Below are 117,300 nucleotides of genomic sequence, written 5' to 3'. Positions count from 1 at the left end.
TCACCCAGAAGTCAGCAACGCTTGCTTTGCTTTCAGCTCCTGCATGCCATGTACGGTGGTCTCTGTTCAGGCCCATGTGGTTCCAGTACAAAGCTCAGTCCCGTGAATGTTTTCACTGAGAAATCCCTCATAACTTTTACAAGTGTCATTGGAATGATTTAGGATTGGAGGGTTGTCTTCCTGAGCTACTGCCTCATCCAGCTGCCACCCCACAGGACCAAGAGCCCAGTGCTCTACCCTGGGACTGCCAGAGAAGCAGACGCCCCCTCCCAAGCCCCCTGGGGACTGCCCCTCTTGGCCCCTCCTGCAGAGGGGAGAAGTCCTGTGGCCTTTCCTCCCTGAATCCAGGGAGGAGAACAGGGGCTGTATTAAAATTTCTCCTGGGCTTCTGCTGGATCCGTGCCCATCCACTTCAAAGAATCTCCTTCGCTCCACTCTTCAAACTGGAACCAGCCTCTGATGGGGCCAGAGCCAGGGGCAGAGAACCCAGAAGCTCAGGGTGGGCCTTGGGTTCACATTCTGCCTCCTCAACTTATTGCCTGTAATATATCAGGCAGCTTGCTTTTCCAAACCTCAGTTTTATCACCTTACTGTAGGGGAACCTTTTTCAGAACCTTACAGAACCTTCCGGATGGGGCTGTGTGCATGTTAAAGTCGCGAGCACTCTTTTAATGTTAATTTATCATCATTGTTGTTATTGTTAGTTTATGACACAGGATCAGAGACACTCTGAGATTCTGCCCAGTCACAACAAATGCCAAGAAGAGGCCAGGCAACCAGTGAAAAGGTAGACGGGTCCTGAGACGGGCCTTATGAGCACAACTGGGTGTCACGAGAGTGAATCCTGACTTAAGAGCACTCAAACACACACCCCAACCAGAGCAACGCTGCTCCTCGCACTCTTCCATAAGCCTCGGTTTGGGCGCCAGGTGAACGCTGTCCACGCTGAGAGCTGAAGCTACAGGGTATGATGTGGTTGGTGGTGGCACAGACTAAACCTGGCCATGGAGACAGCAGAATGACCACCAGCTAAGTGAAGGGCACAGCCTAGCACTGATATGCCCCGTGTTGCCCCGTGCTCAGGCAGCCCCAGAAAAGGCAGGGATTGAGGTGGGGGTGGAAAGCAGAGGTCGTCAGTGCCAGCAGGTTTTTAATTAATTAATTCTTTTTAAAACACCTGCCTCCTTCCTCCACAGCCCCTGGTGTTCTGCTGCTGTTCTGCAGCTTTTCCCGACTTCACAGCTGCTGTGCTGGTTAAATGCATCTTTTTACAAACCCAAAAGCAAACTTTTTTTTCCCCACAAGACTTGGCATCCTGTGGGCCTCTGCAGCATAAAAACAAAAACAAAACAAAAATCCAGGCGTTTCTTAATCCTCCCAGGAGGTGTCTTCAGCCGTATGCTCCTGAAGAACAGGGAGAGGCGGACTCTGTGTAGGTGGTGGTGAAACATGAAACTCTGAGTACTTGAAATTTCCTCCTGATGGTTGTGTTAGCCAGCGTTCTCCAAAGAAACAGAAACAAAGGGTGTGCGTGTGTGTGTCTGTGTGTGTGTGTGTGTGTGTGTGTAGAGACATTGTAAGGAATTGGCTCATACGCTTATGGAGACCTGCAAGCCCAATATCTGCAGCAGGACCAGCAGGCTGGAGACCCAGGAAGAGCTGATGTTCAAGTCCAAAGGCCCTCTCGCTGGCAGACCTTCCTCTTGCTCAGGGGCCATCAGTCTTTTGTTCTGTTGAGTCTCCAACTGATTGAATGAGGTCCAGCCACATTATGGAGAGCAATCTAATTTACTCGAAGTCTCCCAACTTAAATGTAAATCTCATCCCTCACAGAAACTTCTAGGATAAGGTTTAACCAAATATCTGAGCACCATGGCCCAGCCAAGTTGACACATAAAGCTCACCAACGTTAGAGCTCATTGCAGCTCATTTTTCTCTGAGTCCTCAAAACGTCTTGGATCTGGTTTTACTTTGACCACATTAAAGTGTCCACACATCCTCACAACATTCTGCCTAAGACTTAACCTGCTCTTCCAAGCAGACTTTCTAAAATTCAATTAAGGCATTTATGACAAGAGAAAATTATTTTTCCCTTATCCTCCTCTTTAATCCTAAATATTATTATAAATCCAACTGCCATGCTTTGAGAAAAAAAAAATCCAATTTGTCAACTGGAGAAGACCCAACATGATGTGATAGAATGAACTAATATAATGTGAAGGATTTGGGACTCTACCCAGAAGCCCTGAATGTGCTTGTTGATCACATTTCAACATTGTCATTGTGCACTACGAGGGTCTCTTAAAAGAGACAGTCCACCATTTTGTAGCATAAGGGTTCAGTTTCCTGTGCAGATTGTCTGCTTGTGTTCCTCTTTAACTAGAGCTGTACTGAGAACGTGCAATGTGCTTAGAGTACTGATAAAGATCGTCATTATCCCAAGGGCAGTGGTTTTCACCTGGGGGTGATGTTGCCCCCCAGGGAATATTCGGCAATGTCTGGCAACGTTTTTGGTTGTCACAACTGGGGAGTTGGGGGAGGCAGTGCTAGTGGGTGGCATCTAGTAGATAGAGGCCACAGGACAGCCCCCACAACAAAGAATTACCCAACCCAAAATGTCAACAGTGCCAAGGCTGAGAAACCCTTATGGGTCTGTTTTTAAAAGTCTGTGACTTAAAATAATGCAATTTAACAATCAACAGGAAATTTCCCCTGACCTGGAATCTTGAAAAAAAATTACACATGTGTTTCAGTGATGAGGGTATGAGGGTACGTTTAGTAAAAGCAGCTAAAGTGGTGCAAGCTTGTGTATGTTTTTCAGTCCCTGGAGCAGAAAGTGGCAAATTGCTATAATACAGATTTGCTCCTGGATGCAATGGAAAATTATAGATAAAGCAAATCTTTTCCTTCAGGGAGAGTGTGCAGCATAATGGTTGTTCTCTCAGCCGCTGATACAGAGAAGAGCCGACATCCTTGGCCCTCGGTGGCATCTCCTGCACACTCACCCACGGCAGGCAGGACAATCACACAGACTTTTGGCTCAGCTATTTAAATATTCTCAAAAAAAGGTCTAGGAACCTCTTTCCAAACAATTGCCAAACTCATTTTCCGAGTGAACCGTATGTGGCTCAAGCTGATTAGACTCTGAGCTATCAGTACACACGGCAGAGGGACAAGTAGCTAAACAGGAAAATGTGTGTCTCTCTATAGAACAAACAGCTTGAAAAGAAACCCGTGTAGGTGAAGATCTCTTTCAGGGCAGGGAATTCGGCCCTATCTTGTATCCCTGTCGCCTACAGTTTCTACCTATCACAGCCCCTCAACAAATCCTTGTCTCTAACACACAAGGAGTAAAGGTGAGATGTAAGCTCTTGGGGGAAATGGTCATTTCTTACGCCTGACACCCATAACTCCAAATTAGCTCGACCAGCAGCTTAGCCTCCTTTGCGTCCCTCACGTGCTGAAGATGTGAGATTAGTTGGTTCCACGCTTAGCTGCAGCAGACACAACTCGGTTATATCACACAGGACATTAGACAAAACAAAACTCTGCAAAGTTACGTGATTTGTCACAAAATTCTCCACCTTGATGAGGATGAGGATGGACAAGGCCTCCGTCCTCACCTGTTGGGACCAGTGGCCAGTGCAAGAAACCCACATCCTGAGACATGCCTCCTCTCAAACAAGTGTAAGTTGCCTAAGAAGACAGACTTCAGGAGTAGAAAGGATCTCTAAACAAAAAGAACAATAAATAAATAAACAAACCCAAGAAACAGTATTGGGGTAACCATAAGTCATGTTTCCGTAATGCATACTAAGGAAACCACCTCAAATTACTTTGCAGTGTCCCATCATATATATTTAACAGCCCTAAGATAGTGCTAAGCCCATCAAGTCAGTTAAAACAACTTATGAAGTCCCTCATCATATATCAATTATTTGGGTTTCACAGCTAAAGTATTTTTCCTGCCTTAATACTAGTAATTTTTTCCAGCTTAATAAGTTATTTATCCTCATAGATGCTCTTAGCATATCACAAGGATCCCAAAAGAGTTATCCTGAGAAACAGCAAAACTGAAAGATTATTACTTTGCATTGCACAAAACTGTTGCAATGTCTAAGAAAGAAAACTGACATTAGTTCTCTAAATAAGTATTTTCTTCAAGGACAATTAGATAACCTGAACATAATAAGATAATGATAACTGGGCATTTATTAATTAATACTTTGTTTAAACCATATAAACTTAGCCAGAGTCATACTACCTTTTACTAATCACAAGTATTGAAGTAAACAGATGTCCCACTGGAGGAGATTCTGGGCAGAAATCATCATCATCATCATCATCATCGTCGTCGTCGTCATCATCATACATTTGTAGTTACTCTGTGCTTTTGACATTATAAATGGAATTTATTAAAATTATTTTCTGTCTGTTGCTATTATATACAAATAAAAATGGTTTTGTATATCGTCCTTACAGCTAGCACTCTCGCTAAAACAGCTTATTAATTCAGAACATTATCTGAAGATTCTGCTGCATTTTCTGTGTTATCTAGAAAAAATGTTAGTGTTTATTATTTTACAAATCTTTACTTATCCTATTTGCCTTCTCATACTGCCTTGAATTTTCAATATAATGTTGAATACAAGTGATGGGCATCGAGGTCTCACTCCCTATTTAGCATAATGTAAGAAGCCGGTTTTCTTCAGATATCACATATCTGAATATAGTTTTCATCTCTTCCTATAGAATTTTATCAACTCTTTTCCCTGAATTTGTTTCAATAATTGTATAATTTTTTTATTCTTTAAGATTCCAGTATGAGTGAATTACATCGATTCACATTTTAAAAAAATATTAAACCAGATTTTTATTCATGGAACAAATCCTATTGAGTTCTGCTGTATTATCATGTTTTTATATTTTGCTGAGTTTTTTTTTTTTAGTGCCTTTTTTTGATACTTTTATCTATGTTTATAAGTGAGATTGCTCTCTAATATTACTCCCTTTTAATGCCATCTCAGGTTTCAATATCAGAGATTTTTGGCCCATAAATTGAGCTGCAAAGTGTTTCATCTTTGTCTATTTTAAAAAAGATTTTGTTTAGTATTGCTGCTTTAGTTTCCCCTCTTAAATATTTGGAACAATTCACCAGAGAATCATATTGGTCTTTGTGGAAATATTTTAAATTTCAGGTTTGGTTATTTTGATAGATGTAAACCTGTTCAGGTTATGTTTTCAGTGTATTGGTTGTGGTTTGTTGTATTTACTAATTTTCTTAGAAGTTTTATCCCCTTCATCATCATCATCATCATCATAACCATCATCACCACCACCACCATTAATATCACACCATCATCACTGTTATTGCCATTATCATCACTGTCATCATCATCATAACCATCACCATCACCATTATCACCACCACCACCACCATCACCATCACCATCATCATCACCATTATCACCATCATCGTCATCACCATCATCATCATCATCTTAACCATCATCACCACCACCACCATTAATATCACACCATCATCACTGTTATTGCCATTATCATCACTGTCATCATCGTCATAACCATCATCATCACCATTATCACCACCGCCACCACCATCATCACCATCACCATCATCATCACCATTATCACCATCATCGTCATCACCATCATCATCATCATAACCATCATCACCACCACCACTAATATCACACCATCATCACTGTTATTGCCATTATCATCACTGTCATCATCGTCATAACCATCATCATCACCATTATCACCACCGCCACCACCATCATCACCATCACCATCATCATCACCATTATCACCATCATCGTCATCACCATCATCATCATCATAACCATCATCACCACCACCACTAATATCACACCATCATCACTGTTATTGCCATTATCATCACTGTCATCATTGTCATAACCATCTTCATCATCATTATCACCACCACCACCACGATCATCACCATCACCATCATCATCACCATTATCACCATCATCGTCATCACCATCATCACCACCACCACCATTAATATCACACCATCATCACTGTTATTGCCATTATCATCACTATCATCATCGTCATAACCATCATCATCACCATTATCACCACCACTACCACCATCATCACCATCACCATCACCATTATCACCATCATCGTCATCACCATCATCATAACCATCACCACCACCATTATTATCACCCCCATCATCACTGTTATTGCCATTATCATCACTGTCATCATCATCATAACTGTCACCATCACCATAATCACCATCACCACCATCACTGCCATCATCATCACCATTATCACCACCACCACCACCACCACCATCATCATCATCATCCTTACATTTATTGACCACTTACTCTGTGTCAGGCACTCAAAGAAACCCTACCTGGTAGACTGTTGTCATTATTTCTATTCTACAGATGAGGAAACTTGGGCATAGTGTGGTAAAATAGCTTACTTAATTTTCATAGCTAGTAGATGGTAAAGCTAAGATCAATCTGACTCTAAGTTCTATGCTTTGAACCACCAATCTTTAAAGACCAGGACACTCCACTGTCATTTTCACACTCAAGTCCTCACCCATCTAATTCCCATCCCCAGCCTCTGACTACCCACGCCATCTCTGGAGCCCTCTCTCACCCTGCAGAACAGCTCAGATGTTCCTCTGCCCAGATGGTTCCCATCAACCAAAAGAAGTCAGCCCAGGTGGAAATAGGGCCCCAAGAGCTGGAGGAACAGCCAGGTCCTCTGGTTGTCCAACATCTAGATCAATCATTCAGAGCTTCAGAGAGATGTAGGTCTTGATCCCAGGACGGGTAGCCCTCAGGGAAGTCTAAAACCTTTTCCTTTTAAAGGGTCTTCAGCAAGCCAGATCGTGAAAGAAAGATCTTTGAAGACTAAAGTCCTGCTTTCACTGTGTGGAAATCCAACTCTAAGCTCTAGATCCAGTCTCCTTCAGCATCAAATAGGACCATTCTATGCACACATCGTGAGTGCTGATGTCCAGTGGGGCTAGAGCAGGGAACTACAAGGGAAAGTCCTATGGAGAGAGCAGGTCTAGAATGGGGAAGGTCTCCAAAAATCAGATGGAGACGAGGATGGGGCCTCCTCTCTCTTGCTCCCAGGAGGTAGTTGAGGGTAGAAAACACAATTAAGAAACTGAGTTTATTCTGCTTTGCTGCAGGGATGCCAGTTGCTCCCCAGTGTCCATTCTCCTCTCTTTTGGAATGGAGCCCCAGTGTATATATGCAGGCAATTGGCCCAGTTCTGTGACTCCATTTTCAAATCTGACAGCTAAGTGTGGCTGCACGACTGAGTTCTAGTGAATTGAATATACAAGTGGATGTTGTCTTAAAGGGGCTGACTCAACCAGAGATTTGCCTGGCTTTGCCCCACACTCCTTCCTCCTGCCTGGGAGACAAGTGTGGTGGCTTGTCCTCCAGTAGCCAGCTTGGATCATGAGGCAACTGAGGGAATGGAAGCCTCTGCCAGGGATGACAGAGCAGAAGGATAGAAGGAGCCTGGATGCCTGATGACAGTGGTAACACCATGACAGCCCCAGTCTGCTTCTGTAGATTTTGCTTTCAGAGACACAAGCCTTTAAGTATTTAAGCAACTATTTTCTTGGTTATAACAGATAAGTTCAGATCAGAGACTTTGGAGCTGAACACCCTAGGTTATATCTCAGCTTTGGATAGGGTGTTTGACCACTCTGTATCTCAGTTTTCCCATCTTTAAACTGAGATTAACAATGCTCTCTATGTTACAGAGTTATGTGCCTGGCACATAGTTGCCTAGTAGGCACTTTTATATGTGTAAGCTGTAATGATGATGACAATGAAAACCCATTATTGGGTTTTCTGTTATATGCAGTGGATCCTAATCCTACATGATAACATATACTCACAATGGCCATGCTGGAGTAGGTTTTCTCTTGAACAAAGGAGGAGACATTCCTCAATCCCTTTCAGTAACTTCTCTGTGAAACCATGGGATCAAAAAGTTCAAGACCACTTCCAAGAAGGAGCATGCAGTAAATGACCTGTTTAGCCAAATACTGGTTTAATTTTGCTAAGTCAGCATGCAAGTTTTGAACAATAGAGGGGATCTTCAAGGTTGTGTAAGAGGACGATCGGGGAGAAAACGTCCAGAGACTAAGGTCCAGGATGAAGCCCCAGAGAGAGCACATATGCCCAGATGGGGTGGGTTGGTGAAGTTTTCCTGGGTGGATCTTGTTGCGACTGACCCACCTTCCACCTCCTCCAAAACTTTTGGTAAGATCTGCATCACTGGGTGTGAAAGCCAGGATCCTGATTCTCTTTCTAGTTCTGCTATTTTTCTCTGCATCTGTTCTCATGGCATGACCTTGGGATATGATCAGACCCAATGTGAAGGATTTCTATATGGAAACCAGTGGGCCTGGTAGGATTTATTACTAGTTCAGCCCAGAGCCAGGCATATAAGAAAAAATTTGATCTTGCCCAGAAAGAAGCCTAGCCATTACCCTTGGCTCTAGGAGGTGATCTGTGCCATACATAAGAGTGTCTTTGTTGATAGCAAGGGTTGACCATACCAGATCTTAGAGTAGGGTCATCTAAGGTCTTAGGCTGGGAATAGGTCATGCCAGAAAGATCAACCATGTAGGCTTTGGATTATACAATTTCAGTTGCTTTGGAGGCTGAGTTCAGCCATGTGTGCAATCAATCAATCACCCATGCCTATGTAATGAAGTTCCAATAAAAATTCTGCATGCTGAAGCTCACCAGCTTCAATTCTCCAAGCACACTGTCATATATTGATGGCAGGAGGGTAATGCATTCTTAAGACAATGGAAGTTTCATGTTTAGAACTCTCCCGGACTGCCCCACATATCCCTTCCTTTGTCTGATTTTGATCTGTATTCTTTTGGTGTCAGAAGTGAGAGCATTCTTCGGAACTGTGCCCTCATACTTCTCAGTTTGGCTAACTCTGGTACCAGGTGCACCCATATCCTTTTGGGAAACAGAGATGAGGACTCTGGCATTAAAAGTCCACATGGCCCACCTCAGCCCCATTTCTTTAGGAAGTTGTCTCCAGCCAAGGCCCTTCTCTCAGGGGAACAGGTGTTGCCCGAAGGCCAGGAGGATGTCACTCTCTGTGCTTGGTCTAGTAGGGAATTCTAAATGATATCCCTTCATGCGCTATTTAGTTGTTCAAAGATACAAAGAAACTATCAGCAGTGGGCTGTGTCTGAGGAAACGTGCATTTCTCAGTCCTGATTTCCTGAAGCACCCTATGTGTCCATAACTTCCTTAAGAAAGCAGCATAATTTTTAATTTTTACTTGCTTGTAGATGAGAAAAGAGAAGCTCAAGATATTTGAGTACCTTGTCTATTGGCTGTATCTCCAATTTCTAGAAGCAGCACCGGGTTGTACTTTCTGGAGCACTAACCCTGAGGATGCTGATGGGGGGCAGAGCTCAGGACTGTTGTGTTACGGTGTTGCGATGACACTTTCAGTGTGATGGAGCTGAGAGAAAAGGCTCTATTGCCTCATGGAAGGCCCACTTTTCCTCTTGGCCTCACTTTTCTCCCAGTTCTAAGTGGCTGGATGGTGGAGGGCAGGTTAGGGATACCATCCACCTTGATGGATCCCCTCCTCTCAGGAAAGGCCTCTGAGCCAGGCTCCACCCTAGGCTCTCAGAGAAATTATGGGCTTCTCTGGGGGACTACTCTTTCTACCTCTCACAATGGTTGGAAAGATCTTGGCCCAGATTGTCTGAGATGCTGTTCCTGCTACTGAGGACACCACAGCAGATATGCCAAGCACAGATTATAGAATCTTCTACCATGACTGAAGTGTGGCCCTAGGGGCAAGGAGCCAAAGACTCATCTATACCCGCTTGAAGACCATGGATGGTCCAAGGCAGCTCACTGGACCCAAGGCTCACTCAGGGCCTGAGGCCAAAAGACTCTGGCCTGATTGTCCCTGAGGAAAGACCTTCTAGTGGTGGGTGTTAGAACTCAGAAGGCCTTTGAAACACACACCTCTCCTCACCCCCACTGCAGGTGGTATCATGTTGATCTACCATCCACTGAGAATCACTGGGGGTCTTGAGAGACGTTCCTGGTCATCTGGAGGGTATGGAGGCAGAAAAGAGATGGAGTATCCCTGAGGACTGTCAGTCAAAGTAATGGGCATGAAGTCTGTGTTAAGAGTGTCCCCAGCATTTCTCTGTCCAGGACTCACACCAGGAAGGGTGTGTGACATTCATTCAGAAGTTCGATCTTCTTCAAGGATATGATGAACACTGCCAGGATCACAAAGAAAACATGTGGCCAGGACTGGACCCCTGTCTGTCCACCTCCAAAGTCTGCTCCTCACACAGCTTAGAATATGTGTATTGTCATTTTGTTTCATTAGACAAGCCAAGCATCTTCTTTCCCGTATGCTTTTTTGGGAGAAGAGCCAAGCTATATCCAATAAAGCAGGGTATTTTCAAAATTGCTGTCTTCCACTGAGCTGATTTAGTGGGTTCTCATTGCCATTTAATATGCACCTAGTCAAACACCAGCACCCACACTGACATCATCTTGTCAACATTGTCTGGAGAGGCCTTTGGTTAGACAGCCACCCACCCACACCAGTAGGTAGCCGCTGGTGGCAGGCCAATTTTCTGGCCTGTGGGCAGGTGAGGTGAGGAGGTTGACAGCTGCCCCAAGTCTTGCCTCAGGCTCCCTCTAGCCCCTGCTCATCTTCCAGGCAGGGAGTTCAGCCACTAGGAGTGACACACTGCTAGAGGACTTAGAGAAAATGGCTCAGAAGGGTGCGTGGCCCAAACAGGAAGGACAGCCATAGACCCCCCAGCTCAGCCCTCAAGATTATCCTGGAGCCCTGGAGCACAGTGACCTCTCTCTTTGCTCCTGCCTCCCTGGGGGACGGAGGGGCTTTCATCCAGGGGACACAGGGCAGGTACCAGCTATGATCATTGTTTCAGACTCGGGAATAAAAAGGCCCAGATGGCTGCGGATGTGGCCTCTGTGTAGTCAAGAAGCTTTCAGAGCTGATGGAAGGTGAATGGGTGAGTGTGGGAGATTGAGGGTGGGGTCAGAAAGGGCGTGTTTGAACCTCCACTCACTTACCTGGGAGTCTGACATAAACTCAGGAAGATATCCCTGTCATTGTCCCTGGCTTTTATAGAGGTCTGCTATTTAGCCTGGAGTACAACAGAAGAAGGTAGGAAACAACTTTTTAATGGCCACCAACTCCATGTCCACCTGGTTAAAGATCTTAGTACAAATTCTATGCCATTATGTCATTTAATTAAATCTTTATGCAAACCCTACAAACCAAGAAAAGCCCAATGTTAAAAATGAGGATGCTGAGCATGGGAGGTTAAACGACTTGCCCAAGCCCTGCAGCCTCTGAGGGTGGGAGTGGGCCCCCGCTCATGCCTCAGCCTCACTAGAAGGCCCGCACTCCCAAGCCAGAATGCCAGCATATGGCTTTCCTCTCTCCAGTCCACACATGCTGATGGAGCAGCTACTGTGGGCCCAGCCCTGGTCCAGATGCTGGAACAGCAAAGGTGCGGCCTCTGCACCTGTGGAGCTTCCACTGGATAGAAGTGGACGCCAGGCTGGACAGTGCAGAAAATGCCACAAAGGAAATAAGAGGGGGAGGTGGTGCAGAAAAACGAGAGTGGAGCCCCAGCTGGGGCGCTTTGCAAGGACCTAAGGAGGTGACACTAGGCTGAGACCCGAGTAGGGGGGAGACTTTGGGAGGGCCTGAGTGTCGCAGGCTGAGGACCCACAAATCCCAGATTGCAGAGGTGAGAATGAGCTCATCTTATCCATGGATATCACGGACACAGGGTAAGTGGGCAGGGCTGGACCCCACAGGCCTCAACGGCCGTGGCAAACAATCTGGGTATCTTTTTCTATGTGCAACAGATGACCACCAGAAGGTTTTCAGTAGGAGTGTGGCAGGATCTCATTCACACTTTAACAGGGCAGAATGGATTGTAGGGGAACAAAATGGGAATGACGGGCATCTGCCGATGTCGGGCGAGGTATAATGGCAGCTCAGACTGGCTGGTAGCAGAGAACAGGTGAAGGATTTGAGGCATATTTTGCAGATACATTCAGTGTAAGGCCTGAAATTAAAACTCAGTATTTTGTGCTGCTGTGACAATTGGTAAAGCCAGGATGGAATTGAATGGCCTAACTGCAAGTTCCACCCCCGACTCTGCTCCCCTGGACAAGGCCCCCTAGCTAATGACCCTCCTTATGGCAGGACAGGCAACTCCCGCCAGCTCCCACAATTTTTCAAATGAGCAAATCACCCTCTTGCACAAAGTGGGGGCGCCGACCTCCTTGAGACAATGGAGCCCACCTCCCAGGTCTCTGCCTGTTCACTCGGTTCCCCTTGCAGTCCGTATGGCCTGCAATGTCCTCCTCCCCAGGCTGCGGGTGTGCGTGATTCACACACGGCTGTGGATCTCATCTGTCCAGTGTTGGGTGTGGGTGTTTAGCCACCCCCTGGGCCGGGAATCCCGCCCTCACCACGATGTGGAGAAGGCTGGGTGGACCATCAATCGGACTAGCCGCTGCCTCCCAGGCTCCCAGTGGCTCTGAGTCAGTAGTCCAGGTGTGGTGTGGGTTGAATTGTGTCCCTGAAAAGAGGCATTCAGGTCCTAAACCCCATACCTGTGAATGTGACCTTACTCGGAAATAGGGTCTTTCACATGTAATCAGGTTAAGATGAAGTCCTGTGGGATTAGGGTGGCCCTAATCCAATAACTCGTGGCCTTATAAAAAGAGAAAAATTTGGACACACACACACAGAGAAGATGGCCATCTGGTGACACGTGGTGATGTTTTGCTGCCACAGCCAAAGAGCGCCAAGAACTGCTGGCAACCACCAGCAGCTGGAAGAGGCCAGGAAGGAACCTGCCCCAGAGTCTTCAGAGGACACAGAGCCCTGCCCTCTGATTTTGAACTTCTGGCCTCCAGAACTATGAGAGAATAGATTTTTGTTGTTTTACCGTCCTGTCTGTGACAATTTGCTACAGCAGCCCTAAGAACCTAATATAGGTGGGGCCCAAGAACACAGCATGCACGTCTGACGTTCTCCAAGTGCTGCTGCTGCTGTTGGTTTGGGGACCACCTTTTGAGAGCCACTAGTTTGTGGAGCTGGGGCTTATCAGGGAGGACATGAGAGGTGCCACAATGTCTCAAGGGTCACCTGGCCCTGAGTCCAGGCCTAGGACAAGTGAGTAGAATTAGAGAAACGTGGCCTGGGGCTCAGGACAGGGACAGGGATGCTTAGTCTCAGCTCCTACAAAGCAGTGGGAGGAAGGGAGGGTGGGCATGGCTCTGCCCAACCCAACTGATAACCTCCCGCCCCACAGGGGACGCTCTGCCCTCGTGCACCAGGGAGGCCTATTGAAACGGGGTTTGGTTGGGAAGGACTTCTCTGCACCTTTCAGTGCTCATTCAGGACTGTGTGCAGTAAGGGCCCCAGACAGCAGGTGAAGGGACAGTGGGATGCTAAGGGCTGCCTCCAGGGGAGGTCCCCTCTGCAGAACACAGACCAGCCTTGTTTAGCCCAGGTTGCAGGTTGGCTTCCCTTAGGGACTGTTTTGCCCAGGGAGTGAGGACATTGTGCAACTTTTTTTACGACAAGACAATGACTTCCTGACCACAGTCCAAGTCCCTGAACCCTCCTATGTCACCTAGCCCAGTGAGGGGCCTCCTTGGTCCAGCCTCTCACCTAGGCTCTGGGTACTCATAAAGCTGCTCTCTTAAATAAGAGCTAATGAGAAGGTGAAGTCATCTCCTGGCGGCTAACCGGTCTTGATTTTGTTTTTTAAATAACACTTTTGAAATATCAAGGTGGATATGAGTTAGATTACTACATTTTAATTTTTTTTTAGCAAGCCAGGAGAACATTAACTTTTTGTTAGGTTTGTGTTGGTTTTTTAAGGGACAGAAGTAAAAAGCTTGGGCTGAAGATCAGGTGACACTCAGTGGGTGGGCAGTGGTGGTCTGCCTGGCCTGGGGCCCTCTGCCCCTTCTGCACACCTGTCAGGGGACTGATCTGGCCACCCCTGCTGCAGGGACAATGACCCCTAGGGATTGGAAAGCTGCTGGCTGGTCAGCTGACAATCTACCTGGGCAACCTACACATCAACGTTGTCAGCAGACTGGAGGCTTCTAGGCCACCTTTCATAGAAACCAGCCTGACCATCATCAAGGGAGACAGTAAGTGTGGCCTGCTGGGAGCCAATGACCATGCAAAGGGCCTTGGTGAACGAAGGGCAGCAGGAGCTGCATGCAGAATACTCAGCGGATGCTCTTTGTTCTTGACCGCACTTCTGCCCAGTGCCCACAGACACTGCGCTCAAGGCCACATGGCCTCCCAGGGAATGCCCTGCCTCCTGCTAATGCAAGCACACTCCTGCCTTCTACAGGAGGGAACTCTGTGCTTCAACACGCTCCAAGTATTGCCAGTCAGGAAAATCAAGGAGACTAGACCGCCTTTCTCTGTGGAGTACACTGTAAAGCAAATATATTTCACAGGGCCTAGTTTCTTGCAGTCTTAGGTTTAGTCTAACTTCTTAAAAGTACATATAGAAATGTTGACATTGCAAAAGACAGGAAATTTTCCCCAGGCGATATTCTCTGTTGTAAGAAAAAGAATTATAACACAGCAAGATTGCTGACTCAAGGACAGACAAGTTACTTGATTGATATGTAAAGATACTGGGAAATTGCTGTAGGGAAAGACAGTGTTTGCTAAGATCAAGCTTTTGCTGGTGGATCAACTTAACCTTTTGCAAATTGCATTATGGAACGTCCCCTTGCTTGTTTCACTGAATATTACCAGCCTCTACTGTTAAACTATAATTAGCCATTATGGTTAATTACACACCTATGTTCTTTTCCTGTAACTTCCTGGTCTAGAGAATAAGTGTGGGATGAGAACCCCAATTCATGGTTAATTTCCCAAAGGAAGGAATGCCTCACTCTTGAGGGTTCCAGGAGATTAACCCCTTCGGGGTCTCTCACTGCTTGGAAGAGATGGTCTTTGAGTAATCTTTTTGCAGCTCTGTCACCCAGGGGAAGAGAGGTGATAAATCCATGAGAAGCAAAGCAACATTTCTCCCCCAAGCCCAGTTCTCAGACTGTTTTATATGGGCCATCCCTGTGTGTTCACTTCCTGTCTAGTAACATTTCCACCCAACACATACACACATCATTTGCTCTTTCACAAACAGCAAGAAGAAATAACCTCTGAAAATGATTTTGCCCTAGAACAAAGTTTTATTTAAAATCGTATTCCCTATTTAGGTCCTTCCTTAATAGACATGTAGAATTATGATTTTTAATGAGTTAGACTTCAAATTTTCTAAGTTCAAAATAGAACTTTCCAAATAAACAGGAGCTAGTTGTTTTCAGTCCCACCAAAAATAACCTAAACGGGCTGGCAGGTTAGCTCACTTGGTTAGAGCACAGCCTTGTAACACCAAGGCAAGGGTTCAGATCCAAGTACCAGCCAGCCACCAAAAAAAATAAATAAATAAATAGTAAATAACCTAAATGATGAATTATGTATGAATGTAATTTTTTTGAGCTAAAAAGCAAACACGAAATATCTATAAATCATTAGAAGAAAATATAGAAGAAAAAAATGTCCACTTGGATTCAGAAAGGCCTTCCTAAAGAAACACAAAATGCAAATATGAAAAAAGTTTCACAAATTTGATTAAATCATAATTTAAAACTTTTATACAAGATATCTTAAGAATAAGTGACAAAATGAAAGAAAATACATACAAAATGTGTAAAAGAGCTATGATCCAACATACTTAGCAAACCCCTAAAAATCATCAGAAATGACGCTAAAAAGTAAAATAAAAAAAAAAATGAGAAACAAGTATGAATATGAAATTTATAAAACAGAAAATAAAATGGTTGGAAAGCACATGAAAAGATACTCAGCCTGATCAATAATTGGGGAAATGAAATTAAGATAATGATATACAATGTTTTAGTCACTAGGTTTGAAAATTTTAGTAAGTCATTTTAGTAAGTCAGCTGAATACAAGTTGTGCTGCCGGTGGGAAGTGGCTTCTCCCACCCCCTGCTGGTGGCTGGGTACACCACTGAGCCTTTGAAGAGGGACACATGGCACTGACTATTGAAACTGAAATGTTCATTCCCCTCAACCTGGCAAATCCGATTTCTACACTTCTGTCTTTTAAAAGCACTCATTTGTGTATACAATAAGTATGTATAAGGATCTTCATTACTTGTAAATGGTAAAAACTGAAAATATTGTAATAGCCCGTCAATGAGGAAGTGGATAAATGAACCACGCATGCCTCCACTGGGGAATACTACACAGCAGTCAAAAGGAACACAGAGAATCAGAACATGCTGTCCCCAGAACATGTGCGTGAAAGAAAGAGACTGTACATGCAATGGGATCCTGCTTGCACCACCCATAAATAGAAGAACACATTAAAAATTTATTTCTAGAAGGATGTGCAAGTAACTGGTCTGAGGACCAGGAGAATGTAAAGTCACTTTCCATCTGAGACCCTCTTGCAGAGTTTGGTTTTTTTTCTCCCATGTTTTCATACTATTTTTTTAGCTGTTAAAAGAAAATAAAACTAATTTTTAAATTCTTTAAAAAGTTCCTCAAGGACACATTTTAAGAAAAGAAACTGAAGAACAACACATACTGTATACCATTTAGATAAAAAAAAAACAACAAAAACAAAACTATTATTCTTTGTTTCTGTACACGTGTATGAATACACGGCAATAGCCCTGAAGGCTGCCTTCCTGCCAATGAGTACTTGAGAAGAGGCAATTTGTAAAGAGATCACTTTCAGGTATGAGAAACTATTCACGGGTAACTCATAAATTTAAAAATCTTGCCTTTGAAAAGTAAAGTGAAATTGTGTCGAAATAAGAAAGTGCAAATCTATTTCAATTAAAATAAGTGACATGAAAAATACTGGTATATTTCATTGAATCATTTCCTAACTTATACACACTTGAGTTTATCCAAATATCACACTTTTGTACCATAAGAATGTTTATTTTGCAAGTGATTTTTAATTCTTTAGCCACAATCCCCCCACATTTTGACATTACCACATCTTCTTTCTATATTCTTCTATAGATATAGAATTTGTTAGAAGCTAAAAGGGAAAAATACATTCTTTCTGCTAAACAATATCCCATCATATTTGACTTAAAGATTATTAACCTTTTGAATATCAAGAATTGAAGCTGCTCGGGAGGTCACATTTATTTATAGGTTCCAAAATAGCCCTGAGGTCTGAATAGGAAAATATCTTTTATAAACCATAACAAAACTCTCACCTCAAAATAAAACACTATGAAATTTACACCATTATATCCATATTCAACATTTTTACAATATCCAGAAACCTACTGGATTTTAAGAAATGACAATAAAAATAGCTTCACATTCAGAAAACAGAGCTTATAACCAAGATGACCCAACTTGAAGCCCCGTGCCCTATGCAGACGTGTGTTCAGTTACTGGACCGTTATAAAATCACCATTGCTAAAAGCACAGATCCTTGGGCACCCGATATGTGCTAAGCAGAACAACTGTTTGAACAAAGAGAATTAAAGTGACATTAGTCTTAACAGTTCATTTGAATGGGGTACATTATTTGAATTCCCTAAGATGCCCCAAAGGCTCGCGGGTTTGCAGGCGACATTTCTGGGGCTGTAGTATCTTTTTATGGTTTCTATCAATTATATCTGCAGCTGTGCAGTTCTAAACCAGCTTCTAGAACTTCTGCCCCAAAACTGGTATTAAAGTGCCTAGAGTACTGTCTCCCAAAATTTCATAAAGTGTCAGGTCGACACAGGCCACTGCCTTACCGGAGATGGACAGCTTCATCCCACCCCTCGCCCCCACCACTTCCTTTAAAAACAATAGAAGGATGTCTCATTATGACAAAACTATTTCTCTGAAAACCCAAACTGTGTTAGTATTGATTAACTGTAGTATCTAATACTTAGGCAGACTTGGGGAAATCCCAGCGCTTCCTCGGGGTAAGATGTTGATTACATGTTAACCTGGTGCCAAATGTCAAAGGATTCACTCAGTTCCCACCCTGTGGCCAGGGCTAACTGCTGGTGGAACTCTCCAAAGGGACAATCCTCTCCGGGTCCACTCCATGCAGCCAATACAAAGGCAGAGAGGTGACCCAGACCCAGGTATAGGCCCTAGATGAGCCTCCTGGATCCCACCACTTTTCAGCAAAAAGACCTGGGTTAGACAACTCTAGCCTCGTTACCTGCCACACTGGATGGAGTGCACCCAGTGGGTCTCCAGGCTGTGCAATCCTACTGAATACATATGACATTCCCTGGAGATCACACTGAAGCCACAGCAGCAGTTGCCTTGCAAGCACAAAGCCCCATCTCCTTTCAGTTCACTTGTGTGTATGTGTGTGCACGCCTTCTACACTGTCCACTGTCGCGCCTTCTACACTGTCCACTGTCGCACCTTCCACACTGTCCACTGTCGCACCGTCTACACTGTCCACGCTGGTGCAGCCTGCTGCTGGAGGCTGTCGGAGCACGGTGGGGGCTGTGCCTGTTATCAAAGTCTTATTTCAGGCTGGGTCACTGTGAGGAAATTGTGTATGCAGCACTGGCATTCAGCTGAGTCACCAGAAAATTTGTCAAAGCAATCCAGGTAGTGTTTTGTTTTTTCCTGTTCCTTTCAAAAAATAACTTCCAGAGGCATTTTTTAGCCACTTAAAATGTTAATGAAGAAACATGTGAATTCAAGGGCACAGACTTGAGGAGCTGACTCAAGAGTTATACAGATGCACAAAACAAGCTCTAAATGCATCAGGAGGTGTGAAATTGGGAAGACAGAAATCATTTTGGGAAGAACTGCTCCTGTTGTAAGTTCTTTGGAGCTAATGGCACCCCCACTGAGATGATATTCACCCGATCTGGTTGCTGTCACAAATGTGACTTTGTTGCTTTGTAAGTGTCTGTCGGGTTCAAGGTTCTGCCTTTCCTTCCCTGGGAAGGCCATGGCTCTCCAGGCAGGTGCCAGGCTGCAAGGGGCTAACGCAAGCCTGCTGGGGTGGGATCCATGGACCTGGCCTGCAGGACAGGACCCCCAAGGCTCTGGAAGACAGCACCCACCACCACGTACGGAATCCAAGCAGTCGTCCCCAATGAGAGGACAAGTGGCCTGAGCAAACGCTCCGGGCGTGTGGTAAAATTTCCCAAATACTGTAAAAGAGAAAACGCTCACACTTAATCATGTCAAAGACTAATTGTGACCAGGAGTTTATAACCACACGTGCTAACTGACCACTGGGAGAATAACCTTATTGTGTTAGAATAGAAAATGAACCATGTGGGCTGGCTGGTTAGCTCAGTGGGTTAGAACAGAGCTTTGTAACACCAAGGTCAAGGGTTCAGATTTCCATACCAGTCAGCTGCCAAAAAAAAAAGAAAGAAAGAAAAATGAGCGAGCTCATGTCAGGCCTGCAACTCACCCCACAGAGCAAACTTAGGTAACAGGGCAAATTATGAAGATCGGTCTTCTCTATGCAGACAAGGGGGGTGGGCGGGAGGGCACAGTGCTCTTGCCAGCAGGCACCAGGGGCACGTGTACCCACTTCTTTGTTTGGGCTCTTTTATTTACTCTCCGGGATGCATTTCTTCATAATAACTTGGTACCCATGACTCTTCTGACAGCTTGGGGACAGCAGGCTTTGCATCTGTTTCAGGCCAGGGTCTAGCCCTCCTCATGGGCTTCTGTTTCACCCACAGCCACCTCCTCTCTGCTCCAGAGAGCCGGTCCCCACTGACAGCAGGGAGGGACGCGGGCGGAGGCAGCCTGGCACGGCCCTTCTGTGTCCACAAGTCCCACTTTCCAGCGGTATCAAGAACTCCCTCTATCCCACTCCTTGGGAGGGTCCCAGCTGAGGGGACAAAGGTCCTGCAATTCTGATCTTCACCTCCCCGAGGTGTCCAGTGCTGCCCGAGCCTGCTGGGAGGAGCCTGGTGCAGCACAGGCCATCCTGGCGGCCACTGCCGCGTGTCCCCAGAGCACGGCCTCTGCGCACCCAGGCCATTCCAGAACTGCTCTGTCCTCCTCCTCCCTGGTGAGTCTAGCGCAGGGCTGACCGTGCAGCACTTTATTTGCTAAGCCGTGAAAACACTGAGCCGTTCTCCATCCAGGTACTCCTGTCACTGACCATGAGCAACCGGCTCTGGAGGTGACATTGACGGCCAGCCCGCCAGCAGCCATGCTGTGCGCACAGAGGTGGGTCGTTTGTTGTTGCTTTTAATACAAGGGTTCACATTGGCAAGAGGCAACTGAGAGGCACGGAATTGACTTCGCATCCACTCAAACCACGACAGTGACCACATCTACTCCAAAACCGTTTCAGCTGCCAGAGTCCCTGATCTCCCATAACCAAGGAAATCTAAACGGAGGGGCACCTCTCACTTGTGATCAGCAGCATCAACATTGTCTTAGAAATATTTCTTATGTCCAGCTTAGTCATAATTTACTCAAACACTAAAAAGTATTAAAATATACTTCAACTTTCCCCCTAACTATGTTTATATATAAATCCCTGAGAAGGTACCTGTCAACTTGAAATTCGCTATTTACAGTTAACATCAGGAGTGCAAGCACAGACCCTGAGCCCCTCCCTCTGCACAGCAGGGACTGTGCTGTCACATGCAAGGACAGCAGACCAGGTCTCCTTTCCTAAAAAGAAAGTGAGGGGGGACGAAGCACCTGTGCCAAAATTCGGAACCCCCAGCACGGAACCTGGCATGACCTGCCATTCATTCACTCCTGAGGATTTGGAGGTCACGAGATGATGCCTCAGCAGGGACACCATATCTCTTCTTATGAGCCACTTGCTTTTCTGCCCTTTTTAGACCTTAGCGTGGGTGGCACCAGGGATGATCAAGAAATTTAACCAAACCTTGGGAAGAAAGCCGGCAAAGGAAGAAAAGACAAACGAGGGTGGAGAGGGGTGAAGGGGGCAGCAGGGAATGAATGTGGGACGAAGCTGGAGGGGACATTGTGGTGGCCACTGACACAAGAGGAAAAGGGGGGGTCACTGCCCATCAGTCCCCCTCCACAAAGAACACTGAGGAGTATGGGGGGAACCCCTCAGTGAGTAAATGCAGCTGTTTAAAGCAACAAAAATACACAAAAATGAAAAATTAACTCAAAGGATGGTGGATTGGACCGTCACGGAGGTGCATGTTTCTGTACACCTCAGGCACCAGACCACCACATCTTCTCTGATGAATCCCTTGCCTAAAGAGGTAGACATGACAATGTTGCTTAAGAATGGACTGGTCACCACCCTGATGCCAGGCCCATGAACCCCCTCCAGGCAGCTCAGCTCATTCTCTCTCGGTGGGGGGCAAACAAGCCCACCTTTGCCTCTTGTCCCCTTCCCTTTCCCTCACTCCCGAATGACACTGACAGTTCAGTCTAGCAGAGGTGGGAGGGTGCACCTGGCACAGATGTCTGTCTATCCACACGCTCCTGCAGAGCCCCCCAATTGGAGGCAAGAATAACTCTACAGACCACCCTGTGGAGAAGCATCCAGACTTCTCTCCCTGGCTTCCTGCACTTATCAAGTCTGGGCAGGGGGCCTGCTTGCCCCTCCTCCTGCCCACTGCAAAGAGAAGAAAACAAGAGCAAAAGTCTCCCTGCAGGGCAAGGAACGAGGCTTGGCAACACTCTCCTAGACTTGGAAAATTCCTCTACCAGCGAATCTGCTTCCACATGGCAAAAAGGCAAAGTGCCAGGCAAGCTGATGGTGAGCAGAGCACTGAAGCTGCCCAGACCACCTCAAGAGACCACAGAGAAGGGCTTCCTGCAGGAGGCCCCGGATGCAGTTCTGGAGAGAGGGACTGGGGAGAGTCTGCACTCCAACCTGGAACGGCCCTTCCTTTGCATGGGTCTCATTGGGGACCACACCAAAGCCCCCCAGGAAGAGAGGCTTCTCATCTCGCCTGCCAGAGCTCTCCTGCACATCTACAGTTCTCCACGTTGCCCACACAGCCAGCGAATGGCCACTTCCACCTACCCGGGCAAGTGGCAAGCTCTCCCTCAGGGCTGCCAAAGAAATTGCTGGCCTGACCCTCACTTGCTGGCTTCGCAGGCTTTGCTAACTGCACGCGTCTCTAGAGCTGTGTTGCTGATACCAGGCATCACTGGACAAGCCCGATGCTGGCTCCCGTGTGTCCTGTGCACCTGGACAAGGCTGAAACATGCCAGGGAAAGGCCCCAACTTATCCACTTCAGAACTGCTTGCGATCGGAAGAAACCGCCAGTCCTGTGCTGTCGCACCATTGACATCCCATGCATAAGTGGTGACTGAAAATAGGTTGTGCTGAGGTAGAGGGCTGAGCAGGACAAGAAATGTACATTTCTGACCAGTAGGCAGCAAAGGCCCAAGGCTCGGGGTAAGAGTTGGGGGCACCATACCATTCCCGATGCAAGCTTCCCATGGTGGTAAAAGGCAGGAATATTTGGCAACTGACTGAGGGCCGGACACCGAGTGAGCCCAAGCAGAAGCTGCCTAACACTGGCTGCTCCAACGACAATTGGATGTTCTTATGAAGGTGAAACCCGTTGTGGGCACTCAGGATGGGCATCCTGGGACACCACCAAAAGGGCAACGGGGACCTCTCACAATGCCCATGCATTAAAGCTGCTCTTCTCAGTGAAGGCTGCAGTGGAGCCACCTGGGGTGCAGCTCCCCCAGACCAGTGCAGTGGGAACCTCCACAATAGGGACAGGGGCTGGAGTTGCTGACAAGCTGCCAGGCAGTTCTCAGTGCAGCCAGCATTGAGACGCATGGACTAGAGACCGTTTGGCACTGCCTGGCCGGGTCCATGGCTGGCAGATGAGGCTGGGACCAGCGGCAAGCTTGGTGATGCGTGGATTATGTACACGTGGCTGGAAGATGCCACAATGCTGGGAGACATGGAAAAGACAACCTCCAAAAATAACGGAGGTCAGTCACAGCCCTCACCTCCTCCAAGGGGACGTGGCCAAACCCAACTCCTAGGCTACTAGGTGACCCACAGCTACCAATATCAGTAGTTCTCAAAGTGGACCCAGAGCTCTGTGATGTTCATCTTGGTGCCTGTCTGGGATGAAGGAGGAACTCACTAAAATCTGATTTTAAACACTATCATCATCACACAATCTCCCAACAGCCTGGGTGCAGCCTGGTGTCCTGTTCAATGGGATTTTTGGAGAGGCAAGTGTGAGATCCCTGAATGCTCAATGCCCGATGGCGTCGAGTGGGAAGGAATAAGGAGATGCCAGCGCCACTGCTGCCCACAGCATGAGACAGGCATGTAGCCAAGCTTATAGTAAGGAGCTTCCAAATCAGTCTATAATATTTGAAATCTATGGCTTCCAAGTATTTAAATTAAATATTTAAATAAAGTGCATATGTGACAGATACTCTACAACCCAGATGGCTAGAGATTCATTAGAATTTCTCAGTGCTTTGGAGATAAAAGTGTGGACAGAAAACTCCCACTGAGAGCTGGGGACCCAGGACAAATCACATCTGTGCCCTGCCAAAGGCCCCACCTCTTGGAAATCCTATACAGTTGGCATGAGGATGAACTATGACATCAGGGACAGTCATCAAAGGAAAAATAAAAGCAACACCCACACAAGGGAATCTTTGGAATTGAGTCTGCGGGCGGGGGCTGCCCAGTCTACTTCAGGACAATTTGCCTAAAACAAGTTTGCTTAACGTTGAATTCTAATCAATGCTTCTAAAAATCGCTCCCCTGCCCCCATTTCAGTCGTCTGCATTCTGGATTCCTTACTCTTTTTGCAACTGTTTTACATTTAAGGATATCTGGATTCGATTCATCTAAGAGCACATATGACTTAATTTTGTATTTCTGGTATGTTTATTAAATTTGCACCCATTTTATTAAATGACAATTTTATCTCATTTCTATTTTTTAATCTGCTAAAGATTTTGTATCCAATTTATCTAAAGTCCCTTGCTTAAAAAATAAGTTTAGTTCTAGCAATAAATACATGTTTACCTATGTATTGTTTCATAATTTGACAGCATATGCTTTTCATTATTATTACTGTATGGATAAGAGAATTTAAAAAATAAGACACAGTGAAATCCAACCCCTCTGTGTCACATGACCGTTTTGCTGTAAAGTCAATGCCTCCATCAAAAAGAAACAGATGTTTGGCATCACGTAACCGAGTCCGTGACAACACCCAGTGCACACGGGCACCACCATGAGAAGGGAAGGCAGAGACCAAAACAAACAGCAAAAAAGGGAAGAATCCCACGAATTCTGCATAAACTCATACACGTATCACAAATATTTATTGCTAGAAATAGTGTTTTAAACAAAGGGTCCTCAGATAAATGCAATACGAGCTCCATCCCTCCTAAAATGCTGCACGTTTGATAAATAATGACTAAAAATACAAAATGATGCAAGAAACGCCCCTGGATAAATTGGTCTAAAAAACTCTCAGTTGAGGTTCTGTGAAGGGAGACGTTTAGGCCCCCTGGGTGACGATGGCTGGGGGACTGGTTTTAGGCCAATCCATCTGTGCTGTCCCCAGCTCTGCCTTAGGAGCAGCGTGGACAGACAGCGTGGACGTGCACGCCTCGTGGGCCGCGGGCGGGAAGCGCAGGACAGACGCGCCGGGCCCTCCCCGCGCCCGCGTCCCCACGCGGGGACACGCCGTGTGCGCGCGGGGCCCCTTCACGTCCTTTTCCGCCAGGGCGACGCCCGCCTTGCCTTGTGCGCCTCTTCCAGGCGCTTCCTCTCCGCCTCCTCCGCCCGCCTCTTTTCCTCCTTGACCTCCTTGTACCGCCACTTGGGGATCTGCAGGTGGCCGCTGTCCTTGGTGCTGCCCTTCCGGGACGCGCGCTCCGGCTGGAAGGTGGGCGCGGGCGCCTTGCTGATGCGTACCTTGGGGACGACGACGCCCGGGCGCACGCTGCTGCGCCTCAGCAGCTGCAGGGGCAGGAGGCTGGCCTTCCGCGACGAGGGCGCGGGTCGCCGGGCCCCCAGCGGGGCGGCAGGCGGGAGGCTGGCTCTCGGGGTCCCCTCCCGAGAGGCCCCCGAGGCCTGGGAGGTCCGGACGTCCTGCTCCGCGTCCTCCGCCTTGTCCCTCTCCCGGGCACGGGTGTCCTGGCTCCCCCGCGCCGCCAGGATCTCCTGCACCGCCAGGCGCCTTTTCCCCACGCAGGGGGGGTTCTCGGGGCACACGGTCTGGCAGCCGATGGCCATGGCGGGGCTGTAGAGGCTCGTGGTCATCCTGACCATGTGGTCGAGGACGCCCCCGTCCTCCAGGCCCCGGCCCGGGCGGGAGGGCAGCAGGGACCGCACACACTCGGCGAGCCTCTGCAAGCAGCTTTTGGAGCCCGGGGGCTTCAGAGCAGTCTCGGGCTCCAGCGGCAGCTCCGGCTTGTACTTCTCGCCGAACTGCTCCGGGCAGGGGCGCTCGAGCAGCCTCTGCATGAGCCGCACGGCCTCCCCGCGGCCCGTGTACGCGGCCCACTCCGGGGGCGACATCCCGCGGCGCGGGTCCCTCGCCTGCATATCTGCTCCTGGAAAACGGAAAGCACAAACAAGAGTGGGTGGTCGCGACAGGGGCTCTTCCCTCCCACAGGCAGAAAATGGAGCAAAAGCAAAACTTCCAAACCTGAGAACAGGCTCCACCCTAGACCTTCCACACTGGGACGAACGCGCCGCCTCTGACCCCACCTACTGCGTTTCCTGATGGAACAGAGCGCACCGTTTACGCCTCCATCTGATGGTTCCCGAAATAAGAACCAGCCTGAATTCAGCGCCTAAATCACGGGATTTTTTTAAAGAAATAAGATTCCATGGCTTTCCAGCAATGGAGAGATGGCAAGACAACAAAGGTGCCTTGCGAATGCTTGGATGATGTGCCTAGAATGTTCTAGAAATACCAACAGTCATTTGCAAAGCACTTGGTGCCGTCTCACTTGGAGGACGGCTGTGGGGTCTATTTTGTGAGAGGTGGTGGCCCTTCCCTTCGCACGCTGGCTGGTTAGCTAGCCACGGGTCTGTCACCTTCACCAGACAGTGGGCTTCTCCAAGACAGAGGCCACATCCTATTTACTTTTGTTTCAAAGCATCTAGTCCTGGCAGGCAGCAGGCTTGCTTTTCACAAAGGTTCCTTGATTGGCAGTCACAGTGGCTGAGGAACCTGCCTGAGGCTGCAAAGCTGGTAATGTAGAGTGAGGGTCTCAGACTTGGCTCTCCTGACCTCGGCCCAGTGCACTTCCTACCTGCTGCATGTCAGGCAGGTGTGACGGTTAGTTTTTCTGTGTCAACTTGGCTAGGCTGGAGTACCCAGTGAGAAAATCAAACACTAATCGAGGTGTTGCCCTGAAGGTGTTTTGTAACTGTGGTTAACATCTACCCTCAGTTGACTCTAAGATAAGGACATGACCCTCCGTAATGTGTGTGGGCCTCGTCCAATCAGCTGAAGGCCGTAAGAGCAAATACTGAGCTTTTCTGGAAGTGAAGAAATTCTGCTTCAAGACTGCTATATTGACTCCTGCCTGCATTTCACCTGCAGGCCCCCCCTACAAATTTTAGCCTCACCAACCCCCACAATCGTGTTAGCTAATTCCTTATAATAAATTTCTTAATATAAACATTCCATTGTTTCTGTTTCTCTGGAGAACCTTGACTGATACATCCCTTACACTAGTCACTTCCTTAATAAATCTCCCAATACCACCCACTGCCCCCCAATTATTGTGAAGATAAACTTCAACTCGACATGGTGAAATCTGCATATGTTTCATATTGAAATTAATATGGAATTGTTGTTCAATTAATCTTAGTCCAGTTGCAGCCCCACATATAGTTAAAAATCATTCAGGATTTCAAGTCCCATCAGTCATATCGCCACTGGCAAAGCAATGTAGAAAACTGGGGCAATTATCTAGTCTGCCAGCTCCCTGGGGACTGAGCCCCGCAGAAGCTTCTTCATTTACATCCCACACAGACCCAGGTGTCTGACACGTGGGGGCTGATCTGCGTGTGCGGAACTGAGAGGGGCGGGGGTGCAGACACTTCCCTGCCCCGCCAGCGCACAGCGGCCTGTGGCCCAGGCAGACAGGGCTCACCTGAGCTCGCCTGATGATGGTCTTAGGTCTGTGACACATTAAAGAATAGCCATGTTAGAAGAGTGGTAATAATTTGGAACTGGAAATCAAGATGGAACTTATTAGCTAGAGTACAATTTATAAACTGACTAAAATGAAAAGGGGGCAGTAAAACTGTCATTGTGAAAAACAGATGACACATTAAACCTTAATTAATTGCGCATCACTTAAAAAAGGAACAAACTGCAAAATTAAAATCTTAATGAATGCTGCTTGAAAGAGATATTTTTCAAATGCTAATGGAAACTAAAGGCACAGCTGTCCAAAGTTTTGCCTCTTCTTCTGTTGTTTTTCCACCTTTCTGAAATGATCTCGGAAAATACAAACTCTCTAAAACACAAAGGCTGTTCAGCTCTAGAATCGGAATCATGGCATAAATTGGGGGCCACCTGCTCAGAAACTAACTTTATGGGCAATATTAATGGCCTGAGCACAGCAATTAAATTATGAAGACAAGTACTGATGATTAACATTTTATTCATATAAAATACCTTTCGGAGAATACAGAGACCTTCCAAAATGCCCCAGGAGACTGCCGGCAACCTCGCCTCCCACCCAACCTTGCTTCACCCTGTGCTCAAACGTGTAGACAAGAGTCGGGCTCTTGCCAGTGGGCCCACGTGCTGCCACATTGAGTGCTGTGGGCTGTCTGTGCAAAACCCTATTTTATTCAAGGCAGCAACACACTCACTCCTAGGAAATGTGTCACGATTGGTCTGACCCAGGGTTTCTCATCCTTGGCACTACTGACATTTTGGGCCAGAAAATTATTTGCCGTGGGGGCTATCCTGTGCATTGCGGGACTTTTAACAGCATCCCTGGCCTCTACCCTCCAGATGCCAGTAGCACTTCACCAGTTATGACAACCACAAATGTCTCCAGCCAAATGTCCCGTGGGGGGCAACGTCACCTCCCTTGAGAATCACTAGTCTAATCTAATGACTGCAATCCTATTCCCCATTTTTAAGCCTGCCTCACAGCTCAGGCTGGCCAAGTCACCTAGTGCTGGTCCACAAGCCCTAAAGAGGAGTTTGCCTCCTGATAAAAGGGACCAATGTGGGTTGGTGCTGCTGCTGCTTTGTCTGAAACAGGGGTCTGGGGACTGGAGGTCTGGTGACTCACGTGGAATCAAGAGGTGACAAGTCAACAAGCTAAGGTGAGCTGAATGGACAGAAGACAAGAACTGGGGTCTATGATGTCTTCATAGAGTCCCAGGCCAGCTCTAGATGGTGACAGCAAACCTCAAGACTTCTAGTAAGGTGAGAAAATAGATGCCTGTTTTCTCTGAGCCATGGTCAAGTCAGGATTTCTGTCACTTGCTGCAGAAAGCATTCCAAACAGGTGCTAAAGGGAAAAGATCTACTTTCTATCACTCGATTTCACAAGCCCTTTCCCCTGGGAGTCACAGCCAGGCCCAGCAGGAGGTGACAGAGCAAGAAGCCCCAAATGTGTTACTTCCTTTCTATTCCTCCACCCCCATGCCCATGTTATCCACCCTACAAAGCCCAGTTCATGTCTCCCTCCTGCCAAGAGGCCTTTCCTGGTCACTGGTCACAGGGACCACTGTGCACCAGCCCTTGGTGGCCTTGTCCTGTGCCACCTCTGGCCTGTTTCTTGGGCACTGGGATATAACCACGCGCAGGAGCCTGTGCTCCAGCCCTGCAGTGATGACGAGCCACCTCTGCAGTATGGCAGGTGGACACCCTGCACCCCTGCCCCAACGAGGGACCCAAGTTGGAGGACAAATTCCCTAGTTCCCTGCCCCTTGGTGGGGCATTTCTGAGATGTCTTTTGTTCGTCTCTGAGAGGGTCCAGCAGGACTGACTCCCACCCAGCTGTGCCCAAGGGTAACTGGCTCATTAGCACGCACTTATCAGCTTCCAGCCATTCCCAATCTCACCTCCCTCACCCTCACACCCCCAAGTCCTTGCTTCGGGATCTGCTTTTGGGGATGATGTGGAACGCTGGCTAAAAACTTGAAACAATTCCAATGTGGCAAATTCTCCGTTTATCAGAAATTCATGCTTTCCTTACAAACAGAAGAAATCTCTGTATGGATGCAAATCATCTGGCTTTCCAGAATTACATAGTCAGGGCTTGCCTACGACGAGAATGACCATCCTGTCAACAACGGGAGTGTCTCTGCCCTCTGTTCCTCTCCTGCCTTTACGTCTGCCTTGTTCCCTGGAATTGCAAGAAGGTTCAAGGTTTTCCTTTGCTTGTTTTTAATTCCCCAAGGCTGCAGCAATAGGTGTAAAACTGAGCTCTCTTAAGCAGGTCTGGAACCTGCCAACCTCCACAAGTTCTGCTTCTATTCAGAAAAAAATCATGTCCTTGGTATGGCTTCTGTGAGCCACTTATTTAAACAGACCTGTCACTTTGGGGCATTAATATTCCATTGAATTAACAAGGTTCTGCAGCCTTCTCCCCCATGATTCTCATCAGCAGAGCTGATATTATTCCTTAGGAAGCAAAAAACCAAAGATCCAATAAATCAGCCTTTCAGAACCTGATTATATTTTTTTATTAAAATCCAAAGTTCTGACAATTCTAATATTATTTTGTTCCCCCTGACAAGGTAGATAAAAGCTGATAGATGCTTGTATGTTAGGAACTCTAGGAAAATCCAAACCATTTAGGGGGCACCCAATTCAATGATTGATCATTTCTAAAATGAAGTGATTCCTTTTGAATACAATGAAATTGCAACTCAGAAATGCAATTCAGGCCGCCCCGTGGCTCACTCGGGAGAGTGCGGCGCTGGTAGCGCCGAGGCCGCAGGTTCGGATCCTATATAGGGATGGCCGGTGTGCTCACTGGCTGAGCATGGTGCAGACCACACCGTGCCGAGGGTTACGATTCAGGTGCAGAAAAACACTCAGGTACAGAAGAATATTACACCTGGAAAAATTAGTACGAGAAACACATTTTTTACCGTTAATATGTAATGCTGGTGCCTTTTGATTTTAAAATTATCACAGGATAACCATTCTGCAATTAGCTATCAAGTTACCTTATCAGCTGTACATAAAAGCATTCTATGTTGAAGTGTCAATCTAAAAGAAATGTTCAGGCTATTAGTATCTTTAAATTTTTAAATTTTTCTTAATATTGATATATTTAAGTGGAAGTCAGAAGCTATTTAAAAACAGCTATGCAAATTTTTTAAATATCTCAACAAACATCCTGATTGCTGTCCACCAAACCCAGAAAGACCATTCAATCACATATTGTTTCTTTTAAAATATATCCACGCATCAACAGTAAAAGCAGAATAAAACCCACTTTTCTGGGAAGAAAAACTGTAAACTTACTTAGTAGTGATAGTAAAAAATGAAAATATTCTAGAAGTTAAACACTACAACCAAAGCCTAAAAGGGCAGATCAAAAGCTCTCTGAGTATGTGTCATGTTTTCATTTTAGGAAGGAACACAGAATAAGCTAGAAAGGAGGAACAGAAGAGAGGAAAGATTCTCTTCTCACTTTTTCTGTCCTTTCCCATTTAAACTATTTATATCATTGGTTCTCAAGAGGAGGCAATTTTCCCCCCAGGGGGACATGTGGCTGGAGACATTTTCGGTTGTCACAACTGGGGGATGTTTAAGTCATCTAGAGCAGAGGCCTGGATGCTGCTAAAAATCCTACAGTTTGCAGGACAGCCCCCACAACAGTTATCTGGCCCCAAATGTCAACAGTGCTGAGATTAAGATTTCCCTGTGATACATGTTTATTACCCTCAATAAGAAAGTTTAAGTATCTCATCACAAGGCTATTTTTCAAAGGGAAAAATATACCATATTTTTTCATTCATTTAACAAATAACTACTGCACATAAATCTACCAATAATGGTTGCAAAGGCAATGATCATAATCAACATTTACTGAAGGCTTCCTCCACGCCAGGCATGTGTCCACAGGCTGTCCCTACATGAGCTCACCCAAACGCCACCACGCCTGCCTGCGGTAGGTGCTGCCAATGCCTCGTTTTATAAGAGGAAACTGAGGCCCAGAGAGATAAGCAACTGGCCCCAAGGACAGAGATGGTAAGTGCAGGAGCTGGATTAGAAATCAGAATCCTGGTTTCTGGGTCATTTCTGTTGACTTCTGTGCTCTGCAGGAGTCAGAGTTCAGGGAGGGACACACCAGAGGCTACAACAGACCATCCTGTACCCATGCAGATTATTCTAGACTATGATGGGGGAGGGGCTGAAAAGGAGGAAGGGGGAAGGGAGAGTATATAAAACCTAATGTCAAATTTGTATCCAAATAACAAGCCCACTGCCCTCGAGCGGACTCATTATTCCAGGAGATGAGACAGGTGATTCAGCAATCCTGTAAATGCTACTGGCAAATGCCTGAAACCTCTAAGAGACCCGGGGATGAATGTGCCAGGGAAACAGAGCCCCCCGCATTTCCCAGAGGGATTAGAAGGCAATCGACCTTAAAAAATTTTTAAAGAAGTTTGTAATTCAAATTAATTCTTCAGGAAAAATGCACTGATGTGATTGACACCATACATTTTCAGCAGAAAAAGTAAATTACTAAAGATCTACACTCAATTATAACTAGATCCAGAAGCAGTAAAAGCGGATAAAGCTTCCACCAAACACAAAAGCATCACATTATCACCATTTAATTAAGGGGAAGCATCTCTCATTGATATAGGACAGTCATGGTCTAAATGCTGTTAAAACTGATATCTTATTTTTTAAAAATGAAACTGTCACTGAATCAAAAGTACAATCAATGGGATTCATTTTAATTACGATCTCTTTTTATTTCCAAGAAGGTTTCCATCTTTGAAGCCTCTATCTTCCTTCACTGAATTTATTTTTCTTATAGCATCCCCTAAGACACTCAGGTTAAAGCAGGAGAAAAAATAAAATCCAAAGCAAGTTGTGAATCCCATAACTCCAAATTAATCACAAGAAAAATAGCAGATGGGCTCAGGTTGGGTACAGTGCACACCGGCAGGTATCAAGACTGTCAAATCATGAACAGGTTAAGACTGAGAAACTGTCACAGAGTGGAGGAGACTGGGTATACATGATGCGTAAATGTGGGAGCCTGGCTGGGGTCCTGGGACAGAGAGGGACATTAACAGGAGAACTGAGGCCTGGAAGAACTCTGATGCCATCTTTGGGATAAGAGGGTGCTATGGTTTGAATGTTGTGTCCTCCGAATTCATACATTGGAACTTCATACCCACTCTGATGGTATTAAGAGGTGAGGACTTTTGGGGGTGATTAGTTTATGAGATCTCTGCCTTCATGAATGGGATCTGTGTCCTTATAAAAGAGGCCTGAGGGAGCCTCCTTAACCTCTCCATCATGTGAGGACACAGCGAGAAGGAAAGGGCCCTCACCAGACATTGAATCTGCTCGCACCTTGATCTTGGACTTCCCCATCTCCAGAACTGTGAGCAATAGATTTCTATAGTTTATAAATTGCCCAGGCTGAGGTACCTTGTTATAGCAGCAGGAAAAGACAGAGGGGAAGTGTCACTCTTCAGGAACTCCTGGCAGCAAGTGGAACTGGCTGAACCCAGTGCCAAGAGCAAAAATAAAGACAAATTAAAATAATGACAATGAATAATGGTGATGGCAGCACTGAACATTGCCTGAGATATTAGCTGCTGACTCTGCATCTGACACCACATGTGCTTCACACACATTTTCTCATTTAATTCTCCAAATAACTCGATGAAGTTGTGAGAAAGATGATCACGTCGCATTTTAGAGTGAAGAAAAGAATTAGGAAAGATTAATCATGCGGAATTTAGCTCGATAGTTCATTACATTTGTAAAGCCCTTGAGAGTTTATAAAGTACGAGTATGGTCGTATTCCAGCCTCAGGGAGGTGGGAGAGAGAGGGGTCATTACTCCCATTTCACAGATGGGGACAGAGAAGTGCTTTCTCCAAGACAACGAGGTTATAAGAGGAAAGCAGGGTTGTTGCTCTTGCTGCTGCAAAGCCGTAGCCTGAGAACTTTCCATGCTATAGTGCACCATAGAAAAAGGAAAGTGCTGCATGACACATCACCACCCAGCTCCAGCCACCAGCACGCAGGGGGCTAGGATGGCCGGGCTGTCCTCCCCACCCCCGTGACCACCTTTAGTAGGACAGTCTTGCCGTTTAGAGCCAAGACGAGAACACACCTTTCTGAAGAATAACAAATATGGGGAGGGCTTGCAAGCAGGCTGAGTGGACAGGAGGAGGCCAGGGGGTGAGGGATGATGTCACCTCTCCCAGAGCTCAGCAGGGAGCAAGAAGGGAGGCCCTGCAAGGTAACCAGTGCTGTGACCTCCCTCCGTGACCCTGAAGGCCTTTGCTTTGGGCTTTTGTTTGTTTTTTTTTAACTCAGATAATGAACTATAACCTGAACAAAGAAACTATTCTTGTTGCAGTTGCTAGGCTTTGTATCTATGGGAGTGATTCTATTCTTTAAAGGAGCAGCTCCAGTGTTCCCGGGGCCCCTGCACACTGCACAGGACAGGTGGGACGTACCTGCTAGCATCAGGGCTCGGATACACTCTGTTCGTCCCTGCATGGCGGCTTTCATCAGGGCCGTGAACCCGAACGCATTCCTCCTTTCAAGGTCAAGACCAGGGAAATAGTTCAGCAAGTAGTTGGTGATGGTGGCGTGCCCTGAAAAGAGAAGCACACACGTGTGTAGGTTCATGCTCCCACAGACAGCGCTCATTCCAGCAAGGCCTTCCTAGAGAGAGAGAAACGCCGAGTCATGCCTGGGCCCATCTGCTGAGGGTGTGTGTTTTCCTCTCCAGCACCAAGGTAGCATCCTCCCTGGCCACGGCGTTGCTGTGTCCCCTTCAGCAGGCACTGGGCTGTCCCGACACACTGGAGAGGAGCGAGGACACAGGGGCAGTTCGTGGAGAGCTGACCCTGCCAGGCAGGAGCCCTCAGCTCCCACAGGAGCCTCCAGTGCAAACACGCGGAGAAGCAAATGAGCTTCAGAACCATTTCCAAGTGCTCCAGAGCTCCAGGGAGGAAAAAGTCATCGTCATAGCAATAGGGTGTTGCTAATTCACACTGACACCCGCTGTTACCACTCAGAAGCATAGCACGCTCTCTGTCTCTCTCTGTCTCTCTCTCTCTCACACACACACACACACACACACACACACACGGAGTGTTGTGACCGAGCCCCCATAAATCTAAGCAGGGAAGAATATTCATTTGAGAATATAGATTTCTCCCCTTTCTCGCCTTGCACCTCCCAAAAGGATCTGATTTTCTGCTCCTTCCCAGAGGGATTCTCAAAAAGCCCGTGGTGCTCTCAGTTGGAGATGAATAAGGAAAACATCATGTAAAAAGCACCATCTCCAGGATTCACCCACGGAGCACCCAAACGGAGTGGGAGACTGTCCTCATATAGAACTATCTGGGCCACAAAAGGTGGCTCTTGGGTCAGCTGTCCATGCCACCTGATGCCAACTAGCCCATACTCCTTAAGTCCTTGTGTGATACACTCCCCCCATGCCCCATCCACTGGAGCAGGGTCGCAGCCTTGGCACTCATGGCATTTGTGGCCGGATGGTGCCCCACTCATGTGGGGCTTTCTGCACACTGCAGGATGGTTAGCTGCAGTCCTGGTGTCCACTCACTAGATGCCAGTAGCAACCACCCTCCACTCCCACCCGGTTTGTAACAAAACCAAAAAACGTGTCCAAACATTGCCAAATCGCCCGTGGAGGGCAAAATCACCCTGGTTCGGAAGTATCGTCCCAGAGGATCGGGCTTCACTGTTTCGTGACCAACCACAGCAGGTGGAAAACAGATTCCTCTCCTGTCCTTCATCCCCTTGCACTGGCCAGACCCCTCTCCTCAGCTGCCAGCCTCAGAAATGTGGGCGGTCTGCAAAGCCCCCCTTCCTGAGCCCCAGTGGGGGGCTGGGTGCCAGCCCCCACCCTTAGACACCGATGATGACCTGGCTCCTGTAAATCTCCACCCCCTGCATGTTCTTTCGCACTCCCCACGCCAGGGCTGCAGGTAGCGGGCCTCGTGGCCATTTCGATGCACTCGCTGTCATTAGCTTAGCAGCCCTCCCTCCCTGCAGGGAAGCGTCTACACCAGTGGAAAAGCCAGGACCCCCGTGGCCCAGAATCCTCTCCCCATCCGTCTTCAGGGCAGAGGCTTCCAGTGGTTGGCGCTACGTGTGCTCTGGCCTCAGAGAGGAGGCGAGGCAGACTCGCCGCCTTGCCCGCAGCCTGGGGAGGTGGGACGGCTCCAGGCTGCGTGGGCGCCCTTGGCCTTGGCTCCCCCAGCCCGACCAGTCCTGCAAACCCAGCGCTAATCCTCCCAGCATGCTGAGTGGCTTCTGTCTTCCCAGCCACACCCCGATGATACGCTGTCCCTGCACGGATCCAGCTTCCTCCTCTGAGGGACATGCGGACACTGCAGCTGCTGCCACCGATGTTAAATCCTGTGGATGAGCTTCTCACCAACTTTCAACGCGAAAACAAACAAGCAACAAAAGTAAGAGTGTGGCCTCTCCTAACAAGCACAGCTGACTGCATGTGACTGACCTCAGCCCGTCTCCCGAACTCACCACACACTGAAAGAGGGGACTATGGGCCTGTCTGAGAGAGAAGTCCTGACGTATATGCCAGTGTTAGGACAAACGCTGACAAGCGTGAGTGCCAGGACCTTCACAAGCAGGACACAAAAGGGCATGACCCTGGCTGTGTGACTCGCGGGGCTGGCCAGCAGCTGGTGCTTTTCTGACTCGCATACACCACTTTACCGTCCTTTGTCACTTGTGTCACTTGTAGGGGTGGCGGGGAATGGAGCAGCTGTCAGGCACCCAAAGCAACTTAATTGCTGGAAACCACAGGGGGTGGGCGATCCTTTGATCTCCATTTGGTTTGTGGTCCAGTTAAACATTCTGCAGCACTTGTCATTTAGATTTAGCCAGTCTTCAATTCCTGTACAGCCATTTCTTTAACAACGTGAAATAGCGTGTCTGTCGCAATTTTCGGCACGATGTCTTTTGCACTGATATATCCTCAACACGTTGAACAGGCAAGGAGAGGGGGAAATGAAAATCCGCGAAGCAAACTGCCATTACACAGATCTGTTCTGTGTATCATGTCGAGTTCAGAAAAACCAACATGCAGCCAACTCATTCTCACTACAGGCTGAAGCTCTCCGTAACCCAAGAAATCGCTCCCCGCTTCTCCCTGGCTTTCCCAGGACAGTAGAATAATGCCTCTTATCTCACAGATGATGTCACTCAATGGAAACCAAGAGTGCGAGAATGTAAAACCATGACAACTAGCCAAAAGGGAGCTACCCTTTTCTTAAGTGAATATCTGCACACAGAGCTTTCCTTGCACAAGGGGACCCAAACATGCATCATATCAAAATCTAGCTTGAGCCTAGTCCAACTTAGACATTATGGAACACGATTTGGTTCCTGCAATCCTCAGATAAGCCCTTTTAAAGGGTAGGCTCACCATAGAGACCCCAAGGGCACCCCACCTCCCCACAGTGAGTCTTATCTTGCCTAAGAGAAGGGCACAAGTGACCCAGAGAGTGAGTTTGCATGAAATTGCTTCAGTGGAACACAGTGTAGACAAAGAGCTTAGTACTTAAGAGAGCTGCCCCTGAGAACACTCAAGTTCATGTCCCAGGCCTGCCCCTCAAAATCTGGGTGACCCTGGGAAGGTGAGTGAACTTTTCTGCATCCGTAAAATGAGAGATAATGCTAACCTCGTAATTGTGAAAATTACAGGAGATACTGTGTGTAAAAAACGCCCAGGAGAACAGACAAATCTCCTGGCAGAAAAATTCCAAAGCATCTGCGCAGGCACCCCACTCACAAGGAGGTGGAACATTCCCGCGGCTCCTTAGTTTGTGGGCTGTGCGTAGTGGCTCCCCTCCAAAGAGTGTAATACGGAAAGGGGGGCCGGTGGAGAACAACTTCACCATGGAGGGACCAAGCTCCCACGACCCCAGCCAGGTGATCAAGGTCCGCGTCGCCAGTGATAAGTCATTCTGGTGGCATGTACCCTTGATAAGATGCCCTGAGAATGGCCCTTTACCATGCGGTCCTCCTCCAATAAAACCCATAATTCCAGTGTAGTCATGAGAAAAGCATCAGACATATCCAAATATTGAGGGACATTCTACAATATATGAATATGAGACAGGCGCTCCCCAAAACTGTCAAGGTCATCAAAAACAAAGGAAGTCTGAGAAACCGTCACAGCCAAGAGAAACCTAAAGAGACATGATGACTAAATGTAATGTAGGATCCTGCATGGAGTCCTGGAACAGACAAAGAACATGAGGGAAACACTGAGGAAGTCTAAATAAAGAATGGACTTTAGTTAATAATAATGCGTCAGTATTGGTTCATCATAGCAATGTAAGATCGTAACAGAGGAAACTGGGTGCAAGGTGTGTGGGAATTCTCTGTACAGTCTTCGCAGTTTTTCTGTAAGTCTAAACTATCCCTGGGCTGGCTGGTTAGCTCAGTCGATTAGAGTGTGGTGCTGATAACACCAAGGTCCAGGGTTTAATCCTTGTACCAGCCAGCTGCAAAAAAATATATATATATATATGACCTATTATATATATATATATGACCTATTCTAGAATGGAAAGTATATTTTTTAAAAGAGAACAGACACAGGGCATTCGAAGAGGGCCGGGTGGGGACGATGATTCACGGCCACCTGCCCGGTGTGGATTCCCCACGCCCCCATGCTTGTGCCTTCCCAGCAGCAGCGGATGCTCCCAGCAGGCTGCACACGGTAAACAGAAGGTGGGACGGTGCGGGGAGACGGAGTGATTCAGAGCACTCCTGCAGAGGTGAAGGGACAGGCCTCAGTGTAACGAAAGAGGATGGCCAGAGATGACTCCGGGCACCCCCACCCCCAGGTTTTCCAGCTCTGCGTGGATGCCAGTGGCACCTTCACTGAGAGCCTGTGGAGTTAGAAATCCACGGTCCCCCAGGCTGACTCAGCCCGACCCCACAATGCTTCTGTGTTTCCCGGCTCACTGTCCCCCAAGCCCCATGTGAAAAACTTTAAACTTCTCACACTCTAAGTCACCTACCTCACAGCAAACCCCTCTCCTGGGAGATGACTCACATCCTGCTTGAAAGAGGGAACAGAAACCGCAGGAAGGGAAGCCCCAGAGCTTTCCCCATCGCCCCGCAAAACTGGCCCACACTCCTACCGAAGACGAAGGGATCCTCCTCCTGTTTAAAGACGCTGATCCCTCCTCCTCCCCGTCCTTGGCTTTCGAGCCACTCCCCGCCACTTCCATGGAAACTCCGTGCTACCAGCTGGCTCCTCGCTCTCTTCCACCTCTCCCTCCCTGCAGACGCGCTCCCAGCAGATTGCATCGTGGGCCCCGCTCTCCCCCGCCTGTTGCCAGGTAACTCCACAGCTCTTCTGCCAAGAGGAACTCCGGCCAGTGGGAAGTTTGCAGCCAGCCGTGGCGAAGCAGACGCTGGAATGACCCAGCCAGACTCCCTCGCATGCCTGTGCCTCAGCTGACTCCCCAAGAAGAACAGGCCCAGGCCAGCTCACTGGTCCCAGGAAGAGGACAAGGACTTTGTGGGGCAGATCTGCCCCAGCGAACATGCCTGGGAACAGGGTCCCCAGCTTACCCACGACAAGGGGAAGCCCAGCCCACCCATAGATGCATGAGCAAGAAAAATGTCTTACACTAGAGTTTGGGGATTGCTTGTTAGGCAGTCACAGCTAGCTGACGTGCAGGCTCAAGGGTCTCGCATCTTAAAAATATATATAAGCAGCAATGACCCCTGTGCACCTGTCCTCACGTCCCAGCCACCCACCGTCCATCAACTCCTTTTCAATCTAATTTCCCCCCTTTCCCCCCAACTTTGTCTTCTCTCACTCTTGCTGCTGATGCTTCTCTAATTCTACTGCATCCGCCTTCAGACGGTCCCCAGTGGCTGTCCTGCAGCAAATCCCAGGGGCTGTTTGTCGGCTCTCCTCTCCACAGCATTGGCCACCACTCTCTTTCCATGGATATCCTGACAGCTCATCCTTCTGATTTTCCTTCTTATCAGTTTTCTTTTTTTAACTTGATACATAATAGTTGCACATTTTTATGGAGTACATTGATAATTTGGTACGTGTATACAATACACAATGATCAAATCAGGGTAATTGGGATACCCATCACGTCACACACTTATCATTTCTTGTGTTGGGAACATTCCAAATCTTCTCTTTGAGCTATTTGGAAATATACAATAAATCATTGTTAACTGCAGTCACCCTCCTGTGCTGTCAGATGCTAGAACTGATCCCTTCTGTCTAACTGTACTTCTGTACCCACTACTACCCCCTACCCTCACCAGCTTCTGGTAACCACAATACTACTCTCCACCTCACGAGATCAACTTTCTTAGCTCTCACACAGGAGTGAGAACGTGCGATATTTGTTTTTCTGTGACTGGCTTATTTCACTTCACATCCTGTCCCTCCAGTTCATCCATATTGTTGCAAATGACAGGATTTCATTCTTTTTTATGGCTGAATAATATTCCATCATATATCTCTCCTTCCTGACATGCTGCTGTTTCTTAGCTGCCTAACTAAACCCTCTCCTCATCCCACACACTCTCTCTTAGCCTACACAATCCCATGGACCCAGTGACCAGCGCTAAATCCCCAAATCAACCATCTCTAGTTCTATCTCTCTTCTTGAGTCTCTTACCTAAATATCTGTCTACTGGATATTTCATCTCGAGTGTCCCACCAACAAACCAAACTCAGTGCATCACGCCCAAAGCATCTCTCTTCCAAACCTGCTCCTCTCCCACATTCCTTGTTCAGTGATGAGTAAGACCAGACACCTGGCTGCTCAAGCTGGAAGTCTGGGCTTTGTTCCAGACCCTCCCCCCACGCAGCCAATCACGGAATTCTGCCACCCCCACCTCTTCCATATCTCCCAAGCCCGCCCTATTACCCCTCTCCCTCTTTACTCCGTGTCCCCGCTGGGCCACAGCTCCTCTCCTAACAGGGCTCCCTGGCTCTGCCCCTGCCCTCCACCCGTTCTCCACACTACCAGCGTGAAAACTCCCAGAAGAAACACTTCTGGCCCTGACAAACCCTGCTCATCCTTCACGGCTGTTGCTCTTTGGATGAAGTCTCGGCTCTTTAGCGAGCTTCTTTTTACCTCTTCAGCCTCGGCTCTTGTCACCAATGCCCTTCCGCTCTACTTTGTGATCACCCAACTCTCCTTCCCATTTGCCCAGCACCATGCTTTCTCTGACCTAGTCGCCTCTGCACATGCTGGGCCTCTCCCTGGAATATTCTGCCTCCCCTTTTTACCTAGCTGCCTGACGAGCCATCTCTTCCAATGCAAGTTCTTCCATGAATGCAAGTTCATCATGTCCCATGATGTCCCATCGTCCACATTCCCACGTGGATGTGATTCCCACAGCCACCCCAACCCTCATTACCCTGTCCACAAATCCAAACTTCCAACTGACTGCAAGCTGTAGGTGCTCAATAAATGCTCCTTAAATAAAAAAGCTCCAAGATTCCCACTTCTCCCTCAGGAAAAGTTCATTTATTAAAAGGTCTCTAATTATCAAGCCATAACCCATGTCATCTAAAATTAAGTGGATATCACAATTATTAGTTATTGATTCATTTAGCATTTTCTTGAATGCCAATTATGGGCTAAGAATCTTGCTATCACTAAGAACACAGGAACAACTGAGATGCATATTCTTCATTCAAAGCAAGAGCGCAGAGGATAAATGCAGCTGCTCTAAAAATGGAAAAATGGTTCAGAATTTGGGTTGTCTGAATTCTTGACTGGTTTGATTTCAGGTACTCAAAACAGTTCTCACACCAGGCCAGTAGGGGGAACTGTCGACTTCAGAAATGTTATATACCACCACCATGAAGGTGCAAACAGGCTGTCCCAGGAATTCTTACCCAGCAGAGGGAAAATGCGGACAGAGCAGCAGGGCTAGCTGTCCGGGAGGCAGCACCTGGTCTCGCCTCTGTTTGCGGGCCAGGCAGGCTGCAGAGCAGGCCCAGGCTCCTCCTGCCCAGCCAGGGCAGGGGCTGGCATTGCTGCAGCCGGTCAGAACGGCTCAGAATACCGGCGCTTACAGGAAAAAGCAAGTCACTCTTAGGAAACTGGAGGCTCCCCAAGTTCTAATTTCTTATCTGAAACAGTACAAACTGAGAAAAAACAAAGCACTTCGAAAGACCATGAAGATTGCAACGAGGTCAGACTAACATCATGATCATGTGTAGTAATAATAAAATAAGATCAATCAAATGAAGAGGCATTTATCCTGAGTTCCAACCAGGCCTTAAATTCTCCTCTGAACTGGGACCCTCCCCGATTCCTGCTCAGGAGCCACAGCCAACCAGGAGTCTTCCTGCCACTCTGCCCAGGGCAGCCTCTAATACGAACGATGCCCAGCTGGCTCTCAGTGCATTCCCTTCAGAATCTAAAAAATAAGTTCAAGGACTAACAAGGTGCAAGGACACATCAGAGGTCACCTATACCCAAACAAGCTCCACCAACTCTATTACCAGCAGTTCAGGAGACCCCTGGCATTTTCTCACCTCGCCATACTCACGTCATTCTGTTAGAGAGGAACAAAGAAGCACAAAACTCTATCCATGGGACTTACTAGTCATTTCTGTGGTTAGTTTCCTTTATTTCTGTTAGAAGAGGTGTGGTGGAAATTGAAATTACTGGCTAAATGAGATTTAGGGATTACATGAAAATTTATTTTTATACATTCTCTCCATTGTAAAGGCCTAATACAGATTTGGCTGTATTTTTATTATGCATTAAATATCCAAGGAGGTTAGACTTTTTAGAGAACACCCAAAAGGCAGATTGAGGCATTTGAGTCCTATTTATATTCACAAAGGCCGAGTCCTGTTGAAAGCTGGAATTCCCAGCTCCCAGACAAACAACTCAGTTGCCGTATCAAATAGTATGAACACACAGTTGCTTTCCAATTCTGCTTAACAGCACTGACTCTGCGTGGGGTGAATATTGACAGGACCAAGTCAATTTTGGTTGTTCCACTGCCCTTGCCAGCGACTTGTTTGGGCACAGGCAACCTTGGCTTGTGAGACATCAACAAAACTGTAGGAAGCTTCTGGAAATGTTTTCCTATCTTATAAAAAGGGACACAGACAGGGAGTTGCTCCTCTTCCCTGAGCCCCTGAGTGTTGCAACGTGACGCCGTCCTGCTTAGAACTGCCGGAGCCCACATCGGGACTGTGAGAGAAAAGTTGAGAGCGTTTCTGAGAAGCCGGCCCTGGTCCTGTCATCATCCCAGCTGTTGCCGTCAGACGAGCTGTGTTGCAAGAGGAGGCCATTCCCTCACTGTGGAAGCCAAAAGCATCCTAGCAGATGCTGGGCTCAAATGAGAACAGGGGAATGCAGCTGAAAACAAGAAATGTCCATTTCGAGTTGGCAAACACTTAAAAGACTGGTCTTAGCCAGGCTGGCAAGAACACTCTTGGGCATTCAGTGGAAAGTATAAATTGGTACAGCTTTTTCTATAGTCCACTGGGCAACTAGGTACTTTTACAATGTGTGTGCCCTTAGATGAAGCACTTCCGTTCTAAGAACGTATCCGTGCATTTCTTCTGTTTCTTTCTTCGTCCTGCTTTTGGCCTGGGAAGAAGCTGAACTCCACCACTTGCACCTGCCTGGCTTCCTACCCCTGAAGTTTTGGGTTTGGCTCCAACAGGAGCCCTGCCTCCCACCCACCTCCCACCCCAGGCCCTGGCCGTGGTTCTGGCCGAGGCTGCAGGTCACAGCTCCTGAGAGGCAGCCTTCCTGACCTGGGTCACTCTCTGCAGGGTCCCTCCTCTCAACCCTTTCAACACTGGTTCCCTTTACTCTGCCCCCTTAATGGACAGTCCCTTCATCAACGCCTCAGTTCGGTGCCCTCAGCACACGTGCCACTCAACTGCCTCCCAAATGACACTCTCTCCTCACAAACGCACGCCCAGACTCAAAGACCTCGCTACTACCTTGTCTGTAACAGGTTAATTCAAAAGCCACCTGGTCCAATAACTGTGCACGGTTAAGTAAACTGTGGCTCATCCATTCTATAGAATGGATAGTCCTCTTTTAGAGCAAATATTTATTCAGCAAGTCCTTCATGTCCGAAGACCGTGCTAAGAGCCAGGCCCACCACAGTGAGAGAAAACACACACAATCCTCCCAACTTAAAGTCCGGGGCGGGGATGGGCGTGAGCCACACACTCACACTCAGGACATGGGACTCACGAGGAGGGACACAGAGACCCCACATAGATCGAGTGAAACAAACTAAGACCACAATCTACAGAATTATCCTAGTCATGTAAATAAAAGCACATGTGCACACGGGTGTGTCTGAAAAGGACTGAGGCTGAGGTCTGAAAGGTACTAGCTGGGGCGTGGTCACAGCTGGAACCAATGAGTGTGGGCTTGTGACAGCAGTGACCAGGAGAGCGAGAGGGACCGTCCCCCTCTTCCTTCCTTCCTACTTTTCTTCCTATCTACATTCTTTCCCTCTTGTCTTTCTTCTTAATAATACTTCTGTAGTGATTTTATACTGCAAGCACATAGCACTAGACAGCTTTTGGAATTAAGGAATCACCAATAAATGAAACTGGTTATGGGATGGGGTTGAAATGGGACGTCCCCTACTGAGGTCGAACAGCCTCTCTTTTGTTACAGCAGCACGTGAGAGTCATGAACAGACCCTCAGTTGCTCTCCGTGATTTTCACCTTAATGTACTGATGCCGCTGTGTTTCTCTGACAACATCTCACTTGGGGTCTGAGACTCTCCTGGCCTGTAATGTCCACTGAGAGGAGGCCCGAGCTGCCATCTGGTAAGAGAACCTCTGAGGCCTCTGTCCTCAAAGTGGGGTCCCGGGACCAGCAGCATCAGTATCACCCAGAACCTGAGGACACACATTCTCAGGCCCCACCCAGGACCTAGTCTGAGAAAAAGTCCAGGGTCAGAACCTGGCAGTCTGTGTTTTTACCAGGTCTGTGTCAAAGTACAGATTAGCCAGCCCAGGTGACTCGATACAGCCCCGAGTCAAGAGCAGGCTCTACGGTAACGATGCCCCCAGGGAAAGAGGCAGCCCCAGGAGGTTCAGAAACAAACTAGGGAAACATCCTTTGCTTCCTTCCTCATGGTGAGGCAATTAAGACAAACAAGGAAACACTTTTTAATCTGCAATTCTTTAAGTGATGCCAAACAATTAAGCATGCTAAACATCTCAATCTGAAAGCCTTGGGCAGAGCCGGGCAGCCTCTGCAGTGGGCACAGCCAGGGGCCTGGAGGTGTCCAGGGGTCAGAGCCAGGCGCAGGCAAGAGGGCAGGTGCCCATGGAGCTTGAGCAAATCAGTCAACAGCGTCAGGAGAATGGAAGCCAGAAAAAAAGAAACTTAAAAACAAGAAGAAAAGAAAAAATTCTAATCTTTATTTTTTTAAAACGACAGAAGAAAGCCCAGGTAGGTGTCAAAATGTTAACAGCCACCTCTAGAAAGTAGAACTGGGGAGAGCTGGGAGAGGGGAGCTGAGAGATTCTCACTGTCACCTGTAATTGCTTATACGTGTTTTTCCCAGACATCGTGTGTTATATTTTATTATCAGCCTCCAAGAACAGTGGCGGAGCCCCCGTGAAGGAAGCACCACGCCAACCACCAAAAAGGCAGAACCTAACAGACAAATCCAGATCGTGGAACCTTCTACAAAACAACTGGCCTTGACTCTTCAAAATCATCAATTTCCTGACAGGACCAGATGCATAATTTTGGGAGCCCAGTGCAAAATGAACACATGGGGCTCCTCCTTGAGAAATTATTAAATTTCGAGACAGCAAAGGCAGAACATTACGCCAGAATGAGCCCTGCAAGCGCAGGCATGTGGCATGTGCAGGTCACGGCCCAGGAAGCCACCCTACTCACGTGCACACAAGGCAGCACCCGTTCAGGACTGAAAGAAGAAAGGGGCGTGAGAACTCAGTGCAACGAGTGATGCTCGAGTTCATTCCTGATTTCAACAACAGCAAAAACTATAAAGGATATTCTGGGAGCAATTGGGAAAAGTGTGATATAGGCTTTAGCGTAAATAACTGCATTGTGTCAATGTCAGATTTCTTGGGCATGGTAATGATATTGTGTTGCACCAGAACATCCTTGCTTTTAGGAGACACATGCTGATGTATTTAGGGCCAAGTAACTGCAACTTATGGCTCAGCAGAAAGAGAGAAAGCAAACTGGCAGAACAGCAACTGCTTGATTTTAGGAAGGCTGTGTTATACTTCTCTTCCGACTTTTCTGAAGTTCTCAAAATAAGGTTTCGGGGGAAATTTCTCCTGCCAACTGAAAATCTCTAATGAAAGCAGTGAGCAATGGCAGAAAAACAAATTAATCAGGTAATAAGAGAAGTTTGCCCCGAACTTGGAGTAAAAGGATAGAGGAAAAAATGATGCAAGAAAATCGTGAGGAAAAGACGAGGTGATCTAATCCACAGGGAAGAGGAATACCAGGAGAAGGGGAGAAAAAACAGGCGAGATAACAGAACAATGCTCCTAAAGTAAAAATACACCTACTGCAAGTCAAAACACACCCAGAGAAGGAACTGAGATATATGACAGTGAGGGCTTTTGTTTTTTCTCTTTTTTCCCATTGCAGGGATGGGGGCGTGAGAAATTTCCAGGTACTAACAAAGATGCAAAAGGCAGGCTAGTCTCAGCCTATTCCTCTGTAACACGAAAGAAAGAAGAAAGCAGGGTGGGTGGAAGAAGGACGAAAAATGATGCTGTGTTCTTATATTCAGACAGGTTGTTATTTGTGTGTGAATACAAAATAACATTTCAAATAGGCAAGAATTCAGAACGCCCCTCATGGGCATGCACCACAGCTAATACCCCTCACATACGAAGAGCTCTTGCAAGTCATAAGAACAGAATCTCTTCCCATCGTCCATTCTCACGCCGGGCACACCTAATCCGTGTCCACGGCTCTCCTGATAAACCCCGTGTGCATTTCCAGTACAGACCAGGTTCTGGAGCTCTGTTTTCTCTGCCTGCCATCGAGACCTCTTTACTTCAACGGCTCACAGCATTCAAAGTCCTGACGGCCAAAACAGAACCAATGTTTCCCCAACTCCCTCTTCTTCTACTTATACCCCCTCTACAGTTGGTGTTAGTCCCATCTGGAGCCTAAATGCCATCCCAGACTCTCACCTCTCCTCCGTCGCCCACATCACAACCACTGACACCTGTGTGCATGGCTCTTGGCCCTTCTCTGCTCCCTGAAACCCCTCTGGGCCCCCCAGGATCCTTCGCTCCTCGGTCACCACATGCCCAGCCTCACACCACTCAAATGTGTTCCTTTGCACCACGTCTGGACCCTTGATGATCTGGTCACTGCCTTCTGCATGAGATCACCTCTCCATTTCTCCTGTAGCACGCCATCCTCCAGCCACGTCAACCTACACTGTCCCTAAGCCATGCCATTTCCAAGACCCGGCAAGCTCCCTCTTGGCCTCATGGCTTTGGGGTGCACTGGCTGCAGTGGCCTGCCTCAGACTTCCTCAGCACTCATCTCAAGGTCCCCTCCTCTGAGACCCTGTCCTGAACTGCTGGGCTACAGGGAGTGTGCCCATCCCGGGGCACCTGGTACACCCCTCCTTCAGAGTTCCTGCAGGCAGCGCTGGGCTTCGTGCCTCTTTATCCCAGGAGCTGGAGAATGACTCAAGGACAGAGCTGCCTTTCAGGTCTGCATCCCTGGTCTCTGACAGGGTGCCTGGCCCACAGGAGGTAACGAACGAGTGATCACCAAACCCCTCACAGTATCCTCTGTCTGAGTACAATTCTAACACAGGAGAGTCACTCCTGCTGCTCAGGAGGTTGTGACCTGGGTTTGCAAAACCTGGAAACCTCCATGGAGGGAAAGCGTCACGCCCTGAAACCTGATGAGGTGAACACGTGTTAGAGCAGTCGTTGGCCCTTTCTGAGTTTGGGGAACTCTCCACCCTACGGTGTCTTGATTGAAAAGCAGGGTTCACAGACCACCTCCTGCTATGGAGGATGAAACTGCCAGACACTGACTTTTCCAGCCTCCCTGGTCTCCTCCCGATCATATCCTCCCAGGCTGGCTGTGACACAAGCTGGCTAATGAAGCAAGAAGGGGCGAGGAGGTCTCTCTTTGGTGGCAGCAGCAGATGTTTTCTGACCAGAGTCAGCATACAGTGTGGTTTGGGGCATTTTCTCCAGCTTCTCGGCCCTGGGTCTGTTTCACCCCACATTCCTTTAATGCACAAACGTCTTTTCTTCCTGGCTCAGCCAGAGGCAGCTTCTTTGCTTGCAACTGCGAAAGTGACTGATGAAATATGCTGACCTAAAAGAAACTGAGGCCGAGCATATAAAGCTTATTGAGCCAGTATGACAATCAGAAGCAGGAAACGCATAGGTCAGGTCACCCTGAGGAACACATTCTGAAGAGGGCCAGCAGGGCTTAGCATTTGATAACGACAAGAACAAGCAAGGATCAAAGAGAGAGAGAGGACAGTCCTGCCTAATTACTTCTTCAGGTTTTTCATTGATTGTACTTGACATATAGATTTGAGATGGTTACTAGGTTACATCTCACATGCAGGGATCTATGGTAAGAGTTACAAGAAGCATTCTAGGTTAGTCTGTGACTTTTTGGTGCCAGCCTGACTGCTTCTAAGTAAAAACGGTCTTATGATAACATCGTCCAGGACAGGTGGATGTGACTGCCAGCTTGGCCTAGATCTCCCAGGGCACTACAATTTAAGGGAGATTGTTTTATCAAACAGATACAATCTTTAGAAGCCAAGTATTTTGAAAGGGCTCAGTTATAAAACTGGTCAAGACCACAGCTACAAATGAAGAATGATTATGAAGGGACAGGCAGAGCTTTCATGTTTGTTTCAATAAACATCTGAGGGCCAGTCCGTGGCTCACCTGGGAGAGTGTGATGCTGATGGCACCAAGGCCGTGGGTTCGGATCCCTATATAGGGATGGCCAGTTGGCTCACTTGGAAGAGCGTGGTGCTGACAACACCAAGTCAAGGGCTGGGATTTCTTTGCTGGTCATCTTTAAAAAAAAAAAAATCTGAATCCAGTTCTAGTAGTGGAGAGCCACATGCACTTGGCAATATTGCCAAAAGTACCAGCCTCTCAAGATGACCGTGATGGGCTGAAGGACACAGACCTGGGTACACATTGACTCTCACTAATTTAGTCTTTCCTTCTTACACTGATACTCTGCAGCTCTCAGAAAGTAGTTCCTGGCATTTCTTCAAATCTACTTGTAAAATGCAAGGTCACCTAAATACGCCTACTTTTATACAGTGATTGTCACTAAAACAAGTGACAGTGTCTCTTCCCCCAGTGGGTCTGCCAGCATCATGCCGCCCCCATCCTGGAGAGCTGGGAGGGGTGCAACGCTCTAGGTGAGGCGGTGAGGAGTCTAGGTCTCCAGTACAGCATCACATTCAAAGCCTTAGGTCAGTACTGGAGCTCGACCTGCCCGTGCTGACTCCTGCACCAGCAGGCAAACTCCACAGTGTCCTGAATGTGCAGAGAACGTGCACTCACACCGATCCGCCCTTGCCTCGCACCTTGTGGAAGCAGCACGTGATTCCCAATCAATCTCCATCCTCCCTGCACCACACTCATGAGCCGAGCCTGCGTGCAGGAGCCCAGCTGCCCAGCTCTGGGAGGGGAGGGAAGCCAGCTCTTACCTGCCTGTGCGGCTGTGATTAGGGCTGTGTTCCCCTCGCTGTCCTGCCAGTTGACGTCAACGTGGGGGCACTCTGCTAAAGCCACCACAGCATCCACAAAGCCGTGGTAGCAGGCGACAATAAGGCCAGTCTAGAAATGAAGAGGGGAAGCGGGTCAGAGGGGCAGACGGAGCATCGTCAGTCAGCAATGGGTCCCCCAGGGACACTCCCTGTCCTCCAGGGGCTGGACTAATGTAATGAGGACCCCGAGTCCCAGTTCTCGACCTCCGCCTAGAGCAAGCCAGCCACTCGTTCATTCTCACACGTTTATTAAGCTCAGACTCAGCGTGAGGCCCAGGCGTGGGAAACGTCGGTGAACAGCCCAGACCCCTGCCCCTGGCGGCCGGCCTTGTCATGGGAGGGAAGGGCACAAATACAGAGCGCGTGTGACAGCACGTGGCAGACAGCAGGACGGGGTGAGGGAGGTCGTGTTGCTGGGCGGGACGTGGATCCCTATCGGACAGGTGCTCGGGGCGGGCTCAGGAGAAGTGACGTGGGGGCTCAGCTATGAAGGAGGTGCAGGAATAAGCAAAGGGGAAATGGGGGGGAACCCAGGCCAGAGAAATGGCAAGAGCAAAGGCCCCAAGTCAGGACCATGCCCAGTCCATCCAGGGGATGGCAGGCGGCCAGCGGGGCTGCAGCAGAGTGAGAAGGTGGGGAGTGACCCAAGAGAGGCAGCAGAGCGCCTTGGGGCCACGGTGAGGACCGCAGTTTCCTCTGAGTGAGATGGGGGTCATTTCGTGCAGTCAGTCGTCAGTCATCTGCATCTAGTCTGGCTGCTGGGTGGGAAACAGGCTCTAGGACAGCAGGGTGGGTGGACGCAGGGAGACCAGCGGGCAGGTGGCTACTGCAGAAGCCAGGCAGGCGAGGCTGGTGGCCACACCAGGGAGGGCCATGGGTGGGAGGCGTGTCTGGAGTCTGGGTATCTTGTGATGACAGGTGTGCTGTTAGAGTGCACGTGGGGTGCGAGAGAAAGGGAGAGTCCAAGATGACCCCAAAGTTTTATCCTGAGCAACAGGGCGGATGCAGTTGCTATCAAATGTGATGGATGGGATGCTGGGCAGAGCAGGTGCTGGGGAGAGACGGGTGTGCAGACTTCAGCACTGAGACTGTCCTTAGACAGACAGGAGGAGGTGTCAGGTGGAGAGGAGGACATCAGCACGGTGTTGTGGAGAGAGGTCCAAGCTGCAGCTGATTGCTGATTTTGGAGATATACTAGTAAAATTTTTACCAAATCATGAATCATTAACATTATAATATTAATATCTGGGATCTCCAACAAATCTGTCATGGCTGACATAGACTCCATGAGCCACTTTAACCAGAGGTGGCCTTATTGTCCTTGGTCCCCTGATCCTAGCAGGGTGATTGCAATTGGAAGTGCTCCAGGATCTGTTGAATAAGAGGACAGCAGGGTCCATCCCAGGAGCCCAAGCCTTTTCCATGATGGCAGGTGCATGAGAGAGGAGACAGCTGAGGTCCATCATCCTGCACGGGGCTCCTGATGGCAGCATCAATAGACGGCATGAGGAAGCCTCTGCTGGCTGCCAGGCATGACATTCCACTCCCGGAAGTTCCATCACAGCAACCCTTGGAGAACAGACTTGTCACTTCACTTTTCTAGGATAGAAGTTGCAGCTCACAGTTAAAGAACTTGTCTGAGGTCACTTGGTGAGGGACGCAGGGAGCCAAATGCAAAGCTGGACATTGGCCTTTAAATCCCAGCACTGGCCCAGGGCTTGCCCATCAGCTACAAGGGACAGAGGGCAGCCACAGGTCATACCAGTGGGAACAAATCCATCCCCATCAGTGGCAGGTTCCTGGGCTTTCCCTGTCTCCACTTCCCACCAGGCCCTTAGCCACAGCCCACTCTTTGCAGGGTCCATCAGAAGGCTTCAGTGAGACAAGCAACTCCATCATAAAGCCAGCGGGGCCACGAGCGTGCAGCCAATCTGGCCTTTCAGTCAAAAATAAGTACAGAATCTATTAACGACTCCCTGAGGCTTCCCCGGGAAGTTTTCTCTTACTGATTGATCTATGTCCCCCCCACCCCCACCCAAAAGACATGTTGAAGTCCTAACCACCAGATCCTCAGAATGGGACCTTCTAGAAACAAGGTCATCGCAGATGCAATTAGTTAAGATGAGGTCAGACAGGAGGAGAGTGAATCCCTAATCCAGAATGACCGGTGTCCTTATAAGTAGAGGAGAGGGCGACACGGGGAAAAGGCCATGTGAAGACAGAGGCAGGGAGGGGAGCGATGCATCTACAAGCCAAGGAACGCCGGGGACGGCCAGCAGCCACCAGAGCTGGAAGAGGCCAGGAAGGATGCTGCTCTGCAAGTTTCAGAGAGAGCGTGGCCTGCCCACGACACCCTGACGTCGGACTTCTGGCCTGCAGAACCGTGAGACAGTGCGTGTCTGCTGTCTGAAGCTAACAGTTTCCTGGTCCCCGGGAAGCGTTGAGCCGAGCTGGGAAGGACAATGTGCACAACCCGCACATAAGCATGTTGTGCTTCCTTCTAGGATGGCGAACAATGACCCCCTTGGTGCACAAGGACAGCTTCTCTTTTTAACTGACTTTGTGTCACTTTTAACTTAATTACAGGACAGATTTCAACAAGGGCCATACTGGGTATTTGTTTTGGCCTCCAGTATTCATCCTCTCTCAAGACGACACAGCTTGTCTCTTCTCTGCGAATTCATCCTCCTCTGCTCAGCCACACAGTCCCAGTGGCACGGGCCATCCCGGTTCCTGGGCTCTGAGCCAATCACCTCTCCCATCCTCTGAGAGCAGCGATTGGTCCAGGGAGAGGCGTGTGACCTAGCTGGGCCAATGAGAGACTGCGCGGGTGCTGCAGGAAGAGCCACCTTTGCTCTGGATGGTGGGATGGGAAGAAGCCCTCGTGCTCTTAGGAGGGACAGGGCTGTTGCTGCCCCGGAGCTGACCTGAAGCCTGAGGACAGAGCTCCCACTGAGGCAGGCAGAGTGGAAACACAGAGAAACCAGTCCTGGGGGCCCTGCGTGAGCAGCTGGATCACGCCTCACCTGTCATGATGGTTCTGGACTTTGCAGTTGTGTGAGCCAATAACCTCTCCCCACCCCACTTATTTTGTTCTTGTTTGAGGATTTTGGTTTGTCTTTGTTTTCGTTTTTGAATAAGGAGGTAGCCCAAGCTAATTTAAATTGGGTTTTCTGCTGGTTGCAATGGAAAGACTCCTACCTCATTCATTAGCCATATTAACCGAATGTTATTAAAAACCCTTTTGGATGTTAGATTCACACTTAGGTCAGGGCTGGGCATTAGCAGGTTTTTCCACCTTCGAATTCAAAGGTAAGGACTGTGTCCCTTTGGAACACTGCAGCACTCCCCAGGGGTCTGAGGAATAACAGAACCGGGTCTTACTTTTACCCGTTCAGTCGGTCATTGGTAGCAGGGACCCCACACTGTCCTCTGACATTGCACAGGCCAAACACCCAGGTGTGGCATCCCAACATGCACACACACACTTGGAGAAAATTGTATCAGGCAGATGCCAAAGAAGAAGAAAGCACAAACACAAGGTCGAAGGTGGCACTCCTTTGTCCCCAGAAGGCTTTGCCTAAAGGGCCAATGGCACCTCCTTGGGTCATGAACTGAACGTTTGTGTCCCCCAGCATTCATACGTTGAACTCCTAACCCCCATGTGACGGTCTGAGGAGGCGGGGCCTTTGGGAAGTGATTAGGCCAAGGGGGTGGAGCCTCATGAAGGGATTAGTCTTCCTCCTCTTCCCACCACGTGAGGACACAACCAGAAGTTGGTGCTCTGCCACCAGGAAGGGGGCCTTCACCAGAACCCAACCTCGCCAGCACCTTGATCTCAGACTTGCAGCTCCAGAACCGGGAGAAATAAATTTCTGTTATTTATAAGCCACACAGTCTATGGTGTTTTGTTACAGCAGCCCAAGTTGACCAAGACACCTTGTAACAAAGGAGAACAGCCCAAGACTCAGATTAGCCTCCCCATACATGTGCACACAGTGAGATGCTAAAAATTCAACCCAGGAGAAGAATCTGAGATCCAGAGTAAAGATCCAGTGACTCTCAGTGCTGCAAGCCACACCCACCACTGCATGGGGGGTGCAAATTTTGATTTCAGAGCAGCCCCATGGTGGTCCAAACCCATTCTTAACAATTATTCATGGAACAAAGAGAAGGCATGAGCAACTGTACCTGCTTATCTCAATCAGGCCCTCAGTTGTCCTCCCAAGGGAATATTACATCACAAATATTAACATTTTTATCTTTTTGTGTTTAGGATGGCTGCCTGGTACAGAGATCTGAGCCTCTGACCTTGGTGTTATCTGCACCATGCTCTAACCAAGTGAGCTAACCAGACGGTTCACATTTTTTAAGTGCTAGAGAATACCATTGGTTTTTTTAACACTGACATCCATACCACAGCATAATCAACTTGATAATTGTGACTATGGTAAAGACTACTTAATATATCTGCTTTATGCATTCTTTGAAATAGGTCATTCTATCTATAGAGAGAAATGTTTCACAATAATCTAATTTAAAGAGGAAAGAGCACGAGTGAGCAGCAGGCAGAGGCTACTTCCAAGCTGCGGAGGTTTTCAGTTTCTCTAGTAACTAAAGAGTTCACTTGCCACCAACACCTGCATTCCCCCAGCTCACTTGGCAGCTACCCATTGCAGAAATGAGTCAGAAAACTTGCAATTCCACCCTGTGAGCTCCCAAATTTCACTTTCTGCTTGGAATGGAAGCACTTCTCCAGTATCCTACAATTCCCTGACTTATTATAAACAATGCATATTGAACACAGTGTATCCTCTTCCTTTTTATATAATTACACAAGTAGCTCATATATACTGCAGGGAAAAAATCCACAATCATAGAGGAGAAAAAAATGATATCCCAGACACACAATCTCTCGTACACACACATACACACATACACTTTCCTTTAAACTAAAATAGGATTACTTGCCGTGTGTATCAGTCAGGAATATATCAGCACTGTCTTTCCACATCAATAAAAGTACCTCTGTGTCAAACTTTCTACTGGATATAGAGTATTATATTCTATGTGTGGTAGAATTGTAGTTATTCAACAAATCCCTACGCTTTTTTTTGGTAGCTGGCTGGTGAGGGGATCTGAACCCTTGACCTTGGTGTTATAGCACCATGCTCTAACCAACTGGGCTAACTGGCCAGTCCAACAAATCCCTACTCTTGCACACTAAGATAATTTGTTTTTCATTTTCCTCTTTTGTGAGAAACCTGCAAGGAAAATCCCCAGAGCTAAGGCTTTGTGCGTACAATTCCTTATTTCCTCAGGAGATAATCTCAGAAGTAGTATTTCTGGGTTGCAGGAAATAGGCATTGTGAAAGCTTCTGACATATATTGCAAACCTGCCCTTCAGAAAGGTCCCAAATGGCTTCCATCTTGGCCAGCTCTGACACCAGCCTTTACTCAAGGACTCCGGTTCAAAGGAAGAATTCCCACTGGTGGATAAGAGAGGGATGTGCTCAAGGGCTCCTGAAGTACCTGCTCTTGAATTAGCTTCCTCTTTCAGGACCACCCTCTCCTCCACTCTTTCCTACCCCGACCAGTGAGGGGGTCTGTTCTGGAAACAGAGGCCCCCCCTCCCTCGTCACACTCCTGCAGCCATCTAAGGTTAGACTTCCCGAAACGGGCAGCAGGCCTCTGCTGATAGCAGCCTTGGAAATGTGAGCATAATCTTTGCTCAGCAATGAAGATAACCAGACAAGCAAAGAAATAACTGAACTCGAGGGTTCAGGATACAATGGTACCAGACACAGAAGCAGTGACTCTAGTCTTCCCACACAGACTTACATTACTATTAAAAATCATCATCTTTAGGGCCGGCCCTGTGGCTCATTCCGGAGAGTGTGGCACTGGTAGAGCCGAGGCCGCAGGTTCGGATCCTATATAGGGATGGCCGGTGCGCTCACTGGCTGAGCGTGGTGCAGACAACACCGTGTGGAGGATTGTGATCCCCTTACCAGTCAGAAAAACGAAACAAAACAAATAAACAAAAAATCATCGTCTTTATCCCTTCCCTGCTGGAGATCTGTGGGAAAAGACATTTTCAGGTATAAAACTAACGTTAAACTGCAGTTTAAAATCTCTGTTTCAGCTGGAGAGTCTCGGTGTCCCCAACAGGTAAGTGGAAGGAGGACTACAGTCTTTGGCAGCCCCTGATCACGGTCTCCTAAGACAAACTGTAATTAAAACTTGTCACAAATGCAGACATCGTCTACTTGCTCAGTCGACAGAAGCCCACTTGCAGGTGGTCCCTGAAGCCACAAATAACTTATTTTTTATATTACAAAAAAAGTACTCATGAAAATAAAAATATCATTAATAAAAAAAAATAAGTAAGCTACCTATGAGTGGCAGACCCCATTTGGAACTCAGCTGGAAATTTCGAGTCCTCAAGACACAATCCTAACTTTCAAAGCTTATGCACAGTAGAAAAGTTGGAACAACAAAAAAAGTTGAGATATTTCTGCTTAAAAATTGTAAGCGTTTCTGCATCAGAAAGTGAAAACAAGCAAACTAGAACCCCCTTCATTGCAAGAAGAAAGAATGATATAACATTTAGAAATCTAGTAACATCACTTATTATATCAGTGAATTAAAGGGGGGAGAGAAAGATAATCACCGTCTATGTGTATTAAAGTTCTCCACACATACACACACACACACAAACACACACACACACACACACACACACACACACACACACACACACACACACACACACACACACACACACACACTGGGAAAATGCATAGAAAACATCTAGAAAGATCACACCAAAATATTAAGGATACAAGGAAGGGAATAGGAGGTTTAAGGATTATTTATTTCATGTGTTAATTTGGCCAGGTCACAGTATCCAGATATTTGGTCAGTCATTATTCTAGATGTTTCTGTGAAGGCGTTTTCTTAAGATGAGATTGACATTTAAATCAGTAGACTCTGAGTAAAGCAGATTACCTTCCTTATCATGGTTGGGCCTCATCCAATCAGATGAAAGCCTTGAGAGAAAAAAGACTGAGCCCCTCCGCAGGTAAGAAGACGTTCGCCTTCAGACTCGAACTGCAACTGGGTCTCCAGATTTTGGATTTTCCAGCCCCCACACTCACATAAGACAATTCCTTAAAACCAATCTCTCTTTCTCTCTGTATATGTATATACACACACATACACTATTTCTCTGGAGACCCCTGACAAGACTAATACAGGGTGGGTGGGGAAGAAAAAGTTTGGAAGAAATACTTTCACTTTTGATCCTGTATGTTTCTATACAGTTAGAATTCTTGAAAAACAAAGCTGTATTCATGAGATGCTTACATCATTTTAACCCACAGTAAAACAAAAGTAAGCAAACACAATGTTTACATTAACAACGTTCTCATTAGGAAATACTTTTACAACAGCCACTGTAAACAACTGAAGAAAGAACAGTCTGTGAAGGGAGGAGGAGAGGCAGGTGCAGTGTCAGGCCCAGAAGAGTCAGCAGGAAAAACGAGAGCTGGAAACAGCCAGGGGAGCAGCCAGAGACACCAGCAAGCACGTATGAACCCCGTGGCCAGAGGGTACATATGGCGCAGTAACAGCCACAGTCGTTATCCTGATCGTCCAGAAGAAAAAGGATATTACCCATGGTCAGCTGTGAGGACAAATTCCATCATTCCTAGTACAACTGTTTTAAAATTCAGAACCAAGAGAATAAACTTCAGTTATTTGGAAGTCCGTTTGTATAAAACACCATGATGAGACCGTCGACAGCTGCGGGAAATGTCTATGTGGCTTTATTAAAAAATGTAAAAATTCTGGTTCTCTAAAGATCCACTGTATTTCTGAAAGCCAGCCGTGAATCGCTGCTCGCGTGTGTGTAATAAGAAGACAGGAAGACGAGACTGGAGCAGAAAACTTCTGCCTTGATGCTGAAGACAGCACAGTGCTATTAAGGAGTCCTGGGCAGGGGAGTAAAGTGTTGCATAAAGTGTTCTGGGTATAGTTTCAGTAATCTCAGGATGTTTTAAAACAATGCGAATTAAAATCTCTGGGGTCTATGAAAAGAATATTCCACTGGGGATGAGGTTGGGAATCCAGGATAAACACCAATTATACCACTTGGCCACAGTGGCACAGCGGGAAGAGTCCCCTGGGAGGGGTGGGCTCACCAGCTCTGCCTCACACGGGTGGTGCAGGCTCACACACAGTGTGAACAGAAGACTGACCCAAGTGTCCCATCTGGATGTCTTCTGGAGACACATTCTCCCCACCTGCGATGAACTGAATGCTTCTGTCCCCCAAAATTCACAGATTGAAACCTAACCCCAAAAGTGATGCGGCCTTTGGGAGGTGATTAAGTCATGAGGGTAGAGCCCCATGAGTGGGGTTAGAGCCCCTCATAAAAGAGTCCCCACTATAAAAGAGGCTCTTATAGAAGAGGCTCCCTTGCTCCTTCCACCATGTGAGGACACAGTGAGAAGGCACCATCAGTGAACCAGAAGCAGGCCCTTGATCATGGACTTCTCAGCCTCCAGAACTGTGAGAAAGAAGTTTCTGATGTTTATAAGCCACCCGGGTTCTTGTATTCTGTTATAGCAGCCCAAATGGACTAAGACACCATCTACTTAAGCCATTCTTTAAATGAGATTCCAAAGGAAGGGTTATTTTTTAACAGTCTTAAAAATTCTAAGATCCCATAACACCAGTTTTATTACTTAAACACATTATAGAAAAATGGTGAGTGAAGCAGCTACGAGCCCAGCTGCGCGGGCGGGACTCCTTTCCACGGGCCTAACGTGGACTGAAGTTGTTGAGACAAGCCCCCTGTCAGGCAGGGAATCCTCAGCGTGTGCAGCTTGTAGGGAAAACAAAGCAGGCACATCAGCCGCCACCTCTTGTCTACATTGCGCATTAAACCGTGCACTGGGTGTCCTACAACGCAAACCCTTCCCGACCGGGGAAGTCACAGGGTTGTCAAATGAACTCAACTGCAAAGCCCAGACAGCAAACGTCCTCTCTGAAGTGTCTCCCCAGGAATTCAGATTTGTGTGCAATTTATATGACATCTATTTTCCTTTCAGTACACTCCCTGAGTGTGATTTTTAGTATCTTGAGCCAGAGTACTTTCTGGGATGAGTCGTTAGGAGTTTGGAGGGTAAAGTCATGTCCAGGTCTGGGACAGAGAGGTGAGAGGTGTCAGGGGCAAGGCGGAGGGGACCACCTGGCCAGCAACAGGTCCCAAAGGTCACCCACTGCAGGGTGTGGCCCCAGCACGCACGACACACACCATTCCCTCAGCATGCAGCCTCTCTGAAGCCAGCTCACGGTAACAAATCCCACAGAACATTCCATAAAAGACACTTACCAATAGTCAACGCTGGGGAAAAACATTTGAACCAAAGAGAAACAGGGACAACCCCTGACGAACTGCTTTAACTCAGCAGCCTCTGTTCCTGCAGTGCTCTTTGCTATGCGTGTATAAGTGTTTATCATGCAAAAAATTCCAAACATAGAGAAAAGTAAAATAGAAAGTAATTAATATAACAAACACCCGTGTCTTCATTGGCTACATTAACAAAGGTTAATATTTTGTCATAAGTGCTTCAAATTTTTAAAGAAATGAACATTCCAGAAGGAGTTGAAATCCCTCTTTGGATCCTCCTCCTCCTCTGGCCTCCCCCCACAGGCAGCCACTATTAGACGCTGATGTGTACCCTCCCTGATTCTGCTTTTGAGTTTTTATTACACACGCATGTATGCATGAGCAATACATTCAGAACAGAGCACCGTCTTGTATTTTAAATATTAAACAAAATGGGATTTCCGTGTACACGTGAGCCAAAACTAAGTGTATTCACCAGCGCTGGACGTGAGATTTACTCAAATGATGAGCAAACACATCATGACGGCTCTAGTGTCTCAGCGTGTGGGTCCCTCACTCGCCACTCATCCACTCCTCCCAAACTGACAGGCACTAAGTTGTTTCCAAAGTTCCACGACTGCACATACGGAGCACTGAAAGAAACTTCCTCTGCATCTCCTGATGTACCTGAGCTGGAACCTGCTCGGGGTCCTTGCCTGTGTCAGTCTCTCCACCACAGCACTACTGACATTTGGAGCCAGATAACTCTTTATTCTGGGGGGCTGTCCAGTGTGCTGTAGGATGTTTAGATGTCTCTGTGGCCTCTACCCACTAGATGCCAGTAGCATCTCTAACCCCCACGTATGACACCAAAAATGTCTCCAGATCTTGCCAAAAGTCCCCTGGGAGGCAATTTTGCCCCAGGAGAGAGCCACTGCTATCAGGGATCTGGCTGGGGGTAGCATGTGAGTGCCATTCCTCCCTGTCCCCAGCCTCCATGGCCTAGTCATGTCTGATCCTCCTATAAGTCATGGTTCCAACCCCTTTATGCCCATTTTCTGATGCTGTCACTGTGCTGGCTTCCCTTGCACATGTCAGTCCGCACAGGACAGTAAGTTCCAAGTGTTTCCCCAGTACCTGACATCCACAGGACACTCGATAAGCATTCGTTGAATGAATGCACACGCCCCGGAAATGTGTTAGTGCCTTCCTCCCTCGAACCATGCTCAATTTACTCTAAACTGAGGGCTGACACTTGATGATGTGAGCTTCCAGCTTTTCATCTCACAAGAAAGGAAATTACTTGAGGTCCCAAGAAACCTCAAAGAAGACAGTTGCCTTTCAGTGTGGTAAGTACCACTGCTCCAGTGTCCCAGGGCTGGGGATGATTAATATAGATCTGAAAGCAACAACCAAACTCAAAGAAAATGAAAGTAGGCCCAAGCAAGAACCCCACTCTGAGAAATTCACTTTAGGGACATGAAAAGTATGTTAAGAGATTTATACAGATGTATAAAAGATCTGTAACTGCAAAAGCCTGAAAACAACCCAAATATATGTCAAGAGATGACTGCTAATCAAGTATATGCTATGGGACACTATGTCATCCGAGACCGGAATGAGGTTGTAATGCAGGTGCTGACATGGAAACTCCTTCAGAGAAAAGTGTTAAGTGAAAAATTAATAATAACCACCACAGATCTGCACAGTGGATAAGATATAATCTCTTTTTGTGTGAACTTCTAAAATGTGTGAATGATTCTTGCATGCCTATGCACCCAAAAGATCTTTCATTTTTCTGAAAGGAGATATAAGAAATAACTGGCCACCTTCAAGGCATGTACTGTGAGAGAGGAGCCTTTTAATTTTTATTAAACATTTTGGATCTGTTTCAATGTCCTTTCAAGATGTACATGTGTTAATTATACAAGTAAAGTTATATTGGCAGTGGTGCTAAAACTGACATTTAAATTTTTATTCGTGCTTTTCTTCTTCGAATAAAGAGATGCCTAATAAACTATTTTAAATAATGAAATAAGACAAACATTAATTAATAAAATAAATATGTAAAACAAGAGAATTCTTTCTAAGGCAGGGTTGGTAGCCCTAGAATTAGGATTTGATACATTCAAGGTTGTCAGTAATTCAAAAAAATTTCCCCTTTAGACTAAATTTTGCATTAAATGTGGATTTTATTATCACTGCAAACTTCCTGTTGGATTTCTGGTTCTTGATTGTTAGTTATTTTATGAAACTACTTTGTTCAAATGTATTCTTTCTGAGTCCAGCCATGTGTATACACACACACACACACACACACACACACACACACACACACACACATAAAATCTATTTATGTCTCAGAAGCTTGTCTAGTTTTCTCAAAACTGGGAGTGGTTTTCACTTGTAAAAACAAGTTGCCCCTTAAAAAAGCATTTAGTAATGACAGAAAACCCTATCTGTTAACTAACAGTTGACCTGAATGCAGTGACTGTCAATAACAATTCCACGTTCTTCTGGCCGTTTAGTCACTTAATCCTTTTGAAATGAAACTTGGAATTTTTACAATGAATATACAAAGCTCAACAGAGAACTTTAAAGAAACAGAACTAGAAGAGCAAAATATAGAAAATTAGATGGAATGAAAAACACCCTACTCAATGAGAAAGAGCCCTGTAGGGGACATATTACAACAGCAAGGAGCTCGGACCTTGTCCTCACACCATGTGTGCCTTTCTCTATTCCACACTACATACTTCTAATATTCGCAGTGACAATCGTGGCAGCCAGCCTCCAAGACGGCCCCAGTGATCTTCACTTCCTGGTATCATAATCTTGGTAGTCATCTCCCATGCTCAATCAGAGCTGGCCCTGTGTGACTAACAGTATATGACAGAATTAATGGCATGTGCCCTCCAGGGACAGGTCTTAACAGCTCTTGAGGCTGTCACGTTGGTCTTTTGGACTGCAGGCTCTGGTGGAAGTCAGCCACCATGCCCCATGGACACTCAAGCAGCCCTGTTCAGACAGCCACAAGGAGGGGAACTAAGGCCCGCAGCCAAGAGTCACCACCACCTTGCCAGCCATGGGAATGAGCCACTTTGGAACAGACCACTCTCTAGGCCTTGTCAACCTTCAGACAACTACAGCCACAGCAAACATCTTGCTGGAACTCCTGAGAAACTCTGAGTCAGAGCTGCCCAGCAAGCTGCTGTGAATTCCTAAGCCACAGAAACTGTGAGAATAAAAACAAATGATAATTATTTTCTTAAGCCACTGTGTTTTGGGGTGATTTTATGCAGCATTTGATAAGTAATACTAATATCAACAAATCATAGGGATAGACTATTGACAAAATCCATTCCCAATCTTCTAGAGCCTATACATACTAATGGACAATTTTATTTCTGTCTTGAGATTTGGACCATTGCATTAATGCTGAATATATTTTTATACAAGTAAATACATAATTAAATAAAATGTCTTAGTATCTTATTAATAACCATTGAGATCTACTACATGTTATGGCAGGTACAGCCAGATATAATTTATGTCACAAATCAGCTAAGAAAACTTCCCCTCTGGGCTTCAATAAGGACTTACTATATTTCCAGAAGACATGAGCACAACGCCACTTTTTCCTTTACTTTTTTCAAAAATGTTCCCCTTTTGAAATTAGAAAAAAAAATAAAAGAACCTTTTTCTATGGTACAATCTTGTATGTTATCAGACATTAGTATATATTAGGTATATGAAGAATTTCAGTCGTGAAGAAAGGCTTAAATTATAATATAAAATAAAAATAGATATACTTTTATAAACAATTTTGTAAAATTATCTATCAACAATACATTAAAAAAAAAAAAAAAGAAAAATGCACCAAAATTTCAGTAGTGACTGAATCTGAATGATGAGGTTTGAGGTGATTTCTTTTTCTTTATACTTTTCTGTAGTAAAAAAAGTCCCACTTATTCCTACAATGAACATTTACTTCTATTAAATAATCTGAAAATACAAAATTTTTAAGGATGAAAAAATTCCCAGTCTCCTGCTTATTTAATTGCCCAAGTGAGTTCACAGGTTGTGAGGAAACAGAACAGAAAAGAGAAAGCTGCTTCTTATCCTTTTCTGGAAAGAGCTGGGAAATATAAATAAATTTACAATCAAGCAATCAATCAATAAATGATAAATAAATTGGACCTTTTAGAATCTGTAGATTATGATCAGCTTTATGAATTTCTTGCAAAAATGCTCCATAAAATTTCAAGAAAGGAATCTAAAGTGTCCACCAATGTCAGACTCCAAGAATTAAAACTCTTTTTGGATATTTAGCCTACTCTGCCAGCTGTTCCTCACTTGCAATGCTCCTACCTGGCTGATCTGCTGCAGGCTACCTAACAACAGTGTTGTACTCATGATACATAAAACTCTACAATCTTTTTCAAGGCAATGTTCTCACAAATATTGGGCCTATAAAACACAAATACTGATTTATATCACATAAATTCTGGCGTAATTTAGTACGCCAACATAATTTAGTGCAATCCAACCCAGTGGATGGAGAATTAACAACCTGGTTAATTATTCCCCAAAACAACCTATTTATTGTTGGGTTTAGGTTTGACTCCACTCAAAGTGAGGTCCCTGCAGAAGCAGCAGCATCATCTGGGAGCTCCTTAGAAATCAGAATCCTGAGCTGGCCAGTTAGTTCAGTTGGTTAGAGTGTGGTGCTGATAACACCAAGGTCTGGGGTTGGATCCCTGCACTGTCCAGCAAAGGAAGAAAAAAAAAAAAAAATACTAAATCTAGGCCCTGGCCCAGGCCTCACTTTTCTGGTTAATTTCTATTTTGAATGATTTTTCTTTGAATGGGTAGGCATATCCAATTTCCTGTCATGCCCCGTCTCTGTCATACACGTATTCAAATAAATTCTTACCTAGTCCCCGCCTAGGTGCCTACAGCACCACCTAAATGCCACTTATTGGTCTTGTCTGCCACCCAGCTCCCTGGTGCCCCATCTGAGAGTCATCCCTGGTCCTTCAGGGACACCTGGCAGCCCCTTGCTGTAGGGGGAGTGGACTTGACACAGGGAGAAGGGCAGATCTCAAGATATTTCAGTTTGCATTTTGTCTTACAAGTTTAGGAATATATAGATGTAGTCACTCATACTTGAAATGTGTGTGATTAAACCAAGACCAGGGAAAGCATGCCCAGCAGGGTGGAGGGCCACACTGTTCTCAGAACCCTCATCAACACATGCACATTCATGCAGCGTCCAGCAAGGGCTGCCCGGCCGGGCGTGGTGAATCCAAAGATGAATGCTGGAATTCGAGTCCTTCCCCTCAGGAAGGAGACAGAGAAGTAAACAGTGATGATGCTGAGCTCAGCCCAGGGGACTGCAGGGCTGGGGAGGGGCTGGCACCAACCCAGGCTGAGCCTCGTTAGCCAAGCAAAGGCGGGAGGCCTGGTGGCGCCAGGGACGATGGGGGCTGAGTTCCAAGTGGCAGACAAGCAAGTGTAGAGGCTTGGAGCTGACGGAAATTCTAGGTGATCCCAGGTTTACTTGGAGGGCTAAGGAGTCTGAATTGTATCCAAAGCTAGTGAAGAACCATGTGGGGTCATACCAGCTGCGTCATAATCAGACTTCCCTCCCAAAAACCCGGCCTGCGGGTGGGAGGAGAGGTGGGAGAGGAGAGCCTTGTCATTTTCTTCTATTTTCAAAATATTCTTTAAATACATGCCCCCTTGCTTTTTTAAAGAAATAACTGAGTTGGCAACTCACTTGTGATTTAAGATGTAACTGAAACTGACATCTGTCTGTCTGACTCATAGCTGCCAGGGCCCACCACTTCAATATGACATTCTGGGCTCAGGATGTCTGTTCTGCAGGTATTCATTAATGTCTTCTAACTTGATTTTTTTTTTCATTTAAAAAATTTAAATTATAACCTTTTCCAAATGTGAAGGTGCTCGATACCATTAGTCATCAGGGAAATGCAAATTAAACCCACAATGAGATACCACGATACACCCACCAGAATGGCTAAAATTAAAAATACTGACAATACCAAATGTTGACAGGGGTGTGCAACTCTCCTGTTCCCAGAAGGCAGGAGTGTAAAATGGAAGAACCACATTGGAAAACTGGCAGTTTTCTATTAAAGTTCAACACATGCGTACTATATGACCCAGCAATTCCACTCACGGATATACTCTCAAGAAAAATAAAAGTCTATATCCACATAAAGATATGTACAAGAATGCTTAGGGCAGCTTTATCCACGACAGCCAAAAATTGCAAACAACCCAAATATTCATTATCAAGAAATTGGATAAGTAAACTCTGCTAAACTCCAATTTAGGAATACTACTCAGCCACAATAAAAAAAAGAACAAAATCCTGTTACATGAAACAGTACTGACAGACCTCATCACACTGAACAAAACACAGCAGACACCAAAAAGTGCATGCACTTTGATTCCATTTAATGAAATCCAAGGACAGGCAAGATTAATATATGGTGAAAAAGACAGTGAAGGGGGTTATTAGAAAGTGGCAGGAAAGAACTTTTCCAGGGCAATAGAATCATCATCTCTTGATCTGGGTGATATTTACACGTGCAAATTCATTTGTCGAAATTCATTGAGCCCCACCCTTAAGAGTTGTGTATTTCACCATAAGCAAATTATATGCCAATGAAGTAATGACAGCATAAAATTCAATTTAGCTAAGGAAGATATACTAATGGCCAATATGGATAATAGGAAAAGATGCCCAACATCATTAGTTAATAAGGAAATGCAAACCGAAATCACAATGAGATACCACTTCACACCTCTTAGGATGGCTATAATTTAAAACACACACACACACCCCACACACACACACAGAGAAACAAGTGTTGAAGACTGATATAGATTGAATTATGCCCCCCAATTTTATGTATTAGAAGCTTGATCCTCCATGTGACTGTTAAGCAGGCAGGAAATCCCATTACAGTGATTGAAAGATGGGGCCTTGAAGAGGTGATTGGATACTGAGGATCATGTCCTAATGGATGGATTAATAATGGTGGTCATTGGCATGGTTCTGAGAGCTCTAAAAGGATAGCATGTGAGAGTCTCTCTCTCTGTGCTTCCACCGTCTCACAATGTGATACCCTGTGTCACTGAAGCCACCACTGAGGAAGACCTTCACCCGGTGTGTTCCCTGGACTTTAGACCTCCCAGACTCAGAAACTGTAAGCAAGAAATTTCATTTTCTTACAAATTACCCAGTCCCAGTATTTTGTTATAAGCAACAGAAACGGACTAATACTGAAAGGATGTGAAGAAACTGAAACCCTCATGCATTGCTGGGCAGAATCTAAAATGGTGCAGTCACTGCAAAAAAGTTTGGTGGTTCCTCAAAAAGCTAAACACAGAATTACCGTATGATCCAGCAATTCCACTCCTAGGTATATACCCAAAGGAATTAAAGCAGGAACTCAAACAGATATTTGTACAACCATGTTCAGAGCAGCATTATTCACAATAGCTAAAATATGGAAGCAATCCCGGTGTCCATCAACAGATCGCTGGATAAGCAAAATGTGTTATACACATGCAATGGAGTATTATTCAGCCTTAAAAAGGGCTAATTCTGATGCATGCTACAACACAGATGAACCTCGAAAACATTATGCTAAGTGGCATAAGTCAGACACAAAAGTTAAAATATTATATGATTCCATGTGAAATATCTAGAACAGGCAAATTCGTAAAGACATAAAGTAGATTAGAAGCCGCCAGGGGCTGAGGGGGAGTGGGAAGGCAGAGTCAGCTATTGCTTAACAGTAACAGCGTTTCTGTGAAGGGTGATAAAAAAAAGTTGGGGAAACAGATAGCAGTGATGGTTGCTCAACACTGTGAATGTGATTAATGCCACTGTGTTGCACAATAGTTAAAATGGCTAATTTTATGTTATATATACTTCACTGCAATTTTTAAAAATTAATAATGGAATATGCCAAAAACCACTAAGTTGCATACTTTAAATGGGCAAACTGTATGGTATGCAAATTATATCTCAATAACACTGCTAAAGATGGAAAGAAAAAAAACAGCTCTTGGGACACACAACATGGATAAATCCCAAAACCATTATGACGCATGAAAGAAGCCAGGCGCCAGCGCACACGCTGTGTGGTTGCACCGAGGTTCCAATACTGGCTACACCAAACCATGGTGATACAAAGCTGAATGTGGCTTGCCTCTAACACGGGGGGTGGGGGGGGCTGAATAAAACAGGCAAGAGGCCACCAATGGTGGTGACAAAAATGCTTGTGTCTTGAGGTGGCGGCAACTTTGCAGGTGTATATATTTGTCAAAAATCATCCAGCTGTTCATTGAAAATTTGTATACTTTAAAAGTAACTTATGCCTCAATAAAGTATATTGATACAAAGTATGGCTAAAAAGCAGCAAGGCGTGTGTTGACAGTGCTGGGAATGGCAGGGCTAGAAGTGGGGAACCAATAGGCTCCTGGGAGTCACCGGGTAGAGAGAAAGTCACCAAATGAGAGGGAGGTGTCAACACTGAGAGGGACGCCAACTCAGAGGTGACGGAAGCAGAACTGACACCTGCATGGGGAGGCAGGGGATACAGTAGAAATGACTGGCTTCTGACTGGGGCCCCTAAGAAGATATCAAAGTCCTCTGCCAAGAAAAGAAACAGAGCGAGAAATCCCAGTACTCCTGGTAAACACCCCAAGGTCCAGAAATGCAAAACCGATTAAAAGAAAAATCACGTGTACATACCAGATATATTTGACTTGAATTAGAGGTTCATATTTGAAAGTAAAATTAAGTTTAAAGAGTGCTGGTACATTTTGAGCTGTTTTGATGTTTTGGTTTGGGGGTTTTTTGTTTTTTGATTTTTTTTTCTGGTCGGGAACAGTCTGTCCAGCATATGCCAAAAACAATATATCCCCCAGGCACATGCAAGACGTGGTCTCTTCCAACTTTTCCCTGAGTCAGTGGATGCAGTTTCACTGTGGTCCTGGGCAACCTAAGCCCTGCCTTGACGCTCTCAACCTCTCCCTCTCCAGTTTCAGACCATCACACCTGCTCAGTCATAAAGGAGGCAAAAAACAGATGATGGACAGAGCTTTCCAGAGTTATAATCACTCGAATGGTGTCAGAAAAGACAGGAGAAAATGTCTGGAGTCAAGGCACAGGGATGAGCCCAGAAAGATGGCATCACAAGCCATCTCTAGTGTAGTTTGTCTCTTGCAGTGTGCTCAGGGCCTCCCCTTTGCAAAGGGCACCTGCCCCACTGGCAGATTCTGAGCCACAATTCTGCCCCCTTCACTCACTCACTAACTGCCTGCAGTGGGTCAACTTGCATCCCCCCCCCCAAAAGATCTGTCCACATCCTAACCTCTAGTATCTGTGAATGTGACTTTATTTGGAAATAAGGTCTTCGCAGATAACAATTAAGGATCTTAAGATGAGTTCATCCTGGAGATTTGAGACAGACACACAGAGAAGACCCTGTGAACATGAAGGCAGAGACTGGAGTGATGCTGCCACAAGCCAAAGGACACCTGGCTCAGCCAGAAGCTGGAAAAGGCAAAGAAGGACCCTCAGCTACAGGCTTAGGAGGGAGCACAGATCTGCTGTCCCCTGGATTTTGAACTTCTAGCCTTTAGAACCCCGAGACTACATTTCTGTGGTTTAAGCCACCCAGTTTATATTAATTTGTTATGCAGCCCTGGGAAACGAATCCCCCATCAACTCTGCATGATGTTGGCCCTGAGTTCTCCAGGCACCCCCTCCACCTGGCTTTCTCCCTCTTTCCTGCTCAGGAAGCCGCCCGTGGCCTGGCCCCACCAGATCACTGGCCTCTGGCCTGACTCCCCTCCACCCTGCACACTCACAGTCATGCTCTTTAGAAGACAGAGAATCGATGTTTGATGTTCTCTCTCCCTGCTTAAAAGTGACTGTTCCTGCAACTCCCATGACCCTCAGTAGCAAAAGCCCAGGGTTGACCCCTGCCCCATCCCCCAGCATGGTCCCACACGCACACTGCATGCTGGCCTGGAATTCACCCTGGCCCAGGCCGCTCCTGTCCTGGAGATCCATCCACTCCCTCACAGCCAGCATCCTCAGGGCCAGTGTGGCTTCAGGATCAGCTCCCCCAGTTGGCATCCCCAACACGGGGGCCCCCAACATGAGTACTATGGCTACAGACATGAGACCTCTGCTGTAGCTTCTACGTGCCCAGCCATGGTGGGCACACGGCTCTGCCTGGTGAGGTGGGGGTCAGTCTCCCCACACAGCTCCAGGCAAGCACAAGCACAGGCTGGGCAGCTCCCCAGGGTCTATGTAGATGGAGACAGGAGGCCCAGGAGCTTTCCACGCTATGCCCTCCCACCCTAATTACCCATGGAGTTAAATCCCATGTCTTCCACCCAACTCCTCCCACCCACCTGCAGCTCTTCCCAGGCGCCACAGACCCGAGAACTGCCAACTCTTCCGCCTGTAGCTGGAAGGCACTCTCCTGCCCCACCCATCTGTGGTCAAATCCCACCTCCCCCCGAATCCCCCTCAGATGCTTCCTCCCCAAGAGTCCCTAATGCCCAATCGCACCCACACCCACGTCGTCACAGGTGGCTCTGGGTTCCTGGCATCATATTGATCAGTCAATTCCTTTCCTCTTACCTCACCTTCCGCCAGGGTTTATTTTCATAGACACCAATGTCCCAGGCTGGGAAAACCACACAAGAGGGTGCCTGTTGGAGACCCAGGGTGACAACACCAGATGCCACATGCCAGGGCCCACAATTCTGGGGTCACTGCTACTCTGAGGAAAGGTTCCACTACTGGGCAGAGGCCCAAGTCTCTCGGGGAACCACTCCATGATGCAGAGAAGGTTAGAACAGATTCTCTAGAGGAGGCAGCTATAAGCCAGACCAGGGACAACAAGCCATTTTCTCAGTCACCTGAGTAAGACTGTCGCAGAAGAATGGTGCTCTAAGTGGAGGCCATGGCACTTTACATGAAACAGGATGTAACAAGTGCTCTGTCTTGGCCCTGGTGCCAGGTACCTTGCATTTGCCCCCTCCCCCAGGTGACCGGTGTGTGCTAGGAGGTCCACCTGTGCAGTTTTAACCATTGGCTCCCGCAACCTCCAGATTCCAGCTGGCCCCAAGGGGACCCAGGCAGGAAATCAGAGGCAGGGACCTAAGGAGGGTGAGCCATTCATTGGCCTCTGGGAACATACTTCTTCTCAGCTCTGTCCTGGGACATCCCCTCAACTTGTGACTCATCCCAGGCACACGCTCACCCTCCTGGCTTCCCCCTGCCCTGCCCACACTTCTGAAAAGAGATCCCTGCTAAACTCCCCAGGCCTGCCCACTTGCAGTGGGCGTCTCTTTGCTGCCAGGACCCTGCCAGCTGCAGATCTCCTTTCTTACCAGGTCATGCTTAGCCCTCCCCTCTCTGGTGATCTCAGTGCTAAGCTAAATGTGGGGACATACACTTTTGAGGTACCTGCTCCTCCTTTAGAGAGACAGGTGGGACCCACAGAGAAGCAGCAAGAGACCCTGTGCCCATCCTCTGTACAGGACCCAGGCGGCAGGAGAGCCCCGGCCTTGCTCGTGGCTTGGGCTGGTTGGTGGGAATTGGGGCAGACCCTCTTTACCAGTGCTGTGCGTGCTAGGGACAGGGATGGCCATCACCCCCCTGCCGCACCCCTGCAGATGTCACTTGTCCAGATTGGAAGACCTTCTCAGCTCAGCCTTCGGCACCGCTATGCCTGCTGGCGACGCTGGGCAGGGCTGGGCTGCAGCAGTGGTTTTCAAAGACCCGTGCACAGGCTGGCATGTCCCCTGATGAGGCCTCCAGGAGAGCGCCACACCACGGGCACAGAGGTAAGGTTTCTGTAAAGCACATGTGCTCAACTTCAAGAACTGTCCTTATCCCTGACATTTTGTCCTTCCTCCTTTTTGGATGTTAAAATTCCCTTTTAATTCCTGAAATCATAAAACAGTAGATGGTCACTATTTTTCTAATGTCTTTAGTGGAAACATCTGGCATCCTTTTGACAGTTCAAGAATTCGGTTAAAAAAAAAAAAAAAGAACAATAACAAAAAAACACAATTTGTTCCACGAATTTCCCAAGACAGAGACCCCTGACCTAAGTGGACACGGCAGCACCCGGGCATGGCCTGGGGAGGACGGGACTGGTCTCAGACCAGGGAGCTCCAGCCGGGCTCTCCTACTGGCGTTTCCCACTTTGGAAGAGAATCTGCTGACTATGTGACCAAGGGCAACATTCCAAAATCCAAATGCTTCTGAAAACCAACAGATTTTTCATTCCTCATTTTGGTGGCAAACATGCCCTGAAGCGGGAATGTTTCGATGCCACGAGGGGGGGCTCTTCATACATATCCCTACAGAAATACTCCACCCAGCTGGGGTGTCGCAGGGCCCACTGGAGCCTACAGTAATTGACTACATTTCTATCCTAAAATTGGAAAAATCCTGAACATGGTCACACACTGTGCCCGGGGAGTTCAGGTGGGGGGCTGTGGACCTGCGGCCACACTCACCTCTTCCTCCTGGTGACAACACATGGTTGTACTCATGGTGACGTCCAGGCAACTGTGCAACCAAAGTCTGAGTTTTAAAAATTCTGAATACTTTAAATGTTTGAGAATTAATGAATAAAGTGGAATTTCTTTATACTACATTTATTCTTACAATGCAACAAAAGAAATGACTGTGTGCTCCTAAGTAGAAAAGTAAATGGAGTCCAGCAAATGTGCTGATGAACCCCCTTGAGGAGCTCTCAACTCAAATAGTAAACATATAAAGGGGAGGAACCGACTGGCAGGTTAGCTCAGTTGGTTAGAGGGAGCTGTTGATAATACCAAGGACAAGGGTTCAGGTCCCCGAACCGGCTAGCCACCAAAAGTAAATAAATGAAATGAGGAGGAGACGAGTGTCCCCCAAACCCCCATGACAGGGGAGGTGGATCTGTTTATGGTGCAGGTGATTTAATTTCAGCAAAGACTACTTCATAGAAACATATAAGTGGGAAAATATGAAATATATATGTATTTTATTTATGGTACAAGTAATTTAATTTTATAAAAAAATACACATAGGTAAAAATCTCATGACAAAAGTACAATATTAAAAATTTACTCTAGAGATAAATGTGTATACAAAACATCATTCACAATCTACCTATATAATTGAGAACCATATTCCCAGACGAGTATACATATTCCCCGAAGTAGCATATAGAAATTAAATCTGCAAACATAATTCTGTCGATAATGTCCATTATTTCGTACAGTCTGCTTGCATATGTTTTTTTAGAACTGATTTAGCTGTTATCTGACTACACTAAATAGCATTCTATTAAAAGTATCAGGGAGTAATTAATTTAGACTTTCCTCCTTGTACAAGACAATAGATACGTTCATTTCATATTATTGTATTATAATTGCTGCATCTTAAAGTGGGTTACTTTTATTTTTCTTTTTTCCAAATATGCAGAATCCTTGAATGTTTTCCCATAATAACATCCCATATTCCATGGCTTAAGAGATCCTGTGTGAAAAAACACTTTGGAATACTGGTAATTTTTACATAAGTTTCTATAGGATTAATAACCAAACTATTCTACCTATTTCCTATTCAAACCCATTTTCTTCCTGAGGTAAGTAATAAAAATATTAAGCTCAAATGCACAGAAATTGATCAGATCAAAAATTAGGACAATACCAATTATATGTAAAGAAAAATAAAAAGAAGCAAAAGGAAAAAAAAAAAGCAGCAATGAGTGTCCAGAAAAGAAGATGCCTCCCAGATCATTGCCCTACTCAACTGGAGTCATGTCAATTCACCTCACATGGTGTTTTGAAATGCCCTTTCACGATTAACTCTGTTCCCCAGGCTCAGTGGACATCCTGTCCCTGGAACCTGTTGTGAAAGCAGGTACTAGCTTTGTGCATTTGCAAAAACGCAATCCAACTGTGCCGTGCACTCAAATACTCAAAACACCTAGTAACATCTCTTGCCACTGGTAACCTCACCTTCTACTAATAAGCAGAAAAACATGGATGGTTAGCGAAATGAACGAAAAAAATACTTTGCAAATAAAGCCCTGCAATATAAATGTTGTTGCTTCAAAATGACTAATGCAAATGTCAAAGAAATAAACCCTGTGAGCAGCTAACATCATCAGAGATCCCACCTCAGTCACAGAGAGAAACCATCACTTATCTAAGCTTACACTTCTCTGAAACATGAGTTCTGAGCAGGGCCCAACAACTTCCAGTCCACTCATCTACTCCAAGTTCCTAACTCCCTATTAAAGAGAATTCTACATTCACAAGAATCGTTTACTCCCAAGAAGATGGTACCATGGCCCTGACTATGCCTGCAAATCACTGACAAATAACTGTCTCTAATGTGTTTTTGCCTCTGACTCATTCTAGTTTCAGCTCTGTCATCACGTGTACCTCCTGGTTATTCTAAAATCAGAAGCGTGTTAAGTTGATCAAATGTTCCAAACACCCACCTGCAAAGTTTTTTTTTTCTTTTTTTTCTGGCAGATAGTGGGTATAGGAATTGAACCCTGAACCCTGGTGTTATCAGCACCACCCTCTAACCAACTGAACCAACCGGCCAGCCCACCTGCAAAATTTTATACCTAAAATAATGTCCTGAGCAAAGTAAGGCCTATGCTATATCCAAATTTCAACAGTAGCGCTCTAAAAGCTAAAACCGGTTTTGTATCTTGTCTTTTCTTAAAGGAGCATAATGAGTTAACTGCTAACGGTTAAAAAAAGAAAAACAAACCAAAAAAACAGAACGGATAAACACGGAGTAAAATGCGAGGGTACTTCAAAAGGTTCGTGGAAAAATATAATTAAAAGATAATACGAATCTTTCCATGAGCTTTTTGAAGTACCCTTGTCTGCTGTAATAATTAACAATGTGTGATCGCACAGAACAGGAAGGGTAGCCCAGCACAGCACTGACTCAACTGACAACAGTCACGGGGTCATAACAGTATAACGTTTCCTGTCTTCAACTTTTAGAATCAAACTACGGATAACGTTGACACGATAAGCATAATGACAATTCAAGAAAATGGGGTTCATCTTGCCAGTGGAAAGAAAGTAAGGACAATATGAGCAGTGACCATAAGGAAAGGTGGGAAAGGTTAGGGACGTCCTTACCTAACAGAAAAGTCAAGAAATACTGACCAGAATTGAAGGAAACGGAGTCGAGGTAGAAATAAAGTATAATATCTAAGGAACTAGAATAATACATATGAAAAATTATGGGTGGGTGGGTCTGAGAGGGGGACAAGTAGGGGAGGTGAGCACAAAACTCCATCTGTCATTGTACGGAGGCATTAATATTATCCCAAATGGAGAAGTCAAGACTAGTCATTACAAGCAAGTTGCATATCAGCAGGGAGGGGACTGCCAGACTAAATAAAAGCAGAAATGGTTAAAAGTGATCGCTCTAAGAAGCAGACAGGTGGGCAAGAGGGTTGGGGTGAGTAACTGACACTTTTCACTGCAAGCCCACCTGCAGGAGTCTATTTTCCATCACATATATGTACTACATTAACAAAAATGAGGGCGAGAGAAATACTAACAAGAATAATTTTAGAATACTAACAAGAATAAAAAAGCAAATATTGGGGGAGGGGGGGAATAAAGCAGATGGCCCAGAACAAGACCCTTGTCTTTAAAGATGAATATGTATTAAAGAAATTGACTGGATGATATGTGGATTATTTAACCAACATTGTTGGGAAATTTGATTATGGAGCAGTACAAATATACAGGCATGTATACCATAAATCAAGTTAAGGGCAAAAATAAATAAATACATATGTACATATTTACACCCTAAAATAGTTTTTTCTCAGCAAAACTACAGTGTAAACAAAGTAGAAAGATCAATGACAGAGATTTTCTCTTTCGGCTATGAGAAACTAGCTTCAATCAGATCTACTCTTCCTTCTTCCACTGAGAACAACCAGTAAGACTTAATCCATTGTTTGTTTGTTTGTTTTAAATCTGCATGGAGGCATCAGACTTCCAAGACAACAGGACTTGCAGGCCCACTGTCCCAGAAAGAAGGTAAAAGCCCTAAGATGAGCTTCCATTCAATTTCTCCTCATGGCATTTGCTGATTCGTAAGCCTGGGAGGCTGAAAAATCCAGCAGAAATCAATGACTAAGGACCAAGGGGTTAAGCAGAGTCTATCACAGTCTGAAGGGTTAGGGAGACAAAATTGGAGTTCATGGCCTGCCAGGGATGGTAGGTCTGTGAAACATGCCACATTTCTGTAGGAAGCCCAAAGGGCTATCCCCTATAAGTAAGGCAAGCCAGAAAGAGACCACACCTTACAAAGATGACAACCTAGCCTTCAATCATCTGCTCCACTCTGTCTGCCAGAAGCAAACTAAGTGCTCTCTGGAGGAAGATAACACCAACTAGAGCTAGTTCAATTTTCCTACACAATGTCTATCATTCAAAAAAAATTACCAGACAGGTACTACAGCCAAAAGAAAAACAGACAATAGAAAATATCTCCAGGAAGTCCACATATTGGAATTATCAGTCTTTAAAATAACTGATTTTAAGTGAAATAAGCCAGACACAGGAAGAGAAATACTGCATGTCTCACTCATAAGTGGGTGCTAAGAAGGAAGGAAGGAAGAAAGGAAGGAAAGAAAGAAAACCACAATAATATGTTGAACTTTCAGAAGGAGAGAACAAATCCATAGTTACTAGAGGTGGGAGTGGGGATAGAGGGGGATGGGGAGAGACTGAGTAAGGGACATAAAGAATATTTACAATTTATAATAATGAATATGCTAATAATATTGATTTGATCATCACATGTTGTACACAGGTAATGGAAGTGAATGCTGTACCCTCAAAATATGTATAATCAGTCATGCTTCAATAAATTGTTTTAAACATTTTAATAAATTAATAAAATAACTGATTAATATGTAAAAGAAAATAATGACAAATGAAGAATTTTATCAGAGAACTAGAGTTAATAAAGAATTAAATTTAAAGATTAGAAATAAAATATATTATAACCAAACTAAGAATGTAAAAAACAATTAAATAACAGAATAGATTAAAGAGAGAATTAGTGAAATGAAAGATGGGTTAACAAAAAATGCCAAGACAGAAAAAAAGGATGAAAAAGATAGAAAAAAAAAGCATAAGATACACATGGAGCAAAATAGAAAAGATGTAAAATATGAATTTGGTGTCACAGAACGGGAAAAAAAGAGAATGAGACAAAACAGTATTTGACAAGATAGCGGCAAAGAATTTTCCAAAACTGACAAAAGATATCAAGCCACAAATTCAAGAAATTCTATAAACCACATGCAAGATTTAGAAAACAAAGGATAAACTAGAAGGAAAAAAAAAATAATGTGGAACATAGGCTAGACAAAGAATTAATATCTTTAGCATAGGTAAAAAAAAAAAAAATCCTCAGACCTCAAGAAGAAAAGACAAGACTAATCAAAAAAATTGGCAAAGAGTGTGAAGAAATAATTCAAAGAAGAAATTAAAAGGGCTAGTAGACAAATTATATATAAAACATGCTTCAACATCACTGATCAAAGACACACAAAGTGAGGTATCATCTGTTTACCATGAATTAGAAAAGATTAAAAAGAGTTAAAATAACTGTTGCTAGCAAAAGTGTGAAAGGAAAGAAACTTTCTTACCTTGCTAGTGGGCATAAGTGCCGTGATTGGTTAAATGAGGCATTTAGGTTAAGTGTGGTGCAGTCAGGTGTGGCACAGTGAGGGGCACTGAGACTGGAATGATGAAGTTTATTACTCACAGATCCCAGAGAGAAGGGGACAGCACCCCTCACAGAGCTAACAGGATGGGAGGCAGGGAGCTGTCTGGGACTCCCACATTCAATCAGCAGGTGGGGAGCAAGGGAGAGGGAGGGCCTGTGAGCCAGAGCCTTTACTGAGGTCCAGGGCATTGCTTAGATGGGATTCTCACAACAGGTTGGATTGGTTACTTTGAAGGGAGCATGAGACTAAGCACAGAAACTCAGGAGTTACATCATCAGGTTCACCAGGCTTAAAGCACAAAAAATGTGGTCATGCCTCAGGATATTGAGACAGGAGATGCTCACTTTCCCTGGGTTTAGGTTTCAGGATACGACTTTGGGTGTCAAGCCACTTCCCAAGGTCTCAAGTCCCTGCCCAGGCCCTCCCCTAGAGGAGAGTTACTGTTGCTTGTTGGACCCATTCTTGGCACCATCATGGGGAGATTGAGACCACAAGGGGTGGACTTATGCAAATCTAGTAGCTGAGCATGCTCAGTAAAAGGAATTTATACTGTCTTATATGACCCTAGTGACTGAGCATGCTCAGTGGAAGGGAGTTTATCCTTTGAATCACCATCCAGTAGAGGTGCTAAAGAGCACAGAATATTCTTGAATATGTTCAGTGCATATGGTGGAATCTGACCAATGAATATGCTCGAGAAAGAGACCAACTGAACATGTGCAAGACTATGTTGCATAACAAGGAACCACTGCTTAATTGAATATTCATTAAATAGCATGAATATGTATTCGATAATAAACTATAAAAGCTGAATCCCAGCAGCAGGTGAAGTTTTTGCTCACTTTCCTAGGGCCAACCCACACTTTGCCAGCTGAGGTGTGTATGATTTACTTTTGCGTTAAGCTTACTTTTAACAGGTGGCTGCTCACTCTTTTGAGCCAGTCTGCTCTCTGTACTAAACCTGAAGGGTGTATTTCTTACTTTTGTGTTAAACTTACTTGTGTTAAACCTGTGCAATCTCTGGAGCTAGTCCGCACCTTCTCTGTGAAGTCCATATTTCTCATCTGTTATATTAAACCTGTTTTCATCTTCTACTGTGATTCTGCTCTTGAATTCTTTTCTGTGGTGGAGTCAAGAACTTGGTAAAAGGACAGGGTGGGTTGAGGCCTGCTCTTGGGCCCCCTAGACCCTCTGCTCCAGCATCAGTATGGAGCCTTATCTACCTAGAACATGAAAATGGGAACCGGGTGGGAATGACTCAAAATAGGTTGGCCAGGGTGATGAGCCAGGGACAGGACAAGACGGATGCCTACGAAGTATTAATATGAATGAAAGTTATGACAATAAGCAAGTTCACTCTTTCTAGATGGCACTTTGTTAGTATGCATCATGGTGGTCAGGATAAGCCAGGTTGTGCAGCAAGCTGTAACAAGCAGTCCCTGAGTCCCAAAGGCTTGTAACAAATGTCTACTTCTCAATAACACTACATGTCCACTGCAGTTTGGCTGCAGCTCTTCTCCACATTGTTTTCTCTTCCAGGACTCCAGCTGATGGAGGAGACTTTATCTGGAAAATTGTGGGTCTCCCGGCAGAGGGAAAAGAGGGCACAGCAAATCACATGCCAGGTCTTTAAAGTTCTGACCCAAAGTTACACAAGTCACTTCTCAGTGAACTGGCCACAGCAAGTTTCATGGCCAAGTGTGACGCCATGGGGAGAGGAGTCTAATCCTGCCCCAGAGATAGGCAGAATGACTCGTGAAAATAGGAGAACCTACCACACGGATCTGAACCCAAGATCTAGGTATTTGCTAAGAAAAATAGACTAGTGTGCAAAGACACACGCAAATCACTGTGTTGTTACTAAATTACAAACTTCAACATCCACCAGGAAGTCATAGGTTAAATAAATGAAAATGTCCAGAAAACAGAGTACACTGCAGTTTAAAAATAATGTGTATTTGCTGACATAGGAAGATGCCCTAGATGAGTTGCTAAGGAAAAAAGGTTACATGTATCACGTTATATTAAATGTCTCTAAAGTCATACCTAAAATATGTAATTATGTCTATTTCATGAAATGACGGTGATTTTTTTTTAATTTGGCATTTTACCTTCCTATGTTATCTGAGTATGTTACAATAAGCATGGATGACAATAAGCAAGCATGCAAAGACCAACAGAAGCCATTCCAATATTTGTAGCAATTAATGCTCAGTGTGATAAGGATAGAGCAAAATAGACAGTTTCACATCCTGCTGGCGGAAGGAAAAATTGGTAATCTTCCTAGAAAGCAAGGTGGGCTTTAAAAGGCTCATACTCTTAAACCCAACAATATATCTTCTAGGAATTGATCTAACAAGAAATGCTCAGACAGCCAATAAGAGGCTCAGATATTGGTGCATAAAGCATTATTTATGTAGCAATATTATTTATATAGCAATATATCAGAAACAACTAAAATGTCCAAAAATTAGTAAAGTATGATATATGCAGAAGATGAATTTATAAAATCAAGATTCAGAAATATTTCTAACATAAAAGTGAGCTCAGAGTATGCTTATAAGTGAAAAAAGCAGGGTCCAAAACTATACTTATAGTAAACTTTATAGATAGATAGGCAGACAGATAGATCATATATATTCCACAGCACAGTTTAGAAAAAACACCCAAATGTTAACTACTATTATCTCCAAGTACCAGTAGCACAGGTGACTTTTTTTTTTGTTTTCTTTGTATCTCTCTCTCTCTCTCTTCCCCCCCCTTTTCCATTTTCCAACAAAAAAATATTTCTAATAGAAGCAGAATAAAATGTCTAATAAATATTACTGTTCAATATTGTCAGAGTAAAAGAGTAAGGATCACAATGTGGGTGTGATCATTCACAGAGAAAATAAAGCAACTCTACTCCAGAACAATCTTTAAAGTCACTAAAATCAAAAACATTCTCCCACAGTGAAAACTTCACATACCACCAACTTCACTGCTCCTTGCAATCCAGCAAGCACAAGATTTCACCACCTTCTTAGCCAAGCACATTCTGCTGTAGAGTTAAATGCCAGAAAACATGTGAATAATATCCTGGTATATGTAAATGCTTTGGAAAAGGCCCACATTTGTATTTCTGTTAAGTTAAAAGCCAGAAAACAAATGAGTCATGTCCGGGACATGTAAATGCATTGAAAAGACCCACACTTTCCCTGGAACCATTTGAATCTGTCTCTGACTACAGGAGACCAGTAATGATTTCATAAATTATGCATTAAGATGCCGCACAGGAAAATTTGCTCAGCACTAAACAGACTAAAGATCAGAACTGTTCATTGGTCTAAATGTCACTTTACGTACTGTATGGAAAACAGAGAGTAAAGTTCACACACACACGTGCGTGCACGCACACGCACACACACGAGGTACAGGAAGCCCATGCACACTGCATTCTCACAGTGCACAAGACCCAAACAGTGATTTCCAACCAGGCAAAGAGCCGCTGGCTGTGGCCCCAACACCAGCCCTTTCTTCCCTCTTCATATAGGGCTGCATTATCTCCTACTGTTGCATGATGGAAGAAAGAAATGCTGTGCAATTGGCAATGAGCATAGATGCAGGAGGAACTCTTGACAGCCACGTTAACATGGAACTCAGTGTCTTCACCACAGACCATGGGGCCGTTGTCCGGTTCTTGAGGACAGAGCCCTGTGGCTTATACTTCTCTTGGCTTCCAGTCCCTTTCAGAGGGCCTGGCATGGAGAAGCCATGAGCAAAGACCTGGGATGTGCAGAGGATCACTGGAGGCACCTGCTACAGGTGAGGGCAGAGAGTCAGGGCCACAGCCCTGGGGCCTGTGTGTCTAACACGGGAATCGCAGCTCTGTTTAATGCATGACCTGTCAGCGTGGCATCCTCACCCTGCATGGTGACCCATCAAACGTCCCTTGCCCAGGAGCGCCCAGCCAGGCAGCCTCAGACGCCCTCAGCCACCCTCAGCCAGCCAGGCCACAAGGCCACCGAGGAAACCACAGGAAGTGCTCTCTGGTTCTCAGGGTTTCTCAGTGGGCTTCCATTCACCAGAGCTAGCCGGGCTGCATGCTCCACGCTCACAGAATCACATTCCTAACGTTCCTGTGCCAAATGGAAATGACCACCCAGACATGAAGTCAGACCTGAAAAGCCGGAGCTGAAGAACTACAGGGCAGCAGCCGAAATCCTGATTTCCACATCCAGGGCAATGCTTGGGGGACCTCCATTTCCAGCTTGATATGCATCCATGAAATACTTGCCGATGCAGTCCCATGAGTATGGAAGAGCATTAATTAAGTAAGCATAATGTGAGAGACGAGCTCAGCACAACCAGTCCCCACGAACTTTCAGCCTGGCAGTACTTTGTCCATTTGAAAGAGCACCAAATTTAAACAAGATGTCACAAAAACCTTCACACATGAGTGCAATTGGACTTTTTTCTTCCCCTCTGACTGTCCTTACCCAAATCTGTCCTCTGTCCCTCTCTCTAAGTGAGCCCACTCCTGACCTCATCTCCTGCCAGCTCCCCTCTTTGTTCTGCGCTAGCACCTCTGGCTTCCCCTGGCTGTTCTAGAACATTCCAGGCTCTGCCACCTGCTGCATCTGCCTGAAATCCTCTTTCCCTAGACTTCCAAACAGCGAGACTTTCACTTCCTTTGGGTCTTTACTCAAAGGCTCCTTCCATAGCAAGGAGGGAAAATTTCAGTCCAGCCCAACCCTGCAAAACTCATTCCCTGCCCATCTCATCTTTGCTCCTGAGCACTCACCACTCCCCCCACGAGAAGGATTTCACGCATTTTACTTAATCATCTTGTATACTGCTCCCTCCGCAAACAGCACGTGAGCTCCATTGAAGCAGCAACCTCCGTTTCTGTTCAGCATTCTATTCCTCCGAGCAGTGCTTGGCACCGGTGCACAGGTTCAATAAATATTTGCTAAATAAATGAAGACATGAAACCAAAAAGAAGGCAATTTCATGCCGAATCAAGGAGCACATTTAATGTAAATCGTTTTTTGTGATATTTCATTTAAAGGGAGAATTGCAGCACAGAAAGTTTGCTTCAAGTGTTATTAGTTCATAAAAATCCCTTTGAAAATTAAAACTGAATGTGCAGTTATCTCAGTAAAATGCGCACCACGTAGTGTTGCCGTGCATGGAACGGGTCGTGTCGGGCTCCTCCTTACCCTCGCTGTCAAATTCCACTGTGCACGTGGTGGCTGCCTCCACCTGTCCTCAATGCCCCTCATTCGGGCACTGGATAAATGTGAAGTCTGGAGTGGCTGCTTCACGCCTCTGTGGAGCTAATCTCCTCATACCACATGTTTAAAAGCTCATGTGCCCTATTATGGCTCCAAGAGGAAAATACAGTCAAATGTTAAGATTTGAACAACAACAAATACTCCAAATAAGAAACCGAGAAGTGTTTCCGGTGCCGGGAACTCTAATCATAGGTGTGTCATTTTATGGAATAGAAACATCTTAGAGGAGATGATAAATACAATTTTCCTACAAAGTGTGTAAATTCTATAACTTGAAAAAGCACCTGACGAAACTTTTGGTGAGGAAGAGGCAGAAGAGAGAACCAGGCATGGCAAATACTGTAGATCCTCCCATGAACTCACGAGATTCTCCATGTAAAAGGGTGTCCAGGTTCACAACGTGAATGCTTTTGTCCCCTTCATTCTGTGTTTCAGTGACTTTCAACCAGGAGTGACTGTGTCCCCAGGAAACACTGGCAATGTCTGGAGACATTTTTGAGTGTCACCTGGAAGGGTGATGCTACTAGCATCTACTGGGGAGAGGCCAGGAATGCTGCAGACACCCTACATTGCACAAGACAGATTCCCATAGAAAAATGTTATCCAAAATGTCAGTAGTGCCAAGACTGAGAAGTCTTGTTCCATTTTTAAGTATTTTTAAAATCATGGGGGCTGCCTGATTGGCTCAGTTGGTTAGAACCAAGGTCAAGGGTTCGGATCCCTGTACCAGCCAGCTGCCAAAAAAAAAAAATCATGTGTATATAACTGGTAGCAGGACAGGTACCCAATTTTATTTAACCAGCAGGTACAAACCACTGACCATGTGCAATAGTCTCTGCCAGTTGAAAGAGGCATAAACTGAATGGGGCTGAGGGCCTTCCCTCATGAAGCAGAGAAAATGCTACCAATCCTTCTAGAACAAAGCAGCATGAAAGGGGCTTCATCCACAAGTTGCAGACTGTGCTGAGAGTCCAAAGTCAAAGAGAAGCCATCCAGCGAAGGGGCACAGGAGAGATGCTTGGGAAGGGGACATCTGGGGAAGGCCTTGCAGAAGGAGAGGGGTAGGGTGCATATCCCATGCTGGAAGCAGCTGCACAGTGCTCGGCTGGGGGACAGCAAGCACCCAGCTTCTGTGACACAAAGGGAAGCGTGTGAAGCACCATCAAGGGGGGCCTTGAAGGAGGAGTTTCCGGCAACAAATGCTGTTGGAATCAGAGCTACCTTTAGGAAGGTAAAGCTGCAAGTGGTAGCAGGCCAGACTGGGGAGTGGCCAGACTCCAGGGGGTAGTTACGGAAGTTCCAGCCTCTGTTTAAGTGAGACCCTGATGAAGAGTGGGTGACCGTCACAGTGGACAGCCCAGAGCTTGGAAAGTGATGGGACGCAAGAGATGGGGATGGAGAGGCCAACTCCAGAACTGCAAATACCAGCGGCCAGAAACACAGGGGCAGCCAGGACCAGCCACACGATGCACAGCCCCAGTGTACAATACGATCGCAGGTCTTGGTTCAAATCATTTCAAATTCCAGAACGGTAACCACGACTCATTACCCAAACCACAGCCCGTGTACGCGCTGGCCTGCGGGCTGCACAGGCTGTACACCCAGGAAGCCAGCCTGGAGCCAACTGCAAAGTGAAAGCAGGAGAAGCTGGGAAGAGGCTGGGGGAGGATCCTGCGGGTGATCCCGAGTGCAGGGGTGCCTCCCGGGAGCACCCCAGCACCGACAGTCCCCTTGGCTGCACGAGACTGCAGAGGCTCTGCCTGCAGACAGTGTTCCTAAGGAAACGTGTCAATCAGGGCTCTCCAGAGAGCAGAACCAGTAGCAGAGATGGGTGCAAAGGGATTTATTTAAAGAACTGGCTCACACGACTGTGGGGGCTGGCAAGTTCCAGGTGTACAGGGCAGGTCGGCATGCTGCAAACTCGGGCAGTTTGAGGCAGAATTTCCTCTTCTCCAGGAAACCTTGGTTTGGGTTCATAAAACGTCAACTGACTGGACGAGGTCCATCCATATTCTGCAGGGTCACCTCCTTCACTTCAGGTCCACTGATTGTTGGTGTTCACCACAGCTACGAAATGCCTGCACAGCAACACCGGGGTTCATGTTCGATTAAATCCCAGGGCACCATAGCAAGCCAAGTTGACACATAAATCTAACCAGCACAGGGAGTAAAGAGGCCAGCCCATGAAAACAGTCTCAGAGAATAGAGAAAGGGAAACCAAACGGTCCAGATGGGCCAGCATATGGGAAGTAAAAAGAGGCGCCCGGGAGGGCAGGACCCAGCTATACAGCATGCCCCAGGAGCCGAGGACCGGCCAGCCCGAGGTCAGGCCACTGCGCACACCGTGCAGATTGCTCACACGCAGGGACACCCAGCTGAGCGGCGATGGGGTCTGAAACCCTTTCCTTGGAACCCCCCACCGAGAAAGGATCGAGGTTTCCCAGTCCTGACAACAGTACCCAAAATGCTGGGGGAGAAGGCGGCAGCCCTGCCAAGGCCATGAGCAGTTCAGTGGGTGGGTCGGGGAAAGAAACCAGAAGTCAAGGGGCTGAGGCCAGGACCCAGGCATGGCTGCTTTCACGACCAAGCCAGCAAGGACAGAGGCAGGACAAGGGTGCGGGACCCACCCCTGGGCCTTGGGAAGCAGGGGACTTCAGGGCCTGCCAGAGCCCCCCCCACTGGTGAGTGAGTTTTGGGTTGGTTTGTTTGTTCTTATGACAGGAGGGATCCCATCTGCAAGAGGGGAAAGAGCTAGAAGAGAGGGGAAGACAGAAGAGGCAGTGAGACACAGTCAGAGGTAGGACACAGTCCAGGGGTGAGTCAGGACCAGCCTGGTGGCATCAGTGCACTCCACGGATGTTTACTGAGCACGTCCCAAGCCCCTGCCCTTGGTCACCTGACCAAGGACAAAACCAACTGGTCCTGCTCTAGGCAGAGCTGTCCCCAGAGGCAGGGGGACCAGACAAGACAGAAGGAAACTGACCACAATCTTCTCCTCAGAAAAGACAGCCAGGACATGCCGAGGAGGGGGAGAGAAACCCCGCCCAGATGAGCTGCAAGAAGTGCTCAAAACAGAAGACATCCTGACAGCCACCAGTATCTGTTCCCAAAGTGAGTGGCACCAGCATCCATTGGGGACTGTTGAACCCAGAGGGCTGAGCCCGCCCAGTCTGCCATTCGAGAGGACGGGTGAGTGCCCAGGTGATGCTGAGACTGCTGGATAGGGCACCACACCTGAAGACCTCAGCGACAGGTCTTGCAGAGGGACCAGCTAGAGGGACCTCAGTGACATGTCTGCAAGACCAGATGAACGAGAGCTCAGCTCAACGCTGCACTCAATGCGAAATGGGTCAAGCTCAGGGCTCTGCATACTTTAAGAAAACTTAATTCCTTGTCACCCACTGTAATTTATAGGAAGTCTGTGGTGAGATACTCGCAGGTAGGAGCAACATAGGTCACACTGTTTTGCATGTGGCAGCTACTTCCTGTGGTGGAGTGAACGCTGTACTCTATTAGGAAAGTGTCAACATGTGTTGACATGAAGTCATAAGGATCTAGTTTTCCTTTCTTAAAGTTGCTTGTGTAACTAATGTAAACAGGTACAGAAAGTAGATTAGTGGTTGCTTAGGGCCGGAGAGGGTAGGGGGATAGACGGTGGCTTTCTAAAGTGATGAAAGTCTTCTAAAATTGTGATAGTTGCACATACCTGTGAATATAATAAAAACCATTGATTTGTAGACATTAAATGGGTGAAATGGATGGTATGTGAATTCTCTATCAATACAGCTGTTTTTTAAAAAGATTCATTTTTCTTCACATTCCCTTTCAAATTACTTCTTTTATTTTGCATTTTGGGGATTTCCCACTACTTAGAACTTTAGTCTTCTTTTTAAAAAATTTTTTTCTGACTACTTAACTCCAACCATTTAATTTTACTCATTTAAACTTTCTAAATTCACAGAATAGTAGAATTCCATATTTTTAGAGCTGGAGATATATGAACCCATACAATTTTCCAGGTAGGACCCTGGGTTTTTTTTTTAGTGAAAGGAACTTTTTTAGTCATGCACATGTGATTCTTTTTTAAAAAAATTTTTGGCAGCTGACCAAAAGGGGATGCAAATGCTTGACCATAGCCTTACCAGCATGCACACATAATTCTACTCAAATATTTTAAAAACTACATACTGGGCTGGCTGGTTATCTCAGTTGGTTATAGCATGGTGCTGCTAACACCAAGGTCCAGTGTTATATCCCTGTACTGGCCAGCCTCCTAAAACATAAATAAAATAAATAAAAACTACATACCTCTTCTGCAAGTGGAAAGATATTCAAAATACATAATTTTTTTTATTGTTCTTTCAGCAAAATTTCAGGAATATCCATTCTTTTGAAAAAAGTCATTACTCAAGAGAGACATTTTCCATGTTATTGAGCAGGAAACAGCCTACATTTATCTGTTAAAACTCACATGCCAAAATCAATCTATTTGAAAACCAGTAGATTGAATCTGCCAGATATAAACAAAAGGTGGATATGAGTTTTTAATTATTGTCAAAAGCCGTCCCCCAGTGAATTAAAATTAGAGGATAAAAAATACATGAGGACTATCTTAAGTATTTTGGGGCCCAATAAAATTATTAGTGAACTCACTGTAAGTCACTGCCTCTAACAAATGAAATAGGTTTTGTTTCTTTAAATTAATTCAATGCACTTGTGCCTCATTGTAAACAAACCTAGTGGATTCAGATTTGTTTACCATAAAAATATCTAAGATTATCTCTATTAAAAACAAATTCACCATACCTTCCTTAGTGTGTTTTAAGTAATTGAATTTTTTAAAGAAATGTATTTATTCCATTTTTCAAGTACAGCAGTGCAGGCTTAACCCCCAACTCCAGTCCTGATCGTACCCCCACCATGGACTCTCCTCTGTCCTGTATCCCCCGGCAGGCCCTGCCCCAGCTGAGTGGTAGCTCTCTCGTGGGATAAAAGCTCTCTCTCCAGTCTAAAGGATTAAGTTTAGGCTGGTGCTTCCATCCCAGGGGCCAGGCAATATAAGTTAACACAACCTCTTTCCTCCAAAGCAGGCTGCAGATCCTGCTGCAGGAGGCATTCTGTCGTCACTGGGGCCTTCAGCTTCTCTTAGGTAACACTTCGTGCACATTCCCAACACAGAGGGGACCTTCCTCACAAGTGGGTGATCTACCACCCCAGTTTGCTGGGGACAGAGGGGGTTCGCAGGATGAGGGGCTTTCAGTGCTGAAACAGAAGAAGTCCAGGCAAATCAGAGTGAGCCGATCATTCCACAGGACCGATACCTGCCTGCTGAAAGCAGCCTCCCCACCCCTCACAGCACATGGAGGGTGAGCCTGCAACAACCTCACAGTCAGCCTGGGCCAGCCCACCCTTAAACAGAGGACACACCGGGGACAAGACACGCTAATGTCGCTCCTTCCCCTGCTCCTTGGTGCTTATCACACCAAACCAGCTTTCTGGAATGTGCCCCTTATATCTCTAGGGCCTTTGCACTCCAGAGGAAACAGGTCCCCCAAAGCCTTGCCTCTATGGTGACAAAAGGACCCCACAGTGTAACAATTTGGGATCAAGGTCTCTGAGGTCAGCTCAGCCTGGATAAGTACATGGAATCCATTTCCTAGAAACCTGCCCATTATCTAACACCAAAGAAAAAAAGCCCAACTCCCAGTGCCAGCACCACTGACTTAGGACCTATGTCACCGCCACTATTTTTAGCAGATGACTACTCTCCCTGGAATTTAAAATACAAAAGCTGGAAGATCTAGAAGGAAGCAATACAGACTGGCCCTCCCAATAACAGTGGGGAGGGCCAGCCCCTTCAGGATGCCTGGCTTGGCAATGTCAAAGGCGGAGAGAACTGGAAGGAAACTTCGGGAATCCACCACAGCGTGTGATTACAGAGCAACATCGAGACAGAATCAGTCCCTGCGAGACCCAGGAGGGGCCGGGGCCCGACTCCAGAGCTCTTTGCCCTAACTCGTACTCAAGGAAAAAGTCCCTTTCACTCAAAAAATACCAGGTCTCTACTTGGGAAATCGGATAGGTTCACATACAGATGATCTTCAGCTCTAATAATGTGGAATTCTAATATTCTGTGGTTAAAATTTTTAAAAAAGAAAGTTTAAATGAGTAAAATTAAATCGTCATAGGATGTCTAGGAGCAGAAAAAAATTTTGAAGAAACAGAAAAGGCTTGAGACCATCTCCAGCACAATAAGCAGCCTTGCCCTCCTCGGAATCCTCTCCTTACTCAGCTTCCGTAGGTCTGGACCCTGCTGATTCTCTTGCAAGCTCAGGTCTGCTTCTGTTCCACTTCCTGGGGCAGCGTCTTGGTCTCCACCCACTCCAAGATGCACCAGGATGCAGCTCCAGCACCCTCTCAGCTCCCTCCTAGTCTTCTGCCACTTTTAGTGGTTACGAATGAGTCCGTGCCATGTGGACGTGCCATTTTCTTAACTACTCCTCTTTAGTTAATCATTGACTTTGCTTTCTCCTTGTCCCTTGGCTACAATGGAAGCAGAAGAACTAGAAAACCTTCCTGAGATCAATTCACCCATAGAAACAATAGCTCTGAGTGTCTGTTATGGGGCAAGCACTTTCTATACAAGCTACTGATTGATTCTATCTCAAACCTCTAGGAGGTGCTATCCTCATATGCCTCCCTGTTTTCTAGGTGGGGATCTAGAGGAAACTGAGGATCAAAGAGATCACGTGACTTATCCAGGATCATGGAGCCAACCTAAGCCTGCATCTTGGACCACCAAATTCTGTTTCTACTCCAAGAAAAGTTCTGGAGCTCTTCAAACATAAATATATGTGCAAATCACCTGAAGACCTTCTTAAAGAATTCCAGCACCCAATATTCCCAGTTGGTCACCTTCCCACATGTTAACTCGGCCTGGTCCTGCTTTCACTTCCAAAATTAGATCTATTCATGGTGCTAAGGCTATAGATAAAAGGTAATGTGTGCACTCCTTCATTTTTATTAAACTTTTTATGATGAAATAATTACAGACCCACAGGAAATTGCACTCCTAGCCCTTCCTCTGCAAAGCTACCATCTTGCATAGTTATTGTACAATAGCAACGCCATGAACTTGACACTGCTGCAATTCACGGAGCTTATTCAGATTGCACCTGTTATACACACACTCGTGTGTGTGCGTGTGTGCATGTGTGTGTTTAGTTCTATGCAATTTTAATCTATGTGTAGCTTCCTGTGACCACCACAATCAAGATACAAAACTGTTCCATCATGCAAGGCCCCCCCAGTCCCCCTTTCTAGTGTCCCTGCTCTCTTCCCCCAACCCTAACCCTGGTAACCTCTAATCAGTTCTCCATTTCTACAACGGTTTTATTTCAAGCCTGCTACATACACAAAATCGTACAGCATATAATTTTTTGAAACTGGCTTTTTTCACTCAGCATAATTCCCTGGCCTTCCTTTATTTTTAAACCAGCTTGATTCGCCTTTCCCTGTCCAGAAAAAGTGCTACTATAAATTTAACACCCTTTACTGGGATCTCCCATGGGCACAGGCTGACATGGTGACTCCTGCTTCTTTATCCTGCCTCACTCCCCCCTGCCCCACACCCCTGTCTATGCCTCTGTCAACTGGAATGTTCCTTGCCAGAGGTGTGGCCTCTAACTCAAGAGCCAATTAAGCATCCCAGAAACAGAAGCCAGACAGAAATGCTTGATTCTCTATCCCATCAAATGCCTCCTTTGGATCTGAGCTTATTCAGACCTGACATAGATATGCCTTTGGAAGCACACATTTGTTTCTCTAATACTTTCAAAATGCTCCCAAATCCCACCACTCTGTTCCAATTTTGCTGCTGAGCCAACTGTCACACGGGATTTCACTTCTACCTTAATTTCCATATCTCTGACTTAGTAGAAATAAGTACAACCCTCCTTCAACTGTCCTTTAAATTCAGGAACTTCATTTAAAAATAACCTCTTCCAAATTCTTTTACATACACACATGCTTAATGACATCAAGGATTCTTAGCATCTTACTGCACCTTAAAATCTGACCTCGTAAGATCTACAAGTAGGGGCTACCGCCATTCTACACTCTCCACGCAGAGCCAGAAGTGGCCCCCTCTCTTCTCCTCCACACTATTCAGGTCTCTGTGGCTTCCATCAACCCCCTTCCTCACCCGTCAACTCTCAGTATCTCACGCAGGCACATGCGCACACCCACTCATGCACAAGCCATGCCTACACCTCCACTCCAGCAGGCTGTCTACAAGAATCAGACGACCTTCTTGAATGAAACAGTTTCTTTGTTCACTATTTTAACAACTTCTCTACATCCTTCTCATTTATTTTAATTAAAAGGAATAATAAATCTTTGCAAATATATGGACTATAGAAGAATAAATTAAAAAGTGTATTGAACATCTTAAAAGATGATAATTAAAAACACTTAAATATTCATAAACACTACACTGCAGTCTATAGCTAGCCTGTCATGTTTTTGCTATCATTAGTATCATATGCACAAATCAAACATTTATATTCACTTTCTTTCTTGCTATGCTTATTTTGTTATATCTGTGATTTGTAATTTATATTCATGTCATATTTATGAATACGAAATTGTAATCTATACAAACTATATTCACAGAAGATATTGTGTTATAAGGACTTTGTCAGTCTATTGCTGATGCCAAAAAAAAAAAAAATAAGAATTACATATTGTTTTACATATGGAATTGTCTTGACTTAATTTGAAGAATTCTTAGACTGTCCCACAGCTATGATTTAGAATTACTGGTCCAGTGGGCTGTAAACCACCCTCAAGAAATTTGAAAGAAGTGATATCATATAGACCATGTTCTCTGAATTAGGTTAAATTTTTTTTTTGCTAAATAAAGCTTAAGAACACATTTAAAAGTTTTAAATACAATTCTAAATAACTCCTGAGTCAAAAAAAAAAAAAGAAAGAAATCATATTGTAAATTAGACCAGAACAATAATTAAAATGCTACATATCAAAATTTGTGGGGAAAAGCAAAAGTGATACTTTGAGCAAAAATCGCAGATAGAATAAACCTGAAGGAAGGAAATAATAAAAAAGAAAAGCAGAAATTGATGAAATAGTGAAAATTACAGATCCAGAGGAAATGCTGATTCTCTGAAAAGAATAATAAAATAGACGTTTGACAATACTTGTCACAAAAAAAGGGAAACATCACAAATTCAAAAATACAGGAAAACATGATATACCACAGTTATAGCAGAGATTAAAATGAGAACTCTATAAAAACATTATACTATTACATTTTAAAACTTAGAAAAAAATGAGGCAGTTTCCCAAAAAAATAGAAGACACCATAACAGACTGAGAAAGAAAGAGAAAATCTGAATAGACCAATAATTATGGAATTACAGAACTGGAGGTCTGATAGGAGGGCTTGAACTTTAATAACTGACCATTAGTTAAATAATACTTAGAGTTTTTCCTCTATCATAGCTATACCTACCAGAAGTTGTCACTCAAAGTAGTTTTGATTAGTAGCTTGTCCATTACACTGGTAGGAATGTTAGACTAGCACATGATATTCTGAAGGAGTTCCTGTAGACTATTATTGTTTTACATTTTTATAGCCTCCCCCTTGGTCTTCCTTTACAAGTACAGCATGGAAAAGAAATCCAATCTTCCAAATCGCCCCACCGCCTTTGTAGCTACCCCACTTCTCGGTGAGCAGCCAGGTGAACACAGAAAGCTCAGGAGCCCCTCGGAGAGGCCTTGTGGGGACGGGAAGGAGCAGCCTCAGAGTCACGAAGAACCAATTCTCCTGCCGTCCCTGCATCCTCTCTTCTCTGAGCCCCTCTTTCTTCAACTACAGAATGATGGGGTTCCATAACCTCCAAAATTCCTTCCAGCCCTAATCCTGGGACAATGATCCTGCTACATTTCTGAAACCTTCATCCACATAAACACACACAAAGTGCCATTAAATGTAACCCTTCCCATCAGAACCACAACAGGCTGGGGAGCTGGTGCTTGCTGGCGCTGGACGGTAAGGATGTGAAGGTTCTGGGTACCACTCCCTCCGCATTGGTCCCTATCTGAAATTTTCTGTAGTGATCACACCCTTTACAAACAAAAGCCAAACCACACTTAAGAGTTTCATTGGATGTATCGCTGCTGTTCGCCTTAGTCCTAATTCGGTGCCATCACTAAAGAGTTAGGCTTTACCTGTATGAATAAGTAAATGTGGAAAATGGAAGAGATTTCCTGTCCTTTAGAGCAAAGTGTAAATGTGACTGGGCAGTGATCCATATTTAAATTGGAGGTCTTCCCATAGGTACCCAGAGTACACATACTAACTTCTCCATGGTCGCTTCTACTGAACCTTAAGGGACTTCTAGGTCACTCTGTTCCCTTCACAGTGACACTGACTCACCTGGCTTTGTCATGTTCCAGTGTCCACTGTGGGGTGCAGGCCCAGATGGAGCTGCTCTCCCTGTAGGCTGGGTCATGGACAGTGGGTGAGGCCTGGTGTTGGGGGATGGTGAGTTTCAGACTCAGACTGCCTTGGATTTATTTGCCTCCTGACTCAGCCATGGGAGCAACTACTGTCACCTCCCTGAACCTGTCACCTCACCCGCTAACCAAAGACAACCAAATGTACACCACAGAGCCCCTGAGGGTTCAATGAGATTCTCTGTGCTGAGGCTTCTCGAAGGTTACGGTGCCTCAGAACCCTGCAGATCTTGCCTAAAAGCGGGTTCTGATTCAGTAGGTCTGGCTGGGGGCCCTGGATTCTGCATTCCTAATGAGCTCCCCAGTGCGTGACACCAGTTCCTGGTCTGAGGACCCACTTTGAGTTTTGAGGTTCTATACCAGTGATTCTCCATGCTGGCTGCACGCTGGAATTATTCTGGGAGCTTTAAAAAATACTGATGCTTTGTCCCTCCCCCAGATTCTCAGTTAACTGGTCTGGGATATAGTCTGTGCACTAGAATTTTTACAGAACATTCCAGATGACCCTAATGTACAGTCTAAGTTGAAAACCACTGTCTCTGGGATACTACTTGGTGCAAAATGCCTCAGAAATCTTGACTTAGCTTTCCTAAAAGTTCGTTGTTGTTTAAAGGTATCTGCATTTTGTTTTTTAATTCGATTCAGAAAACTATTGACCCCTTGAGATGATGGATATTTCCTCAATCTTTAAAAAAATCAAGGATGAGATCAGGATTGGGAAACACGAGCACACCCTGCGGTCCATGGAGAAGCCCCAGGTGTGGGCACCCGATGGCTCCAATAAATACACAAGAAACCTAAATGCATCAGAGCCCCCTCTTCATTTCAGATGGAAGATCAGAGGTAAATCAATAGAATACGGGGAAAACCAGCATTCGTGAATTCCATGCCCTAATTAGGTTATTTTACCTATTCTATTAGTTTTCATATTTAGCAGTTAAACTATAATAAAAACAGTAATAAAAAGATTATAACACAAACATTTATACCAAGGGATTTTTAAAAATTCAATGCCTATTTTCTCTTGTTTAATAATAATCTTACATGGCAAAAGAGCAGTCTGAGCTCATGTTGTTAAAGCATCCTGTCAGAAAGAAAAAAGAAGCAATACCTGGCAAAGCAGCAATACTGAATCAGCCAGAACCCTTGCAAACCTACCTGACTTCTTCAGACATCGAGCTCCTCTCCAGGGGCTCCAATAAACCACACGCACACCCCAGCTCAACAGCTAGAAGCACTCTGCAGGCCACGGGTCCAGTGGGAACACCCGGGGGGGATTGCTCATCAGAGTATCCTAGCAAAGACTCATCCTTATTCTGGTAGACTAACTGCAAAAATGCCCCCAATTCTTCCCCACCTTCTATCGTGCCTCTGCAAGGTGACATTGTAGCTCCTTCCACTGAGGGGAGGGTCTATTTCCCTACCCCTTGAAAATGGTCTTGGACTTAGGGCTTGCTGCTTCAGCAGAAGTGACATTGAACCTCCTTGGGAACCCTGCCCCTGCCTTGGAGAACAAGAGAAAGGCTGCTGGATGATGAGAAAGCACATGGAGCAGAGATGAGTCATCCCAGCTCAGACCCTCCTCGTCCTGCCATTCGCAGCTGACCATCAGCTCAAAGCTGACGAATGGGTGAATCCAGCCTCAATCGGTTGAGCCAGGCCACCCTGAGCAAAATGTCGACTGTTGCTTACACCCGTGAGGTTTCCTAAGGCAGCATTACTGCAGCCAGAGGTGGCTGATACACTCGTATCAGAAACACACAGGCCTCTCTACTGCTGCTGGTCAGTCGAAGAGGAAGAGGCAGAGACGTCTGTCATCCTGCCTGCACAGGGCCAGGGTTTTCAGGCCGCTTCAGCTGACTGCCTTCTTTCCCCCAGCCGCTTGGGCTCCCAGTCCAGTCTTCGGCTCCATCCGCCCTTCTCACCACATCTCAGAATGTGGGGATGCAACTAAACCACGCGCACACACTTCCAAAGAGCAGAGCAAACCTCTCCCTCGTGCTCGCTGGCCCTCAGCAAGCACAGGGAAGCAGGAGGCCAGAGTTTACTTTCTACCGTAAACCAGAAAGGACCAGAGAATCCACTTTCTGTACTAATTAGCCCATTTCTATGCACATGCAGGCCATGAATACTGTGGCCTGGTAAAAGCACAGAACTCGTCATGAATTCCAATAACTCGATTCTCATTTTAAGGAAAGGTGATTCCAGAGTTTATAAATCTTTCTGTAGCATTCAAAAAACCAAAAATAAAAACAAATTTCTCAAGTAGATTTCAAGATAAAGTCCTGATCATAGGTATAAATCCATAAAACTTATTAAATTTATGCCCCTCAAGAGTAAAGGGAGACACCCCATAATGGGAGTGTGGTGTGGGCTTTGCAGAACTAAAGGAGCAAGTGGGTGGAGGAGCCTTTGGAAAATTTCACCAAGAGGCCCCAGAATTTCAACATGGAGGAGCAGAATGCCATCAGGAGAGGAGCACACTATTTTAAATTTAGCACAATTGGGCCCAATCTGGTTTGAGAGCTGTCTGACATTGAAGGTGCCGTCCTGTAACAATTAAAACAGCACAAACACATCCTTTGTTTTCACTGCTGTCTCCAGAGCCACCATGGCTGCAAAGGTGAACCTCGGTGATAATAAGTGGAAGAGAAGAATTAAGAAAAAGAATTATGGCAGTTTTGACTGTCCCCAAATCAGAGGGAACAAAACAACCATCAATTCAAAGACATCTGGAGCACCCTTTGAATGTTACTGGAGAATTATTTGACAATTATTTATATATCACATATTAAATCACGCAATGCTTTCAGAGCAGTAAATATTTTAGAAGGAAAAGGGTGTGCTGAGCCACATCCAATATTCTACCCATCTCAAGAGGCAGGAAAGAGCACATTTTCTTAAACAAAACACATCTGATCCTCAGCTATCCAAACCCAATGGAATGCCTGTCAGCTCAGGTGGAAGCTCTTTTCTTAACTGACCAGAGATGAACAGCTCAACACACACACCCCAGAAAATTTACAAAGGCTTTAGAGACATTTTCCTTCTAGGAAGCTGCTGTGGGTGGCTCTAAGAGCTGTCATTCCGTCATTAACGCAATTACTCCTCCAGTCCACCAAAGCTCTGGGGCCTTCTTTAAATTTTTCACTGTCACTAATCATGATGTGCTTGTAGACCAGCCTCCAACAGGGTTCCTATCTCAGGGCCCTTGCACTTGCTGTTCCCTCTGCCTAAATGCTCTACATCTCTGCTCAAATGTCACCTGTTCTCTCAAATGACTGTCTTATTTACAATTTCAGCCCTCAGTGACTGAACGCCTAGATTGCCCTTGCCCAACGCCAGGTGCCTCCAGCTTACACAGGGGTAGTTGGAAAGGCCTCCCAGAGAAGGTGCCCTTAAAACAGAAACCTGAGGCAGTGAGGGAGCGAGCCATGTGACCACAGGGGAGGCTCAGCACAGCCCCAAGGTTGGACACCCGTATGCTGAAACCACTGTTTCCCAATCTCCGGTTTCTTAGCCAGCTAGTCCAGGCAGACCTCGCAACACCCGGCCGTGGGGCTCCCCGGTCTTACCTCCCACATTCCCTCCTCTCCACGCCATACCATGACCGAACTGCACTGCCCTGTCACCATCTCCTTTGGCCATTCCGCCCTCCATAAGTCTCCCCTCAATGGACTTTCAGGATTGTCCTCAGCTCCCTGGCATCCAAGACACCTTATCCCTCTAGAGTCCCTTCTCACATAGGCCTCTGCTTAGAAGCACTGGCTACTCTTCCATTCTACGTCTTCTCTCACTAAAAGGTTGAGATTCTCAAAGGCAGGGACTGTCGGATTCATTTCCAAGTCTCCTAAATTACCTAACTGGTGCACAGTAGGTCTGCAATAAACACTCATGCAGTGGCTGACACTCCATTTTCCACAGGTTCATGCATTTGGACTCGGCCACACTTGCTTTTTCATGAAGACAAGGCTGACTGATCAGCAGCATCGAGAAGCTAATCGGGAGAATGGAGGCTCCTGCCTTCCCCCCTCAGAGCACAGGACACGGGCCCTGCTCCTTCGGATCTGAAGATAAAGGAGCCGGGGGGTCTCGCAGCATGGTCCCCATCATTATTTGATTGGGAACAGAGAGGAGGACACTCAAAGCAGAGTTACAAAGGGTGACAAGATGTTCCGTAATCAATGGGAAAGAAAAGCAGAGAGAAAAAGCCTCAACTGGCAAAAGGGTAAAAAACAAAGCTGGAAGAGCAGGTGGGAGGCAGGCGAGTGAGAAACGGGACAGGATGGTGATCAGGGACGCTGGGGCCAGGCCTTCCTAGAGCACTGTGTGTCTGTGGCACTTCACGCTCACAACCGCGGCGGGGAATGAGCTGGCCTGACTTCACAGGAGAGGAAACTGAGGCAGAAAGATGCTGGGAGGCCGGAGCCTGCTCCCATGGCACAGCTTTCCCTTGCCTGCTGAGGGAGGGGCTTTCCAACATGACCTGGAAACTAAGTCTGCCAGGCTCAAGCCCGCTGGGACGGTTCATGTTGTAGTCAGTATTCTCAAATGCAGTTATTTTCAAACTTTTCGTTTCTGCCTCTGCAGGAAGCATACCTTAATAAAGCAGAGGCCAGTGGTGCCTCAGAGTGGGGGCTGGGCCCCCAGGCCCTGCCCACGCCCACCCCGGCCCACTGGAGACCACCAGGCTGCCCAGGACCCGGGGAGAGACCTCCTCCACCTGCACCCTAAGTGAGCTTTGTGGGGGGTCCTTTAAAGTGGGACCATACCTGCCTCAGAAAGGAGAGATTTCTCATACAAACATGAGCCCGAAAACTCACAGTTAGTTAAACTGAAAGTACAGCTTGAGAAACAGCCCCTTGAGCCTCAGGAAGGGCTCAAAGCCTAATCGCCTGCCAGCTAGGGCAGAGGGAGGGCGGGAGAGCAGCCACTGCTGGTGTAGCAGCGACAGGAACTGCAGGACACCCGGTGATGCCACCCTTGGGACTCCACCTTGGGAGTCCTGACACTACAACAAGCACAGACCCTTCTTCCAAGTTCCATTGCTGGCTCAAGTTAGTACACGCCGAAAGTGGCACTTGCAGGCTTTCTATGTGCCTAATCCCAGCCCAGATCACAGTCACCTCCCACTTTGCCCACCTCCCACGAAGATAAACCAAAGAGACAGGGTCACCGAGTTCTCAATGAAAGCACATATTTCCTGCCAGCTGTGGGCTCCCCAGCAAAGCACATGCATTCCTGATTTGTGTCAGGCTGAGTCTGCAGATACCATGAGACCCCGGGGAATACGAAATCAGCTGAGAACACTGCCATTTGTCCACCGAGCACAGACTAATGGGGACTTGGCCACCGTGGTCATTCTGCAGTTTTTCCCTCGAAGTGCTTGGAGGGTTCTGTTCCATGAGCTGTCTCTTCTCGAGTCTTCTCAAGCCAACTTTTTCTTTCCTTTTCTAAATGGTTCTTGCTTTCTCTGAGTCTTGACATACTAACGGACACCCGGTGCCTCCCTACCCGCCACCTGCCCTACCCGGGTGGATGCCCTCCCGCCCGCTGCCTTCCCCAGGCTCTGCCGGGGTTGGGGGGGGGGGGGTTGGCACTGGCGTTGACAGCGCAGACAGACAAGTCACAGACCACGCTGGCTGATAGCCGCGCGGGCCACCAGGCGCAGCGAGGGTGAAGGGAGGGGGACCAGGCGATCGGGGCTGGCGAGGGAGGGAACGAACTGTCGCTTCCAAATCCCGGTGGCCCGGAGAAGCCGTTCTGCGTACCGGCTGTTAGGGCAAGGGCAGTGCGAGGGGCCGAGGGGACAAATGGGGCGCTGGACAGGAGGGGCTGTCCCTGCAGGCGAGGAGAAATGGTCAGAAGGGGGCTAGGTTGACGAGACCCCACAAGAGGGGTCAACCCGGATTCCAGCGCTGGCCCTCAGGGGAGGGAGGACCCCGGGGGCGGTAAACGAGGAGGGGATGAGATGGGGACGCGGGACTGGCGGCGTCTCCCGCCCGCGCTGCCACCTTGGGCAGAGCAAACTGCCCCCCACCCCCACCCCCACCCCGTGCCTGTCAGTCGGGGATGGACCGGCCACCCAGGCTCCCCACGGCGAGGGAAAGGCGCGTGGGGCGGCGGCAGACGAACCGCGGGAGCCAGCCAGAGGCGGGATGTGGGTGGCGCGGGAAGTGGCGCGGAGGAGCGGGGCAGAGGGCACCCCAGCCCGCGGGCACGCCGCTTACCCGGCCGTTGCGGTCGGTCTCCTGCACGTCCCGGACGCTCGGGCCCCGCCGCACCAGCGCCCGCAGCAGCCCCACGTCGTTGGCGCAGGCGGCGCGCAGGAGTGTCGCCGTCTCCGGGCCGCCCTCCGAGACGCTCCCCGCTGTCCCGGCCCTGAACTCCTCCTCGTCTTCGAAAGGGTAGAAGGAGTCGTCCGAAGCGATGCTGCGGGTGTCGGGCAGACGCGAGAAGTCCTCGTACTCCTCGTAGTCAGCGGCGTCCTCCTCGGCCTGCGCGTCCCCGGGTGGGGACGACGGCTGCGGGGTCGTGCAGCGCGCCCCGCCGCCCTCCGGCCCGGGCCCGGCCAGCAGCACCATGCCGGGGGCCGGGGCGCGGGCCGGGGGCCGGGGCGCGGGCCGGGGGACGGCGGCGCGGGGCGCGCACCGAGGTCACCGGTCCTCGCCCCCTGCGCCCCCAGAGAAGCAGTGGCCCGCGCGCTCCAGCCCGGCGGAAGCGAGCGCCAGGCGGCTGCGCTCAATGAGCGAGAAGCCGCGGGAGGCTGGAGAAAAGCCCCTCGGGGCTGGGAGGAGCCGCGGGGGCTTTCCGAGCGCGGCGCGGGCGGGGACGCAGCTCGGCGGCGGCGGGCGGGGCGGCCGCGCGGGGGAGACGCCCGCCCCCGGGTCCCCGCCGGGCGACGGGTTCCCGGCAGGAGGGGAGAGCGAGGCAGGGGCCGCTCCGGACCCGGGACGGTGCACGGCGGCTCCGCACGCGCGGGAGAGCCGGGAGCCTAAAGCCGGTGTCGCGGGCGGACTCGGGGGTCGGGCACGCCGCGGGCTGAGCCGGCTCCCGGCGCGGGAACACCCGGCCCCTCGAGGCCCGCCGGCTCCCAGGACGTCCGGCCCGCGGGGGGCCGTGTCTCCCGCCGCGTCCGAGGCACCGAGCCCACCTGCCCGCGAGCCACCCGGGCCGTGGCCGGTTTCAGACCGGGAAGCCCCGGGGGTGCAGGGCCCTGCACCCGAGGGACCCGCGGCGCGGCGGACCGTGCCCCAGGCGCTGGGGCTAGTGGGTGCGACGCGGGGCGGCAGCCAGAGGGCAGGAGAGATCCTCAGAGTCCCCAGCTCACGCACAGCCACGACCAGCTGTGGCTTGCAGGGTGCTCCGACCCTGGGGCTGGGGGAGTGTTCAGGAAACTCCGGGAGGAACATCTGGGTGGGAAGGAAGGGCGCCTCTCCCCCGCCCAGTGTCCTGGCCAGTGTCACATGCCGGGATCTGGGGAGTCTTGGCGGATTAACCCGGGAAGGCCGTGACGAGGCACTGACGCCATGGATGTCTGCCAAAGAAAGCAGAGCGCGGGCTGCCGGCAGTGGTCATGGTCCAGTCTCAGCGACCCCTTGGCCCTGCCTTGGCTCTCCCCGTCTGTCCCGGTGCAGACGGTGGGGCGGGGTGGGGGATGGAGGATGCGTCGTGGACCAAACCCTGGTGGAAAGGACTGCGTGGTGGCGCGGCGGTGGTGGCGCGGCGGTGGTGGCGCGGCGGTGGTGGCGCGCCCGGAGCCTCGGTGCGCGATGCTGAGTCTTCGACAAGAAGCTTCGCAGGTCACAGGGGCCCTATGCGGAGACCACCTCCTCTCTGTCTCCTTTGTCTCCTTTCCTTACTTTGCTTCCACCAACCTTGGCACGTGCCCACCGGGTTCCGGTCCTTGGGAGCCCCTCTTGTCCCAAAGGTGACCAAAACTAGCCACTAGGGACAAAGCCTGAGGATCCCAGCGCGGCTGGGCAAGCTGGGGGGGCACAGGGAGGAACTGGGTCAAAAATACGCAGGGTGGGCCGTGTAGGCCCAAGGCGAGATGTGAACTTGGAGGCTTCTTGAGCCCCAGTGTCACACTGCGCTAGCCCCGCTGTCGTGGTCACCAGTCGGTCTTCCAGCAGAACGGCCTCCGGGCCGGCTCAAAAGCTGGCGTCCGCGGGGCCCGGGAGCCGCGATTTCTGGCGACGACGCGTCCACACCTGAGCGCGTCCTGAGCTCGCAGTGAACTCGGGTTCACTGACTTTCTTCTGTACTCGGGGCTTTCTTTCAGAAACCAAAAATACCCCTGATCATGGTTTATTTTTTACCTTTTTCTGTAACTGGCCAGAGTTACAAAAATTCCCACTGGGAATTTCCCCCTTCAAGGTTGACATTTTAGGGTTTCCAAAGTTCTGTGAGATGAAGTCAGGGAATTTACAAGTTGAAGTGTCCCCCGAGGGCAGGGTTGGGTTTGCTAATCCCGCTGTCCTCCCAGTCAGGTGGCCTGTGACCGGCCGGGGGTGGACACGGTCGGGGTCCTCCCCACGGGGAGCACCCCGCGCTTTTTTCTGGTGTCCTGCAGCCCAGGTCACTAACCAAGGGAATTAAGGCTGTATCTTCAGAGTTTACCACTTCCTCCTTTCCTTACTTAGAAACTCGGGTCCAAATAGCACTAGAACGGTTCTCCCTTTACAGATAAATTATAATAGAACAGATCCTGCTGCAAGGAGAACTAGGCTTGCATCAGACTCCAGATGCAAGCTGACCATTTCCCTGTCTTTTAAATATATACCCTTGTTACCACAAAGACAATAGATCCTCAACATTTCTGGAAGATGCGTTAAAATTTGTTTTAAATCAGGCATAGATATTTTTAGTAGAGCGAACATTGATACATTATGTGTACAAAATCGACTTAGGAAGGAGAGCTATAGCTTATTAACTGCCAGCTCACTTAAATCAATAACATTTTGAGAAATTGTGTTTTATCCAAGACTGTTCAGTTTCAATGAATTCTTAATTTATGTTTTTAAAAGATATGTCTCAAATATATAGGTTGTTCATTTAGCTGAATGGTATGTCTTTGAGGCATTAAAAAAATTCAACATAAGCGCGGTTCTGTTTCTGCCACAGGCCTTTCAAAATTACAGGCAGTGCATTTATTGTTAAAGATGTAGGAAACGGAATGTAGCGGTAGTACGCTCCCCACCTAGGTTTGGAAGGCAAGGGAAGGGACCCACTGGTGGGGCAAACCCAAGCCCACCCCAAGGTTCATAAAATGACCAGCTACCACTTCCCAGAGCTACATAAAGGATTGAATGAGAGAGTGGTTTTAAACCTTTGCACGTTGTCTGGAATTTAGTACACGGTAAACGTTAATGAAAGTTAACGCTTGCCCAGATGATATAAATTGCTCTGCAGAAGGTGCTTCTCCAAATCTGTTGTCTTATTTGGCACATGGAGTGAATAAGAAACGCTTTTCATGTTTTTAATATGGAAGGCAGTGTGAGTTGGGATAAAGAGCAGATTGTAGTATCAGACGCACTGGCCTCCGATGATGGCTCCCCCACTGCTAACCTGCAATGATCATAGTTCTAGATTTTTGAATGTCTATTTCTGTGGCTAAACCATAATTTATTTGACAAATCTCCTACTCTTGATGTTTAGGGTATTTCCAAGATTATCCCTACTATACCCAAATGAATCCTTGTCTAGTTATTTCCTTAGAAGAACATCCCACCTCAAGGGTCGTGAGCTTCTTAAACTCCAATATTTTGTCCATTCTTGTATTTAAAATGGTAACCTAAAGTCTGGAATATCGAGGTGGAAACTTAAGAAATGTGTAAAACCTGCTCTCAGGGAAAGAGTTGAAGAGTCATACCTTGATCTTAAATGGGAAGACTCAGGGCTGTAAAGACACTGCTTGTCTCATACTTTTTTAGAAATGATGTGACCGAATTCCACTGGAAATGCTTGGAAGGAACATGACAAAACGAATCCAAAGCAGATCTCATGAGATAATGTACATCTAATAAGTCCCTTTGCTGTTGTTGTTTTTGTCATTAAGTAAGCTTTCCAGAGTTGGTTTCCTTTACTAACAACTAAAAGAAACTTAATTCAGCCACAAAAAAAAAAAGCCAAATGGAGAAAAAACACTAATTGTAGGAAAAACATTAATTGTGCTGCCTGTTACGAGTGGTTGGTTCACAGCCAAAATATACAGAAATTGCTTGCAAATCAAGAACAAAAAAATTGAGCATATGTATTAATTTTGGTAAACTGCATTGTCCCGTGGTGGTCCCGTGGTGAGTGATAAAGAAGCTCATTAAAATGAAAAAGGCCCATTTGTCTTTGGTGGCAGAGGGGAAAGCACCCCAGGGAGTGTGGCCCTGCTCTCTTAAGGAAGTGGACTGCCTGGTGGTCAAAGTGAAAAGAAAGGAAAAGAAGCCAGTCCTTGCAATTGGGTGTCAGAGAGAAAATGAGGACTTGGGGCCAGCCCGGGGTGAGGAGATTCCTCTGGGCTTGGCTTCCTGGGCGCTGTGGCAGACACTCCATTTTTGCCATCTCACCCTCCTCTCAGAAGTCATTTCAAAGGATGGAGCTTGCAGAGGCTCGTTACCTTCTGAGGTTCGCGGCAGGCTCCTCCGGCTCTCCCACTGCCTAGGAGAGATGCAGAAGTGAGTAGGGGACATCTCTTGGTCACTCGTTTTTAAAAATAGTTCTAGTAGACCAAAACGATTTGTTTGGGAGTTCTTGCAGATTTCCCTGAGTTGATTACTAAGTGGAAGCAAGCTAGAGTGTCCTGAAGTCAACCTGCAGAATCACTAGGTCCTATGAACCTTCTGACCTGCTTAGAAATATAAAGAAAGGTCTCTCTGTATTTCTGGAACTCCCTATTAAAGAGTTTAGGTACTGCTTGGCCCTAACTCAATTCAACAGGCCCCAACGAGATCCCTCTTGTTATAATCTGAAGTCGTGTAACCGCTTAAGAAATTCATTTTCTTTTAGGGAATTTTGCCGGTGTCGTGGTTAAATATTTGGAGGAAGTAACTGCATGTGTGCATGTCACTGCCAGTTCCTCTGTCTCTTCCCTGCTCTTCGTGGGAATGAGCAGTAGTGGGGGATAACTAGAGATGCCAGCATTCTTCCCCAAGGACAAAAGACCTTGGGTCCTTATCTGAATACAGGTGGTTAGATTTTTCAGGCCAATTAAGGGAGTCCTGTGTGATGTGAGAGGCCATTAAAAGACCTCCTCAGCAGAGGCCTCTCCATGCCCCACCTGGGTGCCTCCCCCAAATACAGGAGAAACCCCACCCTCTTCCCCAAAGCTGCCCCTCCGTACCTGCCCCTATAATAGCTCTTATTGCCCTGTTTTCCAATAATGTTTTGCAAAACAATCTTCTCTTGTAGCCTGAGAGTTCACAAATGCAGGGACCAGGTCTCATTTATTTTTTTTTAATCCCCAGCCTCTAAGTAGGTGCCTCACCATCTTAGCTAATGCTCCACAAATCCCCGTTAAACAAAAGACAGTGCTGCTAGACCAGGCCCCGCTCAATACATCTCCGGACAATCTGAACTTACACAAGACCAAGCTCAAAGCAGCTGGTCTCCAGCAACCTCATCTTTCTTTAGCCACTTACACATCTAAGTCTTTGGATCTTTGGAAGTTTTTTTAAAACCACTTTTGTAGGTAGGAAGACATAGGGCTCTGGAGGGTGCCCGGGTTCTCTACCAGCTTCCAACAATCAGCGATTCCCTGTAAAGCCGGATTAATGTCTTATCGTGTCAAGCACCATGCTCAGACTGTGGGGCCCAGAGCAAGGCCACTCAGAGCTCCCCCGATGCTGGGGGCACCTTGCCTGGCTCCAAGCTGGGACGCACGTGTGCTTCCAAGTTGCTGCCCTGCCACTCTCCCTAACTGAGCATAAATTCAGTAATCAAAGCAAAGACTACATCAGAATGTTAAAATTACCATCGTAAATCCTACAGTTTGGCTTATACTTGTCACTTGACTTATTCTCTCTTGGGTCAGTTTCAGGTCAAAATGTGCCAATAGGGACAAAGCTAAAGGCAGGGGGCATTTCGGCAGAACATGTCATGCATGTGGGGAGGATCCACAGTCTGCATCTCTGGCCTTTGTCACTTCTCAGTCTACATTTATTTGGAATATAGAAGAAATGCAATAAAATTTTTAAATCCTCTGTTATATTCCTTTGCTTGGGCTGCCGTACAAAGCACCACTGACTGAGTTGCTTAAACAACAGAAATGTATTGTCTCACAGTTCTGGAGGCCAGAAGCCGTGGCCAGGGTTGGATCCTGCTGAGGCTGTGAGGAAGAGTCTGTCCCATGCCTTTCCCCCAGCTTCTGGGTGTTTGCTAGCAACCTGCAGTGCTCCTTGGCTTGGTACTTGGGTTAGGACTCTAACATATGAATTTGGTGGGCGGGTGGGGGACACGATTCAACCCCAACATCTGTCCTTGGGGTGCTTCCATTCTGTTGAGGAAGATGTATAGTGTGTTAAATAGTGTCAGGTGCAAGGTAAAAATACAGCAGGGAAAGAATATGGGAAGGGCCCAGGGGTTACAGTTTTAGATGACAGTGCCAGATAAGGTCCCACTGAGAAAAAGGCTTTGAATCAAGACCCAAAGGAAGTGGGGGAGTGAGCCATGATGACAGTGGGGTCACCATCCAACCGGCCTCCTGTGTCCACGTCCATCCCCATGGGGGAGAAGTCTCATAGTCCCTCTCCCACCAGCCCCAGGAGCTGCCAGCCTCTCCCATTTTTAATTCCCAACCCTGGCGCCACCAATGGGAGCCCAACCACCCTTCCAGTCCCCACAGCAGGCCTCTCAAATCTGCCCCACTCCCCTCCAGCCCAGCCCACCACCCTCCTCCAAAGACCTCATGTCCTGATCCACAGAGAAAATGGAACCAATCTCCTGCCCGAGCACCCTGGACCCCCTCCCAGCCCTAAAACTGAGGTTCATCTGCATCCTAGACCTTTGTCCCTTCTTGGTCTCCAATCCCTCTCCTCTGTGACCAAACCCTGAGCCGTCCTCCCTCAGGACTCTAGACACCCCACCCCCACCCCTCCCCGGGATCCCCTTGTCACTGTGTGGCACCTGTCCTCCTGGACTCGCACCAGATCTCACCTTAAAACAGACACTATCCCCCCTGCCTCCTCCCCCACCACTCTTCCTTCACAGGGAACCTTGTGCAAGACAGATCTGCCTCCCGTGCTCACTTTTGCACCTTGCAAAATATACATATTCAAAAAGCACAAAACTAGTCCATGCTCTTTTGGGAGAAAACCCACAAACACACTATGATCTATGGAGTAAGAAGGCAATTTCTTCCCTTTTCATTTTATCCTATTGCTCTGTGTATCTCAGCCACCTGCGTCTGTCCTACCCACCACCCACCCCCAATGGTCCTGCCTCTTTTCTATTAAATTCAGTGGACATGTCCAGCGCTGAGCCATAGTTGACATTGACACAATCCTCATTCACTGCCCACACAGTGACAATCTACAGGAAACAGACACAGTCTCCTGGACTCCCCCTGGCTGCCCATATTGTAGTCGCCCCACTCTGTAGTGTGGAGCTGGAAAGTGGGGATCCCCACGTTCCATGCTCCTGCTAGTCCTGAGGCTACAGAAAGAAGGAGGAGGCTGGAGTTGGCTCTCAAGGGACCGCAGTAGGGCAGAGACTGGGAATTGTGAAGGTTCCAGGACAGTGAGCATTTCCTGTTGTGTCCTAAAGCAGCACATGGCCCTAAGGAAGTGCTCAGGAAACATTTCTGATGGGTGAGTGAGGCAGAGATGGCTGAGCAATCCCAGCTTTACTACAGCTCTGCCTCTAAAGCAACCCACCCACCCTGCCAACCTAGAGGGGATTAGCTGCTCAGTTCCCAAGAGCAGCTCAACCCTGGCACGAAGCATGTGGGAACTATATAGCTGCCCCTAAGACATGGACTGCATTGAGCCAACAGTTACTACTCTTGATTAGCACATTTTTTGCACTCCAATATGACAATTTGGTATTTTATTTTTAGAACCAAGAATATCCCAAGTTTGAAATAATAAAAATCCCCCAATTCTATTCTTCCCTCCCCTAGTTATTCAGCCAGTTGCATCCTGAGTGCAACAGAGGCACACCCAGCTTCTCGCTATGCACATCTCATCCCAGATTTCACCTCTGGAGCATTCCCTGCATCGGCCGCTGGCTCCCAGGCCCCTAAGGTCAGCTCCTCTTTGATCAGCATCACACTCTCCCTTTTTTTAAAAAAAAAGATGACCGGTAAGGGGATCTTAACCCTTGACTTGGTGGTGTCTGCACCACGCTCTCCCAGGTGAGCCACGGGCCAGCCCTCGGCTCCTCTTTGAGACCTGGCTTCTGGTCTCTTTGTTGGCATAGACCGCTCCCCCTTTCATTCCTCACAAACGTTCTCCTCCACAGTCTTTATTCATTAAGTATTGGCTTATCATTTACATATTTTTTCTAGACATCCACTCCAGGCACTGGGGGTAGAGAAAAGCATCCCAGCGTGATCCTGCATGGAATGACCTGTGAGGACATGGCCCCGTGCATGCAGCCTGCCCGTGAGATGTGCAGGGGGTAGTCATGAGGGTTACTACCTGCTGGGGACTGGTCACTCACCTTGGAAGGGGTGGAAGATATGACAAAGAGGTGGGATGTTACAAAAGAACAGGACCGCAATAAAGCTCTCAAATGTAGACAGTGGAGCAGAAAGGATGTATTGTTGAGGAGAGCGAGCCAGACCAGAGTCTTTATAACCCAAAGAGCGAGACCTGGTGGATGAACGGTGGCAGACGTTTGCCGGCTGATGGAATTGGTTAGCGGTAAAACTGCAAGAACTTATCAAAGTCAATACTTTGACTCGTTTCAGGCTTCGTTAGAGCAATGTGTGTGCATCAGGGCGCTGCTGCCGGGGTGCGGGACCGGTTACCTTTGTCATTCCCAGTGTTGTTGTTGCGTACAGCCAATAAAATTCTACCTTTTCTATTTTGTGTCTTTTAGACCAAAATGTTTACTTACCTTTCAGTGTCTGCCACTGTTTAGGGGCAGATGTCCCTCCCTGCCCCCCACCTGTCTCAGAAGAGCTTCAGCGCCGAACTGGCAGGAATATGTCACACACAGCCACACGCCGCAGGACAGGGCATCGCAGCCAGTTTTGACCTGACATTGTAACTCTTCCTCTCCACTCCACGCGGGTTTCCCCTGCTCACCATCTCAGTCTAAACTCTCTCTGAGTCCACGACTCTTGAACCCAAATTGCCCTTCTCCACATTAGCCAAGGAACAGAACCAACTCTCCCCTGTCCATTTGGCTCAGACAATCCACCCTTTGAACCCTGTCAGTCGTTTTTAAAAAAAAAAACCTTTTCCCTAAATCCCAGTAATTTCTCTAACTGAACTTGGTGCATTCTTCCCCTGCCCATACTCTGGGATCCTTGCTCCGGGTGCTCTGTCCCTGTCCCCGTCACTCTCCCAAACCTTGGTAGCTGCCTTTCTCCTCTCGCACCTTGCCACCCCCCAGTTTCTCACCCAGGCCTGCCCACTCCACCCTGACACGGTTCTCCGACGTTCTGGACATCACACCACATCAGTGGCCACTGTCCGTGTCTACACTTAGCCCCAGCATGTGAGCTGGGATCAGTCTCACCAGCAGACACTATGACCATATCTGTACAACATAAAATCATCGCATTTGCCACTAAACAGTGGCAGACACTGAAGGGTAAGGTAAAAATTTTGGTCTAAAAGACACAAAATTGAAAAGGTAGAATTCTGCAGAGCCAGTATTTTTCCGCGCATTTGGACAACATTGCCTTTGCTTTATCCTAGCAGCAGACATTTCAGGGAACATGGGTTTTCCACCTGCCTCTGTCCTGTCTCTCAGTGGATCTGGACTTCATCTGACCTTGCCCTAGCCCTTGCCAAATCCTGCAATCTCTCAAGCCCTTTTATCACCCAGTGCCACTCCCTGGTTCTTGCTCTTTTCTTTTCCTGTTCCAGGTGAATTCTAAGAGGTCGCACCTAAATTTCTCTCCTATTAAACTCTGTCTCGCTGCCCTGCACTTGGCTTCCTGCCTCCTGCAGCCAGCTCAGCCCTCCCCTAGGGTCATGCTGACACCCCAGCACCCAGGCTATTGAGTACCACTCAGCAAAAGTCGTGCCGCTAAGAAAGAATGATACTAAAAAAGTGGGTATGGTCTGCACACGGGGAGGCTCTCAGGGCTGCTCAGCAATCCTGTGCCTGTTCCTGCTTTTCTGCACAGTCAGCACTTCCCCCGGCCCCGGCCCACGTGGTCTGGCAGGCGCCTCGCCCTCCAGCATCCATGATCCACAGGTCTCTTCTCTCTGTGCCCATCCTACCCGGACGTCCAGCTTCATCCCCGACTCCCCCACGCCCGTGTCAAGCTATAGAAGTGCCCTGGATAGCGCCACCGGGAGGCTGCTCCTCCGGCATCTGGAGACTCCTCCTGCACCAGACTGAACTCCTCTCCCCTGAGTTGGGTCCTTCTTCTGCCTTCATCATGTTCGATGACACTACCTTCCACTGAGGAGCCCAAGCCAGTGACATGGAAACACTCTAGAGTCATTGCTCCTCCTCTGCCGCCCTCGATCTCCCCTCCACAGCTCGTGCTCTCGTCCCACCCTCTCTGTCCCCACTGCCACATCAGCTGTCTCCTCTGCAGGCTCCATCTTCCCAGCCCTAGCACTGTCCACAGCACATGGCGGCATAGGGCACCACCGTTGAGTTTAGAGTGGGCACATCTAGGTTCAAATCCCAGTGAGCATGAACCCTATGACTCAGTTATTCCACTCCTGGGCACATACCCAGCAGAAATGTGTATATAAGTTCAAGAAAAGACATGAACTGGAACATTCACAGAAGCTTCATTGATCATGGTAGAAAAGAGAGAGAGAGAGAGAAAAAACAAATGTTCACAACAATAGGTTGGATAAAGTAGTTGTGGATCCGCATGGCAGTGCAGCTGGGTGAGCTCTGCTGCACGCAGCAATGTGGAGGAATGTCACCAATGCAAGGCTGACCCAAAGAAGCCAGACACTGGCTTTCTAATTCCATTTATAGAGAGTTTAGAAATCAGGCAAAACTGATCTGTAGTGTTGGAAATCAGGAAGTGTTTCCCTTTGGAGAGGAAGAAGCGCAGTAGTTGGGAAGGGGAAAAGGGAGGTTTGGGGACACTGGGAATGTCCTATTTGTTATCCTGAGAGGTGGTTACACAGACACGGGTTAACTTTGAATTAACTCATCAATATAAACACTTATGATTTTTTGGAATGTGTGCAACACTTCAGCGAATTTTTTTAAAACTCAGCACTTTTTAGCCTGGGTAAGTTATTGTCTCTCTCTAGGGATACCAACACCTGCTTTTCATAAGATTGTGGTAGAAGACTGAGAGAAACAACACATGAAGGTTTAACCCAGAACCTGCAACTGATAAGCACTCAATTAACGTTAGCTGTTATTAATTAGCATTCAGTACACCTTTGTAGAAGGAAGGATTAATGACCCACTGCCCCAGCTATTTCTCTAGCCCAGAAAGTTCTTTAATCCTTGTAGCTGGATGCCCCTCCCCTGCAAGAGCTATCATGAAAATGACCTCAGTGCTGGAGCCCCCCCTGCAAGCCCCCCGCCGAGACTGGAATTCCCACCTCTGCCGCACCCCCAGTGCAGGAGGGCTCTCTGCTCGTTCCAGATCCCCTCGGGGAGGGGATTCCAGATGGCTGGTTGGATTTCAGGATTGTTTTCCAGTACTACTCATGGTGTAGGCATTTCTAGTTGGCTCAAGAGCTTGACTATTACTCATATTACTGTTTACCCCAAATTCCTCCCAGCCAGATCACCCACTGGGAATACCCCCTCCTGTGTCCCTCAGACCTACTGCTGCACATTTTAACCCAAAGAATGACATTGATGATGAAGGAAGAGCCCAGTAGCTCCCAATCCACAACAAGGCCACTGGAAACAGACACGGTCCTTCAGATCAGCCTTCTTTGGGGGACATTATTAATACCCCGGGGCTCAGGAAATGTGTGAGCTTCTCTTAACAAATAGAATAGTGTTTCAGCTACTGTCTTTATGCTTCAGTTTCCAGTCTGTAAAGATGGAAATAAGAATAGCACCTTCATCATAGTTTTTTTTTGGTGAGGATTAAATGAGCTGACTTATGTAAAAATGCTTAAAACAGCGCCCAGCACGTCATAAGAGTTACATCCGTTTTAGGGCTGACGTTCCTGCTGTTGTTCTACAGAGCACAGCCGTTGTTTCTCCACCTGAACCATCCTGAAGGACGCATCAGGGTCCTGCTCTAAACAGCCTCCAATTATACCAGAGTTCAGAAGGAAAAACCCAGAAAGACACTAGGAAAAGCAGAAGCAGAGTCCAATTGCATTACTAGAAATCATACTGAAAAGTGGTTAAATTGGATCAGCAAGCAGTGTCTTTTAAAAGGCAGGAGATGGTGGGGACATGGCATTTGGTAGAGAAAGGGGTCAGTTTTCTCCCAACTGCAGCTCACGTGGGAGCCACTGGGGACCACGAGTATTTGGGTGGGGAAAGGTGGATCGGATCCAAGAGGAAGCATTGGTTTCAGGTGCTCAGACTCCCGGTGAGGTCCCCAAACTCTCTGGAAGTACAGGACAATGGGGAACCTGAGAGGATGTCTCCTGGAAGTTTACATCAGAAGACAGAGATTGCTCCCGACAGCTGTGACCTGCGACCTCCGTCCGCAGTCGGCTAAGGGCTTGCCCAGCGCCCGTGACCGGGGAGGAATTCCTTGGTGCTTTCTTTTTCCTCCCCTTTTTACTGTTAAATAATAATTTTTAAAAAAAGAAAAAGTAAAATCACAACTCTCATACTGATGTAAAAATGAATGCTTGTTAAAGATTTTATTTAACAAATGAAGGAACCAGGTAGATGTTCCAGCCAGTTTAAAGAGAATGTGAAGAACAGGTGCGTTTACAGATCTAGAATATGGAAATGGACGTGCAAACAAGGGCCAGGCTGGTTTTTCCGGGATAGCTGGGCTGGTCAAGAAGGCAAGTGAACCTCTTCTGACCAGGACAGAATTTGAACATCCGTGATCAAGAATCATTTCGCATTGCTGTCGGTTACTGTGCTGAGCTGAAGAGCGTCCACCAAAAGTTCGTGTCCGCCCAGCACCTGTGAATGTGAACTTACTTGAAATAGGGTTTTTGCAGATGTGATCAAGTTAGGGTGAGGTCATACTGACTTAAGGTGGTCCCTAAGTCTAACAGGACCGATATCTTAGTAAGAAGAAGGAAATTGGACACAGACAGACATGCAGTGGAGAAGACAACATGGACATGGAGTCAGAGACTGGAATGATGTGTCTACAAGCCGAGGCACACTGAGCACAGCCAGCAACTGCCGGGAGCTAGGAGAGCTGGGGACGGATCCTGCAGAGACAGTGTGGCCCCTCCAGCACCTCCATGTCAGACTTGCAGACTCTGGTACTGTGAGGCAACACACTTCTGTTTTTCTAAGCCATCTTGTTTGTGGCTTTGTGTGATGGTAGCCCTAGGAAACTAACACAGCTGCCTACAGCTTACTGAGATATAAAACTGCTCAAAGACAGTTAAAGAAAGGCTGAAATTGGGTCACCTGGAAAGTCGTGCTGTAGGTAGACCATGCATAATTCTCCACGGAGGCACATGTTAGAGTTCCCTGCCCCCAGTGTTCAGACTTGAGGATGAGCTGGTTTCTCTTCACATGAGTCCACGTATGTCATAAATCATTTGATTACTATTCGGTTTATATGTATATCAGACATTGGTGAGCCACCTCTTATAACATTTTGTTTAGTGAAGGCATGATTCTACATTCCAAATAAACGACCAACAAATAACATTTTAATACACACCTTTGTTCATGACCTGAGGTATTTTGATATCTTGGTTTTACCTCCATTTGAGAAAGCAGTGCAGTTGAGATTCACAAAATAACTCTTGCTTCTCTGAGATTCATTTTAGGCCATTTTATGTTAAGCACTTCCTCTTATGGAAGTATATTTTTGAAGGGGGTCATGTCAAAATACGGATGGCAGGTGTGCAAAATTTGGTGAAACAAGTTTCCTTGTCTAATGTTATCTTTGGGAAATTTAAAAAATACATTATTTTATAATACAAACTACAGAGAATAAATACTGACAAGTCTCCTGAATGATGGGGATGCAGAAAATAAGGCAAGGAAACCTTTAGAGGAAATTCCTGTGCTAATGTAATGTGTTATGTTTACCGGGTCTGTCAAATCTACTTTGCTTTGCTGTTTCCTACTGCACAGTATAGGAGCTTTCTGTTCAAATATGAATATGTACATATTTTAAAAATAACATTGGATTTTACATGTACTGCAATAAACCATAAAAATAAACACTGAGACTGTCTTCTGTCTGTAAAGAGTAGTGCTTTTCCTGACCTAACATAAGGGCGACGTCGACAATTGTCAAGAAAAATTATTTAAGTTTTGCCATGGTGCCGTGGGATGTGGTGGACTCAGGCCAAGGATGCAGTGCTTGGAAACTGAAGGTGACCTCAGCGTTCCAAGATTCAGACATGCCAGTGTGCCTGGACCAGCCACCCCAACTCTTCATTTTATTCTACAAGTGTGAGACCAGGTGTTTATACCCAAACTTTTCATTTTTACATTTTTTTTCTTTTGGGTGCTGAAAGATGGCATCAAAATTTTTTGACAATGTTGATTTGTCATATATGAATTCATGCAAAAGAATGGAGTATTTTTTTCTGTATGTTGGATTTCCAAAAATGTTGTGTCATTATGCCAGAAATTCTTGATTTAAATAATGTTTTAGTCAAAATATTTTAAGAGGAATTTTTGTGTGTTTATACATTTGTTTCTCCTGCGAAGGAACATTTTCTGCAGCATGTAACATTGGCAGAGCTAGAACACGATATCAGGAATGTACAAAGTGCTGAAGGTTTTGGATGACTCAGGCCCTTCCACCACCAAGATTAGGACACCACCAACACCAGCAATAAAAGCCAACCTTTGGCGATGGAGAAACTGGTGTGAAAATTTGCATTCTGACAGCTGCCAAAGTTTTCTTTGGAGAGGAGTCTGAGAAAAAATTTCAGATTGTTGTTTAAGCCAGTCCAATTTTTCAATCAAATAATGGTTAGCTGGAATTAGCCTAGGACATGAAATTTCAAGTTTGGCAAAAAATTGACTTAACTCCCCTCTGACCCCTGTTACTTATGTTGAACAAACCAATAAAGGAAATTGACCATAATAGTTTGTTGAGGCACAATGGCTCAAAATTCTGTTAGGAAAGAATTTTCTCCAACCTTGGAGATCATCAATAAAGCAGAGATATTTTTGAAGCTGTATGAAAATTCTTCAAAGTCGTCCAAATAAGAAACAAAGTATTAATGGGGTTTTGCCCTGGTAGTGCTGCAGAAATGCTGGGCTCTGCAGATACTAAGTGGAAATCAAAGGAAAACACTCATTTCTGGAGTGTGCTGTGCCATCACACTGCACTATCAGCAGTACCTTTTAAAACTCTGCTCAGAACTTGATAAGGAGACCTCCACTAAAGGTAATCAGTATATGAATAGCTGTGCTTCAACCCCCAGATGATTCACTTTGCTCTGTGTGAAGATTTGAATGCCAATCAGAAAGCACTGTGTGCCTCTAGGTTTGCTCATTGTCAAGGGGGAAAAAACATTTTTGCCTGCTAGGCCAGGTGGGTATCCTATTTTTAAAATACTAGAAAAAAGACATACAGCTTGAAACTCCTTAAAATGATACCTTTCAGCAAAGCTTATGATATTAGACAACTATATTTGAAAGTCCGAATATAAGCTTTTCCTTGTCATAGGATTTAGAGCCCAAATCAAGCCATGGATGCTGGGAATCATTGCTAAAATTGTGTGTGTGTATATATATATACATATATACATATATATATATATGTATATATGTATGTATGTATGTATGTGTGTGTGTATGTATGTATGTATGTATATATGTATGTATATATGTGTGTGTGTGTATATACATATATATTTAACTTAAAACTTTCAAAGGCAATGTTCTTAAAAGAATTTCATGTAAAAAATTAACTTTTATTTAATTGATGGAAAGGCTGAATTTGGGGACTATTTTCTAGATGTCATGGCTGAAAAATCCCATTTCAGAGCTTATTAAGAAATCCTCTTTCCCTCTAATATGTCATCTGTGCCAGAAAACTATTCCAAGAAGAGTTTTTGAATTTCAGGCTTTGCCAAAAATAACTTCCAGAAAATCACTGTAGAGGCCCTTGTGGGTGGCCTGCTGGGAGCATCTTTGGGCCTTTTCCCCTTCCTGCAGGTAACCAGATTTTCTCTTCTGCACGTTCCATCTGTCCTGGGAAGCCCAGGACTTTGGGGGAAGGAGATATCATCATCTCCAGTTCAAGGGCTGGGGCTCCAGTTGACTCTTACCAATCAGCACAGCTTCCTGGTCATGTCCTTGGTCCAGGAGTGAATCTGTTATGGAAACTATCTGATCAAGTGACCCACAGACTTTTTATTGGGGATTTTTCAGACAGATCCAGCCTCTGCCTCCTCCAGCATGGGAAGAAGGGAGTGGATGGCTTTGACTTCTACAAGTCTACAAAGGTAAAACTGTCTCTGCAAAAGAAATAGCAGAAAGACAAGGTTCCTAGATCACATAATTGCATCAACCTGCCTGGAAATCTGTCCCCATCTGGACTTCTTTTGTGAGAACCAAGGAATCCTCTTTGTTATTTAAGCAAGTTTAAATTGGATTTCTAATTACTTGCCATAGAAAGAATCTTTGCAGAATCTGAATTTGGTGCCAGGAGTTAGGTGCTGTAAATCATAGACCCTGAAATACAAAACTGCCCGGAGGACAATGAAGACACCCCTAGCCCAGTTCTGAAACTGGCAATTCTTGTTACGTGTTTGCAAAATGGTTAATTAAACTGTCTTCAATGTCTTAGAAAATAGGCCGTGTGTCTACCGTGATGGTATTAGGAGACTTGGTAGGAAATGTTCTGGACTGTATTGGCTAATTCATGTGATCTTTTGTAAGGTTTTAAAAGAAAAAGAAGAGAAACAAACAGCAAAGTATCTGTTTGGGTTGAGGTAGACCAAGTGGAATCAGAGAGCCAATAATCCTCGTTAATCACGATAGAGAATCTTAACTAATACAACCACTTTGGAGAATTTCTAGGTAAAGTATCTCTCCTTAAAACAAAGGAAAAAGTGTTCTTATCCTGATTCCATTTCACCCACATATATTTGATTTTTCCTTCTGATGGACAAAATAGCAGAACAGGCTAGATGTTGACAGGGTCATAATGAGCTCTATCCCTCCTCCTCTTTAGGAGGGGAAATGCGAGGCTCCAAGCTCACTCAATGTTTACATGAGCTGACAATTTTTTTTAAATGTATCTTTTATTTATTATTATTATTATTATTATTATTATTATTATTATTATTATTATTATTAATTTATTTGACAGCTGGCTGGTATGAGGATCCAAAGCCTTGACCTTGGTGTTGTCAGCACCGTGCTCTACTGAGTAACATGTGTCTTCAAAGATAAGAATATTAGAGCCCGTGGCGCACTCGGGAGAGTGCGGCGCTGGGAGCACAACGACGCTCCCACCGCGGGTTCGGATCCTATATAGGAATGGCCGGTGCACTCACTGGCTGAGTGCTGGTCACGAAAAAGACAAAGATAAAAATATTATTTTCTTCTATTACTGCCATTGTGTTGGTTTATTTTAGGTCACAGTGTTACTTGTTTTGAAATTTCAAACAACGTTAAAGGAAAGCATACTATTTGTATTTTTTCTCAAAGTGGGGATAAATTTTGAAGTTTGAGACTATTCTGCTAAGAATCTGGAAGCAGAGATCCTAAAGCTGTGTGAATATATTGTCAAAGGGAGCCCAACCGAAAATAATTGAAAGATGATAAAACAGTAATGTCTGACAGAGGAAGTAAAGAGGATTTTGATTTACAAAACATCACTCTATCTTTAACTTTTTTAGAGCTTTTCTGTTTTGAAAGGCATGAGTAATTGAACAGATTTCCACTTCTATCTGCCTTGCTGCCAAAGTTTGCAAAGCCTGTTTTTTCTAATGATGGTAATATATATGTGCCTTGCCTCTCAGCAGCTCCAGGGAGCTCAAAGCATTTTGCAGATATTATCTCATTAGTTCTGATTCTATCCCCAGGTACCTTACAGACATTATCCCACCTTTTAAAAATGATTGCAACTCAAAATGGAAAATGACACCAAATCTCCTGCAGCTCTCTTTTTTTAAACACTGTATGTAAATATGTATATGCATGTATTACTCTAGGCCCTGGTTGCAGACAACAGAATTCCACTGCAGCTAGTTTAAGCAAAAAAGGGATTTATTTAAAAAATATTGAATAGCTCACCAAATTGCCTACAGAGACAGAGATTCTGGTTCACAGGCTGGCCATTCCAAAGTTCATTTCTGTAGTTTTTTTTTAAAACAGATGTCATTTTTTTACAACAGTTTTAGATTTACAGATACGTTAAGCAGATAATGCAAAGAGTTTCTATATGCCCTGCCTTCAGATCCCCTATCAGTATCTAACATTAGTAGAGTACATTTTTGTTACAACTAATGAACCAATATTGATATATTGTTATTAATTAGAGTCCGTAGATTATTCAGGTTTCCTTAGTTTTAACCTAATACCCGTTTTCTCTTCCAGGATCCCACATTGCCTTCAGTCATCATGTCTCCTTGGCTGTGACAGCTTCTCAGACTCCCCTTGTTTTGGGGACTGTGACAGTTCTGAGGAGTCCTGGTCAGGCTGATCACACGAAGCCTCTATCAGAATTTGCCTGACGTTTTTCTCATGATGACATGGGGGCTGTGGGTTTGGGGGAGAAGACCAGAGACACAAAACTCTGTATTCACCCCGTCACAGCAAGGACACACATGGCCGTGACTTGCCACTGACAGTGCTGACCTTGATCACCTGGCTGAGGTCACGTTTGTCAGGTTACCCTCCCTCACCCCCA

At 46.6% G+C, this 117,300-nt stretch overlaps 1 protein-coding gene across 1 annotated transcript; it reads right to left on the bottom strand.

Moving 5' to 3' along the window:
• Positions 1-24,845: 24,845 nt before the first annotated feature.
• ANKRD33B (ankyrin repeat domain 33B) lies at positions 24,846-98,788 on the bottom strand. The gene is made up of 4 exons (XM_063085470.1): positions 98,435-98,788; positions 49,072-49,201; positions 33,800-33,940; positions 24,846-25,696 (listed from the first exon to the last, which is right to left on the bottom strand). The coding sequence occupies exons 1-4, from the start codon at positions 98,786-98,788 to the stop codon at positions 24,846-24,848; spliced, it is 1,476 nt and encodes a 491-aa protein (XP_062941540.1).
• Positions 98,789-117,300: the final 18,512 nt, after the last annotated feature.

Source organism: Cynocephalus volans, chromosome 2 (assembly GCF_027409185.1).
Source record: "Cynocephalus volans isolate mCynVol1 chromosome 2, mCynVol1.pri, whole genome shotgun sequence".
Lineage (NCBI taxonomy): Eukaryota > Metazoa > Chordata > Mammalia > Dermoptera > Cynocephalidae > Cynocephalus > Cynocephalus volans.
This window is presented reverse-complemented; position numbering and strand designations above follow the sequence as displayed.

Excerpts from the sequence above, each read along its gene's own strand:
- ANKRD33B (XM_063085470.1), bottom strand. The coding sequence starts at position 98,788 with ATGGTGCTGCTGGCCGGGCCCGGGCCGGAGGGCGGCGGGGCGCGCTGC. Across the intron at positions 49,202-98,434 it reads AGACCGACCGCAACGGCCGG|ACTGGCCTTATTGTCGCCTG; the intron begins GTAAGCGGCGTG and ends CTTCATTTCTAG. Across the intron at positions 25,697-33,799 it reads CCGAGCCCTGATGCTAGCAG|GAGCAGATATGCAGGCGAGG; the intron begins GTACGTCCCACC and ends TCCGTTTTCCAG.